This window comes from Schistosoma haematobium, chromosome 3 (assembly GCF_000699445.3).
Source record: "Schistosoma haematobium chromosome 3, whole genome shotgun sequence".
NCBI lineage: Eukaryota > Metazoa > Platyhelminthes > Trematoda > Strigeidida > Schistosomatidae > Schistosoma > Schistosoma haematobium.
The window spans coordinates 25,735,555-25,879,733 of record NC_067198.1 but is presented as its reverse complement, the minus strand read 5'-3'; the positions used below and the strand labels follow the sequence as shown (position 1 = coordinate 25,879,733).

The 144,179-nt window shown below is 34.9% G+C and overlaps 7 protein-coding genes across 13 annotated transcripts in view; 3 read left to right on the top strand and 4 right to left on the bottom strand.

The window, feature by feature from the left end:
- MS3_00005362 (uncharacterized protein) overlaps positions 1-41,819 on the bottom strand; it is a 43,620-nt gene extending 1,801 nt beyond the window's left edge. The window contains exons 1-14 of one of the 2 annotated variants that reach the window (XM_051213421.1): positions 41,690-41,819; positions 40,935-41,642; positions 36,593-36,860; positions 30,844-30,993; positions 25,973-26,063; positions 24,268-24,452; positions 22,331-22,510; positions 19,558-19,680; positions 17,733-17,943; positions 11,776-12,046; positions 10,429-10,501; positions 3,918-4,031; positions 1,926-2,101; positions 49-238 (exon numbers count right to left, since the gene is read on the bottom strand). In XM_051213421.1, the coding sequence (XP_051069401.1) occupies positions 49-238; positions 1,926-2,101; positions 3,918-4,031; positions 10,429-10,501; positions 11,776-12,046; positions 17,733-17,943; positions 19,558-19,680; positions 22,331-22,510; positions 24,268-24,452; positions 25,973-26,063; positions 30,844-30,879 (1,650 nt within the window). In that variant the 5' untranslated portion in view covers positions 30,880-30,993; positions 36,593-36,860; positions 40,935-41,642; positions 41,690-41,819. Of the gene's footprint in view, positions 1-48; positions 239-1,925; positions 2,102-3,917; positions 4,032-10,428; positions 10,502-11,775; positions 12,051-17,732; positions 17,944-19,557; positions 19,681-22,330; positions 22,511-24,267; positions 24,453-25,972; positions 26,064-30,843; positions 30,994-36,592; positions 36,861-40,934; positions 41,643-41,689 lie in introns of both variants that reach the window. The other variant, XM_051213420.1, reaches the window with a different exon arrangement.
- A 17,783-nt stretch (positions 41,820-59,602) lies between these two features.
- Positions 59,603-88,420, top strand: NAA25_1 (N-alpha-acetyltransferase 25, NatB auxiliary subunit; the record flags this gene model as incomplete). 2 transcript variants are annotated; one of them, XM_051213419.1, is made up of 19 exons in its annotated part: positions 62,491-62,531; positions 62,571-62,710; positions 62,750-63,395; positions 63,440-63,617; positions 65,123-65,369; positions 66,597-66,641; positions 67,372-67,823; positions 71,475-71,765; positions 73,714-73,766; positions 73,881-73,944; positions 73,989-74,031; positions 74,849-75,085; positions 77,011-77,173; positions 77,276-77,561; positions 79,030-79,306; positions 79,947-82,149; positions 83,832-84,186; positions 87,590-87,910; positions 88,224-88,420. In XM_051213419.1, the coding sequence occupies 14 exons, from the start codon at positions 62,990-62,992 to the stop codon at positions 80,136-80,138; spliced, it is 2,934 nt and encodes a 977-aa protein (XP_051069399.1). The 2 variants fall into 2 exon arrangements, with proteins under 2 accessions (XP_035589588.1, XP_051069399.1); XM_035733054.1 differs by lacking the exons at positions 62,491-62,531; positions 62,571-62,710; positions 83,832-84,186; positions 87,590-87,910; positions 88,224-88,420 and adding an exon at positions 59,603-59,815 and having other exon boundaries at positions 62,879-63,395; positions 79,947-80,138.
- A 430-nt stretch (positions 88,421-88,850) lies between these two features.
- Positions 88,851-98,767, bottom strand: EGR1_1 (Early growth response protein 1). The gene is made up of 2 exons (XM_051219002.1): positions 98,063-98,767; positions 88,851-92,266 (listed from the first exon to the last, which is right to left on the bottom strand). Exons 1-2 carry the CDS (start codon positions 98,343-98,345, stop codon positions 89,835-89,837), a joined length of 2,715 nt encoding a protein of 904 aa, XP_051069398.1. The 5' UTR covers positions 98,346-98,767; the 3' UTR covers positions 88,851-89,834.
- A 100-nt stretch (positions 98,768-98,867) lies between these two features.
- Positions 98,868-103,102, top strand: MS3_00005359 (uncharacterized protein). Of its 3 annotated transcripts, none has more exons than XM_051213417.1 (3): positions 98,868-99,089; positions 99,607-99,938; positions 101,651-103,102. In XM_051213417.1, exons 1-3 carry the CDS (start codon positions 99,038-99,040, stop codon positions 101,966-101,968), a joined length of 702 nt encoding a protein of 233 aa, XP_051069396.1. In that variant the 5' UTR covers positions 98,868-99,037; the 3' UTR covers positions 101,969-103,102. The 3 variants fall into 3 exon arrangements, with proteins under 3 accessions (XP_051069396.1, XP_051069397.1, XP_051069395.1); XM_051213418.1 differs by lacking the exon at positions 99,607-99,938 and having other exon boundaries at positions 98,868-98,920; positions 98,962-99,089; positions 101,651-102,512; XM_051213416.1 differs by having other exon boundaries at positions 99,607-103,102.
- A 200-nt stretch (positions 103,103-103,302) lies between these two features.
- MS3_00005358 (uncharacterized protein) lies at positions 103,303-105,648 on the bottom strand. Its single transcript, XM_051213415.1, has one exon. The coding sequence runs from the start codon at positions 105,608-105,610 to the stop codon at positions 104,810-104,812; it is 801 nt and encodes a 266-aa protein (XP_051069394.1). The 5' UTR covers positions 105,611-105,648; the 3' UTR covers positions 103,303-104,809.
- Positions 105,649-108,630: 2,982 nt separating this feature from the next.
- DCLRE1A_1 (DNA cross-link repair 1A protein) lies at positions 108,631-135,695 on the bottom strand. 3 transcript variants are annotated; one of them, XM_051213412.1, is made up of 8 exons: positions 135,261-135,695; positions 133,265-133,633; positions 133,096-133,229; positions 132,946-133,061; positions 131,400-131,582; positions 129,653-129,798; positions 116,530-116,910; positions 108,631-114,808 (listed from the first exon to the last, which is right to left on the bottom strand). In XM_051213412.1, the coding sequence occupies exons 2-8, from the start codon at positions 133,458-133,460 to the stop codon at positions 114,801-114,803; spliced, it is 1,164 nt and encodes a 387-aa protein (XP_051069391.1). In that variant the 5' UTR covers positions 133,461-133,633; positions 135,261-135,695; the 3' UTR covers positions 108,631-114,800. The 3 variants fall into 3 exon arrangements, with proteins under 3 accessions (XP_051069391.1, XP_051069392.1, XP_051069393.1); XM_051213413.1 differs by having other exon boundaries at positions 108,631-108,948; XM_051213414.1 differs by lacking the exon at positions 133,265-133,633 and having other exon boundaries at positions 108,631-108,948; positions 133,096-133,138; positions 135,261-135,300.
- A 1,458-nt stretch (positions 135,696-137,153) lies between these two features.
- MS3_00000094 (uncharacterized protein) lies at positions 137,154-139,911 on the top strand. Its single transcript, XM_051208003.1, has 5 exons — positions 137,154-138,162; positions 138,196-138,257; positions 138,292-138,549; positions 138,585-138,837; positions 138,873-139,911. Exons 3-5 carry the CDS (start codon positions 138,466-138,468, stop codon positions 139,160-139,162), a joined length of 627 nt encoding a protein of 208 aa, XP_051069390.1. The 5' UTR covers positions 137,154-138,162; positions 138,196-138,257; positions 138,292-138,465; the 3' UTR covers positions 139,163-139,911.
- Positions 139,912-144,179: the final 4,268 nt, after the last annotated feature.

Sequence of the window (144,179 nt, the reverse complement as noted above, 5' to 3'; positions counted from 1 at the left end):
TTTAGGAAAGAAAATAAAAGAAATCCCCTTTTAATTATGTACACTAACCTGCTTCAGTATTGTTGATGATTTACAAGAGCATCCTAATAAACGTTGATGTAATTCATGTATTTTAGATTTAAGAATATTTTGAGCAAGTATAAATTCATTATATTCTTTTGATCTTATATTTTCATATAACTGTTTCATTGTTTGTAATTCATTTTTAAAATGATTTTTTAATTCCTCTTCTTTTAAACTTAAAATAACAAAGAACAATTCAAAAATTTGTGAAATTCGATTTAAAGAATTAGATCATATATCAGAAGGGGTTTTGTAGAGATTGTAGCGATTTCAATAGTTGGATTCGAATCCCTCTAGCCGAGATCGTAGATGCGCACTACTGAGGAGTCCTACAATAGAACGAAACGGCCGTCCAGTGCTTCCAAGTTTCTCATGGTTAACTAGCTTCAAGTGACTCATGATCTCAACTATTGAAATTACTACAATCTCCACAAAACCCCTTCTGATATGAATCAACATATGCTCACTGGTGACTGGCTTCAAGAGGTATTTCCTGGAGTTCTAGTGAGGAGCAGGGACTAGTGGAGTTCAACCGGGTCTGTTGTGAGATAGTAACTCACTGATGACAATGGTGAATGAGTCGCTCAATTTCGTGGATTAGTTGAAGTTAGACATTAACATTGCTGGATACCAGAGCAGTGGTCTAGTGGTTATGCGCTCGCGCGCGACGCTGATCGGTCCTGGGTTCGAATTTCGCGGGAGGTGCGGGATCATAGATGCACTCTGCTGAGGAGTCCCACAACAGGACGAAACAGTCATCCAGTGCTTACAGGTTTCCCATGATGATCTAGCTTCAATTGACTCATGATCTCAACTATTGAAATTAGATCATGGTTATATTGAACGTGTTTTAATCCATATTAGTCTTAGTTTATTGAATTTTGAACTTTTTAGATAAATACATTAACATCGAAGTAAATAGTTCTATTTTTACTAAAATACAAATACATCAATTATGTTTTCAACACATATACTATTCACTGACTTGATCAGTTATGAAAACTAACTGTTTATATCATTACTAATCATTAATATTAAAACAAAAGAACTACTTGTCAGTAGTTTTTTTGCGTATTAATGAGAGAGGTGAATACATTTTTGTGATCGATAACGCATTATATTCTACCTAAAGAACAACCTGTCTTTTGAACTAACAAATGTCAATCTGCTGGTTAATAATTGTAAACACTGGTCACTTTTAATTCATTGTTAAGTAGTAATAAAGCAGTTGTCATAATATTTGCATGCTGAAATGTTTGTATCTATGAAAATGTTCAGCCATTTTTTATTATCTACTTTGCTATATCACTATCATGTAAAATATATCTTCTAAAAGACTACTCTGTACATGGTTTCTCTAAAAGTGTAAACTTATATGAAGATGACTTTTTAAATCACTATTGCCCGTCATAGACGTATTTATAAAAAAGACAGCTTCCTCGCTCTAATTTGACATTCTTGAGTAGTCGATATATGTGTCTGTATGTGGTATGGAACTATGAATTTTCAAATCCCTCAGCTATGTACTACTGAGTCCACAAAATCGAATGCTTGTACGCCTTATTTTTAAATAAAAATCCGTTTTTGTTATAATTTTATTCTTTTTGGCAAGTCTCTGTATCCCTGAATGATAACAATATACCTACAAAACATTAACTTTGAAATAGACTGGCTGAAGTTCTAATAGGACTTATTAAGCCAATGAAATTATATCTAAACTGATGAATTATCGATAATATCGGAAAGAATCCTACGACATAAATTATTCAGTAATTCACTGCCGATATATGCTTACACTCATAAACAAAATATTAAGAATTTCTACTGAATATTTATAAAACTTTATATGAATTGAAACCCACCTTAATTTTTCTTCATTTGCCAATTGCTCATCTTTTAACTGACTTTTAAGTTTAACATGTATCTGTTGAAAATCTGTTTGAGATTGAATAAATTCTTCAAGTAATTTATCATAATTGATTTGAGCTTTTTCCAGTTCAATTTGTTTTCGTTTAATTTCCTGTTCATATTTTGTTTTCTATAGGAAGTTAGATAAGTGGATGTTTAGTTAAAATCTGATATATAACTGATAGTCAATAAATGTAGTTATTTTAAAGATGACTAAAAAAGTAACATCGACCTAAATTCATAATAATGAAGAAAATAATTGTCCTTATAAAATATTTACTTATAATTCACCTCATCTATTAATTGATTGATAAGACTATATGAAAATAAAAGAAAATAAGATGAATTTCGTTTGCATGATAATATTATTAGGTTAGTAAAACTGAATATCATTGTGACTGTCTAACAGCAAATGAAATAGGTTGACATTCATCTTTACTTTATGACGCTTAAGATTACTCTTATTGATTACCCATGGATATTTTTCACAATTCAGTTAAATCTTTACGAATTGTAATACTTCAAAATGGTTGGTAGAAAGTTAGGGGCAGCCAAACCAAAACGTGGCATCAGTTCACAAAGTCACTAACTTCTAATCTGAGCCATGTTGGGAGATGTAGACTGCTTGGTTGTGGTCCGCGCGATTATCGTAACCAATGGTTGGAGACTTGGTGACATGGCTCAGAATCGATCACAATTGTGTAGGTGTATACACACTCTGTCTTCCCTTAAACTATAAGATTAAAATCGCTTCATATCTTTCTTTCTACGAACTAATTCTTTCTTCCTATACTATGTCCTTATATGCAATCTTTCTTTTATACTTTACCACCATTGAATTAACCACTTCTATGAATCCAGTTTTCATCTTGGTGTTCTAATGAGGTGTGGCAACTTGGACCGATGCATAAATGTGTCTGGTCCTACACTGTAACTGACTGACTGACCGACTATATACAGAATCTAGAATAATACTTTATAATAGTAGAACAGTTTTTGATAATCTGATCATGAAAGCAATTTTACAAAATATTTAAATCCATAACATCAAAATGTGTAATAGAACTAAGGTGCTACTGAATACTGATTTTAAAAATGTTTACAATAAAAAAAATAATGTTGATTATAATTGGAATTAATGTGCTGACATTAAATCATCCATTCAAATAACAAAAGGAAAAAAATTATTTTTCTATAACTGTTATATCTTTGAGATGGTTAGATTCAGTTAACAGGCTCAAATAGTCTCATACCGAATGACGAATGTAAGTTTATTTGTAATGTTTGTCTATTTCAAGAAACTTCACCTAAAGCACATTATTATAAAATAAGTTGATTTTGGGATCATGAGAATCCATTTTGAAGTAACATTTTACATTTAAAATTAAAGAAACATATTTTCAAAAACTTCTCTTTTTTCTTTGATACACTCAGCAAAACATTTTTCAGAATCTTAATTTTGTAACCATAATAGATAAACAACGGCGTCTTATCTCATTATGGTAGAATTCTCCATTCCTTTAAATAAAACTAATTTGCCATTAAAAAATTAATTATTAAATGAATAAAATTCAGAAACCATTGTACAGAAAATTTGAACTTCAAAGGACCACTAACTTTACTCCATTGGTCCAGGTTGTAGAAAAATATTGTTAAGTAAGTGTTTTTTCGTTGCCTAAACTACTACGACTACTACTAGTAAAAAATAACACAGTTAAACCTGTCCACATATTAATCTATCTATGGATTTAAATATAAACTGACAGACTGATAGGTCCTGGGTTCAAATCTCGCGGGGTGCGAGATCGTGGATGCGCACTGCTGAGGAGTCCCATACTAGGACAAAACGGCCGTCCAGTGCTTCCAGATTTTCTATGGTGATCTAGCTTCAATTGACTTATGATTTCAATCAGTGAAATTAAATATAAACTATTTAATTGGCATACTTGATCTATTTCATTTTCATTTATATGATAATTACTTTGTTCAATATATAATTTTTGATCAGTTTCTGTACTCGAATCAATCATTGCAAAATTCTTCATTTCATTATTATTTTTCTATTTAAAAGAGAAATAAAATAAAGAAAAAAGATTTTTATTTTATAAAAGGAAATAGAAAATTATATTTTTAGGGAAACACGCAAGAGTAGTAATAAAAAGGAATAAAATAAAATAATGAATGGATGAGTTTCGTGACAGTAGGCAACAAAACAAAACAAAAAATAACAATAATCATTTCTATAATTTCACATAAAAAAAATCAACAGAAAATTACCAACTTACTAAATTAACATAAGAAGGTAAGTATTTAAACGGATATATTGTCTTATATCATAGTTATGTAGCATTGTATGTATGTAGGCAATTTTCTAACTTCTTAAGAATGTAAGTAATTGGTATTACTTATTCAAATTATCACCAATATTTGTTTATCAATATTTAGGTTAATAAACACTACAGATGAATATTCACTTTTCGATTAACGGAATCAATTTTTGCTAGGAGTATAGAGTTTCTGATGGAATTAGAAATCGATTAATGGCAGCGATAAATGGAACGTTCAATACAACAAAAATAAAATTGAAGTTCACTAGTAGGAACTTATTTTTGTATCTATAAAAGATACAGTTCTTCTTCTGGTCACCTCTATGTGAATTTAGCAATTCATTTGCTCTTGTCGAGCAAGGTACATAAGCTATAACCGGCTGTTGTTTTCAACTCAGATACGAGAACATATCCCATTATTATTCTACAATGGTGAGAAGAAATCAGTTGGAAGTTCCGTTCTTGAACATCTTACCGACTCTAGTCATTCCACTGATCCACAGGTTGATTTTGAGGTTATGCATATAATTCGTCCAAATCTACATAGATTTCTTCCTATCCAACTCTTTAAAAATGAGAAGCTCTTGCCATTCATGAGATATAGCTAGAACTGTGCGTACAATCTTTACCATGGCCTTGAACTATTACTAATAGTATAATTCGCATTTGAAAATGTTCCTCTCTTCAATTATTTCTCATATCCCAATGAATTTATTTATAATCGTTTCTGATATCACTTCACTTCATTTAACTCATCTATTATCTGTAATTATCATAACAAAAATGTTTTATTTATCTTACTCCATTCACATAATAACCCGTTGTGAACCTATTAATTTTACAAGGCCTATTATTTGCACAAATACAATCTTTTATTGTTATTATTTTCAGTACGAAATCAAGTATAATAATCTTTCTATTGAATCATCATGTTTATTTGTTGTCCATATGTCCTTGCGGAGCTATTACTTACTTAGAATATCACTATAACCTGACTGTAGCTACTGCCTTAACGTGGTGGTCAGGTTTGTCTGAAACACATGTTCTTTTAGATACTATCATTTCAGATAGGTCCGTTTGGGAACGATAAGAGTAAAAGCAGCCACTTAATGTTCGAGGGCAAAGTAGTACTGCAGGTTCTAGAGTGTGGCGACGCCAAATGTTTCCCTCGGACAACCAGCATCTTCAGCAAAAAAGGTCGACAGTGAAAATATCATACAACACCTTAACCCATGGATTTCCGTGTCCGGGGATAAAGCCTATGGAAGTACAGAGTAAACACATTAAAAACTTTTCATAAGAAGGCCATGCGTGACAGGTCCCAAGCATTTATACCTTGGATTCTGCAGTCATGCTCCCAGGTCGGTAAGACCACCGGTGATTCAGCTCCCTTCTCAGGTTAATGAAGAAGAGATATTCTCCCACAGCGAGGGCAGCTGGGAAGTGACAACAGACCGAGACCACATTGTTGACGATCAAATCCCTGCCTCATTTTTTATTGGTTACTCCATCCCCATAATAAAACCTTTTTACGTATCTTTATCACCGCGCTCCACCGATGTCAATGATTCACGTTCATGAAATGTTTATCGCAGTATTCTGAAATCACGCTCTAATCCACATGTTGGAGCTTTTAATTTTTGAACTTTTTATCAGATAGTAACATAGGCTTCTCTAGCTAGGACTCTAGAACCTCACGCCATTGATGTGTGCCGCGCCTCAGAAATGCGTATACAGGATCCAAGTACAGTCACGCATTTGACATCACTTGTCAACATAAGGAATCGACACGAATTACCCTTCAGGTACCTGGAGATCCCACTGCTATTCCCTGTGGTCTCTCTGGTGTAGGTGTAGCATTAATTTCAAAATCAGAAAAGGCTCTTCTAGACTTAATTCCAACAGGCAGCCACTTGTGTGCTGTTCAACTAAACGGAATGGTAAGAACTCAAAAAAATAGAGACACAAGATGTTGCCTTTTCGTTGTCTTTGATTACTCTCCCACTGATTGCAGCTCCAACAAAGTTTGAGATCAATTTCATGAGAAGCTATCTAACCTTCAGAAAGCTAGACGCTCTAATTTAGAAATGATTGCAGTTGTTTATTTATTTATTTGAACACATAAATATTAGTACAAGGGGGCACCAGATACATTTGCATCACACAATAATAATGAGAATGGGAAGATATAAATTATGTAAGGTGCGTGTAAAAAAGAAAAAAAAGGACAATATAGACCACAAATTAGTGTATGGTAGTGAAATAGTAATAATAATGGGGTGATTTTAATGTTGATGTAGGTAAAATAAACCAGACTGAAACCCACTTTGTCCGATCTTACGGAGTTGCGGCTCGGCTACCAGATAATGGCGACCGTCTGTTGAAAGTGTGCGCAGATAAATGTCTATTGATGGCAAACACTAGCTTGAAATATAAGGAGAATCATTTTCTGAAGTTGCGACCTAGAAAATCGACTCATCGATGGACTCAAGTAGGTCACATCGCCATTACTCATCGCTGGAAAGGCTCTAAGGAAGATTGTCGCTCATTCTGGAGCACATATTTAGACTCGGATTATGGTCTAGCTCGAGCGCGTATTTGTCTGCGCCTTACCGGAAGTAAGAAGAAAGCCCTTTAGAGTTCAACTTAATGATTGTAGAGATAAGAATATATTACTGAAACAACTAGTGAAGGAGTAAGTCAACCATGAAATTTATATCGACCTCCATGTAGCTCGGCATAACATCCAAAAAGCTTTTGAAGCACAGTTATACCTGCTAGTAACTTAAACGAAAAGGTTGAGAAAGATCAGTTGATTTCAGCGGCGTCTACAGAACTGATAGATGCACGGAGACTCATCCCGTCTTACTCCGAATACGATAAGGGGAGGAGGAAGCTCAAATATACACTGATAAAAAGCGTACATGATTACCGTGAGTAGTGGTGGGTAGCGAAAGAAGAAGAGATGGAAAAAGAAGCAGGGATAGGTAACTGTAGGCAACCGTTAAGACTAATCAAGAAATGGGGTATTAAAACCCAGCTATAATTAAAAATGTCTCGGAAAAATACAGGACTATTATTCGCTTTCAACCCAAAAGATCGGACCGATAGGCCTAACATCCTAGGGGACAGTTCTACTGGCCTTCAGCCACACTCCAATTACCTACTAAATCCAAGCAACCTGACTGGCAAACTGATGTAAGTCTTCTAACTTTTAGTGAGGTAGAGGGGGCTACAAGTGATCTAAAGCGATGGAGAGCAGCAGAGTCAGACGAACCAACCTCTGAGAAGTTTAGGTACAGCAGTCAGATTAACTGAAATCTTATCTAGAATCTTGGAAGCGGACGTAATCCCATCTGACTATTCTCGATTGCTGATTGTCCCACTTTATTAAGAAATGACGAAAATCCTCCCGTAACAGTCACAAAGAAATCATTTTAAATACAACTGTCTAAAATATTCGTCTCAATACTTCAGAGACTAACGAGAGCTCACGAAGAGCAAAGCTGATATAACTAGACCAAACCTGGATGTGGAAGCGTAAACAAACTTTTCGTTGTCCAACTATGGTTGTATTCCTTGATCTTACTAAGGCGGAATCTGTTAACCTTGCAGTTCTGTGACAATGTCTGTCACTACTGGTCGAGGCATAGGTTATGGCGAACCGTGATCGAAATTAGTTACTTTAAGTGGTGTTTGTCACGGTTTTCCGCTTTTCCCATTTTTATTTAAATCTGTCATAGACATGCTTTTAGAAATAACTTTTATCGTCTGACTTTTCAGGTATTGATCTCCTACCAGTTGATTTACTTTGTGACGTAGATGATATCGTTCTGCTTGTTGAAGGCTCTGACAAAATGCAATTCTCTGACTACCTTAAGTAACAATGCAAACATGTTTGGGATGAGGTTTTCTTCCTCCAAATGAGAAATGTTACTTCTGGATTGACTTGCGTCATCGCCTGAATCAGTGATATGAAATTAAGTACTTGAACCCATCGGCCGCTCCAATTATCTTGAGAGTCTCATTAGTCCTGATAGTCTGACGAAATCTCAGCACGAATTCAGAAGACTCGACTGGCTTTTGCCAACTTGAGTCACTTGTGGCGTAAGCAAGATATCCGTCCTTCAACCAAAGAGTGAGCTTACTGCGCAGCATTTCACTCCGTTCTACTTTATGCATGTGAAACATGGCCATTAGGAGAAGAGGATATTCGTACTTTGCCAGTATTCGATCACGGGTGTCAACAAAGTATTGCTCATGAATTTCGGGAGCACCGAATAAACAATACCTGGGTTAGGAATATAGTACCAGATAAAGATAAGGGTAGTAAATCTTCATTAACTGAGGTAGTTAGGACATGTGTTACGTGGGGTCAACCACGCCCACCTTGACGAGTGTTGTCTAGTGTGGGAGTAGGTTGGGAGAAATATGTGGGAGACAAAACCAACGCATGTTACTATTCGATGAGGTCATTGATTACTGGCCTTAACTATGTTAACAGATACAAACTACCTGGTTGAAGTACGAGCGATTATCGTAATCAGTGAATAGAAAATTTGAATAAAGTGACTCAAAACGGTTGCAATGGCGCAGATGTATCCATTCTTTGTCTTCCCTCAAACCCTATGTTTCTATATTCCCCATAACGTTTGATCTTTTTATGTCACTAATTTATATTTTCTCGAATCGCACCTTTGATGGCTAATCTTTCTCATCACCACTGATACTGTTACCAACTCAGCTATTCAGAGACGTTACCTGATAAGTTTTTATTTCGCTATGCTGATGTGGTACGGTAACTTGATCCGATTTACACACGTACCAGATTCTACGTTTTGAATGACTGACTGAGTGACTCGAAATCGTGATACATCATTGGAATTATAGCTAGGGTCACTCAGTGTAACATTTAGAGACGTCAGTACTGAATTAGTCAAGACGTCACTATACTTCTTTTGGATTGAGTCTTAGTATACACAGAATACATCAGTCATCATGGTTGTTTCATTTCTCCTACTTTGGTTCCGTCAACCGGGTAGTATCATACCCAGGGAGTGGTTCATACCCAAATGCTTGGTGAACCATTGAACGTAAAAAAGTGAGACTCGTGGTTCATCGTTTGGACGTAGTTTCATCTTAATGAATCCCGGTTGTGGCACTTGACTTTCAGGTCTCAACTAATTGCTTCAAGTAGCATTTTGTTATTAATCAATGTAAATGACAAATGGTGCTTAAATCCCTAGAAAAAAATTTGTTTCCTACCTAAAAACCTAAATATCTTCACATTGACAATTACAAAATATTTTACAAACTAGCTCAGAACTTTCAAATAAATATTTCATTAATAGGTCTTATTTCTCATCACCAATTTAGATATGGTGTTAATTTCAACTTTTCCTGAGATAATCGGTTCCATTCAATCGGCTTTAAACTTCGATCAATCCATAATATTAGCCATTACTTCTTTTGCCTCAACAAAAACGGTTGTTTCTTATTGCAAGTCAAAAGAGCATGTGATTTTAAGTAATTTGACTTTATGTAAGAGTTAAATATAACCACTCTAGTCAGGATGCATCTTTCTACATAAATAGGACTGGATAAACAAGTTCGGATTACAAGAAATTCAATTAATGAACGTGATATTCACTAGCAAAATAGTAGCTCTAATGTGAAAAGTTAAAGCTTCATACATCACTGTTTGTTCAGACACTTCAATACTATGTTATGTCTAAGTCTGTTCATCAACGTGCTCTGAGACAGATGAATTTCTCTGAAGATCTATGAAGATTTCTGTGTAGATCGCTTGTCCTTTTACTATCCATAATACTTAACTCATGGTGGCAGTTTTTCGTTTCTAAATGGTATTTTAAGAAATTCAAATTATTTGACTGGAAAGTTGTACGGTTTCGCAGTACAAGCAAGTCTTTTAATGTAGATTTGTTACCAAATAAAAGAAATGTTTCCTTTCTATACGTATTGTTTAACTCGAAAACGCTTTTTAGAAATTTTCTCTATAAATTTAGGTAAATTTGATGCTCTAAATGTCATTATCAACCAATAAACAACTTTATTAAAGAGACTTTACAACTAATTATTTGAGAAATAAACAAAATAGATTCACACTTACTAATTCCTCATCAGTTTGAACACTTTGATCAAGATTTTTTCTTATGTTTTCTGACAACTGATTGATGTGATCGCTTATTGAAAATAAGATAAAATTTATATGGGAATAATGAATATTTCTAAATAATTATATTTTCACGCAAAGACAGATAGTGGCTAGCAGTGGAATTCAGGGTGTGCTTTTCATCCTGTTCGGGATTCATCAGCTGGATGTACCTGCATCCCAGAGTTCATGTTCACTCTGGGACTCGAACTCGGCACCGTTCTCTTCAAACGCCAACGCGTTATCCCAGAGTTAACATCAACTCTGGAATGCAGGTACACCCGGCTGATGAGTCCCGAACAGGACGAAACGCGTGTCATGAATTTCACTGTTATTCATTATCCATCTTTTCTTATAATGCTTGTGAATTGGGGTAATATCGAAGCAATGTGTCAATAAGAGATTGATCAACTGCAGTCCTGATCATCAATGGGAAGTTTCAAGTAAACAATACCAGGAGAATTATATTTACATTTAATAAATGTACTTTCATTACACAGAATTCTATTATTTCGTATTTCATAAAGAAAACAATTATATTATGTCATTGTATTACAGTCTTTGGAAATATATGTTGCTATTTCGAGAAATTTTGTTGTTTAGGTCAATAGTGAAAAATAATACCATTTAGAAGAATGAGTCGGAAAAACAATTTAATTAAAAAATATTTTAGATCACAGATTAATTTATAGAATTTGTCTTGTAACATTAAATAATAGGGATTAAAAGTACAATTAATGATTTGTCTCGTGCACGAGACTCATAGGACCTAAGTTCGAATCTCGTGAAGCGGAAGTCCCACAATAGTACGAAACGGCCATCCAATGCTTCCAAGTTTTCTATATTCGTCTAGCTTTAACTGACTCATGAATTCAACTATTAAATTACTATAATATCCACGAAACCTTTCTCTAGTTTTTTCAATCATCTACATAAAAATTTACTAATATATACAAAAAGATAAATAAAACATAGATTATAAGTCTAACAATAAGATATCATATTCTAATCAAGTATTTTCTTCAGATTCCTAACATTGTTCAACTCTTTATTCACTTTTAATTAAAATAGCATATACATATCTTTAAAGAAAACAGCGTAAGGGATCAATAAGGGGTAAACTCAAGACACTTGTATACTATATTCCTGATTATGATGTAATCAAGCTTTGGATATGTATTTATTAATTCGCCTTCAACAAAGATGGATATCTTCATATAGTGTTTACTTATATATTAATTTTAATACAAATTAGTACAATTTCTGTTAAATGTTAAATATATTTCATTATTATACTAGATATACCTTGATTTTTCTTTAGTTATCTGTTCTGTTACTTGATCATTATTATTTCTAGACTGATCTATTTTATTCACTTCTATTTTCATTTCCCATTGTTTATTCATAGTTATGATTGTTTTTTCATAATTATTTGTGATTTCTTCTAGTTTTGCTTTATATTGCGATTCAAACTGTTGTATCGTTTCACTACGTACACGTGCACATTCACGACCTACAGTTTCAGACCATTTACGATCAAGTTCAGCAACTAAATCGGTAAATCTTGAACTTTTCTCTAACTAAATAAAAACATTTTTTATAAATAAAAAAACTAATCAATAAATAGAATTTCAAAGAAACAATGCTGAAACCTTGTACCGGTTTCCTTAAGAAAAAATTCACAATGATTAAAAATAAGGATGAAATAGGAAGAAGCAATGAATGAATGAATGGATGGATGGATGAGGAGATGGTAGGAAGAAATTTTCATTTTCGATGAATACACATCCGATTGATTGTAACAACACAAAAAATAGAAAAGAAACAACAGAGTAAATGATAAGAAATAAAGAAAAAGAAATAAGAAACACAAATAAGAATAAGAGAACAGGTGAGCAATATACAACATTTTCACATGATCATCTAATTTAATTTGATCACATATCCACAAGTTTAACTCTTTTTTTCTATAAATAAAATAGAAAAAAATGATAAAAAGAAAAAGAATAAAGAAAAATAATCCTTTTGAACTTAAATAGAAAACCAGGTAAAGTACAAAAAAAACTACATAAACATATTGAATAACATTGGGAAACTTTTCTTGAAGTTCACAGAATTAGATTTTATCCATTAAACTTTTTTTCTAAAAAAGAAACAACCTGATATTCATCATTCACATAGAAACTTTGGCTAACATGAAAACATTACAAATCACAGTCATAGGCATTGAAGTATCATTAACTAAGAGTAAATTAACAAATATTTTGGTGATAATTGTGATCATTATGATTATCCTCTAATAGAACATGCAATCAAATAATTATTCTAGTTTGATGATATACTCACTAGTGGTATAATTAAAATTAATTGAATTTTCTGACATTTCTCTTGCTTATGAAATGAATAAATTTTGAGAATTAACTTTAAAGTAAATCATCTTAAGTCTTAGATCAAGATATTTCCATCAAAAAAACTTTATCACAAAATTCTGTGAATGAATTCATTATTATAAGATAGACAACAATTAATAAATTCTAGATAATCATCTTCATTACCATAATATGAGCATCATATATATTAACTGAATAGTTTACATTTTTATTATCATTTAATTAATCAAAGAAATAAAATGCTATTTTGTTTTTATTAAACCAGACCATTTTTAGATTCATTTATAATAATACGAAGAATATGAAGTTAATTTGATGAGTTTATTGTCTCACTGTATATAGAGAAAAGGCTAAAATCACTTAGTGATTGATAATACAAAAGTTGTAGTGTTATCTCATTGATATATACATATTTATACTTTTATTTAAACTTGTAAACTGTGTTATGTATATTAATTTTACACCTTGTCATTGGTTAATAACATAGGTATAGTTTCTATGAAGAATTACAATAAAAATCTACACATATGTGGGAATACTCATCGAATGAGTACACTGACAATTAGAGTTCCACAAAATTAAATTACTCTTCAAATTTATCAACGTTATATTCTTCACTGAATATTAGCATCCTTTTTTAAGTGCCTTTCTATCAATTTAACATATAGTTTATACGTACTTCATTGATGATATTATGGTATAAATTATGCTTAATGATAATGAATATATTGTTGGCATATCAGTTGTTATTATGAAGCTTAAAACAATATTGTTTTATTTTTTTAAACAGCCAACAGTCCATAACTTTTTTTATTATTGAAATCATGTACAAAACGAACCGTGTTACCACAGAGTTCACCAAACAAAATTTCATTCTTTATTTCACTACATGTTTTTATAAAGTTCTTACATAAATATTATGATTGATTATTATACTCCTCCTTCAGATTTCATTCTTTTCTTGAAGATCAGTCAATCAGTTTTTATCATGTACATCAAAAAAATCTCATTTACTTAAATTTCGAATCCTGATACTTCAGTTACCAGATAAAATTCACAATATGTTTATTATGGAGAGCAATGAATTGATCGATTTCAGTGCGAATGATATATGAAATTGATTTTTCCTAGTTATCGCTGACATGTATCCACATCTTAAAGAGTAATTATATAACAATGTATTCATTATATCTATTGGTTACAGATGGTTATTTGTATGGTATTGAAGAGCTATATATATATATATATATATTTGACTAACCGATGTTAAATACTTCTCAGTTCATTTCATACAAATTTAATTAATAATCTGAAGATATGTAAATTGTTGAAAAGGTGGTGTATTCACACATCATTTTCATCTATCACCGGGGTTAAATAAGTGGATGTCATCAGTGTTTGTGATCTAATCACGTGTGGTCGGATTCGAGTTTTTCAGTACCAAATACAAGCCAGTTATACATTAAGCAGATATTAAAGAAACAGACATAACAATGATTACATTAAAAATGGATTCAATATTGAGGCCTATAAACCAATATAAACTGATCAGTTCAACAGGGATAATATAAACATTAATAATTAATACTACATATTATGTTTATGAAATAGGTTGATCCCTATAACAATTAGTGGTCAAATAGATAACATTATAGGTTCGAAGTAATGGTTAACTGGTTCAAATTTTAAAGTAAACCTTAGCATTAAAAATCCAAATTCACTTAGCTTATAAGCATTTAAACTGAACAAAATATGTGATCCAGATTTCACCCTTAACCACTAATCATAAATGTAATTAAACTAAAATTTCAGTACCGATATAAGAAACTCTTTCAAACTCTTAAACCAATCTTTAACTATTTAATAATTACTATTGCTTCATTGCATGAAATGCTTTTTCTGAAATTAACTTGAGTTTTCTATTTTTACCATTAAAAATTTCAAAAAAGAGAAAATTCAATATTCAAAGTGAAAAACCTATTCACAATGGCGTTTATTTTAAAAAACATTAAAATTTATCTGAATAAATTTCAATGTTTATGTGTAACATGATACAATCAAAAAATGTGGACAATTTCAAGTTTAAAGCAATAAATTATTATCTAAGAAAGTTAAGATATTGAATTTGGCTTTTTTACTATATGCGTATACAAATAATGATCACGATCATTTGCATAAGTGAATAAGCGTATAAACTATAAAAGTATACTAACTAGTAAAAGCAAAAGAAGAGAAATAAAGTCTATCACCATTGGATGCTGGCTCAGTGGTCCAGTAGGTTAAGCGTTCGCACGCGAGGCCAAAGGCCCTGGGTTCGAATCCCACGGGCGGGATCGTGGATGCACTGCTGAGGAGTCCCACAATAGGACGAGAAGGCCGTCCAGTGCTTCCAGGTTTTCAAAGGTGGTCTAACATCAATCGGTTCATAATCTCAATCAAAAAGCCTTCATAGTTGTACACTATTGATAATTTATCAATTACTTTAATAGAAGCATAAATATTAGAAATATTTATTAAAAAGAGAAATAGTTATGAGGTAATAAAAGATAACATCCAAATGAATATATTCTAAGGATAGTACAATAAGATGATTAGATAGACAAAGTGAATAATAAGTAAACTTATAATCTATCCACGCAATATACCGATATAAATCACATTTACTATCAGTAGCATAATTTCCTTTTTAATTGTAAAGAAAACTATAGTTTGACAGTTAGACTTCTTTAACAAAGAAACTAAATAAATGAAACAAAAAATTTCTTAATGCAGTGGATGACTTTTGAGATAAGTAGTTACCAGTCAGTATTCATTATAATAAGAAATTTAATTAACTATTACACAATAATTAGAATGTACTCTACCATTGTTATATATGTGTTATACAATTATCTTGAGCAGTTAACGGCAATGTGTGTATGTAACCGTAAGGAAAATGGTTCATTATATGAAATTAAAATCTCTGTTATCCTTTATTAACAAGCAATAAATTTAGATTTAGATATTTGCAAACTGGCATCAGTCATCAAGTATTAAACAGACTAAATTATTCAGAGTAATACCTGACGATGAAATTTGATTAATATAATTTGATCATCTTGATGGATGAAACAAAATGACTATAGTTATCACTACTTGATCACTTTCATACAGAAAATTGTTAGTAGATCAACACCCTGTTTATGTTTATTGACTGTTGATATTCAGGATTAAAGATGAATAAAATCTGTTGGTATATGGGCTAATAATAATAATAAAGGCTGTACCATTTGAACAAGTTTTTGAATGTAGTAACTCAATAACTTAATAGATAATCTGCTTCCATTTAAAGCTATTGATACTAAATTTGATTCTCAGTGTGAAAATCAACTTTCGACTACGGCTATATCCAGTAAACCGATTCAACTGCAAGCTACCATTCATAAAATAAATCGATTTGTTTACATTCACTTTAAACGCTATAATTTTGTCAAAAGTTTCACTAAATTTTATTTTTTTTTCTAATAGTTTGGAAGTATTATTGTCGGCAACTATTCAAGAATCGATTGTAAATAAATACAAATACAATTGAAAATAAGTACTGAATGTAAAACATATAGATGTACAGATTAATATGAAGACTGAAAGCTCATATCAATCAATCACTGTCCGAAGAACTGCCTTATGATAAGATTTGATTTGGAACAGCTACTCTCTGATTGTTCGGTATTTTGCAAGTGGCTAGTATGAAATCGCAGATGTTTATTTCATCTCATTTAGGAATTGCAAACTCTTGCAAGACGAATATTAATATAGATAGAAGCATTTTGTTTTAAAGTTTTGAGTTATGGTTTATTCATAGTTCATTCTCAGTACTGGAGATTTTTTTGTAGCAATTAAAATAGTACATTGAGTACAGATTACTATAAAAAACACTATACTTCTCATAAATATTTATCATTAATACATATATTTAAACAAAATTGTTTCCATTCCAGAAGACTTATAAAAGACAAATAATACTCATTTTCGAATTTGCGCTCATTTTTATAATCGGTAACTGAGTGAGTGCCATTTGAGTAGTTGGACAATTTTTCATTGAAGTATTTTACAGATAAGAATAAAATAATACTTTCATGATGGCTTTTGAAGGACATATAAAATTAATTTACAGTGGGGAAAGTGTAAACGTTTACTCATTCGAATAATATATTTCAATAACTACTAACAATTACAGATTAAATTATAGAGCATACTGATGAAACTCTTCGATATTTTATATCGAAGAAAATACTGGTTAAATTTATGTTCATCTTTGCAGACAGTAGATCAATTTGATGAGACTATAATTTATAGACGACCTTTGAGCAATGCTATAGTAACTTTGAGACAATTCACCTACTTAACCCTGTCAAAAGAGGATTATAAATTAATATGGGGAATTAGGATTTGGATTTAGAGTTGAAATTTAAAGTTATGAATTAAAGTAAAGATTTTAATCGTCGATTAAGATCAGCCATAATCGCAAAACGCTATTTAGCTATATGGAGGAATGAATTTCGCGTCCGGATTAAAAGCCTGTTATCTTTAATCTCATTGGTTCGTCTATAAACTATAATTTCGCCAATTTTACTATTTCAGCATACAATCTGGAACTCATAGTCTGATTATCAATATATCTTATTCAAATTAACTTTAGACGATATATTTTAAGTAGAATAAAACGATAGCTTTGGTAAATTTGAATTCATCTAAAACTCCTTTACGTAACTCAGTTTTGAAACAAATGAACGGTTAATATAGTATAGGACTTATGCTAATAAAATAATTATAGTGAGAATCTATTTTAATATATATGTATAGAATAGGATAAAAACGAATTAAAAAAAAAACTTTCTTTAGCTTGTTTTGATAAGTTTTCATAGTCATTCCTCATTCGTTCCATTTCATTTGATAGTTTAACTAACTGTTTCTCTAGATTTTCCTTCATTTTACATTCATTTGTTAGTTTCAATTCAATTTGTTTGTTAGTAAGTTGACATTCTTCAAGTTCCTTTGTTAGTTTATTAATTACTTGTTCTAGATTACTTTTTATCTTAATAATCTATGAAATAAATAATTTTGAATTTATTACAAATCATAATAATGTTAGTGATTATTATCATCATCATCATTTAACTGAATAGAAAGCGGTTCTAGCACAAAAACGATAGTGGAGTTTCACGTATTCTTCCAATACATAATTTTGTATAGGAATTCTTTTCTTTTTGATAATGTCTACTAATTATTACTAATTATTCTTATTTTCCACGTAGGGATTCTTCACTTAAATAAGGTTGATATGATGAGGCCAGTTTATCATTTGGAAAAAAACAATAATTTCATCTGAATAATAGATGTAATACAAAGTGATCGGTCAGTTAATGAAGACTTTCTACACAATATCAGAGTCAGTATGATTCCAGGTTTTAATTTGACGATAGTTCCCTTGACTAATTAACATCAACTAGAGAACCCTTAAATCCAGGGAATAATTTCTTTTCGAAGTTCTTTTAAGGTGAGAATTTACAAATCCTCCTTTATGCTATTGAGATCAGGATAATTAGTTTTTCCAGAGAGCATAATACATTTAGATCATTGGACTGAAATCCGATGCTTCTTATTTCTAACGCTTATCAATTTATTGTACAGCATGAAAATTAGGTAGAACGATATGTAGTAACTGTTTCACTTTCGATCCGAGTGAATTCCATCAGTCATGACTTCTCACTGTAACTTAGATAATTTACCCCGAAGCTAGTCACTGGTTAGTATTTGAACGCTGTTTGGCTTGAGAGAAATTAATTTACTTCTTAGAGATTTAGTGGAGCCCTTTATTTTGTCGTCATTCAGATCGGACGATGTTGTCGACGGGCTCTCCACTTTAGTGGCCCGACATCTGACTCCAGTTTGATCGTATGAATGATTTTTATTGAATGATTGCTGTCGAAATGTATATATCACCTATCCTCGTATATAATTATCGACTCAAATCACGTTAGTCAATAACTGAATTAAATAAGTCAAATAACGAGAATGGACTTTGAATACATATATTTTGTATATGAAACGAATAAAATAGAGCGAAGCAAAACGATGTGCAGCGGAGATGGTGGATAAGCCAACTCCATGTAATCAAGCTTTAATCAATAGTTATAGTCATACAAAATTAAGCTACAGACATGTGATGAATGGGATTAGAAGGGCACACACATATGCGATCACATAAAAACGGTCAAGATTGATAAGCAAATAATTAACAAGGTCAAAATATGACTGGAGTAGAATGAGTAGATTGGCCTGTCCGAAAGCCAGAATAAGTTATATGGCCTTGACATAATAAACAACACTACAGAGTTTTGGTCAAAAGTCTAACATAGTTATAAAAGTGCACGAATCACAGTCAGTGAGGAAGACGTTATTGAACTTATAACGTTATTTATTCCAAAAATCGTAGTTAATTTGTCTGCCTATTCCCTATCTTGTAATGACTTTCATCGATTCACAATGAATAAATTAGTAATTTTATCAGTATATGAATTCGTGGAGATTGCAATATGTTCACTAGTCGATCTTAGCTAGACCACCATTAAAAATCTGGAAACACTAGACAGTCGTATCATCCTAGTAAAGACTCCTCAAAGGTGCGCAAATCAAATTTTAAATATTACCAACTTACTTCATTTTCATATTCTTGATTTTGTTTAGTAAGTTTCAACTTTAATTCCTTATTTACTTGTTGAAGTTGTTCAATCTCATTTTGTTTTACTATTGTAATATTTCTAACAGTAGATTCTTTTTCCTTTCAAAAAAATAAATTAGTCAACATGGAAACATTTAAAAATAATTTTTTTATTAAATACCCATTAATAAATTTGAAAATAAAAAGGCCATATCATAACAACAAAAAATAAAGGATGGAATTGTAGTTGGCAAACTAATGACAATATTTCTTAGGATATTTCATATAACAAGTGTATGTTAATAAAAATTTTGATGTTAACATGTAAAAACGAGTCGGTACTTTTTCTTAACTTTCGGTTAGAAACATTAGGCAAACAGATTTCTATTAAATCTTTTTTTTAAAATTCTGTTGAAATTATAAAAAGCAAGCAAGGCAACATTTCATCAAAGAAAAGTGGACAGTGATTGTTACAAAACATACATTTTTATCTGTATTGATAAATACCTGGGAAACTCTTTGTTGTACTACAAAACACATGATTAGCTATTGACCATTTGTGTTAGTTATGATATTAAAATTATGCTTATCTCACATCTAAAGGCAATATTTATGAGAGGAAAAGGGCCTGGTTTTATAGTTTTACCAACAACCATTCTCGTTGTAATAAAATAAGTAAGATATGGTGAGAAAAATAACGTATTAGTGTGGTTGTGATTCAGTTGTGAAATATTATCTATAATTATCGGCTTTCACAAAACTGCATATTCAATTCTGTCGTTTGGTATATGACTTGAAGTAATGAAATTCTAGGGTAATAATTCTAAACTACTTTTAAATGATATAAAAATGTTCATGTTGATTTATGAAATTCATTCAGTTAATTTGTTGAATGCTATTGTGAAATGATGTATTTATTTAGTGCCAACTCTGTCTTAGGATACAAACATTGACTAAAGTAAGGAAGTATCGAACAATATTTCTAACAGCAGGACAGCTCCGAAGGTAAATTATTTATCAAAATACATTTTATTTTATGATATATATATATATATATATATATATATATATATATATATATATATACTGGACTAACAAAACATAAAGAGAACTAAACGTGTAAATAACTTGGTTCATTAATACTAAACACCATTTTCAGGAGTATGCTTTTGACTGCATTTGTTTATTTAATATGCTTTTAATCATACTTGAAATGAACACTTCACTTGCTCAAACTAGACATATATTATCAAGTCAGCTGGTCAAACGCATACGAAGTCAACAAGTGATCTTTTTCTAAAGTATCGATCTATAATATTTATGGCTAGCATAACTTTAATGGTTTTTTTTGTAAACTGAAGAACCTTATTAAAAGACAAAATCTTCAAAGAAAACAAGTACTTAATTTCAATAGGGAACACCTATTAATCGGCATTAAAATTCAATGCATTTCTGACATTTCAACTAAAGTATAAATGTTTACTGAAAGGCTAAAACTAAACTAATTCTAAAAAGATAAGACACTTTTTTCTCTAACTTTCATCAATCATAATAATTTTAAGGAAAAGAGAAATTGCCAAACTTTTAGTTCATTCCGAATAATTCAACATTCAAATTGTTATAGCTAATGTTTGTTTTTTTGTAATGTTCTATAAATTATACAAATCCATTTAAGTATAACTTATATTTGAAAATGAATATAGATATGTTTAGCAACTTTACAATTTTTACATTGATATTGCAGAGTGCGTTACTGATGCCGAAACTAACCGAAAATGAAATACCAGGAGATAGAAGCTTAAGATGATCAAAGAAAAAAGAGTGAGAACAAAGAATGATTAGTATAGAAACGTAAGAACAATGAAATCTGAGACGATTGATTAACATTTTGCAAATAAAGTAATTACTGTATACTTTTCAGATTTTACTAAGATATTCTGTAATTTGTGTATTCCCCACTTTCGTACTCAATCATGACAATATTGATCAGATTACATGAAACCATAACAATAAGTTAAGTATGGGACTCATCAGCAGTGTGCATCCACTATCCCGCCTCCCGCGAGATTCGAACCGAGGACTCAGGTCTACCTTCAATTGACTCATGATTTCAACTATTGAAACTACTAAAATCTTCACAAAATCCCTTCTTATAATAATCATCTGCTCACTAGTGACTAACATCAAGAGACACTCCTGGAGTTCTAGTGAGAAGTCGTGACCAGTGGAGTTCGACCAGGTCTGTTGTGAGATATCAGCTCACTGAAGACAATGGTGCATGGTGGCGCAATTTCGTGGATTGGTTGAAGTTAGACATTAACACCATTGGATGCCGGTTCAGTGGTCGAATGGATAAGCGCCCGCGCGTGACACTGATAGGTCCTAGGTTCGAATCTCGCAAGGTGAGGTCGTGAGTGCGCACTGCTGGGGCGTCTCATACTAGGATGAAACGGCCGTCCAGTGCCTCCAACTCTTTCCGTGGTGATCCAGTTTTAATTGACTCATGATTTCAACTATTGCAATAAGTTAAGTAAGAAAAAATAATATTTCATTATTGTTATTTAAACTAAAACATAATTATTACATAATTTAAACTGAAATTATTTATTTAAAAAGTCCTTTACTGAATATTGGTGGTATTGTTAATATAAATGATCAAATTCAAGTAATAAATCACAGTATACACATATATACCAATAAAAGACTAATCAATTACAATCTTAAATATGAATGAGAAGATTTAAGTAAATATTAAACTAAATGAATTTACCTTATTTATTTTTTGTTCAACTTCATTGTATAATGTTTTACGTAAATCAATCATTTTTTGATTTAATAAATTTTCATTTTTTATTTTTATTTCTTGTTTTAAAAGCATAGTAACATGAGATAAATTCATTTTCATTTGTTCAATATTCAATAGAGAACTTTCAAATACCCCTTTTAAATTCTTTTTTTTAAATAAAAAAAATTTTAAAAAATAATTATTATATTAATTTTAGAATTAAGACAATTTATAGGAATTAAATACAACAATTGTTTAGCTAATAAACATTAACCCATGGCAGCCTATTTGAATATCTTGGCTACATGTTTCTGTTATCATAATGATTATTAAAACGCATAATCTATTCAAATGCGTTTGTGAAAAGTGTACAACCTTTCGTTGTAAAAATTACAAAAAGCTTATTCATTGATATTATGGTTGCTGGAATTATACATAGAAAAGAATATACATTATTCACATGTTGATTGACTAAACTTCTGACTGATGATCATTCAATATTTATCGTCAAGATCAACCAAGAAATAAGAAACAGAAACTTTTTTGAAATACTTCGAGCTGAGAATTCCATATTGCACTAAAAATATTATATATATATATGGAAGCGATGGACGGGCGTTTCGTCCTATTGTGGGATTCCTCAGCAGTGCGCATCCACGACTTCGCCCTCTGCGAGATTCGAACCCGGAACCTGCTGGTTTCGCGCGCGAGCACTTTGTCCATTTTCTATTTCTCTACTGAAACTAGTATTTAATGGAACAATTTTAGAAAGAAGTCAGGTTTTCTTAACACTCAATTAAATAAATAATTTTCAACTTAAAATTTATAATAACAAAATGGTATTTGTAGTAGATCGTAAATAATATTTTGCTTACATTTAGAAATAAACAACAATGTCATATATCAGTAAATATATTGCTGAATAGTGTGATACTTAAACTGTCAACAAAGTAAATTCATCAAATGTCTACAGTGGAGTTTTGTATAAAATCAATCTTGAAAGGTATAGTAATTCCATAAAATTTTTTAAATAGTATACTTAATAATCTTCACTGATAATTTTAAAAAAGCTCAAAGATCATTCTGAATCACTGAGTGCTCTAAAAATCAAGCAAATTGCCTGAAGTTATACAGCTTGAAGTGATTTACAGATCTGAGATTAAATCATCAATTGAGCAAGTTTAATTATCCCAACTAAAATGGACTTCGTCAGTTTTATCATACGAAGTGTTTAGACTCTATAACTTTTATTCACTAGCAACTCAAATATGCTCACGGCATTTTTATTCAGATTTTAGAACAGCATTATTAAAAGTTAAATGAAAAATAAAACGGTTCGAGATCTTAGCATATGTATTTGATAATATACTGTTAATAATTCGTGAATGTTCGTCAGCAAGCATTCTTATATAAGTATCTGTCTTCAAAAAGCCACTATTTATTGTTCACTGTTTTCTAATTACCTAAATGTTTGTATAAGTGCTACATCATGTTCCATTTTTGTATTTACTTTTACGCTGAATCAGAAAATCTGGCGTACTACAAAATGATTTCTATCGGCCATATAGTGACGATTTTTTTTACTTTGAAGCTCTTTGACATTTGTGAGAAACATTAAACTAGTCACCTAAAACAAGTCCACTTTCTTCAAAAATATTTACTTTAATAATAGTTGTATCATTCTGTAAAGACATGTTTAAAATTTTAGGCTTAAACAATTTTTTTTCCATTGGATTGTTGTTAACACAATGTTAACAGTCATCACTGTCTAAGTGCTTAATAATTAATCGATAATAATCTTAAGCTGACTATCTATTGCTAGTTACATAATAAAACGCAATTCATGCCTAATACTTTATCTGTAATGGCTATTTACCAATAACTAATATTACAGTAAGCAAGTTCACTATATGATAACATACTCGTAATTTGACTGTGAAATTCTCCTTTAAATGAATTAAGTTGGATTTTTCAGAAGAAAGTTGCTTTCTTAGCAGTTGTGATTTGTTTTCTAAGACTTTTATTAACTTTCTTGATTCTTTCAATTTCAGTTGAACATCTTCATATTTGGAGTTTAAAATTAAGTTTTGTTTGTCAAGCTGATTTTCTAATGAAATATTTTATCATAAAGAAAGTGGAAAATTTATTACGAAAATCAGCTCACTTAAGACAAAATTAAATGAATGTAGACTTACTACATCAAATAAATATGATTTAACCTGCTATTATGCTGAAGCTGAGATTAAATGACATTACTGATGGACACCCAACAACTGAAACGAAGTCGAACAAACAACATATTACCTGCTCTTAATTAGTACTTTTGTGGTTTCCCAATAACATTATAAACCTTTAAATTTTATTTCTTATTGAAACGTGTTCACACATTGATCTAAAAAATACTCAAATGTATTTGACAATAATAGGCGTCTAACGTTTGGTTTCAATACACTACAGTGAGTGTAAATGTGATCTAGGAAAACACAAAAGTACTACTTGTCCTTTAACAAGAAAAAATTCCAAAATATTTTACTATCGGAGATTTTTACTGACCTATTTTCGAGTATTCGATACATAATTACTTCTCTCTAATGATAGATATACCTCATTAAGCAATTAGAAACAATGTTAACGGTTTCTGAAACTATTCATTTTGTAGCTCTTAAAAAAAGGGGTATTTCATTTATGCATGAAAATGATGTTTCATCATCAAAAATGACAAGTATATTTTTCCATAATTAGTATCTTTTGAAGTATAACTCCGAATTAAGCTTGAAAATCAGTATGTTGATCATTAAATGATAAAAACCTGTATTCTCCCATGGATATCCGTATTTTGATGTTAGAATATGCTAATTCCATAGTTTGAAATGTTGAAGAATATTTTAAGTTCAGGTGGATTCTTTTGTAAGTATTTAGTTTTTTGAATTGGACTATTTAATTGTGATGCTTTTACTGGGTTTTTTTCGAATAAATGACTACTACTTTGAGTAGAATTCAACTTTTGAAATTATTTCAATAAGACAAACTTGTTTATAGCTGATTCACTTCCTAGAATTTGTCGTCTTTATGTGTTTTTGGGTTCTCCATAATTGTTTTGTTCGACTACATCCAAGTTCTTTAACACTCTGAAAAGTTAAACGCAATATTACTGGTCTCCCTGAAATGCAAACTCAAATTATTAGATTACATATAAATGACAAAACTGTCATTATTATATTCCCTGCATCCGATAACAATCACAATGGTATGACAAATAGAAGTGTTGATTAACTTCATGCAGTTGTGTAAAGTAGTTAATTCACCGTTATACCATCAATAATGTATAAGGGTAAGTCGTATATAACGAAAAATCAAAATTTATTTTCAACAATTTCATTACCACAGTTCTATGGTTGGATTTTCATTCAATGCAAAACATATTTATCATTTACGGTATCCTTCTAGAATGTTGTATGCAGTGTAGAACATAAAAGAAAGATGTAGATACGCATACAACAAACGTAAATTAAGTAACCGGATATCTTGTGTGATCACAAAACTAGAGTACCACATTTTTTTTAAAAAATAAAACTTGAAATAAACACTCCACTTGTTCAAATTATGTATATAAATATATCTAATTACCGTTTTTGGATTCTAATTGAGCTTCAGTTATCTTTATTTTTTCCAAACATTCATCATATTCTTTTTTTAATTGTAAATATTTCATATTCCTCTGAAAGAGAAATAAAAAAGTCATGTTTATCAATTAAACTGATAAGTTACAATTTAAGAACATAGTTATCTCTCTCCCCATATATATATAGTTTAATAAATGAGATCATATTTGTGTATAACTTATAGACAACGGTTAGATCAAAAATCGACAACTTTTGCAATGCTGACAGATATAGCTGAAGGTTTTCGATCTTAGATTTAAATCCACAGTTAAACATGATTCGTTTAATTCATACTGATAATTTGTTCCGTTGTTTAACTAATCAGTAGAAACCATCAATTTATTTTCCTGTTGTAGTTCTATGCTGATTATGAATATTTATCAAGAAATATCTTTTCTACTAAATAATAAATATAAACAATCATAGGCGAGGTGTTACCTTTTGATATTCCTGTAACTCAGTGAGACATAAGGTACCGGAATAGGTTATAATCATATTGTTCAACACAATTCAATCTATATTTAGTAGCCAACTCACTTGGTTATATCACTAAGGATGATAAAAGTATTGATATTGAGCCAAATCAATTGGTGAATAACATTTCATCTAGCACTTTTTTCCTTCGATGATTTAAACATATTTTTTGAAGTTAATTTCTGAATGACTCGCACACTGAATCAGTTGCAGCACCTCTAGTTAGCAATTCTCAACCTTACTTTTGCAAACGACTTAACCCATCATTTATTCAATATTTCAAACTTACGTCAAGTGAGAATTGATAAACAAATGTTCATTTGTAGCTGTTTTGAAAATGGCCGACTATGCTTCGCAAGTTCAATATCAAATCAATGTAACAACTCAATTTACGATTCACTAACGTGTGATAATATTTTGTTTTATTTTATTTCAGCCTAGTGGGTTTAAAAAAAAGTCTTTTGATACAAAACGTTTTAATTTAAAGGTTTTTTTGAAGTTTAACTTTTAGGTTACATTCATTCTTGTAGTTCCAGTGGTCAGTCGTGAGCGGTGGACTTTAGACTAATGTGGAGTGAGACATTCTTTGTTACGAAAATTAGAATACAACATGATTAAAGTTGGAAATGTATACCATTGTATAGCAGCCTATCGGTATAATGATTAAGTATTCACTACAAGACCTAAAAGTCATAAGTTTGACCCTTATTAGGGTCATGAATACACTATTAAAGAGTGTTATGCTAAGAAAAAAAACAGCTTTTCAATGCTTTCGTGTTATTAGTGATATCTGAACTGAAGTTACACCCCGATAAGTTCCACTTCTAACTACGTCTTTTAACCTTAAAATTTATTTATATTTATTTGAACACATGAATATTGGTACAAGAGAGCGCCAATATATATGCGCCACACAAAACAATGAGAATTCGAAGAGAAATAGAAAAAAAAAGCTAACGAGCGCAAAAAAAAGAGAACAATAACGAGGAGATTGGTGTAAGATAGTATGGTAGAAATGAGGGAACGGAAAGGTACAATCAGAAGAAATCTTTCAGGTAAGGGAGACACAACCACTTTTTATGAAGAAAGTAAAAGAAGGTTACAGCAGGATCACCACTGGCTTCTATTCGGAGCCATATCTGATAACGTCTCTAGCCACTGTGTAGCACCATCTCTCAGACCCCAACCAGGGAGTCGTGAAGAACCAACACAAGCCAGTCCTTTGCAGCTTTCTTTCATACCACGACACCATGTCATACACTGACCACCTCTCCGCCTTTTCCAACCAGTCCCAGAGTCGGCAAATAATGCACGATGTGGAATTCTCTGGGACGACATTCGTAGAACATGTCCAAGCCACCGAAGTCGGTGTTTCAAGATAGTGACACCAATTGCACTATCGTCTCTGTGCCCGAACACATGATGCCGAACCTCTGCATTACTAACATGGTGTTGCCACTGGATGTCAGCAATCCTTCGGAGACAACGATGATCGAACACAGAAAGTCGTCTAACGTCCTCAACTCGGAGGCCAGGTTTCACAAGCATAGAGCAGAACTGCTCTCACCGACGCGTTCTAGATCCGACCTTTTACAGCCAGACTGACATCACGAAGGCGCCAAAGATGGCCCAGATTGGCATAAGCCGCTCTGGCTTTCACTATACGTGCATTGATCTCATCACTCACACCCCCACCAGCACTTATGCAGCTACCCAGATACACGAACTTCTCGACTACGCCTATCTGCTCACCATCCAGGGTGAGTACAGGATTGGAATCCTGCCAGTCTTGTAGGAGTACTTTGCACTTCAAAGGTGCAAAGCACATACCATACCTACGGACACTAATTGCCAACTGATTAAGTGCGGATTGCATGCCTTGGGCATTATCGCACAGTAAGACAATATCGTCCGCATACTCAAGGTCGAGAAGTCTCTCTCCAAGCAACAGATCCACACCACCATTACTTACATTCATCACAGCTGTTTCCAGAATGTCATCGATGGCGAAGTTGAAGAGGAATGGTGAGATTGGGCAACCCTGTCTAACCCCACTACTCGAATGGAACAATGGAGAAAGGTGGTTGTATGCCCTCACTCTGCCTGAGGTGTTTTTATATAGGGCTTTTAGGATGTTAATAAACTTCTCAGACACACCCTTCTTCAATAGACAATCCCAGAGAACAGTCCTGTCCAACGAATCGAAGGCAGCCCTGATGTCAAGAAACACTACGATTGTTGGCCTTTGATAAGTATGGCGGTGTTCTAACATTTGGCGGAGGGTGAAGATATGATCAATACATCCTCGACCAGAAAGAAACCCAGCCTGCTTCTCGCGAGTCAATCTTTCTCGGGTTTTGAACAACCTACGAAGTATGACGGAAGCCAATAGCTTGGACGCAATCGGAAGTAGACTCATCCCCCTATAGTTGTTACAGGAACGACGTGAACCCTTTTTAAAGATAGGGACAACTATCGACTCATTCCATGACGTTGGTACCCTCTCTAGTTCCCAAACCCTTGTAAACAACGTCGTCAATTCCTTAGTCAAAAAGTCACCACCATCTTTAAAAAGAGCCGGAGGTAAGTCATCTGGGCCAGGTGATTTGTAACGCTTCAAGAGTTGGAGTTCCTTGCGGACTTCCTCTTCGTTTGGTGGATCAGTCGTCACCGGTCATGGAGGGCAGGACAGTCTGACCGATGTTGCCGGAGCAAATCAACAATTAAAATAGTATAATCTTGAATTTTATTTGACATATACATTCATTACACTGATCAGATCTATTTTTTTAAAATTTGTTTAAGCTATTTAAAGAATATGAAAAACTAAAATAATCCATACTCTAGAAGTATAGAAAGTAGTAAGATTTTATAAACTATGATAATTGATAACCGATCCCTTCATGTTTATACAGTATTGACACTGATGTATATTTTCATACCACTCATACTAAGTTGATTAATCTAATATTATTATTTCCCATATTAGATTACTGAAATAAACAAGCACTTGAGTTGTTTATCAACTTAATTTAAACTTCCTTTATTAAATCAAGTCCAGTTCAGTAATCAAATATACATTTATTTCACTGAAATTTAAACTATACACAAAATTATTGTATATAAATCTAAACGGAATTAGTTTCAATTACGTATTACTTATCGAAACCCATGAAAACAAGATCAATTATCTCGTAGTTACAGGGAGGAGATTAATGTAGAAAACTTTAAAATGATTCGAAAAAAATGAACAAAATAATATATTTAGATCATTTACAATTATAAAAAGGAAATTATCGATAAATTATGTAAGAACCCTTAAAAGTTTGCTTAACTTAATTGAAAATCTTCGGTGTAAAATTAACGTTTCTTCTCATGTTGAATGTTAAACTCATGTTAAAATACTGAAAAAACTCTATAATAAACCAACTATAAAACTCAAATATTCATTTATCTGGTATTACTCTGTAATTAAACATGAAGACTCAATTGAAAACTGGAACGTAACAACTATTCGATTGGATATTTTCATTCATAATGAGGGTATTTCATTGAAATAGTGTACAAATTATTCAGTTGTTTAATTCAACTGAACAGATTAATTACGAACATTAGTCAACAGAAAGTATGCAAGTATACACTGATTAAATCTGGAAGAATCATGATTATTCAAATGAATTCTAAGCGTTTATATCCTTTTTTCAATGAAAAAAAAGGAAGAGACTAGAGTTGCACTGTTGCTTAGTTTGCATTTCATCACTGATAATAATGGTTGATGAATTTATTGGAATTTCTAAAGATTCAAGGGTTAATGAGTCTGTAAGACTAGAAATTCTTCTAGATGGTTAATAACTAATTCATAAACTTTTAGTAACGAGTAGGTATAAATAACTGAGATTATATTTAATACATTTTCAGCAATAAAAACTATATATATATATATATATATATATATATATATATATATATATATATATATATAGAAAATACCTCTTGGAGCTAGTCACTAGTAAGCATATGTTAATTCATATCAGGAGTTTTGTGGAGATTGTATTAATTTCAGTAGTTGAGATCATGAGTCAATTGAAGCTATATCACCATGGGAAACCTGGAAGCACTGAACGGCTGTCTCGTCCCATAAGTCCTGGGTTCGAATCTCGTGAGGCGAGGTCGTGGATGTGCACTGCTAAGGAGTCCCACGATAGGACGAAACGACCGTTCAGTGCTTCCAGGTTTTTCATGGTGGTCTAGTTTCAATTGACTAATGATCTCAACTATTGAAATAATTAAATGAAGAAAAAAAACACAAAAAACAAAAACTAACATAAACAATTGAAATCAGAACAAACTGATATAATTTACTTCTTTTTCTAAATTTATCTGTTCATCATTTTTCATAATTAATTCTTTCTTTAAATTCTCTTCAACTAATTGTAAATCAATAATTTTTCTATGAAATTTTTCATATTCCAATTTTGTTTCCTTTTGATAATTTATATATTCTGTATTAAGCTAATAAATAAAAATAAATAATTGAAACATTGAACAGTTTAATGTTCAACTCTTGATAGTTTTTATAATTACCCCGAAAAAAAACTTTTATTCTCATATTCTAAATAATGTCAATAATAAGCAAAGGTAATATAGTGACTAGTAATGGAATCAAAGATGAGCGTTTCATCCCACATAGGACTCGTTAGCTGGATGCACCTGCATCTCAGAATTGATGTTCACACTAGCACTTGAACCCATTACCGTTCCAGGAGGCGCGCTGCATTCTGTTTGAATTTCACTGCTAACCATTATCTATCTTTGCCTATTATGCTAGTGACTTCAGGCGATATCAAAGAAATTTGTACAGGATGAATATATGCCAATATGAGACTAATTAATTGCAGTCCTAAACATCAATAGGAAAACTCAAACAACCAATACAAAAATGGATTAAAATGTCGATAATATTTAGCATTAAATCTAAGAAGAAATATTTACTAAGTTTGTGTTTATTAGCTTGACCACAGTTATTTATCGTTTGACATTTCAACATCATCAGTTGCATCTTTATTATAATCAATAATTTTGTTGATTTGAGGTTAAATATGTATTAAATTGAGCCTAAGTTAATTGATTGGAACATTGATAATTTTAGAACGTATTACTCGGTCACAAATTAACATACCTTACAATTCAATTAATGTTTCCAATGAAATATAAAAGATACCTCAGAAAGGTATTAAAACAAATTAAAAAGTATTTAGAACATATATTATGCCCTTTTATAATTATATTTAATAATTTAAATATTCCTAATCTATCTAAAACAAATATTTAAACAAAGAATATTCTCTTTTTTTAAAAATAAGTTCCCATGTGGTACATTGAAATTATTAATTTGAATAAATTTAGATAATGTACAGTAAGTGAAGTAATAATGTAACTGCAATTTATAACATTCATTCAGTAACAGGTTATGTAATGTATGGAACTATATAAACCGAGTAACTGGGGTTGCACCTGACAACCAACCAGAATGAGGCGAGACTTATTATTTACACAATCTTATTCTATGATGAAGAGGGTGTTTTGTTCTCTGTCGTTTGTATTGGCTTACATGAAAAATGTAGAGTTTTCGACGATGCAAATACAACTCAATCATGCTACTTTAGGTTTTTGACCTTGTGTTGAAGATATATATGGAAGGATCCAAGCAAACTTTATGACGGCGCTTGTCGAGATGTAGTTGGTACCTTGAGATTTAAGGCAACAGCTCGAAAATAATTGAAATGGCTTACGACTTGTAAACTTGAATTTCATGTACACTAGAAGAAACTAAACAATTTAAAACAGAGCACAATAAGTGGTAACTTCAATTTTTCACAGAGATTAAATAAATTTCTTTAGACAACTTTGATTTGACCTCTTTTCATATATATAGGACATTCACAAAATACCAGACAAAATAAGCAAGCGCAACATCGAAGAACTATGGTTTCAAAGAACATGGACCACAAGAAAAGTACACAAAATCCTTACAGATCAAAAAAAAAATTAATTCCCTGAGTATACACAATGGCAGCTAGTAATCCAGTGATCATATAATTACCACCAAACCAGCAACCGAAATGGATGAAACAAATCAAAGATTATTGCTTTTCTAGAGTCATGGACACAAATGTTTAAAGTCAAATTCCATTCTGATTTCTACTCCCTATCCGATCTTGACACTATTTAAACTAAATACTCTCTCAGTCAATAATAAGTCCGTCTATTATTTCATCTAAATAATGCAATTCAATTGTCAATGGTGAATTTACTTTTCGACCGACTGGGATAACGTTCAGTGCTTTGACATAATTCAATGTACAATGATAAATATTCGACTGAGATCATGGGCCGATCGTTGTTAGAACACCGTTAGAAACCTGGAAGCACTGGACGGCAGTTTCGTCCCACTGCGAGACTCCTCGGCAGTGCGTATCCACAGTCCCACCTGCGGAGTTCGAACCCATGGCCTTCAGTCCCGCGTGCGAACGCTTAACCTACTGAACCGCTGAACCGGCATCCAGTGGTGTTAGTGGCTAACATCAACCAATCCACAAAATTGCGCGACCATCTTCTATTGTACTACGGTAGATACCTGTCTTTACCCGACAGGGATTAGCTCCACCGGTCATGGCTTCTCACTAGAACTCTGAGAATTCCCTCACGAAGCTAGTCACCAGTGAGCATATGTTAATTGTCAGTATGATGGAAGATGGTCGCGCAATTTCGTGGATTGGTTGATGTTAGGCACTAACACAATTGGATGGTGGCTCAGTGGTCCAGTAGGTAGTCTAACATCAATCGGTTCATGATCTCAATCAAAAACAATAATATTCACAACCCCTATACTGATAAATACTCGAAGAATTCCAAGTACATATATATATCAATACATACTTTATCATATTTTACTTTTGAACTTTCAATATGATTCTCTAAATTATACTTGATTTCTTCATTTAATTTATGTAATTTTGATAATTCTATTTGAAATTCTTCTCTTTCTTGATTTAATCGACCTTGCCAAATATTGTTTAAATTAATTTCTGTATTATGTTTTATAACATTGCTTAATTCATTTTTTTCTTGATTATGTCTAATAATTGATTGATCATAGATATATTGTTGATTTTTTAAGTCTTGTAAAAGTTTTTTATTGATTTCTAATAGCTCATTTTCTTTTCTATTTTCTTCATCTTTAATATTTTTGATAAGTTCTTGAATTTTACATTCATACGCATCTGTAAGAACTTTGATTCTATCTAAATTATAATATAAATTTATATGTTAAATGGAAGGAATGAAAAATGTATTAAATGCAAATAGTTGAGATCATAAGTCAATTGAAGCTAGACTACCCTCGAAAACCTGGGAACACTGGGTGACCATTTTGTCCTATTTTAAGATTCCTCGTCAAGTTGCACCTACGATCCCAACTCGCGGGATTCGAGACCAGAACCTATAGATCTTGTGAGCGAATGCTTAACCTCTAGCCACATGATCTCAACTATTAAATTACTATAATATCCACAAAAACCACTTTCTGATACTAATTAGCGTATGCTCACTAGTAGCTGGTTTCAAGAGGTATTTCCAGGAGTTCTAGTGGGAAACAGTGACCAGTGGAGTTAAATCGGGTCTGTTGTGAGATAGTAACTCACTGAAGACAATAGTCAACGTGTGGCTCAATTTTGTGGATTGGTTGAAGTTAGACATTGACCCCTTTCTGATATTAAATACAAATAATTTACAGACTGTAAACATTCTATATTTCATAAAGTATATTGATAAAGAAGAAAATAAAATGACACTGATAACTTCCAACTACTTTGAAAACTATTGAAATATAAGTTCCCTACAGTTGATCCGTTTTGTGAAGTTGAATAAAGCCAAAATAACAATTAATACAGAGTAATGTAAATTCATTATATATTGTGGTTTATTTTCAGAGCCTTATAAATGTATTCATGTAAAAGTGTAACACTTAAATGTAATATAACACAGAGTAGTAGACACGTGTCAAGAAGAGTTGGAATAACAACAGTTATCAGTAACATATATATGGAGTTTGGACACTAATAAAATTAGGTAGTAGCTATGGAAGATTTAGAGTTTACAAAAGTTTAAGATCGTTTGAACATAAACGTAGAAAACGTAGAGTGGTGAAGTAGTAATTATTTAGATTCCTTAACTGATAAGATGGGTTATGTGATAATTCTGAAAGTTTTGAAGAGTTTACACATGTTTGATGAAATGAGCGAGTAAGAGAATGATAAACTGATGACTATTTCTTTCTAGGCATATAAATCCTATTTGAGTTTTTAAATTTCTACTTTTTCATTGGAACAAATATAAGCTATATTATTCTGTCTATTGATAATTTTGGTAATTTATTCGTATATCAGAAGGCATATACATTTAAAAAACGAAGGCAAGAGTACATGTTCTCATTTACAATCATGTTCCAAAAAATTTAAGACTAAAATAGTTTAATAGCTCCAAAGAGTGCAATACCTTTTCACTAAATTAACATTGAAAATATTATTGACATCCACCAATCTCTTAAAATTATCAGCAGACAAAATAACGTAGCATAATGAACAACTGTTATTATTTGTAACCACAAAATATCCCGTTAGGTTTTGTCTGTAGCAATAGCCTACTTACAATATACTTCTATGCTAAGGAATTAATTACCTAAAGAAGGGCTACCTGAATATCCATCAAACAAACCAGTTGTCCCAGTTGCGATATTCCGAGGCAACTTTAGGACAAAACTCAATAATATTACAGAGGAAGTGGAGTTACAAATGCATAATTCTGTCGAAATAAGTCACTTGATCTGATAAATACTGTTTCTGACAAACATCTCAAGCATCCTGAGCCTCATCTTTGAGCTTTAAAAAGAAAACGGGTGGAAAATAACCATTAGACAACAGCACACTAGTTTCCGATTTCTACTGGTTGTTACATTGTCTTCAATTTGTTTAGCACTAATCTTTTCTAATGATTACCCTACAGCATATCATACTACTTACTAATATTCAGTAGCTTATGTTGTTTTCAGATATTTTTGTCGACTTTGCAGAACGTGGGGTCTATTTCAATTCGATATAAATTACTGTCCCCATCCATGTATACTCTTAATTCTATCGTTTTACTTCGTTTACCTACATGTAATATTACCTTTTCTTTCGCTCATCGGTTAGTATCTACTGTATATGCTACCTGTTGAAACTCACTAATTTTTTAGCAACTTACCTCATTTCGATGGGTAGATGTGAATTTATCTTCTTTAATCGCTGCTATCCATTATACAATACAGTACTTTGTCCCTTGATTTATGATTTGTGTTGTGACTCTATATACGCCTGAGAAGGGAGCTTTCTTTTCTATGCCTTTAGAATCATTATCAAGGCCCGAATATCGTATGATTTATGATCTATAAATTCTTATTATTTATAATATCGTATATCCAGACAAATTTCATCATTCGGGCTTCGGAATTTTACGAATTACAATAATATTAACCATCAGAATGTGAATAAACTTTTCTATAACTACAGCACCGAAACTTCTCTAGCTTAAGTATCTAAATGCTATTAAGCGATTAAACATCCAACTGTATTTTGTTTGAATAATGCCTACACCTAAATGTATTTATGATAGTCATGTTCTCGATTTAATACAGGCTTCATGTAAAACACAATTGCTCAAACGATCTTAGTAGCAAAGTCACTTGATCCACGAAATGCCTACACAGGATTGTATGAAAACGAAAGTCAATCCTCAAATGCATTTTCTCATTGCTTCATTATTTATATACCATAAAAGTTCTTTAAATATAAAGGGTTTACAATTAAAGTTTAGTGGCCACTTAGTTTTCAAGTATGGCCCATCCGAATAGCCGCGAAAAGAAATAATCCACCTGTTGGTTTGTTGACTAAAATTTCAAACGACTCATTAAGTAGTTTTATAATTTACACATTGGTTTTTAAGCATCTCAATTGGCTTATATTTTAACTTTACTGTATTTTGGGGACCGTTTACAAACACTTTGTACACTTACCTTCTACTTCCGTTTCTAATGATGAATACTTCTCTTGTAATCTTTGAAATTCACATTCCAGTTGCAATTTCTCGTTAAGAATCGGTTCTGTGTTTGGACATTGGTGAGATTTCCACTGTTCAGCAAGACATCGAATTGTATTTAATTCTTTTTCATATTTTTCTTTATGCTCAGTAATAGTCTGTTGTAGTTTAATTATTTCTTCACTATGTTTTACTCTCAACATATCTTCTTTTAAATGATGCTCATTTATTAGCTGACTACATTTCTGTTCAATTGAAATATTACAAATGAGAACTTTTTTCAAATGTTATTCATTTATTCTGAGAACAAACAGCAAATTTGTTTGTATCATTTACTCCCCAAATCATACTACTACAAGAAAATATGTTTATAGGATGAACTCATTTAGATATATCATTGTCAATAGACATCCTTTGAGAGTCAAACTCTCTATGTAGTCATGTTTTAACTGTATTTATTCATTTTATTTGTTTATGTTACTAAAAGCATATTTAGAAAATTTAATATTCAATATAATGACAGAACTATGATTATTAGACGTCTTGGCAACTATTTTATTGGGTAGACTTACTACAGTCTAAAGAACAAACAGCAAGAACAGGTGAAAAAAACTCCAGTATATCAGATTCTCTTATATAAATAGGCATCGAAACACGATATGATGATGCAAACTTTAAAATAGCACACTGTATATGGAGCAATTCTTTCTTACTTAAATGATCATGTCCATTTGGAGTAATCACAACTTGAGAAAACAGGAAACAAAATGTGACAAAGAAAAGTAGGATTCCAGATCATCTGGACCATATTTATATGTATACGTGGATTTTCGTTTTCGTTTGTATATATCAGCAAACAGAGAGCTAGACAACACATTCTTTCCAGGTTTTGTATAAGTAAAACAAAATATGTAGTAAACTGCCAGAAAATATCGTCAACCTGTCGTCATTCGGTTAGAAATGAATAGTTTTTTTCAAAATTTCTGTCCATATAAATCAAATATTGGATTGATATTGTGAGCTCTGGTTTGCCTGTGCGTAGATGAGGCCGTTAATATGGAACAAAACATACTGTTGTGAAGCATCAGCGAATAAAAACATAAACCAAAAGAATATTCAATCATAAAAAGGAAGATTACATCTTAACGCTGTCAGGTGTTTGCCAAAAGACGTAGTAATTCGAAGGCAATTTAGTATTTCTGAAGTAGCTATTGAAATAGCTCTACCTATGACTCTCCTATGGCTAGCGCTTGGAGGAAGACCAAGTGCCGATGGACTGGAAAGAAGGATACCTCGTCGACATATCAAAGTAAGAAGATCCCAGAGAGTGTGAGAACTACAGAGGTATCACACTACTGTCAGTATCCAGAAACGTTTTCAACAGTGTTGCTGAACAGAATGAAAGACGCAGTAGACACCTAGCTTCAAGATCAACAGGGCGAATTCCGTAAGTATCAGTCGTGTACAAACCGAATCGCGACACTACGGATCATTTTTGAGCAATCAATTGAATGGGATTCGTCACCATACATCAACTTTCTTCGACTATGAGAAAGTGTTTGACAGTGTGGATAGAAGGACCTTATGGAACCTTCTTATATACTATAGTGTGCCTGAGAAGATTGTCAGCATCATACGGAATCCGTGAGACGGACTACACCGTAAAGTCGTGAATGGGGGTCAGCTGACAGACGTATTCCGAGTGAAGACTAGTGTCAGGCAAGTCTGCTTACTCTATCTCTCTCTTTCTTCCGGTGGTTGACTGGATTATCAAGACTTCGACATCTCAGGGAAAGCACAGAATACAATGGACAGCTTGGATACAAACAGACGATTTGGACTTCGCAGATGACCTAGCCCTTCTATCCCATACACATGAGCAAATGCAGGTCATGATAACCAGTGTAGCAAAAGCCTCTGCATCAGTAAGCCTCAACATACACAAGGGAAAAAGTAGGATCCTCAAATACAACACGGAGAATACCAGCACAATCACACTTGATGGAAGACCTCTGGAAGAGATAGAGAGTTTTACGTACCTGGACCGCATCATTGATCAACAACGTGGGGTCTAATACACATGTAAAGGCACGGACTGGCAAAGTAAGGGCCACATTTCTACAAATGAAGGACATGTGGAGCTCGAAACAACTGCCAGACAACAAAGTCACAATCTTCAATACGAATATCAAGACAGTTCTACTGTACAGAGCTGAGACTTGGAGAACTACTACAACTATCATCAAGAAATTACAAGTATTTATAAACAGCTGTCTACGCAAGACGCTGAATATCCGTTGGCCGGATACCATCAGCAACAGTCTACTGTGGGAGAGAACAGACCAGTTTCCAGCTGAAGAGAAAATTAGCAAAAGACGCTGGAAGTGGATAGGACATAAATTACGGAAATCATCAAACTGGATCACAAAGCAAGTGCTAACTTCAAATCCTAAAAGGGAACGGAAAATGGGAAGGCCAAAGAACACACTGCGACGAGAATTGGAAAGAGACATCAAAAAGATGAATAACAATTGGAAACAAATATAATGGATTGCCCAGAATAGAAACCGATGGAGAATGCGAGTAGGCAGCCTATGCTTCTCCACGAGAGGTAAGAGGCGTAAGTAAGTAAGCTATTGAAATGGGATATAAAGAATTATTTCAGGTCAGCCGATATATATAAGAACTTATTAGACCGCGAAAATAATTTCATCGAAATTAAAAGTTTATATTAGTATTTTAACAAAATATTTAGACGTTTATGATCAAAATGTCGTTTCGACAATTACCGAAGATTTCTTAGATATGGAATCAAAGCTAACCTGGTAGGACGCTGTTTCACAACTATTTCATATATCAACTCTGAAGGATTGATTAGTCTGAATGAACTTTTTCCAAGCATTTAACTAGGACTAACAGAAATAGTAATAAAGAGTGGTAATTGATAGATTATAGACTATCTAGAAATTCATGAGAAACTGAAAGGATACCATCATTAGTTTCATTTATTGAAATGATTATTTTTAATTGCTAAACATTTGTCAACAAGTATATTCCCAGTGAGTATATTCTGTTTACATAACTATCAAAGAGTTGATCTAAGCAAACTAATCTCCAAATGATAGATAAGATATATATGTATTGCACTTCTGACGTGAATAAAATTAAATATCCATTTGACAACTAAGTGCTTCAGTCTGTAAAGTGATGGTTTTAATTTGATATGTTTTCTTGTGGCAGATAAAGAAATGAGCAACGCCCCTAAAATGCTATTACACATGAGGGTAGCTTTAATATGTTTTATTGTAGATTTTATCAACAGTTCTTACAAATAAACTAGTAATGAATCTATAAAATCTGAACTTCAGAGTAAATAGAAAAGTTGTAATACGACTAACTCAACCACAATTTAGCCACTTAACATCCATCGCTAAATGTTTATGAACACTATGTTCTTCTTCCGACTCCTTCTGAAGCTCTAATAATGTTGTGTCCCAGATTTAAGGCACTGACCGTGCAGCTACCTAATAACTCAACTGAGAAACAGATTTACTAGGACGAGTATATAAGCTAAAGGAAGTTTACTGGATGAGGTTTCTGATCGTTTCTGTAAAAACACTCTAGTAAAGTAACTTTTGTCTTATCTACTCACCCGCTTTAAAATGATTATGTCACTCCATAAAAAGGCTCATGATAAACCGTCAAATCACCTAATTTGGAAATGTTTCTCGAATTATTAGTTAAATTGTACGGATGCTCAACACGGCGAGTGAAGTGTTATTTTGCTAGTGCTTCGGGGATGTGGCTACATCAGAAATGTGATATAAATCATCCAGATTGTTACTAAGTATTCAGACCTCGGATGGCTGCGATTTGTAACTCATGATAATGATTTTTCTTGATTTGACATCTCTGTGTTAGATAGTCTTATTGTGAAGCTATCATTGTTTAACCAAATTTCATCATTAACGCAAACTTCAGACAGAAGCGAGTTATTAGAACGCATCCATAAGTAATGAATAGCTTATCCTGTTTACGGTGACTAAATTGTTGTCAAAAATTTTATTTTATTGCTTACATTTTTGCTATATTTTTCCTTGAATACTTAATTTTCATAACTGTAATTGATTGTGAAAGTGGAATGCCTAGTGATGAGCATCTTATACACCCGGTTTATTTTCAGGAACCTTCATAACCAGTTGGCCTGGAGAGGTGAAAGTTTAAGTTGGATAAAGTTTAAATTTGGGTCTGGCGTGATTAACTTCACTTTGCAACGGCATAAAAAATTACAATACACTCAACTATTACAAATAACTCACAGATTCCATGTTGATGATTTCCAACTCTTTTTCACTAATACTCTTTTCTAAGAAGGCTATGGTGTTCCCGAATCCTTTCTCCTCTTCAAGTCTAAGCTCTAAATCTCTCAGTTTCAGTTCATAGGAACTCTTTAGTTTGATAATTTCATTTTCGTGTTGCTTGGAAGTCTCCTTAAGTAGATCAACAGAATCCTCACCACGTGAGTTCAACATGCAAACCACTTTTGTCAATTGTGCAATCTTTTTAGACATTTTATAGTGAATATCCTGGTCATGTCCCAACAGGTTGTTTGTCATGTAGGACTTGTAGTCGAAGGAGTATGCAGGCATAATTTTTAGTTGCTAATAATAACAAGGAATGTGCAACTCAATCCAACTGCTGGAAATGTCTTACGTGTAGAATAAAAAGCGCGATGCAAATACTGAGAGGTTAGCTTCCGGCATAAAGGCACGCTGTGTGTTGCGTGTAAAAAGAAAGAAGAGTCTTTTCTGAAGAAACCTAGAATATAAGAACAAAAATTAACAGATAACTAACTAATAACACATGGATCTATTGTGTTTAGCCATAAAAAACATTCGAAGGCAATTCATAGTGAAAATGGCACATGACTAAGACAATATGAGAAACTAGGTTTCAGGGTAGCAACAATTCGAATGCGTTACAGGTGTCACTATCAAAATATTGACTACGTTACTGTAGGCACCGACCTAGACAAAATATAAATTTAAACTGACTGACCAGTAGTTCATTTTACCTTAGCAGGACTCCGTTAGAGCACCTTTTTAATCCTGAAGTTGGTTCTGAAAATGAAGGACTGTTCAATTGTAGTTTATTTTTCGCGTTTGTGGCTCCTTGGTTCCATATTCTCATGTTACGAGTTGAAGTCTGTAGCGGTAAATAAATCCCCAAATAAATAGTCCTGTAAGTCCCCGACATTGTCATTGATCCTATTGGTTCTACTAGGCACACCCAGATAGATGCGCTCGGTAACGCACCCTCAACAGATCACGAGTTGGTACGCCGTACCACGAACCCCTTGCAACTGTTAGCCAACTTCGACCAAACGCTTCTCAACATGTCGATAGCTTTCCAGATAAATCTTCGAACTGCTTCATTTCTGACTTCTGATTTGACTGAGCTGGCATACCTTGATCATAAAGGTGGAATGTGTAAAGATGTTGCCAAACTCTGAATACCTATGACATCTTTAGGATGTCAGTAGTCGCTTTTCCAAACTTTTATTTATAGATTGAGTATACGAATGCGAAATAGTAGACAAACTGTATTACCTAAGATACGGACTAGAAACCTCGTCCAAAAGCAGGTGGCCGAAATTCTATAATTTCCTGATCCGATCGGAGTCATTTTGCAATATCTTTATGAATCCGAATGGTACAGGAACATAAGTGAAGGAAATACGTGAAATGTGGTTTCCTAAGACAAAGCTCGGTAAAACTGTCTTACTTGTCTGTCACGATTAGTCATCTTAAATATAGTGAATCTTTTAGTTCCCTATAGTACCCTTGCGAAGTCAGTAAGACCACTGAACCGTAATAAAATGTTCGGAAAACTGACTTCTTAACATGCAGTAATTCTCTGAATTTCGTCAAGTTCAATGATAATCACTCCCGATTGATAAATCCCATTATATCTGAAAAGGGGTGTGGGAAATGGTGGGTTCAGGGATTTACTCAGGTTTTACGTGTCAAACAGATACATTCAGAACCATTATATATATATATATATATATATATATATATATATATTTTGGTTGTGAATCGAAACACTCTTCCAGAATTGGAAACACTGTGTTATAAAGCAAGCAAAAATTATCTTTTGAACGAATCTGTGCGCGGTCTGTCCAGACAGAATAGAACAACATTTGTTTGTTGCGACTGGTAATTTTCTCACATCCTTTATCAACCTCCTTATTTATTGTAATTTAGATTTGATTGCTTGAACAATTATTGGTTGAATAGCTGGGTGGTCATATTTATTTGGGTAACAGTGTACATAGAAATCTATAATGAATTTCAGAACCGTCATTTTACCCAGTCACTTTGTTTTGGTTTCAACCAGGCGAGGGCGCGTATGTAACCCATCTAGACAGCTATTCTTCAGTCCAAACCTTAGTTTGGATTTAAAATATATACGTAATGTGGAGTGAATTTTTGGTGTTTATCCCAATTTTTATTATATGTGTCCCTATTGTTCATATTTTATTACGATTACTTGGAGTTCTTCTTCGTAGTTTGTCTTCATCTTGGAAATACTAGATGTATTAGAGTCACATTTACATAATCCATCAGACATCACATTATTGAAATGACACTTTAATCAAGCTAGCGTTGAAGTACATTTCTGTCACACATCACTCACATTTCTTGTTGAATGTAAATCTTTGCATTAGTTGTATGGTTAGCTTCAGAGATCGTATGGTATGAGTATGGGTTGCAACCGACAGTGCCAAAACGTTTCTCTCTTAAACCTGTACATCACCAACTTTAACCTCTGTCGAATGATTGGGGGCCTACTCCAGTTAGACGGGAGTGGTGTGATCAACAGTTAATGTCAAAATTATACCCCACGGTCAGCACCTAGTGTGTATTACTCCTTCATCACACCAAGATACTATGGAATCTTTGAAGACCGCACAACGCAAAGGACGCTATCGCGGAAACATTTTAGTAAAAATGAATATAGAGAATATAGTGGAACTGCCATCGCATGAGCCAGTCCACAACATACGATTAAATGACGCTTGTTGGTTGCCCTTGATCTTGACGACCATCGACGATCTGCTCGATATTCAGTGACCCAACTTACGGATGACTTGACTAGATCTCAGTGACATTTCACTGACCCTAGAAATGTCCAACACTAAACGGCTTCACAGATGGCTGAATGCGGAAGTCTTTACAAAATAGCAGTCTAGAAGTTACTACATGTGCGCTTCTTCACCATGCGATGAAAATATATTAAATATACGTACTGTTACGTGTACACGGATGTGTAACAAATTATACACTGTAACCATATTGAGACTTTCTAGTACATTATATTATAAATAATGGTAATAATCACCAGAATTTGCCGCCGTAAGAAATTAGCGTTGCGTACATCAAAGACTGTAACACATTTTCACGTTAGTCCTATTTTTATCTGTCTCTAGTTTCTACTCAAAGTTAGCAGCACTTTTAGTGGAACATATTATATTCTTATAGTGTCTTCATTAATTCAATACTTCATGTTTGCATTAAAATTATTACGTTAAGTCTGACGGGTTTCATGCAGCAGTCTCCTTTTCATTCACTAACGTACAAATGTTATCGTGCACGTCTTAACGAATACCAGATCCAATCTTGCCCTCCAGCATTCTTCATCTATCATGTTAAGTACCGACGGCCACCTTTTAGCTATTACAAACCTTATTTATATTTACGGTTATTTAAGCCATGGAAGACAGAAAAACTAATTTAATAGCTATGGAAATGAGAAGATACATTCTGGTTTAAGCAGACTTCAAAAGAATGAAAAGAAGCTGGAAACAACTGGAAAAGATTGCACAGAACATAAATTCACTGAGAATGCTGGTTGACAGCCACTGTTCGTCCACGAGAGTTAAAGGATCACCGAATTATTCCTTCTAAGTGTCATGTCCTCTTTTTTCCACCACAGGTATTCAAATAACTCACCAACCTCATGGACGCTGATCAGCTAAGGTCAATGATAAGAAGTTCATAATGTCTTAGGTTCTTGTGAGTCGCTCAATGTTTTGTTTTCTTACTCCCAAAAATTTGCAATTCTAAACTCTTGCATATTCTTTGATTTGCTATTTATCCTTATCATCTCTAAACCACATTTAATCTGACTTGTGTTTTATAACTTATACCATTAGTTATCTTCATAGCAGTGTGATATACCAAATGGATATTTAACCCATAATACAAATGCTTTGACCATCTGATTTGCTTGTGACATGAAACTAGTAGAGACAGTATATTCCAACAAGGAGCTTAGATTGAAGCAATATTCATACACACCACAAAAGTAAGAAAGCCTAACATCACAAAAGGAGGGAGGGTGGCGTTGCTGACCAGCCAATATGATGACGGGGAAATAAATTCGGTCCACTGATATCTGTGGGGCAGAACATGTTAAATTAAGGCTCCTCATGGTCAAGTGTGATGTCGTGAACCAGTGATATTGATGCTAATTCATTATGCAAAATGCCTATTTAGATTGTGTTTGTGACGTTGAGTTGGTTTCACTCCCCGCTGAGTAATGCTATCACAAGCAAAACTAGACAATTTGCTAAAAACACAGCCAGTTTATGATCCCATAAAATCAATAAAAATGGGATAAAATAGCTCCTACGAAAAAGGAGATAGCCATTTGTGTATGAGAATACTGTTTTTATTACTATTCGTCGGGACGGTTAAGAAGTCAAGCCATGGGTTCTTGTTGTCCTGGAAATCGATTATATTCATTGCCTCATAATTATTACATGCAGTTTTAACATCTTGTGGATGCCATAAAACCACAAAATCAACTCAAATAATGTCAACCAACCTTCGCTTGTTTCCCGGTCTACATGTTTGGTTCATAACTTGGTCTCAGAAAACGATTGCTCTACAGAACCTCACAGGCATGTTTAAAACCCTATAAGGTCTGAAAAACAACGTATTGTGAGTGCAAATTATCAACTACAGATACACAAGCTTTGTGCGAATCACCAATTCGGTCTTCAGATGTAGTGCCATACCTTCGGCAAGAAAACTGGTGACGACGTGAAAATAACCCGTAAGTGCTACATGTGCTATAGGGTCAGTAAAATGTCACTGTGTTCTATCCAAACCGTCTGACAGTTGGGTCCCCCAATGTCTAACAGTTCATATATCTCCGTCAATGCCGAGGACAACCGACGCGCAACCGTTAATCTTACAACATGGACTGGCCCGTGCGGTGATGACCATACTTTCGGTTGTACCTACTCCAACCAATATATTTCTGTAGTAAGGTCCCTCATGTTATGCGGTCTTCAAAGTAGGGACAGTATCTTGATACGAACAACGAGTAAATTTGGCTAGGTGATAACCACGTGATGCAACTTCGAAGTTAGCTGTTGGTCACACCATTCCCGTCTTACTTCAATAGGCTCCCAATCATTACATATAGACCATCTACGTTAGTGATCTACAGTACGAAACACTACGACAAGAAGTTCCGATTATTAGTCAACGTTATCCTCTCCACGGAGGAAGGTTTTACTGTAACTCATAAACATGCATTATGCCTACTTGGAATACGAAAACGGTGATCGAATGTCTTATGATTGAATGTGGCAGATCTTATGAGGTAGATACAGGCACTTGCGAATAGAACTGCCGAGAATTTGCGACATGCCGGTATTTGTGCCGTCACATACTACCGGCCCAAGTGAAAAGACAAAATGTAACAGCCAAGTTCAACCAATTACGAAATACAAACCGCATACCTAATCATGTTCTCGGACAATGCAGACAATCGAAGATAGGTGACACATACCTCCTACAGTAACACGAAAGCTAGAAAATGTACAAACAAAAGATCCCGGTTACAGATGGTAAGAGGTCTGCTATGAATGTTGGAAGAAAAGTCTTCAATTATCACTTAAGAATCATTACCAACTAGGTACGACTCCGATTTCTCGAACGCTTATTTTGTGTCGACTGCTTTATAGTAAAAAGTCATATCTCGGACCATTAGAAACTGTGGAAACTTGGCATAAAAGGTTGTTGGTGTTCACATTTGTAAACTAACCACAAACAGATCCGCATCAGATTTTCTTCTTTTATCAGTAGTAATGACGTATCAATAAAGCCCTGTTCAACTGTTACTTTTAATTTTGTCGTATTTTGTGAGGAGGTATACTGACAATGCAGACGGATTTGTGAAAATCAGAAACGACTGAGTGTTTGCTTTGTGAGTGCCCTTTTGATTGAGAGAACTTGTAAACAGGTAAAACAGATCCATCTGAATGATAGCTTCATGCATTTGAAATGGTTCATACTATTGCGAAAGTAAACAATTATCAATATTGCAAAATTACAACTAAGGAATGGATGTTTATTAACATTCACAATAAACGAAAGCACTGCATTAGTTTAATTGTTTCACGAGATCGTTACATTATATGTACAAGTTACTCCATCATAGTAACACATACAGGTGACTACTAGAAAGATTTTTAGTGAAAAACAAGATGTATGTTCACCAAGCTTACAAAAGATGTCTTATAAAGAGATGTTCTAGCGTTCGAATGCTCACATTAACAATTTGAGCTCTAGACTTAAAAACTGGCGACAGGGTTGTAGAATTATGGTCTAGTATGATATTAGTACTGCTCTAATAATAGACCTAATCCTAAATTTGTAGATTTGTCATGATATAACTGCCTAATCTATAAGATCTTACGTGGAAGTCACACCATCGACTACACCAACTCACTGTATCGTATCAATTACCAATACATGATATAGAACAAGGTTAGGCTAGAGAAAGAACAATATATTTAATATGAATAGAAGATATAAGGTAACATTCAGCAGAGACCACGCCTGCATGGCCGAGCCATGCCACTCGATCAACTTCAGTCCATTCAATTTATTGTTCGCGCCTTCTCCATTGTTAGGTATTTCTCCGCGTTAAATATTGAATATCTATTTTCTGAGTAGTCTCGTGTTCACAGCTTTGTGGATTGTGTGGCTATTGTCCAATGCCACTACACCACTCTCCCACCAGAATCAACGTGTGTTGATTCGATACCAAATTGGATGGGATCGACGCGCGCCGGAGGTTACCAAGGATAATAAGAATCCTCTGGGTATTGGTAAGCTGAAAGATAAATCAAAAGAAAGCGGCAGCATCTGGTCGGGAAATACATGTAATAATTTTAAAATATCTGCCTTCATGCTTAAAACGCTTGAAATGAGAATTTGGGTGAAGATTATTTGAACTATAAAGAATGGCATAATAATAATAATAATAATAAAACGATGCGTGTTAATAGCCGTTGGTTAATAACTTAACGTATAGGTAGTATTTTGTGTTTAGAAGTATTAAAGTGATGAATATTGTAGAAATATTAATATTGGTATTAGTTTTGGTTTAAATTATAAAATCAAATAACGATTATGCCGGTAAGTTGTCCATATGAATTGAATTCCAAATGCATCTGTATTAGTAGGCTAACTGAAGGAACAAAAGTATACCGTGGAGAAGAATTCCAACTAGTGTTCCAGTTAGTTTGATACGGTTTATTTAGTTACGGGGATATTTTCTCAACCTCATTTTTACTTGACCGTGATAGAATTTAGTAATACTACTAATACACATGAATGGTGATCAAAACAAAGTTTAAATACGTTAGTGTTAATTATATGAATTTTGGACAGATAGCTAGGAACAAATCGTTAAACATGAGCGTATTCGTAAGAGACATGCTCTAGATTCAATGTTCTGATCTGCGATAGACTATTTATTTATATTTATACTTACCGGCTGATTGGGCATACAAGTTAGTTGCAAGTATGCAGTTTATCATGAGGCGGAATACGATTCAATTGAGATATAGTGATTATAAGTTATTGAAATCAGTTAAGTCTATATGTCACATTACTAGGTGATGTGCTGCAAGATGCATTTGGCTAAATAAGTTTTTACAAGATAATTAACCGTGAGTGATGCTCATGTGATTAACAGGAGAACATAAGTTGTAACCAGGGGAGTACACTCCCAACTCATGTCTATGATAATGGCTTGAACCTTAGTCAGTGTTGGGGTAAATTCGACATTGATGTTTTCAGTTTACAGGAGGTTTGCTCGATTACTTATACTGATTATTTGCATGCATGATTGTGTCGCTAAACCATCAATTAGACTGACAAGGTTTCGAGATATTTACTGAGTGAGCATCTGATAGAGAAACATACTGTAATCATCTGTAGTGAATGAAGATAAAAGAAAAACAACACTGGTGATAATTTTAAGTCAATTTGCTGACCGATTTTGTTAATAATTTCATAATTTTATCAATCATATTACGTGATTGTCAAGTCATGACAATGTTTTATGACGATATCCTGAAACTATTATGTTTAACTAGTTATAGGGTTGATTGAGGATAAGTCAGTGGAAAAATAGGCATTGTTGCTTTAGGTGATTCGAAATTATCAGAAATTTATAACGTTAAAGAATCCGAGACGCCTAATTTAATTGTAAATTTTAATTCAGAAAGATTCGTTTAGTGTTAATTCTAGTAGGCTACGGAGTTTTGATTTTAAACGTTTGTTTAGCCAACAGCTACCTAGGGATTTAGTTATTTGACTAGTGCCGTTGATAGTACCTAAATTTTTAATCTTATTATCTAAACTATGTTCGCATTTTAGGCTGCTAATATGATAAACTAATCCATAGACCGAAATACGATTAGCAACAACGACTATGGGTTTATCGATAAATGTTAAATGTGATTCAGATGATTTCTGAATTTAGAAGACATGAAGATATAGTGCAACGCATGTATGGGCCAGGTTAACATGCAGGTTGTTGACGTATATGACAATTTGAAAATAATGAACATGATCAGAAAGATAATTTTAAAGTTAAGACTGCTTATGAAACTTCAGGCAGGAATATGACGCGTTATAAACATTCCGTAAGAAGTTAATGCATTTAGCCTAGGGACACTTACAAATATATGGCAAAAGCAACTGGAAAACATATACATGTTAAGTACAAAAATCATTAAGTAAAATAGCTGAACTCGCCTGGATTATTTTTGAAAATTAGATTATTCAGTGGACGACATATATAACGCCATTCGTGAGTAGTAATGATCCAAAAGTATCCAGAATAAAACATGCAGTATGGCAATTAATTCCAGGGTGCTTGATGGTATTGACATTTTTGCCACTCGCCCGGATTAGGGCAATCGAATGAATCCAGATAATTGTGTGGTTGTTATTGAACGAGCCATCTAAAATGACCTTATGATTGCAGAAAACCTATAGCTGAAACTCACCGTATTTTTTTGAGAAGTGTCATCCTTGTTGTTTGGCAATGGAACTCGAAAATATGAAATTAGGCAGGCAGTGGTCGGAAGAAAAGATATTAAAGGATAGTGCATAGTTTAAAACAGGATGAGGTGTTAGGTGACGGAACACTGATAATTAGATCCAGATAACTATTTAGTCCTTGATTGCATTGTTAGTCAATGTATGCTCACGCTATTTACAGGTCATATTTGCTAGAGCTTGATGTTTAAACAAGTCTATGTCGCTGAAGCATGTAAATGCTATTAAAGCTTGTTAACGAACCATCAGAGCTAATTAGTTGATATAGATGATCAACTTTTATTATCGATTGAGCTAGTAAGTTATGTGAACTAGTAGATATAACATTACGATAATATATGTGACCATTAATCAAAGGACTATTAGAATACTGGGTTTACTAAAATAAAAACCGATTGAGAAGGTTAAGGTGGATATAAGGATTAACAATAATAGGTTGCGTTTCTTTAGTTGGGCTCACCAATGTAGAACTATGGTCTACTATTATATTATGACTGCTCTAATAATAGACCTAATCCTAAATTTGTAGATTTGTCATGATATAACTGCCTAATCTATAAGATCTTACGTGGAAGTCACACCATCGACTACAGGGTTAACTTATCAAGAGGTCATTTACCTTTGCTCCGTTTGAAGACTTGTTGGAGCGACAAGAAAAACGTTTCGAACAATTCTAGATTCGTATTCTAGAGACTAACCCAGAAAATGAACCTGAATCAAATGGACCTTACAGATGACCCTTTAAAGTCTCATGTTGACCACTATACTGATTTTATTCATGAACTTCATTTTGATAGTTTCGCTGGTGTCACATTTCAGTCATGGTTCAAGAAATACGAAGATGTATTCAAGTCAACCTAGAGAACTTTGGTGATGCCGCAAAGGTCAGAGTATTGCTACGCGAACTTGACACAGCTGAACATGAGCGCTACACCGATTTCATTCTCTCTAAGAACCCAAAAGACCTTTCGTTTAATCAAACGGTCGTAATTTTGTTACAAACTTTTTGTGAACAGTCATCGTTGTTCAGTATTCGTTACCAATGTCTGAAGTTGGCTAAAGCTGGAGACGATGACTGGGTACAACATAATGGCATATTAAATCGCGAGCGTGAGCGGTTCAAATTATCAGCAATGACAGGAGACTACTTTAAGTGTCTTGTATTTGCATGCAGCTTGAAGTCACCTGAAGATGCCAACGTCAGAACCAAAATTCTGAGCGAAATTGAACAGTGTCCAAATATAACACTACAAGAAGTGACTGGTGAGTTTCAGAGGTTGGTGAACTTAAAACCTGACACTTCTACGGTTGGAAATAGTGGCCAGCCACCATTCGTGTAGGTAATAAATGGCCAAAAAGATTCTCTTGTACGTAAGGAGGACAGCTCAAACAATCAGCCACCACCCTCATTCTGGCTATGCGGCGAGTAGCATTACAAAACGTCTTGCCCATATAAAAGCTACCGTTGTACTAAATGTCAGCGGAAAGGACATCAAGAATCTTGCAGTAAAGAGAATATATATCGTCGTCCATCGCGACTTCATTTCAGGAGACTTAACCCCAGGCATCAACCAGCCAAATAATGGTAGAACCTATCCAAGCAGGACATGGTCGACGGAAATATGTAATTATCGAGGTTGACGGTCACCGTGCCTGCCCTCAGCTCGACACTGCTTCCGATATCATACTTATTGACTAAGTTTCAGGTGGACTCGAGAAAAATGTCTTACACAACAGGCTTTTAAGGGGGAGTTGTGAGGACTGTCCAAGAGTGGACTCGAGGAAGCTCTAAGAAGCTCAGAGATAGCCGATGTTCTATCTAACCGTCTTTTGGAAGAATATTCGAGAATCCCTACGTGTAGCTTCCCTATTAGACAGACGCTAATAACCCCTATGTGAGGATCTGATGACTACAATGATGATTTCGTTTTTACTGAAAGCTATAAATACCTGAAAGTTCTGTACCGTAAATGACACTGTTTGGAATAGCGTTCCTTTCACTTGTATTTTGTCATCTTACTTGCGACTTGGAAGGGTTCTAGCTTCCAAGCGTTCAACTTATACGCGGCATATTAAGAATATGAGCTCTAGATTTAACACTTACATAATGTTTAATAATGATTAAACTCAATATTGTTTCAACGTACATTAACTAAGCAACTTATGAACGTCCTTGTTCGCCAGTAACCTTTATGGTGGCAAATCATATGTTACGAGTTTTAAAGCCCGGTTCAGCTTCAAATAATTTAACAGTAATCTTACTTGGTTGAGTTAAGATAGATACAAAAACCACGCAAAAAGTGACCTAACATTCACTCAGAATGTGGAAAACAACTAAGTCATACTATTACGTACTGCAATATCGGCTACAAGACAATTACAAATCTCATGAAAATTGACAAGAGAACACAAAATTGCTGTTCACAGCTAAAGAAGAAATTCATTCAAAATACCCGTGGGCACGTAAGATGTGCTCGATAGCTCACAGCTTAACGTATCTCTCTCACTCTTACAGCTATTGTTAGAAGGCGAAACACTCCATAATGTAGTAGCTTCGTGTTATCTTTTAGCAAAATCGTAGTGATATTGGCTCTAAACCACACGATCCTTGAGGTAGAAAACAGGATAATCGAAGAGATTCGTACCATACAGTTAAGAACTAAAGAAGGTCGAGGAACACCGGAACACAAATATATATCATCAAATATGTCATCCCCACCCCAGCTCAAATGTATTCTGTAGAAGTGTTCAGCTGCACACTTTAAATGAGAAGATAGAATGCATCAGAATAGATTACGATGTGTCTAGAATGTGTATTTCGTCATGACAACTAAGCCAATTATCGGAAATTTCCGCTGAATGGAGATCGAATTCATTTATTCTTTCTTTGTTAAAACAAACCCTTTTAATTTCCGAAAAGTGTTTAAAGGCTTTTTATCTACTATACGTCTAAATTCAGAGTGTTTATATCAACAATAGAACGATTAAGAGGCTTAATTTGCAGATAATCACTTACATCGCATTTCTCAGTCTGCGTTTGCAGACCTTGAACGTCTTGGCATTCCGCCATATTGCATTAAGGACTGTACCTCGCTCAGTGGAAGAAAAGTGTTTGGATAATGCTTAACTACACTTAAGTCAACAAGAAAAAACTTTTGGTTACGAAGTTACTTTGGATAAATAACGTGAGGCAGTTATAAATGGCAAACGAAATTAACAAGACTAATGAATATTCATAAGTGAATTATCGGAGTTCTCATCACGAACTGACATAATCTATAATGCAAGAGTGAACTTGACACCGTAGTCTGATTGGTTCGTTCGAATTCTCCAGCCTGAAATACGCTTGTCTGCCGAAACAGGATTGTTAGCAGAATATGGTCAGTTTTCCAACGAATATCCAAAAATAGACTGACATTTTACCACCCTTAACATCTGTAATAATCAGACATCAGATTGCAAACCGTTTTATGAAGTTTTCAAAGATTTATCTGTACTTCACGGGTTATAAATGTAGAGCTTGTAGGTGAGGTAAGTAAGGTGTATTTCTTGGTGAAAACCATTTAGGTTACCTTTCTTTGTACATGCTTTCAGTAAGCTACACTCCTTCGATAGTATAAAAAATGGATCACAAAACGCAATTATGTTACTTAAATGTAACCCAACTGAAAGTGCTTATGAGAATGTTTCAGTTCACTCCGTTTAGTTTCCCATCAAAACAGTACGTAGAAAAACGTTCAAATAAACGTGTTCCTCAGAAAAGTTGAGTTTGGAAGTAATTTGTTGCAGAAATACAACCTTCTAATAAACGGCATCACTTTACTGATTTCACGTGAGTACATTTGTGGGTAATCTCTAATCACTTCACACGTAACGGGTTTGGGTTACTTCAAGTGTTACTCATTTACTAGAATTGGTTTCCCAATTTATTTGATGGTGGTTGGTTGGAGGTAGTTGACGAGGCATTCTGGACTAGTGTTACATTTTGATTGGCAACTTGTCCATACAAACTTATCATTTTGTCCCAGATTATACTCCAAGACCTATTCAAATATCAGCTAGTAAAACGTATTAGAGTTTCAGATATTCCGTGTATCGTGCCATTATGGTCGTCATCGTCATTTTCATAACAAGCAAAATTACACAGACTTTGTGTGAACAATTTCTTGTTGTAAGTGGATATTGCGTTTAGATTGGTTGTGGACGGTGGATAACTGTTTGGCTTGTTGAGCGACGAAAATCCACAGATAGATAGGTCAGATTTAGAACAATTTCAGTGAGACATTCCATACTAGTTCCTTGTTTAAGAGAACATGGGTATAGATATATACTGGTCGAACAGGAAATTCTTGGCCTGGTTACCATGTCAATTTGACGATATGATTTTGTACCATGTTCACAAGCCAGATCATTGTGAAACGAGTTTGATTATTTTCCATGTAAATACAAATACTAACTTTTAATTCCATGCACTCATTTATGTGATTTAGTAAGTGGTCTCATCTGCGAAGCTCAGTCTCCAATCAAAAGTAAGTCTCTTGTTCATACTGTAATGCTAAAGTTGTAAATTGTTACGCGTTAGAATCAGACGGCACCAGCAGTTTCTTGAATATGTCTACTAAGAAATCCCAGTCTGCAACAAATAAAATGTAACATCCATTTAGCGTCCTCATTATGGACCATCACGACTCAGCTTATTTCCAACGTGTTTTTCACAGTTTGATCAGGAACACCGTCCTTAGTAGGTCTAAAAAGTCATACAAATGAAAAATTATTGAGGAGTCTGTAGAATGCCTGTCTGTAGACTGTCAGAACTCCATAGTAAGTCCTGTTTTCAAAACAGATACTAGACACAAATTTGAAAACTATGGACCTGTAAGCCTAATCGATGTGGTCGTCAAAAGTTTGTAAAAGGTTATTCATAAGGAGTTCTATGACTATTTCGACGAAAACTGGATTCTTTCTGAAAAGCGGAATGGTTATAGAACGGGTTATTCCTGTTTTACTAACTTATTAGTAGTTCGTGGAAGTTGGTGAGCTCTTAAAGACCGAACGTTACTTGTAGGTGTAAGCTACCTTTATTTCAGTAAGGTTTTTGACAAAGACCCCTACAAACGATCGTTATATAAGTTAATTAATAGAGGAGTAGGAGACAATTTATTATTGTAGATAAAATACCTCCTAGTTGGGCGCAAACAAAGAGTATAGGTGAACTCGAAGTTGTCTAGCTGGTAAACTTTGCTTAGCGCAGTGTTTCAGAGTAGTTTCGGGGCCATCGTTGTTCCTCTTGTGCGTTCTTGTATATTACCATCAATGTTGTGTTATATGCTGAAGACGTCAAGATATGGAGAGCAATAAAAGTGAAGGTGGTAGTTAAGAGCTTCATAATGACGTGAGGAAAATATCTGACTGATCTGAAATCTAGCAATTGCCGATAAGTGCTTACAAGTCGACGCTGAAATATTTTTGACTTTGTATATGGCATTCATGTGTCCTAAACTCACGTGTTGCATACAAGCCGCTAGTTCCTGTCCAAAAAGAGACAGTGAGCTGTTGGAAAAGCTTCACAGAACCGCAACTTAGTTGATTCCCGAAACAGCAAAGCTCCTGTACGATGCTCGACTGACTAAACTAAGGCTATTTCCATTGTCATATCAAAGATTCAAGAGCGAGTGAATCACAGTTTTTAAATTGCTTGGTGATCAATTTGCATCTGATATGGCCTTACTTATCTTGTCTTCCAAAACAGGGGAATTTACGGAGATGTTCCAAAAAAGTTCACAAACGTATAGCAAACTCCTTGTCAGCTGACCATCGACTATCCCACGGAATCATCAACAAATGGAATTTACTAACTCAACACGTGGTTAGCACTCCATATGTTGACGCTTTCAAAAGAAAGTTGGATCAACTGGTCGACCACCTAGCCTCTTGCTCTATCCAAAATGGTACCGAAACAAGCAAGCAATAATATCCCGCTTAGAGAAAAAAGAGATTGATTCAGTATATTATGTAGGAAGTAAAATCACTCACTGTAACTGGAAGCAAACGTTTCTAAAACAAACAGGGAACATGCTTCAAAATCAATCAACATAAGCAGTCAATTTACAAAGCAGCGACCAAAGTACAGCTGTGACAGTATCAAAAACCATTACATGTGACGTTACTAACGTGGGTCTGTTTTTCTTATTGCAGGGCAGAAAAGAGTAAATGTGCTGGAAGAACAGGAACAAGACCTATGCGGGTTGAAACTTTAGGCCGATGGATAAAACTATTTTGTAATAAGCCTTCCCTTTTGTACCCGAACCGCGTCTTCTAATTTCCAAATATATATCTGTTATCCTAGTACTTTGCGTTCTTGCTCCAGAGGCATTTACTGGTCCTGACTGTTGTATTGTTGTGTCAGATCACTCCTACTCCCAAGTAAACGCTAATAATTCGTGCAACACAGTGGTCCAATAAGGCGACCTTCTTAAAACAGTGTTAAACAAAATACAGATAAACAGCTGGTAAAAGACTGAGTATCATCAAGGAGTTAGTTAAGATCAAAGATTTGTTGGAGATGTACGGCTAAAGCTTGCAAATAAAGCAAGAGGGGAGACGAATATATGAAATTCATACAACAATAAGAGCAGCAATAAATAGGATGAACCATCAAGGTAGTGGTCAGAACGAAATACACACTAGGAGGGTTTTCCTCAACGTCTGCGCGTAAACATAGTGATATTTTAGCACTCTACGAAACCGAGAAAAATGTTGTACTTCAGCATGAAAAGCTAGCTGGTCAATTAAGTTTAGACAAGCTCATCCACGATATTTAATTAGAATGCGAATCGGCAACAGAAACTTTGTTCGGAATGAGGGAACTTATTATCTCTGTAGACACATTTGATTCAACAGTGAAATGAGTCATACGTCAGTGATCAAGCGAAATACGTCGCAAAGTAGACGCCAGTTTGAATTTCAGCTCTTCTACTCTCTCAACTTTCGAGGATAACAGGTGTTCCAATGACTACCCATCATTCAAAAGCTAATGGATCGAGGGGACTATTCCTCCCTTTCCAGCTGTAAATGTATTGTAATGGACTGTTTATTCATAGCTCTGCGACGCGTCAAAAGCCGACCGAATAGCCTTACGGTTTATAACATACGGTTTCATAGGGCTTGATTTGGCACTCGGATCTCCCGGTGCTACCTAAGTAGGATAAACAAGTCCCCAAGATAAATAGTTTTGTAAGCCATCGACAGTGCTAGCTGAAATTGCTCGGTCAAACATCTACCTAACTTCTTATCTCAGCATAGCCGGTAGTACATCTCCTACTATAAATCGACAGTCGCAATTTCTTGCACTTCGATAAACTGACATTTCGTCTAAATATACTTTAACATTCCTTCATCCCCGAGTTTGGTTGTTTTGGCCTTCGACTCATTGAATAAGAAGAGATTTTGCACCTTATGTTGTGTTTGGAAGTCAAAATCCACATACTTTCTGGATTTACTGGCTCGATTCAGACTTTAGTCTAACACTAAAAAGTAGAGTCATATCTGAGGCATCATACTCAACACTTCATACGCTATTTAATAAAATAACGTTTAAATTTTATTTGGATGCTATTATTCAGTTTTTCGTAACTACTTGTTCAGTGCAGTGAGTCTGTTATCGGTTTTGGTCAGTACTTTAACCGAGAACACCGTTTCACATATTTGGGTCATAAAGTGTAGTATTAATTCTAGTTGGCATTAATCCTCTTTAAATCTACATACCACTGCACTCTACAATTTTAACTAGCGCAGGCTTTCAGTTTATATATATGTCATATACACCACCCATTAGGATCGTTTGATACCGAATATCGACCTGTCTAGGTTGCTGTATTATATGAAACAGATCTTCTCACGTAATCTCGAGAGTAAAATTTATCCAGTACGCACAGTTTTGTTCTATTTTACATTCAAACGTATACCTATATACTACGTCACTACTATGATCTTCCAGCCACTTCTTCCCCTTCCATTTGTCACTTTTATTGAAGATCACGATACTCTTAAACTTGCCCTAAACACAGTTCATGATTTCCGAACAATCTTAATTCCTCCAACCTAATCTTCGCACTCCTGTTTTTATTTCAACACTTCCCTTAATTCATCTGCTACTACTCACTTTTCAATTATGCCTCAAAAAAAGAAAGCTTCTGACTCCAGGCGTCTAACCAAATGTATGAAACGTTCATGATCAAACACTTCTGTAGACACTATTCACGGTGGATATAACGAGTCGTGCTACTCGACTCATCCCGAAACATACAAGCCATTCCAAATATGTTAAAGACTCTGTTGGTAAACCATGATGACAACTATATGGATGACATAAGCAAAATGACGTGAATATTCTCGATTCGCCTAAGTATCTTGTCAACCCAAACCTCTCAGAAATTGCAGATCAAATGGGCGACATAAATAATTTCCTGGATCATGTTGATTCAGAGGTGTTTGAAAGAATAAGACGATCCTGCAATGTAATCGTGTTTGATATAACAAGAACACGTTCTAAAACTATTAGGTCTAAGCCGCTTACAACCAGAAACATGAAATACGTACAATGTGTATGCACAAGAATGAAAACAAGTCAACCTAGCTTGTATTTACCGATATTATTCAAGTTCAAAACACCTGTAAACGCCAGTGGATTTCCAATTTTATCCAATACCATCATTAAAAAAAGATTTTCAGGAATGTTAAGAATCTTTCTCATAGAACACCATGGGAGCAAAAAGCAGGAAAGGCACTAGCATCAATGTCTTAAACGTTTCCTGATCCCAAATGTCATAAAATTAGGTCTGGTTCTGAGAAAAAATCTCAGTTTTTAGGTAGGCCGCCATTAATAAACTCTCTTGAATCTCTTAAAATTCAGAACCTAGAATAAAGTAACTTCAACCCAAATGACGTCCATTCCTCTAAAAATGTTGATATAGATCTGACGATGAACAGTTGTGCTGACTATGAATTAGTTAATAAAGTTCAAATTCCCGTCATTGCAACACCCAGTTGCAGTAAATGTGAAACGAATAACGGGGAAAATATCTATAGATATTGTATAACTGACTGTGTGGTTTAAGTTGTTCTACAGATAATCGATTAGAAATGTAAACGCGATACTGGCGACACCATAGTCTATGTGAAAACTGCGGTCAGAATAAAAAACATCTTGAATTAAACTTTATCCATTCCTAAGCATAAGAAAACTGCATTGGTAAAATAAAAAAGGAATCGCATTAGTAATGTGGGACGCAAAAACATACCGACCAGTAGAGCGTATCATATAGAAATGAATGAAAATTGTAAGTCAGGCTATTATAATAGGATAATAATGTCTTTTATTTGACAGGTCACATGCAACAGGGATAGTCTACAGATACTTCGGGCCAGATTGACATGGTGGTGGGCGCCCAAATAACGACTTGATTGGTTAGTTATGGGCATAACTAACACTGACCACGCACTAGACATTGATATATTTAAACCTAATTAACACTGGATTCTCTCTAAATTACATGGGAGCTAAAAGCAGCCACAAACCTTGGAAACAAACGTCTGAAACATGTTACACATCCACCAAGTATAAGTGGTTACTTGGTCTCATAAACAAACCTGATAACCTTATTGGTTCTGCTCTCAAGATGTGCACAATGCTTCTACCAGATGTAAAAGTCGATAACAATCAGGAGACTTTTTATGCACTTCCACTGGCTTCTCTGCTGGCAACAGTAAGTACATTACAAATGATAAAAAAGTTTCTGAATCTAGTCCTCTTCACAACAAAACTCATACCTTAGTTAATCTCATGGGTATTCACGGAGCTACTGCCCATAATCCATTCTCTAACAGGCTTCTCGATGATACCTCTCGGCTTTCTATTCTCTCATTCAATGCCCGCTCCCTCCAATAAAGTCAGCCATTTAAAACCATTTTACTCCCTGTAAACCCAATCATTGTACTTATTACAGAAACGTAGTGCAAATCATCCATGTCCTATGACTCTTTAAACTACATTTTCCCTCGATCCGATAGATCCCATGGAATAAGAGGAGGTAAAATTATTTATGCCCGTTCAAACATTTTAGAATGGATGTCTTGCTGCTATATATGACTCCACTTGGATACCATGGAGTTTGATCCGAACAATTATCTACCGGTGGGGTGTATATACAGACCATGCCATGAGGATACTAGCTTTGACAAATTGTCGAAAATATTTTCCATTGTTTCTCAATAACCGCACAAATTTTACACTGGGACAAACTAACTTTCCGGATTCATTTTATCCTCAGCATACTGAATTGAATTTGATCACCATTTCCAATTAGTTAGGATTTTTATGACACTACACAAACACTTATTCTACCATCAAACTACACTAAATCAACGACTCATTTTCTCATTTATTTTTTTTTTTCGTTTGGTAATACTCATATCACCGTTTATTCTTATTCTGTTTTCACTAATATGCTTGGTAAATTATTTATATATTGAACATTTCTCTCCTTCACGTTTTTCCTCTTTTCTTTCTTTGAAGTCAGCTTAATATTCTTCCAAATTCTATAGAATTTGTTTAGATATGACGAATATTCTGCAAACATTATTGAAACTTGTGTACAACTGCATTTCCAAAAAACCCGAAGTGGTTTATTCACAACACTTATACACCAATAAGCTGTTTGTGAATAGTAATAATTCAGACAACAGGATTGGTAAATTTATCCTACCCTTCATCACCTAAAAAGGCTTAAAGAATGGGTAGACGCCCATTAGAAATATGGCACTTTGAGAAAACAGATTAAAGTGGGTTACGTTACACAGATTACGACCAACCTGTAGTACATAATAAAACCGCGTTAGCGATCCATGACCTTCAGGACTTGTTAAACATTCAGCGTTCTCTGATTAGTTCTTTAAGTCAGCGACACATTTTACGTGATCAGTCATTCCGTTACGGTTCAGTATCACTCACCGAAGACTATTTGTGATAGTCCATGGTCTAGACTCCTTGTTGTTTCGGAGAGGAATCAAATGATGGTATACTCCATAGCATGCAACTGATGTAGCCATATACTGATGTAGTCAGATACGGATGTTAAATCCCTTTGAGAGGCGTGATCAGATTTACTATTTCGACAGGTTAGGAAGATGGTATTAGTAAAGGGGGATATTATATTCGAGCTTGTGCTGAAGTGGATGTCTGATGTAAGTAACCGAAACTTCTGGTGGATAGAGAGAGCGTCTTATGACAGCTGGGCTGCCGTAAATGTGTAAGGGAAACGACTTTAGCTAGTTAATTCAGAGGCCGTTGTGAGTTATGAATTCGGAGTACTTTTCGGTAAGTTGTGAGTAAATAGCAGTCTGATAACAGAACGTTTAGGTTCTATAGCCGTGGTCAACTAGACTGACAAAAGTGATTCAACCGAAATGTTATCGTGCAACAACTAAATTAGTCACCAACCAGTACCAATAGAGATTATATTGGGGCATAACACCTTGTCTTTGAAGATGCCACAAGTATATTGAATTTGACAATGTTTTAACCAGTATCACCTTCTAATATGAGCCGAACCCACCAAGTGAAAGCAAAAGGCAGAATCGGGGAGGTTCGCAGATATATTCGATAGGCTATCAATATATCAAGAATTGAAAAGAAATTTCTTCCCTCAATTCGTTCCTTCTTTATTTACCAAATGGCAAAATGCGAATTTCCACTATATCAAGAATCGACTGGGCTAGACTGGCTAGCGATTGCAGGGGATCTTGAGCACGGCTTTCCCACTCGTGATCCAGTGCGTATACATGACCGAGCGTCTTCAGCTAGGTGAGTCCATTAAAACTAATGTGGCCAGCATCCAATATCGAGGACTTAGAGACATTTATTTTGGAAATTTATTTACCGCCACATCGTCTACTCTATTTAAGACTGAAGAAATGTCCAAAAGTTTTGACTACATAGTCCAGTGAAATTCAATTGACGTTGTCCAGTGATTTGCTCGAGTTGTTTATTCGATTTATCTTGTCATGACATATACACCTATGAAGATTAAGATGACTGATCTGTATTTCGAATCTTTCATCACAATTCTCCTTTTGATGTAATGACATAATCCTTCCTTTTCAATAATTTTCCAGGTTTGACATAACTGGGTTATTAATCCTAGAGAGGAAAGCCAATTGACACGGAACATTTTTCCCCTATGGTTATAACATAAAAATGTCAATGGTTTGAGAACGCCGTTGTCCTCAACATCTTTTTAATTGAAGACCCGAAACCTGGTCATTCAACGGGTCAGGAATGACGAGATTCGAAGATACATTTGGAGGATATTCAACTGGTCTGAAAATACGTGAACTAAGCTGACTAATTGTCGCGAGAGATGAGTAGCACAACATAACCAATTGTGATCTGGTGAGGATGCTAAAGTATTTTCACTGAAACTAGTAAGCAAGCTAGTCAGTAATAATACTGAAGACTAACAGAACCTTTTGGGGGGGAAGGTTACCTACCACTACAAATAATGCATTTGTTCAAGCTTTTCAGAGCCGCGTGGTTCAAAGCTGTCTCTTCGGAATGTCGGTTGGTTTGGATTTCCAGGAGTCTCGGTTGAGGTCGATAGTCGGTATGTCTTCTATATCAGCAGATTGGATAAAAATAAAAGTACTACAGAACCTTTCGAAAGTGGCAATTATAAAAGGCACTCCAAGAGGCAAATAAAATTCTCAAAAAACACCAAATTGCACGTCAGCAAAGGTTTGATCACTTGTTTATCCTACAAGATTTCTACTAGGCACTTAAAGCACTTACACTCCATAGATCCGGAAAAATTACTGAAGCCAATCTGCTAGCTGACGAACTCATTAAGTCATACCCCACTGATGAGTCTACACTTAATGTCATCATGTGTTATTTTCGGAAAACTGGACAGGGTGAAAAAATAGATGAGTTCTTAAAACGTTCTCTTGAAAGGTCACCTAACAGAGAAGATTTGTTGGTCTGTTTATTCCTTCATCATGTTCAGGAAAGGAACTTTTCTGCACAGCAAGCAACTGCTAGGCTTCTTTTACAAAAATTCCCGTCAAGTGCGTTCAACTACTGGGTTATAATGAGCACAATAATGCAAGCCGAATCAAATCCTATAATGGGACATCGTATGTATTTGCCGCTGGCGGAGAAGATGCTAATCAGGGAAGCCGAGAACGGAAAAATGTCTAGACATTCTGAGCTTCAGGTGCTAATAGAATTACTTGCTCGCCTTCAAAAGCATGAAGAAGCTTATAAACTTCTTAGTCGAAAAGACATTACAGGTAAAAAAAGCACTATACTGAGATAATATCAATCATTCCAATAGATCGTATCGATAACGAGGACTACATTTGCGATTACTCTTCCATGAAGCTCAGTTTGTTAGCTCATTTGGACATATGGGATGATCTTTATGAGTTGGCAAAATCCCAAACACAAATCAACCCAGACGACTGGACACCATGGAAAAAATTAATTGAGACGTCTTTAAAAGACATACAGCGGTAATGCGTTAATATTTTTATGTCTTTATCGCTTCGTAATCAAAATACATCACGCATTATATCTTGTTGGTGTGGTCAATACAGTCTTAATCAAGTTTGTTCCACTTTGCTTTTAAACTTAGTTGTTGAGGTCCAGGTTGTGACTTTTGGGTTCAGTACCAGTAGTCCGGCTTCACCAAATCTACAAATTGGTAATATTTCCAAAAGAGATCTAAATTTCACTAACCTGTATTCTTTTTGTACGTCTTATCGTAGCACAACGAGAATTATTCTGCCACCAAATTCCATGTGTCCCCACTTGCTTCAGTCAAGTACATAGTATATTCCCCACTAAAAGTATTCCATAAAACCTACATTAATCACAATGTGATGGATTAGAGTTAGCTTAAAGAGATGATTCATCTGCTTACTCATATGCTTACGTCCTTTTCTTATCAAGATTGTCTCGTGGATCAACCGTGAATGTATGCAGTAAATTCTTCAGAATACGATTAAGTTGTAATTGTTCAGAAATCACACTTTGTAAAGGTCCTTTCAATATCTTTCTGGGTATGTATACGGTCTTTAATAAACGACCTGGAACTTGGTACTGACAAATATCTGTTCATGTAGCAACACTGGAGAAAAGAAAGTAGTAAGGGAAATAAATTGTGAAAGGAATCTCAATGTTAGTGAGCAACCAAAATTAGGACTATATTTTATACACTGAAGAAAGTTGTTCTTTTTGGGGCCAGTGATCATAGACATCGGAATGTAATTTGAAGCCAGTCCCACTCCGGTTCCGCTTTATTTACTCAGTTTACTATTCAGAAGTATGTAGGTTCAAACCAGTGTTTTAACTCACAGTGATGGATCTGTCAGTTCACTAAAAGTATATAAAAATGTAATATATATTTGCGCGAAGTTGTACTCTAGTGATGACTGATCTCGATGTGCAAAGAATATGTGCTTAAAGTTCTATCTTTTCGTTATTCCTTGTATTTTAAATAAAATAAATAACATAATCTATAGCAGTAATTTATATTAGCTTTTGTGCATTCTAAGTAAGTCCGAGTTACAATACATAATTTGGTTTCCATTTTATCTTTTAAAAACCTGTTTAATACATTGTAATCTCTTCATTATTCTTCCCCCTATTAGCTTAGCATATGACATGTGGTCATAGGTTATTTGCATCTGACAGTTTAGAAACAAATTTATCAGATATCTTTTATATATTCGAGAAACAGGAAATTGCTCCGGGGTATTTGGTTATATGCACCAATAGTGTTTAAGACCATTTGTGTAGTAACCTTAATTCTAGCTACTGTTTATGGATGGATTCTGTTAATTGGTGCTAATCAACGTTCAACACGTCTCTGTATTTGTCGTTTCTGATACATTAGACGTTGAGTGAGCTTGCAATCGTTTTTTTTACTTCGATTTGTTTTAAACACTGTTTGGTACTCATTTACTATTACTTTAATGAAAGATGAATAAGCAGCCAATTTTTTTTCATAAAATAGTGTAGAAAAAGTTATGTCGTTAATCGACATCGCCATAACGAATCATCCTTATAATCGTGGTCCGCAATTGGCGCGTTTGGATATGTATGCGAACCTGGTACAGTTGGGAATGCATCTTGTTTATAATCATAATCCATTGACATTCTTGGAGGATTACTTTAATACATTCTCTCATAAGCCCATATGTTCTATGGATTTGGCTTACCTTTTACGTATGGTTTTACCAAATGTGGATGATCAAATCAAGGTAAATCTTCTGATTTCCTTCGTTATATTCTTTGCTCTTGTAGTATGATTTTATTGTTTTTTTCCAAGCAGCCCACTTAGTCAAGCACTCAAACAGATTTATTTTTGTGTGTATGATGCAACCAGTACATTATAAGATTTCTTACTGACTTGTTCATCGTTGTCCTAAATCTTTTATATTTTACTTGTTCCTGGTCTTTATTTTGTTTACAATGCTAAAACTGAAAGAAAAACATTCAGTGGTTTTTAGTAAAACTTCAGTCGAAAACAGGTTTTCTGATTTACTGAATCCGTTTACTTACACTCATTCGTGATTGCGGTCAGTTAGGAGCGGTTTAAAAATTTGTTTCTCTAGTCGAATACTTGCTGTTGGAATTTAGGAAATTGAATTTCTCGTTGTTTGTTGTAAGTCAAGAGCAGCCTTCTCCAATCTGACATTAAACTATGTGCTTTAAGAGATTTTAAATCATTAAGAAAATAAGAAGCAACTGTAAACCGCAAAAATGTAAAAAGGGATATGTACCAAATTACTGGAGTTAGTAAGTGGTTACAACTTTAAATAAATCTTCGTTAAGATAGTAGGAGGTACAGAGAAGCATTACAATTGCGACATTCTGTAAGAAGTGACTGAGAATATTTATTTACTATCGAGGAAAAATTTGAATGGTCAAGTATACAGAGGAATTTATGACCAAGTAACTAAGTCTACGTTAACAACATCGGTTCATGTAGTCAATGACCAAATGTTATAATTAAACAAATGAATCATCGATCCGATAGATGTATCAGCACTGTACAATTAAAGACAACAACCGAAAACATCACAGAAGGATAAAGCTTATATTTTCTTGAATCAGATGGTTAATCCGCAGTGATTGCATACAGTGGACGTCTCAATGGGTGTTAGTTCTGGTCTGTCCATTTATAAACCAGAATTAACAGTCAAGTTAAGCGCATATTCTTAGACATACTTATCTGTCACTGTTGTCACGACAAAAGTATTTTATTATAAACTACCCTCAAAGAATGTACGTGAGAATTTGGTCAAATCAATGATCGTGAGTATGTATTTCTGTTACTGCTACTTCTAAATGTCATGTTCTGTATTGCGGTTTTTGTTATGTTTTATATGAAAAATTCTAATTGATATGTTTGTCATTTTGATCTTTGAAATTTAAGGCATTAATGACTTAATATTGTCACATTGATCTTTTTTTGCTCTCAACAGTATATTAGTTTTGTTATGGAGGTTGCTGAGACAGATCTGAACTTCGTAAGTCATTTTTAGTCTAACATCATTATTGTACATGTATGTTATTGCATACTAATATTATGCTACTTCTTTCCCAACTATCCACATCCCATTTAATAAAGTAACTTGAATTTTCGTGGATTAGTTCATCCTCATGGACTACACAAGATTTTAGATGTTTCTTATTCTTTTCGTTACTATTGAATGTCTGTAGCATTCTGGAGGTTCTTTTTAATGTCGTGCATCAAATACCTCTTATTTGTACCAGGGTTTTATGTTTTACGTCACAATAATGTATCGTAGAGCCTGATCACAACACTTTAAATGCATTACACTAATATTATTTCGTGACAAACGTATCACAGTGTATTTACCATGACACGAGTTGTACCAAAAGTAGAATAGATTCTTTCGTATGTTTTTATTCGTTTTGTAGTCATAATTGCTTTATGCCAGAATTTTGCTACTTGATTGAAGTTCTTTTGTCATCCATTATATCTACTTGAGTCTGACCACTTATAACAATCAGTTAGTCATATCCAACATAAACACAGCGAGATGAAAGCATTAAGACGAATCCAAGAGTAGTGGAATTGGTAACAGTATTGGTAGTAGTATACAATGGTAGGTGTAGAAAAAGTGTAAGATTTTGGTGTTCAAGAAGTAACGAAAGACAAAGAATGATTGCATTTGCGCCATTGAGATTTCTGAGTCACCACTTATAATTGTTAATATTTATCACTTTTTACAGACAAACAAAGAAGATAAGACTATTTATCGTCATCTGTGCGCTCACCAGATAGCACGTGCTAATAATCAAGGAGCTTCTTTACAGTCATTACTTCGTTACTACTTTGGATATGCCCCAGATCGTAGTGAAGTTTTACTAAAGAAGTTAAAAGATGTTGCTGTTAATAATGAAACAACTATTGACCTTTATCCAGTTGATGGATTTTTGCTACTATCTTTATCCTCGCTTTTGGAAACATCCTCTCCGGCTTATGAGTGTTCCTTCTCTCTCGGAACTGGACTTCTTTCTCTTTACTGGATTTATATAATCGGATTAGAACATACAAATCTTAATCACCATTTGCGCATAAAATTGTGTAATTTATACTCTTCAGATTTTCTTAATTGTCCTGAACTTATATTGCCCCAGTTAGACAAACTTGAAATCAAGCAGTTGCTGTTCCTTTCACTAGGGTAAGCAAGTCTTCTATAATTTAAATATTGTCTATGTTAAGTAGATTTGAATTCATGGTTTTAAACATAACTTTTTTTCAACGACAGCATATTAGTTATAAAACTGCTGGTGGATATAATCGTTTTTTTAAAATGGGGACGTTGAATGACTGAATATCTGTTCTAGGAAACCTACTTACTTACACCTGTTACCCCTCGTAGAGGAGCATAGAAATCTGTCCTGGGAAATTCTTTCCAGTTGCTATTTATCTTTTTGATGTCTCCTTCCAATTCCCGTCGCAGTGTGTTCTTTGGCCTTCCCATTTTCCGTTCCCTTTTAGGATTTGAAGTTAGCTCTTGCTTTGTGATCCAGTTTGATGATTTCCGTAATTTATGTCCTATCCACTTCCAGCGTCTTTTGCTAATTTTCTCTTCAGCTGGAAACTGGTCTGTTCTCTCCCACAGTAGACTGTTGCTGATGGTATCCGGCCAACGGATATTCAGCGTCTTGCGTAGACAGCTGTTTATAAATACTTGTAATTTCTTGATGATAGTTGTAGTAGTTCTCCAAGTCTCAGCTCTGTACAGTAGAACTGTCTTGATATTCGTATTGAAGATTGTGACTTTGTTGTCTGGCAGTTGTTTCGAGCTCCACATGTCCTTCATTTGTAGAAATGTGGCCCTTACTTTGCCAGTCCGTGCCTTTACATGTGTATTAGACCCCACGTTGTTGATCAATGATGCGGTCCAGGTACGTAAAACTCTCTATCTCTTCCAGAGGTCTTCCATCAAGTGTGATTGTGCTGGTATTCTCCGTGTTGTATTTGAGGATCCTACTTTTTCCCTTGTGTATGTTGAGGCTTACTGATGCAGAGGCTTTTGCTACACTGGTTATCATGACCTGCATTTGCTCATGTGTATGGGATAGAAGGGCTAGGTCATCTGCGAAGTCCAAATCGTCTGTTTGTATCCAAGCTGTCCATTGTATTCTGTGCTTTCCCTGAGATGTCGAAGTCTTGATAATCCAGTCAACCACCGGAAGAAAGAGAGAGATAGAGTAAGCAGACTTGCCTGACACTAGTCTTCACTGGAATACGTCTGTCAGCTGACCCCCATTCACGACTTTACGGTGTAGTCCGTCTCATGGATTCCGTATGATGCTGACAATCTTCTCAGGCACACTATAGTATATAAGAAGGTTCCATAAGGTCCTTCTATCCACACTGTCAAACACTTTCTCATAGTCGAAGAAAGTTGATGTATGGTGACGAATCCCATTCAATTGATTGCTCAAAAATGATCCGTAGTGTCGCGATTCGGTTTGTACACGACTGATACTTACGGAATTCGCCCTGTTGATCTTGAAGCTAGGTGTCTACTGCGTCTTTCATTCTGTTCAGCAACACTGTTGAAAACGTTTCTGGATACTGACAGTAGTGTGATACCTCTGTAGTTCTCACACTCTCTGGGATCTTCTTACTTTGATATGTCGACGAGGTATCCTTCTTTCCAGTCCATCGGCACTTGTTCCTCCCAAATCTTGAATAGAAGGGGAAGCATGTTTGTAGTTACTTCGATGTCTGACTTCATTACTTCAGCTAGTATATTGTCGGGTCCTGCTGATTTCCCGCTCTTGATTTGTGTGATGGCCATTCTGATTTCTTCCGTCGTTGGTGAATTGACATCTATAAGAAGATCTGTGTGTGCTGTTTCGATCTCCGGTGGATCCATTGGAGCCGGCCTATTCAGGAGTTCCTCGAACTACTCTACCCATCTGTTCCGCTGTTGTTGTATTTCAGTAGTTGGCCTACCTTCTTTATCTTTGACCGGTCTCTCTGGTTTACTATATATTCCCTGCTCGTTCCTTCGTTGTATCGTAAAGCTGTTTCATATTTCGTCTTGCAGCTTTTTCCACCGTCGTTGCTAGTTCTTCCACGTATTTCTTCTTGTCGGCTCTAATGCTCTTCTTCACTTGCTTGTTTGCTTCTGTGTATTCAGCTTATGCCTTCACTTTGGCTGCTCGTGTTCGGCTGTTGTTAAGTGCTGTCTTCTTATTCTTCCTTTCTTTCATCCTGTCCAGTGTTTCTATAGAGATCCATTCCTTATGATGATGCTTCTTGAGGCCCAGAACCTCTTGACACGTTGAAGTCAGTGCTTCTTTGATGCTTTTCCAGTTGTCCTCCATAGTAGTTTCTTCTTCCTTCAGTAGATCCTGTAAGGCTTGGGACCTGTTGTTGAGAGCTACCTTGAATTCGTTGATTTTGTTAGTATCTCGAAGGAAGGCTGTATTGAACCTTTGTAGTACTGTTTGTCCAGTTCTTCTTTAGCTTCAGTTTTAAATTGGCCACAACTAGGTGGTGATCTGAAGCTATGTTAGCTCCTCTACTGGTTCTCACATCTTCCATTGTCCTTCGGAATTTTTTGTTGATGCAAATATGATCTATCTGGTTCTCTGTAGTGTGGTCCGGTGAGATCCATGTAGCCTTGTGTATACGCTTGTGTGGAAATATTGTGCCCCCTATGACCAATTTGTTGAATGCACATAGATTTGCAAATCTTTCTCCATTTTCGTTTCTTTCTCCCAGTCCATGTCTTCCCATAATATCTTCATATCCGGTGTTGTCTGTTCCGACTTTGGCATTTAGATCTCCCATTAGAATGGTGAGGTTCTTTCTTGGGCATTTCTCTATGATTGACTGCAGCCGCTCGTAGAATTGATCTTTAATATCGTCGTTGCTATCATTGGTGGGTGCATAACATTGGATAATATTGATTGTGATCACCTCCTTTGTTTTGAATGATGATTTGATGATTCTGGATCCGTGAGATTCCCATCCTACAAGTGCATCTCGTGCTACTTTGGACAGCATTAGAGCAACTCCCTGAGTGTGTGGAGCATTTTCCTCTTCGTGACCGGAGTATAGCAGCATCTCTCCCGTAGCTAGCCTTTTCTGTCCAGCTTGGGTCCAATGAGTTTCGCTGATTATCAGTACTGCCAAATTGTATCTCCTCATTTCCGTTGATATTTGACTGGTCTTCCTAGTCTCCCACATTGTCTAGACGTTCCATGTACCTATAAAAAATTGTTGCTCTGGTTGTTAGAAGGGGCATCGGCCTCGTGGCTTCCGAAGGAGTTCGGCTTTCACCATGAGACGTTATAGTTCTAATTGAAGACCTAACTCCCAAGGCAGAGTTTTGATGGTTTGAATTATTTTTTCTGGTTAGCGTCTTTTAGCGAGTTAGTTTTCTATGGGATGGGGACGCTAACCCCATGCCCAACCCTCCTCCTTTAACCGGGCTTGGGACCGGCAGTAACTCTAGAGGAGCTGCAGGTGGATTTCTCATACTTTGATATTCATTCCATTTGAAGATTTCTGTCTTCAATATGTTAGTTTCTCTTTTTGTTGTCCTGGTGTAAAGTGTAGCAACTCAAACCGATATACATTCGTGCTAGGTTCTGTTTCGATGTTGATTGACTTTCTAGTGTTAATTCTTCATATTCATGTATCTACCGACAAGTATTTAATTTTGTTTATGAGTTTACCAATGTGACATGTGTGATCTAACGTTCCACAAACGAATGTAGGTTTGCTCTGCACTGAACAAAGCAATTATTATTGTTTTTTGACTTGAAGTGTAAAACTACTTTTAATACTGTCATTACTATTGTAGGCATTTAATTGTAAAACCCTCTCCATCATTGGCCATGTGTGCAAGTATAGTGGCTACACAGTCACAAGTTGACGATAGTAGTTCTGTACATAGTCTTTATCAGAAGATTATAACACTTTCCAACAGTATGGTCACGGAAGCGGAAGAGTTTTTAGTCGCTGCATATCGAAAACATGCCTATACAAAAGTTCGTGAATTCACACAATTTATCAGCCAACTTCATAATGCTGACGTATTTCTAACTGTCCGTGTTGAAATGCTTCATTGGCAGTTGATTGTTTCACAACATGAGTAAGTATTATTGATGATATCTTTTTTATTACTCATACCGTAAAATCAAAGTTTGAATATGGATTATAAATTTTTCCTGGTTAATAAAGTATTCACCTTATATAACCATAATTCACTCGTTTATTTGCTTTGAAAATGTGACCTTTAGACGACAACGTGATGCATGCTGATTTGTTACGTACAACAGTAATAAAAAGTGGTCATACTTGAGAGTATTGGTTGAGAATTATAGTATGGATTACTACCTCTGATAAAAGTTTTTAATCTGAATATAACAGGTTAAATGATTTCTATTTCTTGTGATAGTTCATTAATATCCGTAAGATTTACCCAAATTTCAGACGCAAGAAGTCTTCTTTTGCACTTCTTTTCTCTTCAGGAAGTAGGAGGAATTGTAATTTATTGTGATATATTTTAATCCATGGTAGGGTAGACTTAATATCAAAACCATGTCACGTTGGTACCAGGTATAAGATTATAAATACAATTTCCGTTACTTAAACTATTATCATCCGTCATATTCCACAGAATATGTGCAAAACTCGTGAAGAGCTTACTCGCGACAAGCAGAATGCCTTTCTTTCCGATTGTGAGTGCTTTTATCACCTCCACTCTCTGGCATACGTTCGGACACCACCACATTTATTACAGAACAATAATCGTTTCTTCATACCAAGGGTGCCTTCAGTTCGTTAGATATGGCTTTTCTGGGATTGTCTGTTCAAGGAGTGGTTGAGGAGCTTATGATAAATCTGTATACAAACGCCTCAGACATACTAAGGGCATACAACCGTCTCCCTACATTGTCCCATCTGAATAGTAGAGTTATATGGTGTTGTCATCTCTTACTATTCCTCTTCAACTTTTCCATCGAGGGTGTATTAGAAACAGATATGAAGGAAGTATGTGGTAAGTGTGGATTTGTCATCTGGAGAAAAACATTGTCTGACTGCACTATAGTGCATAAGCTGTCCAAACCTCATTTAATCAGCTCTCAATCAATGTTCGTAAGTGCAGCATATAGTTTTCACCTTTAAAACATTAAATACTTGTACAAAACCAGCAGGAGTCTTTGTGTTCAACAGTTCGTGCATCTGGATAGTTGTACGATAGCTAGTAGTGTCGTAACTGACGATGTCAGTGCACATATACTGAAAGCCAAAGCGGCGTATGTCAATGTAGGCCACTTTTGGCGCCATCGTGATGTTAATCTGACTATAAAAGATTTGGTGAGAACAGATCTATGGTATACTCGTAAAACCTGGCTTTTTCAGGTTGAGAATGTTCAATGTCTCACCATGTTCAGTGGTCTTTTTCTCAAAGGATTCCTGAGACCTGGTGGCAACACCATTTTAGTGGTGCTGAGTTTCGGTAATATGTTTCACTCAATGACGATAACTCAGTTGATGTGATAGTTTGAAACACTAGATTCCATAGCTTGGATATGGTTTACGAATATCATCCCATTAACTTCTACTTAATGAGTTTTTTACCGATGCTCGAACTAGGTGAAGAGACGAGAAGGTGGTCAGTTGATGATATGTCACCATGATATAGGAAATAAATATGGAACTGGAATCTGCTAGTTCACCACGACCCTCTGTGTGAGTCCTTTAGAATCGTCCGAATTATTGGACTAAGTACGTTATTAGATATAACTCAGAATAGAATCCGACTATGATTCCGCTGTAGTTTTATTTTACATTCATAAAAATATGGTAAACTTGCTTAACCCAAAGAAAACTTCCGTGATCGTTTTTGGACACTATTCTTGCTCATTTATTGAGTGCACTACCCTTCCCTTATTTCGTCACAATATTATTAATTCATTTGTGTGGCGGATTTTTTCCGTGTCCTATTGTACCAAAATCTGTTTTAAATAGATAAATCATGTTTTTTATATAGATTTTTACACAGTGTTGGCTTAAATTATGTCTTTTACTTTCAGCTTTGATACACTTCTTGAGCAACTCGGTCAGGCTCAAATTAGTATTGATAATGGTAAGTAGATAAAACTTGCTTATTAGACATGCCAATTGATTTTCCTATGAACACTTTTCAAGTGTCTATTTGTATGAGTCTAATTGTTTATACTGTTTTTCCATAACCTCTTAGTTACAAAACAACTTCCGATGATTGTTGATTGCCGGGACTTTTCAGTCACACCGAACTTTGATCAGTAAGTGAAGTATTTTACGCGATTTCTAACTCACTTTTTATTAGATATGAACGAGTTGAAAACGTTCGATTGTCATTTGACCATTTGGTAAGCTAACTATTCTTCCTATTTATTCATAAGCCTTTTTTTCCTGACTATGTTTATCTTTTCGAGCCATTTTCAAATAGTTACTTTCCAGCATTTATTTCTTATTAATGCCAGTTAGATCCCTTCATTAACATTCCATCTAGTATATAATGTCAGAAATCAGTAGTTATCAATCTTTTAATCAATTAATTTCACTAATGTACACATCTGTTCACTGTTGTCGAAGATATCTAGTTTTCTGGCTTACTATAATAATTGACAATTTTTAATGGGTTTTGAATATCCATTTTGTGATATGTTAAAATTAACTCTCTTTAATCTTCTTCACTCGGCTCAATTGCGCTAGTTCACACCTTGACTATTGCATAGTTCCTTTTCTCTTCCAAGTCCATTGACTTGTGATTATAGTTTTTCTGTGGCCATACTTATTTCTTCTTTAAGACAATCAAATCTTCCTTCAAGGGACTCCCTACAGCAGGACTGTGTTGTCTTAATTATTCATTTGGCGTTCATTTCTCGCTTTAATCACACCTCACTTTGTGGCTCCTTGCGTATCATCGTCAGAACATAAATGTGTAAATTTTGAACGATTCCGAATTCTTCTATTACTTCACAATATGATGTTGGTAATCGTCGTTTAGTTTCTATATTTTTCGAATTAATAGTCTGGTGAAATTTCATGCTTATCATTTAACCAATAATTATCACTTATATTTAGCATTATAAAACGTGCAAACTTGTTCTTATCCCTTTGTCTTACTTTATATCATGCTATTTCGCTGTTTCAACGTATCTCTTATTTCTGTATTTTTTTCAGAAATCGTGGTTAAATCTCCGTTGTTTAACTCTAAATGCTATTGTCTATGCAACTTCGCTTGTAATGTCAATTGTAAAAGTTGAACATTATATGATTTCCGAAAGTCAGCATGAAATTGCAGAGAACGTACCACCAGAATCTGTCAAAAGTTTAAACAGTCTTTTATCGACAATGAATGATCTCGATTCACATACCAAAGAACCATCTACAAGAGAATTAAGCAATTTTAAATTACTAGTTCGTTTTGTTTCGTGAATGTCATATCGTTAGACTTTTTTGTTGCTATGTTTAATTTTGGTTAGTTCAGCTAAATGACAATTTTATCACGATACACACTAGCTCCTGTAAACACAATTTGTAGTGTATGTGAACTGTTTAGTAAATATCTATGTTCGATAGGAATTCAGCATTACTAACATATTACACAGTACAAAAAATCGTACATTTCATCATGCTATTCTCATTTTTCCTTACCAACCTTTCAGTTTACGAATATTGTGTTAGAGTTTAAAGATAGTCTTTGTAAATGCTACGTTTGAAAAGATTACGATATCAACTAATGTCAGTCAGTCAGCTACAACATAGGACCAGGCACATATTTGCATCGGTTCAAGCCGCCATACCTCATTAACACAACAAGATGAACAACGAATTCATAAAAGTCAATGGTGGTAATATATAAAAGAAAGATTGGATATAAGGACATAGTACAGGAAGAAAGAATTAGTTCGTAGAAAGAAAGATATGGAGCGATTTTAATCTCTTAGTTTAAGGGAAGACAGAGAGTGCATACACCTACACAATTGTGATCGATTCTGAGCCATGTCACCAAGAGTCTCCAACCATTGGTTACGATAGTCACGCGGACCACAACCAAGTAGTCTGCATTTACCAACATGGCTCAGACTAGACGTTAGTGACTTCAAGCACTGATGCCATGTTTTGGTTTGGCCGCCCCTAAGATATCAACCAAAACCGGCAAAGGGAATGAAAGTCTAGCATCCCTAACAGTACAACGACTGTACGTCTGTCCACTGGTCTTTGATTGTTTTAGGGCAGATATCGTATTGTGTAATCCCCAAAGAAATGAATATGATCATCACGTTTCCTAAAATATCGACCCAATCCCTTATAACTGGAACTCAGGATCACTAAACCAAAGAATCTAATTTTAAAATATCAATTTATCGACTAAATCTTTACTGTGCTGTAAACATATTCACTATCCGTGAACGTGTTCTTTAATCTGAAGACCACGTTCTAATCCAGTCAAATATGCTTGATGATATGAAGTTGTATTGAGGGCTTGAATAAACGTACTGAATGTTTTTCACTCTAACAGTCGAATCCGACCCCGTGACCGACTCTCATCTGAACTGGTTATGTTGAGTGGTGTTCATCAGGTCTGTGTGCTTCCCTATTTCTATTTAATTTGTCATAGGTAATCTCACAGTGGTGGAGTAATTTTTTCCGGATTAGTTTAAAGTATTAATGTTGGTTAAACCAAGACATTCTACCATTAATGATTGGTCCGAGCCATGTCGGCAGGTAGACACCTCAGTCAGCATTCTCCAGATAACTAAACTACTGTTAAGTACTTTGACTAAATCAGTCGTATTAGTTCACAAAAATTCATCAATCAACTTCCTGAAAGTTTTGAACATATTATTCAAAAGTTGTTACCTGTTTTATGCTGTTGGTATTTTTACATCCACTCTGGTTTTTCTCCTGATTTTGTCTTGGTGTACTGGTATGATATGTGACTAATTGGAGAGGTTCATATTTGCACTAATAGTTAATTATAAACAACAAAGCACGTGGCACAAGTATAAGTCGACCTTAGTTGCTTCTTAGATCAGAATAATCAAGAAGAAATTAACTAGATGAAAAGCAGCATAGTATTCAGAAATGGGATTAGAAGATGAAAAGTTTGAGATGATTTACTTTTCTAAATTTAGAGGAAGATTAACAGTAAATGCATTTAAGTCACTATGACGTACTCTGAGCTGGGTCATACGTTTATGTCTATTGGCCTAAAACAAAGATGTAATTCAAAGGTAATACTGAAATAAAAATTTATTAGAGTTTCATATATGATTCCTCCCATTGTTGTCCCTTTACAAGAATCACTTTATGTTGTCCCTATTTCTTTCCTCTATTAGTCATGGAGTGTTATGGTAAAACGTGATCAAATACTCAGAACATTCCCTGATTTGCCAGATGTATCATGCGCTTCATTATATTGCTACGGACCATACCGAAGGGTTTTATCTATCGGTATTGAACTTATATTAGGACTTCATGGTCTGGTTTCCGAAAACTCTTGTAAGTCACAATAGTTTCATTGCAAAATTGAGAACAGTTCCGTTAATTTGTTACCAATAAATAAACTGTATTAAAACTGTTCTTCATGTTTGTTACATTTAGCTGCTTTTACTAAGAAATCCATGGACTATCTTCTTAAGTCCTTGTATGAATCGTTTTTGTCTGGACAGCTTACTTCTGAAGATACAGACATACCAAAGGTTTATCCAGCTATAAATACTTCTTTACTGTCTTCACCAAAAGATGATCATTTGCCTAACGGGATTTCTAGTGATAACGATTTTGTTCATCCTGGTGGTGTTTTATTAATCCTGACAATGTTTTATGAAAGTATTTCTTTGGCAACTTTGCTAGTATCAATGATTCAAAGTTCCTTACGTCCTAGGAGGTAAATTTAAACACATATTATTTATCCTTACATGAAACAAATCATTCTTTAATACACGAATTATACTTATATGTCACATAATTTTACTGGTTTTAAATCTGTAATATGCATCAACCCCGAGTGTAGATAACATATTATCACAGTTATCATCTTAGTTATCCTGGCGGTTCAACCGAACATTTTATCTGATGACTTCACCAATGGTAAGTAGGTCAATTAACGAGTAGTTAGACTACGAGTAAATTTCAAATTTCTAAACGAGATTACATCAAATTTCTTCCAACGAGTGATCAACATTTCTTACAATGAAGTAATGGATTATAGAAGGTCATTTTCCAAATCGATTTTCGCTACTGAAATTACGGTTTAAAATGAGCGAAGTCAACAAATTGTATCTTCAGTTGTCACTCACTCAAGTAAAAAGTATCGTGATTATTAGCTTAGTTTCTTGTTTAAATTTCTTAAAAATAAATTCTTCATTACATAATTTAGTGTTAATTATAATCATATAATCTACGTCAGTTGTAACAATCCTGTTCTGTATTCATAGTCTTTATCTAAGCTCTCACTGATTACGGTCTCAACAAACGAATGTTCGAGCACAAGCTTTCTGGCTTTCTTCCATAGTTTCTAATCTAATAATAAAAGTAACTGGTGATCGTAGACTTAGCGAACCAGATATACAGTTATGTAAAGCTTTCAACATTTTGGTTAAGCAAGCGAATAAAAGTAATAGTCTGGCGCGACTGCAGTTTGAAAACTGTTCATTTCCTGAAGGTAATCTTTTTGATGACCTTTAGTGGTATGACTCAAAACCAGTAGCATTGATACAATGTATTCCTCCTTTCTCTTTCCATAAACCTTGAACCCTATATTATCGTTGATATTTTAAATTCTCAATTTGATTTCATCCTTCTAAAGTACACTTTATACGTTTGTTTGTCTGCTTTCGTATGTCATGTCATTTGCATTCCCTTTTTTTTTATCTTGTTAATGCCTTCTTATTTCGCTGATGTGATGGAACATTTTCTAAGTTTTTTACATAATTTATTATTGGTCTTGTTTCGAAAATATTGTGAAATCTCATTCATCTTCGTTTCACAATTTTATTTCACAATAATTTTACTTCATGTAGCAAAGTATACAAATTTTCCACCTTACTTTGCACTACTAGTTAATTCAGTTTCATATAACCAAAGTCAAATAAATTATTCCTCATATCCACCTATAATTTTATTTGTTAAGCTCTTAGATTTTTACAATTTACTATTATCAGTGTATTTTTTAATGATAATGATTACTTAAATGTAGTTTGTGATGCTATAAATATTTATCATATCTGAACTGCGTTTATATCAAGTGATATGGATTGTTAGTCTAAATCTTAATAAATGCTCTTGAAATATGCTTTTATGAATAATTGTAATTTTCAACGGTGCGTTATACTCTGTTTTTCATTCTATTTTAGCCATTATCATCATGAAATAAATAAATATCAAAAGAGAAAGAATAAAAAAGATAAAGTAATAAACACTAATTCAAATCATTCTCCAATTCTCAGTTTGTTAGACAATTTCGCTGTTGGTTTATACTATACTACAACGAAATTGGTAACTATTACTGATCAACTGGTAGAGGTTACCGATTGTTGGTCTACTTGGTGTCATGATGTTTCATGTAAAGAATTTCAATTGATTGCTTCAAATGCTTGTACACATGTGCTGTCTGAAGATTTCTTAGTACAGGTTGTGAAATTGTTTTTTTTTTTAAATATTATTTACAGTATATCATAGTGTTAGTTGTTTAGTAATCATTAAATTCTAATTAAATTATGTTTTCGAATTGAGCAATAGCACAAATAATCATAGATTATAGGGGACAAATCTTGGTTGGTTCCTGTATGCAGTTGACTGCTATTTCAAATATCAGTTTATATTTATGATACCGAACAATAAAGATAATACTTCCCTGAAAACCATAAATTTTATTGTCGTTTCTCCGTTCTCCAGTAAGTATGTACTCTGATTATAGTGTTTAGTTCAATATTTATTTTATCCGGCGATGATGTTTGTCGATTTACACAGAAGCTAAGAATTAATATTGATCAAGCATCCGATTTCAATTTGCTTAAACGTATGATCGTAATTTAATAAAATGGTAGATAAATCATTAGTCTAATTCACTTTTATCAATAATTAATAATAAAAAAAGAGGAAGTCGATTTTCACATTTTGCTTTTGTTTTGTGTCGAAATGCAATTTTTTAAATTTAATCGTGAATAATTTTTATGACATTTCATACCTTACGTCTGATATCTACAGAAATATATGTGAATAATTAAGTATCATATTAAATCTGTTGTTTGTTATTGTGCCTGTTTTTTAGTATCCTGTACTAAAACCACCTAATTGTGCTTTTGAAGAGCTCAGTAAAGTCTACGAGAAAAGTTTCAATCGAATCGCAGCTGGTCTTCGTGTAAAATCGTCTTGTCTTCAAAATATAACAACTGAATTAGCCGTGTATCAGTCTAGAACTCATGAAATAGTGTCTGTTCAGAATTCAAATTCTTCACCTTAATGAATTAATATTTCAATCTGGTCAATATCCTTTATTTTTAGCAAAAGTCTTTGTATCTGAGATGTGTCTTGTTGGTGAAACTGTGCATTTGTAATCTGTGACTTGTAATTTCTCTAACAGTTGTATTAATTTCAATAGTAGTATGCTGGAGAAAAAAAATAAAAATATACATATTTTTAGGTTACTATTCTTTATCTTTTTGTCACCATTTTTCCGAACGTAATGTTGTTTGATTTTTTACTGAGGCTTGTCAAATTTAATTTGCATTTTTTAACTATTTTTCTACAAACCAGTATACTCTTATGTGTATGATACCTAGTCTTGAAATATTATCTGTACAAATCATTATTTTCCTAAACTGCACAACAAATTCTATAAGAAGTCTATAATGTTTCATCGTTTTTGCCATTGATGTGATTTGATTACTTGATTAAGATGCAAAACTTTAAGGTCAATGACCAGAATAGATTGTGAAAATTGCTTGACAATAACGGTTTAGGAAAGTGTTAACTCATACTATAAAAAGCTTATAAATGCTTTTATAAGTATTAATTCCTCTGTCACAAAAATCAGAAATAGTAATGTAAATCGATTTGCGAATATTTATTCGTATATTTGATTTTAAACGAAAATTTCTATGTGAAATGACGATGTTGTCTACATAGGTGAAACTTAGCTCTAGCCAATAACGTAGTAAATATAAAAATGGAGTATTATATAACCACTAAGCCATTGTTTCAGTGGGAAAAATTAATAATAATTATATAATCTACTAGTTATCCACTATATCTCCCATCATCTGCCAAAATAATTTAATGTATTTTTGAATATAGCCATGCTCATTGAATTACAAGAAATATCAAGATCCAGATTGTTTCCCTTCATTATAAAATAGTAAACAGGTTATTCGTTTTAAAGTCAAATATTTTACTTTAAATTGTTTTTATGTAACTGACCTTGATCTATGTGTAGTGAGTCGTGTGCAACCGTTCTGCGTTCAGTTGTGCTAGCTAGTTAAAGAAGTAAATGAGCATCATAGAGTCAATTCTCATAATTGAAATAATAAAAAGTAGCATGTCTCTTCAAGATTTCATAGCATTCAGTTTTTCCGTACTGGTGTATTTTATAGTTTAAATTCAATTATATAGCTTATAAACTTTGAGAATTAATTGCACATATCAATTCCTTGTGAATACTTCAGTTCCGAAGGTTTCAAATCCGATTACTAGCTATCATTCGTTTGTTTATATTGACCTTATATTCACAGTTCATCAACAATACGATGTTCCGTTAAGTTGTACCAACTAATAAATCTGAAGAAACAATATTTCAAACTAATCAGCAACTCATTGAGATTCTTTTGATGTTTTATTTCAATTTGTGTAGCTCTGTGAGTAAATTAATGGACAAGGATTTCATCTTAATTCTACTTAAATTTATTATCTCATGACGTGTCGTGATGCTGTGTATAACTAAAGTTAGCAGGATTATCTTTTTTCTCTGTTCTAGCTGTTATCATAATGTGTCAAATAAATCTCACCATGACAGTTCCGCTAAGTCTCAGAGAACACCTTTTGTCACATCCTTAATATATATGATTTTGCTATGTGTAGTAAATCATTTTAATTTTCTGTAATTGACACTGAGATTGTTATAATTTCTATGGTGATTTTCCTATTTTCTTTTGATGTTCAGGGTGTTCTTTTAGGTAAATTATTACACAACTGACGAACAAGGATAAATGGAAACATCGACAGCCGCCTCTACCTCGAAGTCAAATATACCTAAAAGCAACCCTGATAAGTCAAATCAAGCCAACACATCCGAGACCACTGATAGTAATGGGACAACGGGATCTTTTGAGTGTAATATATGTCTTGATTCAGCTCGAGATGCGGTAGTTAGCATGTGCGGCCATTTATTTTGTTGGCCATGCCTCCATCGTTGGCTTGAAACTTCTGAAACCCGCACGGTATGCCCTGTTTGCAAGGCTGCTATCAGTAGTGATAAAGTGAGTTCTATTTTTCTATTACAGTAACTTATTAAAGGTAATTTTATACGACAAGCAAATTTGCCGTTACTATAATCTTCTAAGTCATTTATATTCCTAAAATCTACGCATTCTTATGTTTGGTAGTCTATTTTTTCTAAACACTATGCGTTTATTGATGCTTCATATCAGTCGGCTACAACGTATCACCAGGCACATATATGCATCAGTCTAAGTTACCATACCTCATTAACACAGCAAGATGAACAACGAATTCATAAAAGTCAATGGTGGTAATATATAAAAGAAAGATTGGATATAAGGACATAGCACAGGAAGAAAGAATTAGTTCGTAGAAAGAAAGATATGGAGCGATTTTAATCTCTTAGTTTAAGGGAAGACAGAGAGTGCATACACCTACACAATTGTGATCGATTCTGAGCCATGTCACCAAGAGTCTCCAACCATTGGTTACGATAGTCACGCGGACCACAACCAAGTAGTCTGCATTTACCAACATGGCTCAGACTAGACGTTAGTGACTTCAAGCACTGATGCCATGTTTTGGTTTGGCCGTCCCTAACTTTCTTCCAACCATCCCCAACACCGGTTAGCATTGCGTGTCGTGGTAATCAGTGTTCAGGCATACTTATCACGTGGCCCAACCATCTCAGTCGATAAAGATTCACAACCTCAGCAACTGATTTAACATCCCTAATACGCTGAGTCGCATAAAAAAGACATTAAAATTAATCTTAGTATTTCAATTTCGAAATTTTATTCCTTTGTATAAATATTTTGGAATATACATCTTTTTGTTTAGCTTTTTTTCGCTCACTCATTCATTCTACTGGTTCTCCTGTTTATATCCAAATTGTTTGGTGCTTTCACGTATTTTAATATGAGCTTCAGAATAGCTTGAATATTTCTTTGAATAATCTACTTCTGAGCTGATAAAACTATAACTCGACATGGGCCTATCCATATACATTAATTTCACATTTAGTATCAAACTACTATTACGTTTTTCAGTAGCAAAATAATACCTTCAGATCTCACTATAATCGAAAATTTTGTTTCATAAACTAAATAAATATTTCATATTAATTCCAGTCACAAACAATATTAAAGTTTCCACCTATAATGTAAGTCCCACATCGTCTGAAAAAAATTATAGTAACCAAATTCAGGTAACGTATATTCATCTATGTCGGCAACAACAATCGGAATAGGTTAAAAGTCCCCGAACAGTTAGTCGTTTGTCATCAGTCATCGCATCTATGGAAGCCTTGCGTAACATTTCCATGATCCTAATTGTGATTTCTCACTCCGTATTCTGTATTTCTGAGCTCCACTCGAAAATTCTATATTTTCCAGGTTTTACGTAATCTTTGCCACATATCTTCTATTTCAAAAGAAAATTGTTTCCATGATATTTTAACTTTTATCTTATTGGTTATCCCTACAAGCGAGCGTTTAGATAATTCTTAATTCTCTTACAATTATTGTCTCTTATTATTCTCAGTTTTATTCAATACTTTTCTAATATGGTTTATACTTATTTCGTTTTCAATAACTGTTTGTATGTTACAAGCTACTGAGTAGAATACATGATCCTTGTTCTTCCTTTACTCAAATATGAAAAATTGTACGGTAATTTCCGTAATCAAATTACAATATTTTTATTCAATTTCCTTCATTAGGTCATCCCCCTTTATGGACGTGGTGCGGACCATACACAAGACCCTCGTACTAAAATTCCTCCCCGCCCAGCTGGTCGACGTACTGAACCAGAACCGGGGGTTGGAAGCTTTGGAAGTACATGGGGAGGATTGTTCGGTGGATCTGATGGAGGTAATTTCCGAATGTCTGTGGGCATTGGTGCATTTCCATTCGGTTTCTTGTCAACAACATTCAATTTAGGAGGTAATAGCAATCCTGCAAATTCACACAATGTTAATGGCGTCAGCAACCGAGCAATACCACCAGACAATTTTTGGGGAGCTGATTCAGAAACAATGTCAAAAATATGTTTATTTATTGCTATATTTTTTATTGGTTGGTTATTAATTGCGTGAATAATTTTTCATAGTAATGTGATAAACTACTTCATTTCTATTGTCGCTTGTTTAATTTATAATTTATTTTGAGCGCTTTTTTCCCCAATGCAAATCGACATTTTCATTTTTGATAACTGTTTACTAGTTAATGAAATACAATTTCAATGATTTTTCATTACTGTTAACTATATCTGAATAACATCCAATTGAATACCGGATTTTATTCATGTATCTTAAAGCGTTATGCATCATGAATAAAAGTCTTACAAAAATTCTTGTCGTCACTGCTAGTGTATAATGTTTCTCAAACTTTTAATTTCGTTTTTGTTGAAATTTCATTTCTGTTCTCAGCTTTATTTCTCCACCTTCCTATTTATTTTTTTTACATATAATATGATGGTTGATATACTAGATTATTTGTCAAATTTTACTGTATGTAATCGTATGTGTAATTCAATATTTCTTCATTACACTCTTATTAACCTTGTAAAGTAATGATTTCATACGTTTGATAGAAAACAATTGTATTGTATGATTTGCGTACTACACTACCAATGATTAACGGAGTTTCGGTTGGTTTTAACAATATTTGGACCATATTCGACTTAAATATGTTTATATTTATTGCAATACATACAAGTATTATGGGAGATTTCACTTGATACTAAACTACATTGAGTAACAATTTCAATCCTGTTGGAATTATTCATTTTTCTGTGAGTACTAATGACTATTTATAGCATTAGACTTATTCAATACTTATTAATTGTTATTTTCTACTTACATATAACATAAGTGTAATTGTATGCTAATTTCTATTATGTCTATGGTTTGTATATCACGATGTGTTAATAAATTATTTCATACGATCAGTTCTTCTTGTCTGAATGCTCTTCTCTATGGCTCATCACTTTTAAAATTTACTATGACAAAGGGTAGAATAAATTTGCACCTGTTGCATCCACAATATCCTCACTATGCAGAGATTCGCCTTATGCTCTTATGGACTCTTCTGCGATACCAGTTGTTCATTTTCATCATTACTTTTATCGCTGATTTCAAGTCATATACTTAGATTACTCCATGTTTTTAGGTCCAGACTCACCAACTGGCTGAGGTTCGTACGATAATCATGATCAGTGGTTGGAAACATTGTGCGATATGCCTCAAAATCAGCCGTACCAACGTGATGCATTTACTCCTTATTTACCCACAGATCCTGAGTTTCAGAATTATTTTATTCCGCAAATTCGCCTTTTCTCGGATTATGTGCTCTATATCTAAACTGCTTTTTTTTACTATGGGTACTACTAACTACACTTCTTTGATATTCATCTTTTTAGTTTCGTCTCTCTGTACTGATGGGGCATGACAACTTGAACCGATCTATATATGTGACAAGTTCTATGTTCATTAAGCTTGACTGGTAAAAAAATCAACATATCTTGAGAAAGGATGTATTTCTGTGTATTGAAGATAGTGACAATGTGGAGTCTCTAGAACATCTTGAGTGACGAGAGAAACATTCCTGATGCGTTTTCTTTCAAATGTAATCGTCTGTTTCACGACTCATCGCAAGTACCTATTCTGACTATAGGCAACGAGTTCGAGTAATATCTTGATTATTCCTCTTAGAAAATCTCAGCTCTGAAGAGTTGGTAAAATGTCATTTTATATATCGGAAAACTGATGTCATAAAGTCTTCCAGAATCTAGTATTAGTATCACTTATAAGAAACCTTGAGAACTCGAAAGTCTTTAGAAGCTGGAAAAGTCGGAAAACACTTCATCTAGTCAGGATTAGACGGGAAATCTCCAGTGTTCCGGAAAAGCTGTGGATCGTCATATTCCGTCTGGATGATTATTGATTTTGGCATGTTCCTGGCTTTTCGAACACCAAGGTCAAATATAAATATCCTTGGTTTCTGGATCTAAATTAGTCATCGGTGCTTGTCGTATTCTCTGTTCAAGCCCCAAGTCCGTCAGGTTTTTAATCATCATACAAATCGGTTAGGCTGAAACTTCAAGTCATTGAGTTATAGACACACTCTAGGTTAGCCAAATATATCTAGGCCTTTATCCATCAAAACCAACCCAACTAAAATCATAAAAATCTTGACCTATGTTTTCATGGTTTAGCGTAAATGTTTGTACTGTTCATATTTGTATCTGAGTGTTATCGATTCAATGTTTATGCAAAAAAAGACAATCGATAAAGCATATTTCATCTCTGTATTTAATGAATTTCCCAGTTAGTTGGGTGAATGTTTAACAGATTGAATCTTTGGTTCAATGTTAATGTTCTGATAGCTTGATTTCCAGCCTTGTTGGTGTAAACATATGGACAAGTGTACTCAATTTAGTCCTACTATATTAGGTACACAGGTAGCTGTTCAGTCAACAAAATAAATTGTACTTTCTTTTCGAGAAAAAAAACTTAACATTACCATTCAAAGCATTTTTCCACTGATGTGGTTTTGACATCTAGTCAAGAACAATGTAGAACCTGACCAATATACGAACCGGACGTAGTTTAACAGGTAGACTAACATCTCGCCTAGACTAGAGCGAAAGCGTCTACCACTGTCAGACGTCGTATGTATGTCTACCTCCAGATTCAGTCATTTTCAAGTTATCCCTGGATTTTTACGACGGAAGATCGGGCTTTCTAGGTAACTGAAAACTGGATCGATGCGAAAGTGCAAATATGTTCAGTTGAAGTTGTACACCACTAACTGTTTATCCCAATCTCTATATAATAAAAAAGTGAAATTTCATCGCCGAAACCTAGTTTTGTTTATTACATATCTGTTGAGTCAATCGAAGGAATAATGAATGTACTTCTAACAGTGTTTGACACTAGTGATAACGAATTTGTTATAATTCATCAAACTGTCGAGTCGGTAGTTTAATAGCGCATTTAGAAACCCGCCGAAGTGTGAAGAATATCGCGGTTCACATGGTCAAGTTTGTGTCGTAGTAATGAGTTTTTCATCGAAAATCTCGATTTCATTATCCATTCTTTCCAAGACGAATTTTTTGCTGCCAAAATTACGTAAAACTGCAACAAAACAACTAGGTCCTGCATAACAGTAAAACGTTTGTCAAGCTAAAAAACAGTTCAAACAATGAAGTCTAAATATTTAAATTCTATATTATTATTCGTAACCAAAGCTGAATTGAATTAAATCTTGGTTAAAATACCCTTTTGGACATCCTGTATATATGTTAAGTATTTCAATCAAATCGACATTACTCATGCATGTTTGTTTCTTGTTAAGGTTCAATACTGTCTCAACAAGTAAATCCTATTGGTATTTCAAGATGACGTTGACTATTACGTAATAATGTAAGATTAATTTCTTTACCACTGACCTGGTATAATTTCTAATTTATTTCTAGACCCAATGGTACGTATCAAAAATCGATACCTCGTTTGTTTCATTTCGATTCAACCTCAAAATTCCAATTCATTTATACCAGGTTATCCTGGCTGCCAAAAGGAGGATACAGCGGCGATGCGCTTGAGCGAGTCTGATTTATTAGCCATGATAAAACAAAACATCACCCTTACACACGGTTCACTTGGAGTCGGTAAATGTATGTCTCGCTTCAGAGTAATTCACTGGTGTCCTGCTTCCGGTTTATTGATTATACGTTGCCTTCGTAGCATGTCTGTTTACGTCCAAACAGCACTCTCTTTGGTTACTCACTTAGATCTCAGTAAGTCTAAAGAATTATTTTACTTTAAAAAAAAAAAATATATATATATATATATATCAGAAAGGGGTAAATGTTTCATAATATGTCATGTGGCACCAACTCTTTGAATCTTTAGCTTGTAATTATTAAGATACAAAGCATAAGGCATCATACATTACAATGTGCTACGGCGGAAAATATGATAAACCTTAACTAGCATCTGTAATTATTTCCCTCGATGCATAAACTGAATCTGAGAAAAACAAAATCTTATTTAAACTAGTTTATATATAAATAAATAAAACATTGAAATACGCTTTAATTTATTTAACAGATGGACAAAAAAGGAAATCGGTAATCGACATTTATCATACAAGCGGTACAGTCAGAGGCTGTCAAAAATTCCTAGTCATGTTTTACTCTCATAATTTATTCTCAAGACCAGAACAATTATTTCGAACAGCCTTGTCTATTGCCGTTGAACGAAATATGATTTCTCCATATCCACCATACATCAATGAAGAATCCTAATTTTCTATTTATTTAATTAACTACAGAGTATTATGGTAAAAGTCTTATCTGTTACCTATTGATATAAAAATAAAATGTTAAGATTATGTATCAAACGAAATTTAGCTTCACAAAAAAACAGCTTAGACGTAGTTTTATTTTTAAAATATAGACTAACTTGGACGGGATTCAAATAAAATTATAATTGACACTTTAGAAAAGGAAATGCTGGTTGACTACGATGAATAGTAGCACAGTGTGAAATTTAAAGTCTGTCATTAAAAAAAGCCACCATTAGTAAAACCATTTTAGATTATGAGCGGATTCAAATATTAATTAATTCAGTACTTGTATCTCGGTAAACACTGGTTCATATCACTAGACAATAGGTTTTACGTGATGTGTACCATCAACGAGAAGATTTAAGACAAATGACAACAGAATCCAATAATTTGAATCGAATTTTCATTTCGTAAGTACTTTAATTTCCAGAGAAACAGTCAACTATGTAAACTGATCGATACTAAAGCTCTTTTTTACAACGTATCCAATATGTCCTAAATAATCTGAAGATTTATGTTTTTAAAAGGTAACAAAGGGTATACATGATATCAGTTATGTATGTACGCACAAAACTCAATGCATTACCGAATTATAAGATAATACTGTAAAATGATTAAAAGAAAAACTTGTGTTGAAGTGCTTGATATTATATACTGAAATTAAAAAGCATTTGTATTCTCAAAATGAATAATGGTAACAATAAAAAAACATTGACAGGACAATAGGGTGTAAAACGTTAAGTAGGTGTACATATATCAAGAAATACAAGGGGCGCTTCTATAGGAGATAATAAACCAAGTCTTGCTCATGTAAAATACTAGTTTAAATAATATCTGTGGAATTAAGAATGAAAAATAACTTATTGCTATATAGAAACACAATTCGTGAACAATAGAAGTGAGGTCGTTCAAAAAAAGAAACATTTACAAGTTAAAATATGAAATAGTTTTAGATAAGCATGCATAAACACAAACAAAACTAATTGTACAGAAAACTTCGTTGTGAACCAAAAAACCTGACAGGTAGATAAAAACATTGGGTACTTGACTTCATAGAATCAATACGTTAGAGTATATGTTTACCAATAGAAAATTCATCTGAGCATCATTTACAATTGTTTACACATCAAAAGTCAAGTTAAGGAAAAACGGTATTCACTTGTTTCTGCAAAATCAGCATGCAGAAAATATAACGAAATAAATGTGACACAGCCCTACATAGACACTCAAAGTTGTGAACCGAAATCGCAGATTTAGTAAACAACAGAATACATAAACAGCAAGAGAATAGATATTATTGATGAGTGTAGAACAAAGTTACAAGACAGTAAAGAAATCGAAGCTAATGAAGCATAAAAATGAAGCGAATTATCTTACGGATTCGGAGTAATAAAAATACATGTTGGGGTGCCTGTAAGTAAACTGGTAGGAGAAACACCATCAGCTGTAGCTAAAAATTCCGGCTGAAGATTAGCTTGTGCTGGATGGAAGCTGGTAGGGAGATCGGTGCCTGAAACAGTCGTATTAGCGGGTAACTGAGTGGGAGCTACCATAGGAGCGAAAAACGCGCCAGCTTGATTAGCAGTCAGGCCGTCCGGAGAACAGGCTATAGCAGTGAAATAGGGCGAAGTTTGAGAATGGTGAAATCCGGAAGGATATGTTTGAACTGGTTGAGGAAAAAGTGAAGCACGGATAGTGTAACAATTCGGCATGGTCGGTGTTGTGATGCACGTCGATGATATCACATTGTTCATGGAAGTACCATGCACACATTCTGTGCTCATTTCATTTTGATGCTGTGATGGGATGGTAGATAATAACGCAAAGCTTGGGGAGACTGAAGAAACAGATTGGTTCTGTGATACCACTATATTACCTTCAGTTGAAGAATTAGAAATACAGCTCGACAGTGGTGTCGATGATACTGCCAAAAAGTGACCATGAGGTTGTGTAGCAAATGTTCCGGTGGCAAGATTGAAAGTGTTTGCAATCTCAGTGTTAACTTGACTCAAAATAGGAACTGCGGAGAGTGACATAGAAGGCAAAGCTGCAAAGACTAATTGCGAGTGGGGCGATATGACACTGGAACCACCTAAACCTGTAGCACTAGGGAAAGCATGTAAAGTAAGCTGCCCGGGATGAGAATCACAAGTAGCGAGAAGTAATCTTTGTTCTGGGACAGGTTGATTAACACTGATTCCATCGTTAAGTACACTTACTTTTTCCACACTTATAGGATTAGACTGAAAAGTAGAGCTATCTGCCAGATCTATTTTCAGTTTACGAGGATTTTTAGCTGTGTCGTAACATTTTGTCGCTTGTGGGACGCTACGTTTCTCGCCACAGTTTGTCTTAGGATCAGAGGTTGAAGTTGTTGGACTTTTAGTTACATTCAGTTTCAAGTCACAGTTAGGAAGTTTTTGATTACTCTTTTGATGCACTTTTGTATGACGCTTACGTTCATCAGAACGAGCAAAACTGCGACCACATATATCGCAAACGAATGGTCGTTCACCAGTGTGTGTTCTCATGTGTGTAGTTAGATGATCTGAACGAGAAAATTCCCTTTGACATTCAGCACACTTAAAAGGTTTAGCACCAGTGTGAATTCTTGCATGTCTTGTAAGTTCATCGGATCGTGAGAAGCATTTGTTACATGAAGTGCATTTGTGAGGCTTTTCTGATATTCTTTCAGGTATACTAGATGTTATTCCTGCCTGAATTTCTATTTCAGAATGAACTCCATATTCTCCTCTAACTATTCGACTCTTATTACGAGTTGTCGATTTGCGCCTCCTTGAGATACCAGCACCTTTCAGCGTGGATTTAGATAAATACTCATTATCACCAACGTCATCTTCAGTGACAACCGTTGTATCAGGTGCACATTCAGGAGGATTATTTATAACGGATTTATGTGTTGCATTGATTAAACCATCATCAACTGTTACTGTGTCAGTGAAGCACATATGTTCTTGCTTGACTATAGTATCCGCTGTAACAGAAGTCTGTGCGAAACTCCCACCGATGGAAATATTAGCTGCTTCCGCATTACCACTTGCCAATAGGTTAGGAACGGGGGATAGAAATGAAAAAGTACCTGTCGGATTAGCTAGACCAGTTAACACTCCAGGCGTATAAAAACCTCCGGGACCAGGAGATGCAAGAAGTGGCAAGAAAGCAGTGTTGGGAGTTGTAGGTGTTAGAAGACCACTGCTGTTCTCAGCAGTCAACAATGTGGTTAGTGTTAGCCCGTTTCCAAGAACAAGTGGGGCTGGTATGTAAGGAGGCTGATTCCTAGTTGAAAAAGCTATTCCGGAAACAGGATTAGTGTCTGCCGAAACAGACAAACAAGGATTTTGTGTACGGCCAACATTACTAAGGATAACAGCGCTAGATATCGTCGGTAGACTGGCGGTTGTAGTAGTAGATCTATTTGTCAGGTAATTCGACTGTGAAACAGCCGTCTGATCAACAGTGATGCAGGTGTTTTCAAGATTTGATAATGCACTAGTTAAGAGTGGCAAATCATTCAGTCCAACTGTAGCATTATTATCAGCTTTAGTAATAACTGATTGGAAAGACGCTGCAGTATTATCACCTGATTCCAATTTCAATGAAACAGGCACAGAACCAGTTTTTGCTGTAGTACTGTCAGGAGAAAGATGGTTTAAATATAACACAGACGACCCAGTTGATGTGTTAACTTCTGATTGCTGATTTAATCCAAATTGGGGTATAAATAAGTTTTCTGTTTGTAAAATCTCAGGATTTGCATGTGGAACACCAGGTTTCTCAGTATTATCTGTTTTTAAAAATAAAAAGCTGGTGTTTATTTACCATTCACATATCCTCACAAAATAAATCTCTTAGAAATTTAACAATCTATACCAAAAACCTGCAATGATAAAGAAGGCTTATTACTTGTACCATCCAGGACAAACAATTTAAAGAATTACAACGCAGTAGTTACTACCTCTCAAAATATTACAAGAAATGCCAGTGCGGAAAATCACTTTTTTACGAACTTCATTAAAAATTTTAGCACTACCGCACCGGCAACTTGTTAGATTTTGACTTACACTTCTCTCAAACCAACCTCATCATTTTCACACCTTCGAAAGTAAAGGGATTCATGAGTGCATATCGCTATTAAAGTACCCAAGACCCTTTACATGTACTTCCGATCACAGCTGCTGCAGAACAGAAACTGTGATGGATTGGGAATGAAGTTAGCACTGAAAACACATCAACGCATGGATTTCTGGTGCTGAAGGTAATCTCTAGGGAGTAAAAAGATAATGGTTCCAGAAACTATTCACAAAAAAGTTACGCGTAACCAATCTTAAGCAGTTATCTCACAGGCTCTATGGTCATGCTTCTAAGCAATATTATCACCAAACTGGTCTCCATTTACATTCCTGAAAAAGTATCTTTCCGAGATGTGGATGATTGGGAAGTACTGACCATTAGTACAACTCTAACAGCACATAATCTTATATTGTTCATGGAAAGATCTCATGTTTTTGCACGTTTATAGATTCTTGTCAACTTGGTCCCATACCAGCTAACATTCAATATCGGGATGATAGATAATTAAGTATATTTAACACACAGTTCAACCACCTCAGCCTGTGTGGGTTTACAGGCTCATTGATGGACCTGTCCTTTTTTCCCAATACCTTCCACATAAACCCAAGACTACTCACTTGGTATTTCTCAACGTGAAAACGAGCTCTGAATGCACATACGGTCAAGTACGTGGAACCTATATGTGTCTTCTACTTTAAATGATCATGGTTAGCAGCCATATATTAATACGGAGGAAACTGATGAGCAAAATACTCACTCTTTTATTGACGGACAGAAATTCCACTTGTGGTGCAGGTGTGAAAGCTGGTGAGTTCACTGTATTCGTACCAAAAATTTTTCAAGCACTAACCTACCAGGGCTGACCAGATTTTCATCTTGTTAGTGTTTTTATCAAATTATGTCATATGCGTATTCTAAGTCAATAAGTGAATCTAGTAGACAAATACTCGAAAAGTCAAAAAAAGAGTTACCTCTTAAAGAATGTCTGTCACGATTAAATAAAAGTGAGGAAAGTTGGTAACTCTGATGAACGTAACGTACCCGAAATACACTTGGGTGAATCGTGTAGTATATCAATCCTATAATTGCTAGTGTATTAACTGTAGGGATAAGGAGCGATAATGCCTAACCTGATAGACATAAATACATCATATTGACATCAACCATAGTATATGCTGCAGTTATACAAGACCTTAAACCAAATTAAAAGTTTAGAAAGACCCATGTATTTCGAAAGCTTCTATTAAATTGCTAAGTAGTCTGAAACTTATCTTGCCACGTTTAAAGTATGATGAGTGAAAGAACACAAATACAGACTGACAAAGGACTTACATGCTAGGAGAAGTGGTGCCAAAAGGAAGCAATAGAGAATAGACAGTGGTGGCATCTAATATTAAACACATTTATTTCTCTCCCTCCAAGTTTAAAGTGTTGTTCCAAGAATGATCTGAATTAAGATATAGCCGAGCGTGTTGACTAATTCACCTATCTTGACAGTTTTATTAGTCCTTAAAGATTGGTGCACGATGGGATATTGACTAAGATTAAGAAACCTCACTTGGTTTTCGCGAATTTGAGCGCATTGCTTAGTGAGTGAGTTACCTATTAGTCTACTAAGGGTCATTTATATGATGGTCAGTCAGCTACAACGTAGGACCAGGCATATATATGCACCGGTCCAAGTCGCCACAAGTTATTAGCACAACAAGATTAACATCGAATTCATACAAGTAGTTAATTCAATGGTGGTAGTATATAAAAGAAAGATTGGATATAAGGACATAGTACAGGAAGAAAGAATTAGTTCGTAGAAAGAAAAATATGAAGCGATTTTAATCTCTTAGTTTAAGGGGAGACAGAGAGTGCATACACCTACACAATTGTGATCGATTCTGAGCCATGTCACCAAGAGTCTCCAACCATTGGTTACGATAGCCTCGCGGACCACAACCAAGTAGTCTGCACTCACCAACATGGCTCAGACATGAAGTCAGTGATGTTATGGACCGATACTACGTTTAGGTTTGGCCGCCCCTAACTTTCTTCCAACTGTATCCAACACTAGTTAGCATTGCGTGTCGTGGTAATGTGTTCAGGGGGGAGAAACGCATCCCAAACATCCTGGTATTGTTGCTGAGTGCTACCAAAAAACTGTATTTCATCAGCCTTTTCACCAAACAGAACTATGTCTTCTGCTTATCCTAAGTCGATAAATGGACCTCCTAGAAGATCGATTCCCGAAGATTCGGTCGACGAGAACGCTATTTCGGGCAGTAGCTCTATGGTGAAATTAAGTAAAGATGGTGACAGTGGATAGCCTTACCCGACACCACTTGGGGTTGAAAAATCAGATGACAGTTCGCCATAAGCTCTGACTCGACTGGTAGTGTTCGAGTAAGGAGCCCTCACAAGGTTTATGTACTTCTGAGGTACATCTTTCAATGACAGACACTGTCACAGAACCTCTCGGTCAACAGTCAAATTCTGCTTTTAAGTCAAGAAAAACAACCATTATCGACGCCGATAAGCATGCCAGTGTTCTAGAACCTGACTAGTGGTGAATGTGTGATCGGTGCAGCCACAATCAGGTTTGAAGCCAGCCTGATTTTCACGTGTTTGCAGCTCACGAGTCATAGTTAAGCGCCCGATAATTAATGAGGCTAGTATTTTAGGTGTTATGTTAGTAAAACTAATCCTTCTATGGTTATCACATGATTCTGACCCCTTCTTACACATTGGGACAATCAGGGATTGTGACCAGTCAGATGGGATTAAGCCCAACTCCCAGATTTTAGCCAAAATGCTAGTCAACTTAATCGCTGAAACTGGACAACCATTCTTAAAGATCTCTTGAGCCAATCCATTTGGACTAGCTGCTCTTCCTCATTTCAGACTAGCTATAGCCTTTTGAACTTTAGCTAAAGTCGGGGGACCTATTCAATGCTCCATTCACGCTGTCTGGGAATGGTGGGTAGTTGTAGAGTTGCTGAAGGCCAGTTGAACTGTTCTCTAAAGTGTTCCGTCCATTGTTGTAAACGTCTGGGCTGAGAGTAGACAAGAGTGTCGTCTTTTTCCGAGATCGTCTGACTTGCACTTAACTTATTAATTCCAGTTTCTTTTGTTAGTCCGAAGAGATGTCTTGTGTTACCTACAGCCTGGTCCTACGTTGTAGCTGACTGACTGACTGACCTACAGCCGCTGCCTTTTCAATCCCCTTTGCTTTCGCTGCCCAATTTATAGAGTAGTTTTCGTCTTATTTTATGGCTACGAAACGTGGCCTCGATAAGTCGATTGATGAAACTATCAATCTTTATAAAGTGAGATGGTGGAGGTGTGTTACATACCCTCAAAGGCCGTCCAAAGCGACATGCAATGACGGCTGGGAAAAAGCTAGGGACGCCCAAACCAAGGCACCAATTGTTTATGAAATCACTGACTGAAACGGAGTCGTATTGGTAGGTGCTGATTAAATGATTGAAATCTAAGTGATAAGTTGCTGAAGCTCTTAGGCCACTTGTTTCAGGATCCGTTGCAGTGTAGCAGATACACTCTCAGTATTCCTCTCAACATACCTTGTCTTCATTCCTTTTTTAACGAACAATATATGTTCAATATTTGATTCTTCTCAATATTACTATGAACTTTTCATTATCCATCTTATTAATTTTATTTAGTTGTGTTAATTTGGTATAGCAACTTGGTCTAGTGCGAATTTACTCCAAGCTTTACGTTGATTATGACTGGCCAGAGGTGTAAAAGCATGTTTATGACTTTTTCTGATATTAGTTAGTAAAGATGTGATCTATTCATTTTCCTTATACTTGTTATTGGAAATTACTTCAGCAGAGATTCAACAAATGACTACCACAAATCTTTTCAGGGATATAATAAAGTTTAGTTGGAATTTCTTAATCCAACACTTTGGACGATTATAAAAGGCCTTTCAAAGATCTTATTGTTTTGTTCAATCACTTGAATTTATATCAGCTTTAGTCAGTCAATCGTCATCAACGTAGTATTAGTTTAAATCTTCATACTATATTAGTATGATGATGGAACTAAAAAGCTACATATTAAGAGAGATTAAATAATGTGGCAGTATTGACGATGAAAAAGAGTAAGCATTGAGAATATAGTTCGAAAGGAAATAGTGGGAGTAAATGTGAAGGAATACTGGATTTCATGATCGAGAGGAAGATTAAGAGTAAATGCATCTACGCCATTGTAAACAATTATGATCAATGTCACTAAAAGTCTCCAGACATTGATTAGGGCTATCTCACGGACCCCAACTAGGTAGTGTGCAAAACTATCATACATTCCAATAGTTAATGAATTAATGGACTGTCATCACTTCATGATTTGAAGACAAGTGAACCTCTTGATTTCCCCCCTATAGAGGAAGAACATGTTATTTCTAAGAATATATCTACGATGAGATTAAATAGAAAGAGAGATAGTGAACAGTCGTGAAAAACACCACTCGATGTTGACCATTTCAACAATAATTTGCCGTTAACACTGATAACCAATGGTGATCGAGTAGGGTCTTCACAAGGTTGATACACTGTTCCATATTTTAATTACAATCAGTCATAAAATCTCTTCGTTAACAGTAGAAAGCCAATTTGATGTCACGGAATAAAACTATGGTTGGGCGTCGGTAAGTATCCTTGTGCTTAAAACCTGGTGAAGAGTGAACATCTAGTAATTACATTCACATCCATGTCAGAAGCTTCCCAGTTAAATAACTTTGCCCTTACCAAGTACTAGATAAGAATTTGATAATTATAGAATACAGAAGTTTCAACACTACTACGTTTAGTTGCCAAACTCGGTCAACCTAGCGGCTAAAAGTGGACTTCCACCATAAAAGACCTCTGGGGTTAGTCCACCAGGACCCACTCAACTTCCTCGCTTTAAGTTACCTAAACTTCCCGAAGGTCACAGTATCCTGTAACTTATTCTTTTACCCCGTCTAAGCTACAGTCATTATACATATAGGTAAAAACAAGGAAGGAATGGCTCGTGACCTTGTCACTCTTAACTCCTATTGTAACATAGAGACGGACTGCATACAAGCAACTTTCGGAAACGATCCTGCCGAGAGGTGCTTTTTCTGATTTCAAATTCGCTGTTGTGCTCGCACCGGAACAAATTCACTAACACGTCCTCAGATATACAAAAGGTATATGAGTTTGGCTCAACTTACTGGTCAGATGAGGTCAAGTAAGTGACCACACTAGGATTGTTCGTGTGTTTGAGACACGATTATTGACATCCACGCTTAACTGGGGTTCAACAATACCTTGAAAAACAAAAGTCCCATGGACCAGTTAATTCATGTCACTAAGCACAAAATGGGAAGAAGTTCGGACAAATAACATATAATAAAGCAGCTGAAATAGTTTGTGTGATAACGAAACTTAGTAGACAGACAAGTTAGCTAGGATCATATTTAAACTACAGAAAGTTATAATACGGCCAGGAAAACGTTTAGAACACTCACCGGTTGCATTAGGATGTTCGCATTCTACTGCTACTGAAGAATGGTGGTCATTTGGAAGTGAGTTGAGGACAGGTATACGTTTGTGAAAATCATCGGCGAAAAACAATCCCCCTGAACTTGAAGTCTTAGATATTGCAGTTGGAGTATTTAGAACTTCATTTGCATCAATAAGAAAAAACTTTGTGGCGTCAGATGCTGTTTTGGGAGTTTCACCTGAATGAAATGAATCGAAAGACACGTGATAATCGTCTAATGACTGTGCTCCAGAGATTTCATTGGCCATATTCCCAGGAAGTATCTGATTTATAATTTCCAGATATGTAAACAACGAACGTCGGATTTCCGTTCACTTCATCTGGTAGGGAGAATTCGTGAAGCACATAACATCCATCAATCGTGAAATAAGGAGAATTAGAGATCCGAACTTTTTGCGAAGAAACTCAGATAATATTAACCCTGAAAACTACTTTGGCAAGATATAGTCACGCAGATTGTGCCTAGATTTGATTGAAAAGAACAGGTCACTTGAAATTTTTACTGCAATGTAACTAGGGTCTAGCAAGAAATAAGGCCATTCCAATGGATCTTCTGCCTCTTTGTGAGTAATCAATAACACGTCAGTTGATGAACCATGATGATAAACAGTGTTGGAAGCCAAACATATAAATTAGGGAGAAATATTTTCTTAACGATCAGTAGGCAAACGAAACCGGGAGTACCCTCCAAGGTCACACGATCGAACCAATTAGAACGCGAAAACAAGGTTTTTCTTTTCAAGGTCAAAAACGACGGAAATAAGCGCTTCGTTTAATTATGCATATGGAGCTGCTTGTTGAAATGCATAGCAATCTTAGTGCGGTATGTTAAATTTTTTGTAAATGCTACAAATCCCAATACAGTATCAACGATTTCCTAAAATTTTCAAAACTTAATCTTCATCAGGCTCACTTTAATGAGCGATGTGCTAAACAGTGTATGAAGGTTGGAAATATCGACGGAGCGATCTATTACTATAAAAAGTCTATTGGTAAGCAACTAATGTTCTTTCGGCACTCGATCTAATGTCAGTTTTCACTTATATATGTGCCCAATATTTATGCTTTTAACTTTGCTGGCATTCGAACGTATGTATATGTACATATCTCTATGAACCAAAGTGATTATATAAATCGTAGTTATCACTGTCTCGTTTCTGCATATGTTCGTATTTTTTTATGGTGCTTTAAGAATTCTAGATTGTCCACTGATGTTTTTTTAGTTTTTATACTGATAAGTATAGTCACTTTCTTTTCGACACTCATCTTGTTACGATTCTGTGATTATGCTTTTGCCAAACGTGTGGCAAATTCTATCGCTTCCTATTCACACTAGTTACGATGCTGTTTATGTTTATCTGCTCAGTGCAAATGCAATCTGGGTCTATAAATAAAACCACTAATCCTAGGAATTATCCCAACTTGAACTGCTCTTGTGTAGTACAGTGCTATTTTCTCCTTAGTCTGTATTAAGCCTATAACTATCAAACTTTCTATTACTTTCTAAAGCCTTCATGGAGCTAACCCGAGACGAGGTTGAAGAGGGCGATCATGATTATGTAATTATTGATTTACAGTTATCATCACTGAAGCTGAGCTTAAGTGAGGCGGTATCAAGGAAGACAGAAATAATATCTGGTGACCAGAACGTTTCTTTGAAGACAATTCCTGCTGACCATTCACCTTATAACAGAAAATCAGCTGACTCTCCGTCATACTTACCTTTATCCTCAAATCAAACCTCCAATAAAAAGGAACAAGGAGCTGCTGTTAAACTTCCTAAAACTGAATTTCAAACACGTGAAGAATTAGTTACCTGTATCGAAGAACTTCGAAAACTTGTGAGTTTTTTTTTAGGGAAAAACAAATGATATTTATCCAACTTAATCACTTGTTCAGAAAAGTTTCCTAAACTCGTAATCTCATCTCTCCTCACGCAGCGAAAACTGCATATCCTAAGTCAAACTTTTGTCAGAAACAAGCAAGACAATTACTGCGTTTTCGACTTCATACCTTTAATTCATCAAGGGTCACTTATCTAATTTTTCAGTTTTTGTGAAAATGAAAATGTGATGCCTCTCTATTGTTTAAGATTACAATAAATTGTGAATAGCAACGAACATAAACTTGTTTCTCAGCTTCTGTTCTGTTTGTCTGTCACTCTACCTAATTTAATAAGAGGGTTATGGTAAACCATATTTTCATTGTAATCTATCTGGCGTCTCATCTTGTCACGGTCGTTAACTCCTGGATAGATTAACTAATCCATGAATAAACGTGTATAGGGTATTTGGATACTATTAGATCTTCGGGATTATTTTTACCCATACTCCTGAGTAGTTTTCAAAACTTACAGCTAGAAATTTCTTCGAACCCGACTATATAGTGAAAATTTTGTGTTTGTATATATAAATCAACTATGTTGTATAGGGTATATTAATTCATAATTAACCTAAAAGGTTCGATTCGACGTGAAGATAGCAGTAGTTTTGATTAGAAACTCCTAACAGAAATTTCAGAATATTTTATGGAGTTCTGGCGAATAAGTATTTGTTGAGACACTCATCCTAATGAGTTTTGAGCAGGATGGTGAATATAGATAGGCTGAAGAAAAGTGGTTACAACTGTTTTGAGCAATAATCTGAGAGAAATATAAATTCATTTAGATAAATAATTGACATTTTATCTATTCATTAATGGAATTGGTCTTGTTTCACCAATTCCTATCACTGTAATCCAGTTGTTACTTTCACTCGAATTCTTCTCTTGTGTGTACTAATTTAAGGTAAGACCACTTTACTGATACTTTTTTCCATTCCCCCCATGTTTATCTCTTTATCCAGCTATTTAACTCCATCCTTCGTTTTTAGACCTCACTTCACCGGCTTAATTTAGATATTAAGGTGCAGATTACGCTATTAGTCTCCAAAAAAACAGTTATTTGTTGATAATACTCATTTTCCCACGTACAGGTTACATACTTGTCTTTAAGCCACTTATGTGAACAGCTCATATAATTTCACAGCTGCTTGAACCTAAGTTAATGGAGGAGAGGGAAAGTAGCCTAGCAGTTGAAGTGCTCGACTTTCAAACATTAGGTCACAGGTTCCTACTCATCTAGACTTACTTCTGTTCAGTCACTTAGGTAGAATTACTAACCCTTACACATAAAATGTAGCTCAAAGCTGAAAATCCAATCCCGTACTTAAATAGTGTATCAAGTAGTCAGTCATCAACAAATATTGCATCACTTTAATAATTATTCTGAATAAACATCTTCCTGGTTCCCAGCTATCAAATGGGATATCAGTACTTTGTTCTTACCGTAGGAGCCAAGTGTTTATGTAGAATTTACTGTATTTTGCATAATTAAATCTATTTTTAATACCAGAGATTTTTGGAAATTTTCAAATTTTATAGTGTACGTCACGAACTGACTTTAGTCTGAAGTCATTTTGTAATGTAAGCTATAAAGTTCAATCGACTTTGGCTTCCAATCAATCAGTGTGTTTTAAGGTGTGATGATCTTATTTTCTCCTACTGAACTTTTAAGGTGGACATGTTGGCATCCCAGCTCAATCGAGTTCGTCAAATGCTTTCAGAAGAACGTGAACGTCGTCTTGCTATAGAAGCGGAACTGATATCTTCAGGTGGTTTTAATTATCAATCCAATGAATCCTTCACCTACCACAACTACGATGATGACGATGGTTTTGATGAAAACAGACCATGTGTTTTTACAGACCTCACGAAACTTACATGCTTAAACTTTAATACAGCTGCGCTAGATTTATCTAATGACGATTCAACTTTACGTGAACCACATCAAGCGTCAAACTCCAATGTGTCAGACTCATTAGAGCCGAAATAATTATATTGTAATTATTGTGCATCATGCTGCTATCTTTTTTGCACAGAACATCATTTCCGCTACGACAGCTCCCCCGGTGTTCCACTCAATATGAAGAAGAACCAGTCGTTTCACAGCTGATTTCCTATAATTATACTTACGGGCTAGCAATTTAACATGGATCATTTATCGAATGATGGATTTTTGTTATCAATGAACACTAATGTGTTTCATTCAAACCACTATGTATGCATTTTCTGCCTTATTTGTTCTTTTCTTTTCTACATATTTTTTGGATAGTATACAGTATGACGACGACTACAAATCTTTTTTATTCTACTTCCTTTAATATTCAGATGAACTGTATGATGTCTTTCAAGCAGAGAGTAATAATTCATCCATTCCTTTGTTTTCAACTGTTTCCATTAACGAAAATCGATCTGTCTTTCAAAAAGTATACTAGTAATGACTTTCATTATTCTCAACCTAAAATACTGATAAAGCTTCACATTATTTTTTACATAAATTGATTTCGCAAAAATATCCTACGTTTCATTCTGTCAAAGACTTCTAATAACTGATTTATCCACCCTAAAATTGCCATACGGTTACAATGTAAACAGATACTATATACGAACTTTTTTCATTAATTAAAGCGGTAAATCCTCCCTTTATCCGTATAGAATAATCTTAATTTATATCGTGCTATCGTAGTTAGAAGAAATTGACCTATGGTAACTGCTCCAGTTTGGTTGAACGAGTTATCACATCCAAAAATCTGAAGACAGGGTGTTAATGTGTCGTAGTTCAAATTGTTATATGCAGTCCAAGTTAGGTAAAATGTTTATGACGGACACTGAAGTGAAGACAATTTTGACAGTAGTAATAGCGATAGGACAGTAGCCAAAAAGGTAAAGCCGATATGTTAAGATTATGAAGTGTTATGAATTATGGGTGAAACTATAATTTATGGACGACCTTTGAGCGACGCTAGACTGACCTTGAGAGCGTCCACCTAATAACCAGGACAAATGAGGGTTATAAACCTATGTGAAGAATTAGAATTATGATTTACAGTTGATGATTCAGGTTAGAAATTAGATTTATGGTTTTCATCGCAAACTGACATCAGTTATAATGCCGAAACTCTATTTAGCCAAATGGATGAGTGAATTTCACGCCAAAATCCGAGACGTTATCTTATACGTGGTTGGTTCTTCCATAAATTATAGTCTCGCCGAACTATGATTTATAGGAAAGGAAGAGCCAAAAAATGGAGATAAGAAAGGTTGTAGTAGAAAATGTTTTAGACATATCAAAGAAACAAGTACAGAATGTAAGGGAAACCATCACCGCAATAAATGGCCCTGACCTCAGCCTTATGACCGTTTGTTTTAGAATTGATGCTGTCGGCATCTAACCTTTCAGAAATTGATCCACCAGCAGACCCTATTATTGACTTGAAATATACAGATGATATAATCTTGTTTGCTGAAGCTGACCAAGTGCAGCTCTCTGATCGCCTTGAGCTGCACTGTAAGTATATTTGGGTTGCAAACGGTGCTTCAGAAGTGACTTGCATCAACGCCCGAAGTAATGACAGAAAGTCGATCACTACTCAACTTGTAAGTTCTATCATCCTTGGTGGATTCATATCTCATGAGATCTTGGGATGGATTCGGAAATCCCGATGAGTCTTTACCAACTTACATCACTTGTGGTGTAGGCGAGATGTCCATGTATCAACCAAAGGACAAGTTTCCCATATAGCAGTTCGTTGTTCTATTATATGAATGCGAAACACAGTCGTTAGAAGAGACGATATGCGTAGGTTACTAAAATTTGATCAGATATCTTTGAAGCATTGTTCGTGTATTTTAGGACCAACAAGTGAGCAACGTTGAAGTTAGATGCAGGGTATTGGGTAAAAATGGCAAGTCAGTTGACGATGTAGTAAGTATGCATTGCGTATGCTCAACCACTGTCTACCTCGATGTGCGATGAAGGCTGGTGTAGGAGTACGTTAGAAAGCTAAGGATGGTCAAACCAAAACGTGGCATCAGCCCATTGGTTGTTGAAAAGTATTATTAGAGATGCAGGACCTTTAGGCGTGGTCTGGGAGATAAACTCTATTAGTTCCCTGAGACTTTGAGTGACATTGGTCATAAACATTAACAGTGGCATAAATACATTGATTTTCCGTCGTTCCTTAGATCCTGAGTTTGAAAACTATCTCATACTTTTTGTACGTAAATCGATTACCTCCTCAAGTCATATTGCCAGTGCCTAATATGTTCTATTACCGCTGCTATTACTATCACTCTGGCTTTTGTTTTGATAATTTTGTCTCATTGTGCATATACGGTAGGCCAACTTGAACTGAAGAAGGTATGGTAACAGGTCCTACTTTAGTTATGATTGACTGAGAAAATAGAGATTAAGCGTACATCCAGCCAATCCGTGACCTTATTATTTCCCGGATGCATGTGTTCCTTACCGCGCATACTCCCGCCATGGAACTTATATAGCTGAGAAAAACACAAATTTCATGCAGTGGTATTGCGATCCTCCTATTATCAAACCGTACATGTAGACTAAGTAATAATGGTGCAACAATCGTATTTATTTATTTATTTATTTGGACACATGAATATTGGTACAAGAGAGCGCCAATATATATGCGCCACACAAAACAATGAAAATTCGAGAGGAATACAAAGAAAGAAAAAAAAAGCTAAGGAGCGCAACAAAAAAAGAGAGAACAATAACGAAGAGATTGGTGTAAGGTAATGTGCTAGTAATCAGGGAACGCAAAGGTACAATCGGAAGAAATCTTTCAGGTAAGGGAGACACAACCACTTTTTATGAAGAAAGTAAAAGAAGGTTACAGCAGGATCGCCACTGGCTTCTATTCTGAGCCATATCTGATAACGTCTCTAGCCACTGTGTAGCACCATCTCTCAGACCCCAACCAGGGAGTCGTGAAGAACCAACACAAGCCAGTCCTTTGCAGCTTTCTTTCATGCCACGACACCATGTCATACACTGACCACCTCTCCGCTTCTTCCAACCAGTCCCAGAGTCGGCAAATAATGCACGACGTGGAATCCTCTGGGACGACATTCGGAGAACATGTCCAAGCCACCGAAGTCGGTGTTTCAAGATGGTGACACCAATTGAATTATCATCTCTGTGCCCGAACACACGATGCCGAACCTCTGCATTACTGACATGTTGTTGCCACTGAATGTCAGCAATCCTTCGGAGACAGCGATGATCGAACACAGAGAGTCGTCTAACGTCCTCAACTCGGAGAGGCCCGGTTTCACAAGCATAGAGCAAAACTGCTCTCACCAACGCGTTGTAGATCCCACCTTTTACGGCCAGACTAACATCACGAAGGCGCCATAGATGGCCCAGACTGGCATAAGCCGCTCTGGCTTTCACTATACGTGCATTGATCTCATCACTCACACCCCCACCAGCACTTATGCAGCTACCCAGATACACGAACTTCTCGACTACGCCTATCTGCTCACCATCCAGGGTGAGTACAGGATTGGAATCCTGCCAGTCTTGTAGGAGTACTTTGCACTTCGAAGGTGCAAAGCACATACCATACCTACGGACACTGATTGCCAACTGATTAAGTGCGGATTGCATGCCTTGGCATTATCGCACAGTAAGACAATATCGTCCGCATACTCAAGGTCGAGAAGTCTTTCTCCAGGCAACAGATCCACACCACCATTACTTACATTCATCAGAGCTGTTTCCAGAATGTCATCGATGGCAAAGTTGAAGAGGAATGGTGAGATTGGGCAACCCTGCCTAACCCCACTACTCGAATGGAACAATGGAGAAAGGTGGTTGTATGCCCTCACTCTGCCTGAGGTGTTTTTATATAGGGCTTTTAGGATGTTAATAAACTTCTCAGGCACACCCTTCTTCAATAGACAATCCCAGAGAACAGTCCTGTCCAACGAATCGAAGGCAGCCCTGATGTCAAGAAACACTACGATTGTTGGCCTTTGATAAGTATGGCGGTGTTCTAACATTTGGCGGAGGGTGAAGATATGATCAATACATCCTCGACCAGAACGAAACCCAGCCTGCTCCTCGCGAGTCAATCTTTCTCGGGTTTTGAACAACCTACGAAGTATGACGGAAGCCAATAGCTTGGACGCAATCGGAAGTAGACTTATCCCCCGATAGTTGTTACAGGAACGACGTGAACCCTTTTTTAAAGATAGGGACAACTATCGACTCATTCCATGACGTTGGCACACTCTCTAGTTCCCAAACCTTTGTAAACAACGTCGTCAATTCCTTAGTCAAAAAGTCACCACCATCTTTAAAAAGAGCCGGAGGTAAGTCATCTGGACCAGGTGATTTGTAACGCTTCAAGAGTTGGAGTTCCTTGCGGACTTCCGCCTCGTTTGGTGGATCAGTCGTCACCGGCCATGGAGGGCAGGACAGTCTGACCGATGTTGCCGCAGCAGCAGGCCAGTTGAACTGCCCTTCGAAGAATTCTGCCCACCGTCCAAGACGTCGATGGATGTTAGTGATTGGCATCCCATCATCCTCGCAGATTGTTTCACTCACACCAGACTTCTTGCTGCCAGTGGCTCGGATGAGCTGGAAGAGCTTCCGGTAGTTACCAGATGCAGCTGCTGCTTCCAGCTCATTAGCACGCTTCGACCACCAGGCTTCTCGGTCCTTACGCAAGCTTTGCCCAATTTCCTTACATAACATCCTTCGTTTATGGTCAAACTCACGGTCACCCGGAGTAGACCGACGGGCTTCAATGAGTTGTAAGGAACCAGAAGAAACCCAGTGCTTAAGAGCGGGACGTTTCGCAAACCCACAACTGACTGCACCCGCCATTTTCATGGCGTCATGCAATTGCGACCAATGCTCATCTATACTTTTCGGTGGAGTGGTAGCTAGCCTAGAGGCTAGCTCGGTTCGATACTTATTTGCAACAGAAGTTGCAACCAGCTTGCTAACACCAATCCGTTGGTGGCGGTCACTTCGTTGGCCACTGAAAAGTAAGGTAAGATTGGTACACACCAGAGCATGATCACAGTCCAGATAGGTACTCCAAAAGGAGCGGCAGTCTTTTACACAACCACGCCAGCGGTAGCTGATCGCGATGTGATCAATCTGAGTCCAGGCTTGGGATGCAGAGGGAGGACGCCAGGTGGCACATCGGCGATGACTGTGCCGAAAGTTAGTGCTAGCCAGAAACAGGTTGTGGTCTGTGCACAGTTGCAGTAGACGGTCCCCGTTATCTGACCTGCGACCAACAAGTCCCCATCGGCCACCTAAACGACTCTCTTCTGTGCCTAGACGCCCGACCTGAGCATTCAAGTCTCCGGCTAGTACTACAATATCTGTCGAACGCACTTTCTGGAGAAGAACAGATAACTGATGGTAAAACTCATCCTTGATTGCATCCGGGCTGCAATCTGTCGGGGCATAGGCGGAGATGACGAAAAGACATCGTTTCTCACGCCGATTTCTTCTCACTTTGATGGAACTTTTTAATCTAACAGCACATAACCGACTGTTAATGGGGATCCAATCGACTAGTGCTGCCTCAGATCTAGCGCTTAGTGCGACACCAACGCCTGCAAGACCAGACGAAGATGCCACAGGGTCCCCGGATAAGCGCACGTAAGACAAGCTTTTTGAAGTGACAGATGTAGAGCGAATTTGTAGTACTTCGCTAGAGTCTTGAATACGGGTCTCGGATAGACAACAAACATCAATATTAAGACTTTCCAAAGACATAGCCAGCCCTATCTGTTGACCAACCTGCATAAATGTGCGAACGTTGAAGGCAGCCAGTTTGAATGGCGCACGTTGTTTCAGAAAAACTGCTTCAGTACTCATATTCGATGGTAACATACAATTTTCAACCGGACAGTGACTCGAGAACGTTTAGATACAGTCGGATTTCCACCAAAGACGAGCCGCTGTATAAGTATAAAAGAGGGTGAATAATGTGGGAAATAATAATAATAATAATAATAACGACAATAATAGTAATAATAATAGTATTAATAATGACAATAATAGTAATGATAATTATTTGAATCGACTGATTGTTTTTCGGAGCGATAAAAGTAGTTGCCAAAGAAATAGAGTTCATCGTTTGTGTGTGGGCTGTGATACTGCCCGGATGCCCAAACCGAAGCAGGTGGTTTTCTTAGGGGGCCACTCCCCGAGCCTTTGACCTAAAGGACTAACCCACAAGGCAGTGGAGCATCTTAAGGAGATGCAATCCCATGGTAGCCGGTGACCAAAGATTGGTTCATACGCCATTTGTTCCCGCAGGATACTGGAGCCCATGTGCACCATTGGTTTGTGATCCGGTTAAAGCGCCGGACATTCGCTTTTCGTCCTCTCATTTTCGTAAACAACACCCCCGCCACGAGAAGGCAATGAGTAGGACTTCCCTGACAGAGGCTGTATACGCGCGGCCGTGTGAGAGTATTTCGAGAGGGAGAGCGGACTCACCCCACTCTCGGCCGTACCAGGGCATTCGGGGGCAATCGTATGATGCTTAGAAAACTTTATATGACTTCTACTCTCTGTGCTCATATTTAACGGTCTCATGGTCAGATGTAGAGTTATATCTTCTTACAGAAATCCAAATTGTTTAGTTAAAGCAGTCGAATAATTAGAAAACAAACAATTTAGTATAGATTTGATTGGTAGACTATCCCGATAATAAGAAAAATAGTATCTTCCATAAATCAATATTTTATTTAACAGAAGCAAGAAAAGTATTTCTGTAAGAATAATTTATCCAAGTTAAACTAATGGTCTTTACCGTGACAGTGACGTTTATTTTCATTTCAACCAGCTGTTTACTGTATCTTTCGTCATAGTAATCGATTTACCAAAAACAGTAGGTTGTACTTGTACAGGATGAAGACGTGTAATGAATTGTTTTAACTCCAGAAAACTACTATGTTCACTATATGATGCACCTATTTTAAATATACAAAAACAATAAGTCATTATTTTAATATAGAAATATTAGAAGCATTATTACTACTAAATTATGTGGAAATAAAACTTTCGGAATTCCTGCTATTTACAGAGGATATATTTTGATAAATAGAGATTGACATGAGTTGAGTATAGTTTTTATCATGAAATGACCCAAGGTGGATAAATATTCAAGGCAAAATGGTGTTTTATAGCATACTTCGAAATTCCCCAGCAGTACTACCTGTTCCAAAAGAATAACGAAAAATATAAACTCACTGAGATTATATTAAAAAATGAAAGCCCAGATATTTCGCATACTCTACAAAAACTGTAAACATACATTTCTATTAAATTGTCCCAAATCAATATTACTAAAAATAACAACTAATCAATTGCTCCCCTACCTATATTTATATTAGTAATAATTGTATCCTTATAGTTGCAATATGTATAGTAATAATTCACAACACAATTAGTGTATCTTGATAAGGGTTTTAATTAAATTTTATTAGCTAAATTAAGAGTTGAAGCATTTCATATCGATCTGAATTATGGGATACTAAATCACCTCACTATGTTAACTATGGGAGGCGAAAATAGATTCACTTATTGTTGCATAAAACCATACTCAAAAATACAGCCGTCAAAAGGATGATAATGAAATCAGGATCCAAAGCTAGGTACTTAAGTGGTTTCGTGATAGAGAAGAATCTTAGTCAATGAACACTAGTATTTTCGATTCAGATGAGTGATATCCAGCTATCTAATCCAAGTTACAGTTCATAATGCTTAGCGTCAAAAAACAAATCGGAAAGAAACAATTGTCCGATCCCTCTTGAATTTAGTGTTTCAACTAAAATACACTATAGTTACCACTCTGACCTCCGAATGAGATAATAACTGGCAAACTAAGATCATAATATGAAATAATCGAGTTTAAAATAAGAACCTGTGAATTCTTGGTTCAAAACATTTTAAATACATAACAAAAATTAAACTTCGTTTTGTAAGTAATACATACTAGCTGGGAAAATAAATTCTCACCACTAAGAGTATTTCACATAACTGATAATAGAAATCGTTTGACTATTCCTGTAAGATATCAATACAATTTATGAAAATAGTGTAAGAAACCCTCGAAGTCAAACAAGTAACATTCTCTATCACAATAACCAACGCTTAAATTGTTAATTATAGTATCCAGAAAGTTCTACAGAAATAAGAGTGCGGTATTACAATAATCAAACAGAGATAACTATAAGAACAAAGCTATGTACTTTGGAGAAATTTGGTCGGTGTTTTCAAGACACACGAATCAGCTACACAATTATTGTTCCATCAAATTGTTTTCCTCCTGTCCAATGAATTCCGTTAGAATACACAACAGTTCGATATATTTTTCTGTTTTTACGGTTATATACACGAATCTATACTTATATTTTTATCAAATACACGGATAACAATCTTTCTGGGTTTTTTTTCTGTAAATTCACTGGTCACAACCAAAGACTAGACATCATAATCCAAGAAAAGTGTGATTTCCATGAATACATGTGTTCGTTATGTTAATTGCTACAAGTGACCAAATGTACAAACAACAAATAAACACGTGAATAACAATTAAATTAACAGTGCATTGGTGATAATATCAAACAAAAAAGTATCACGTTACCTTAATTATTAAGTATCTAATTCATTTGAAAGTCATCAAAAAGATGACACATCACATATGCTCATTCACAACCGATGAGTAATATAATTTTGATGGAAATCTACTACAATACAACTATTACTAGATAGCGAAATCAACTTTCATTGGTTATAAACTGTTTATTTAAGTGGAATACGAAATATGTTCGTCTAACCATGTGATGTTATACCAAGTAGTACAGTAATTAAACAACCTTTATACGCATTTTGGATTGCTGAATGGTTAAATCTCAAAATAAGAAAAATTCGGTGCATTACTTGTAGAGTCGGATAGAGGTTTGTGTATGATACAATCTCTTATATTCCACTGATGTGATAAACGATTGATGAAAGTGTTTGATATATAAAAATAACAGGTAGTCTGGTGTTTGTTTCAAGTTTAAAACCATTAAAAGTATATTGTAAATTTGTATCTGTTAGATTGACTGAAATACATTACGTTCACTGAGTTCATTTAGAACTGAATGTTCACTTTAATTAGGATTAAGTAAATAAACGGATCAAAGATGTCACTGATTATTATATCCTCATGAGAAAATATTGTTACTTGCTGAAATCGGCAAGAAAGCGTAGATTGTTGTTAACCTCTTACATAGTCTTACAGCTTTACTTCCCTGATATAAAACAAAACTTAAACTAATACATCACTGTACCGTGCTTCAAGTCGTTTCTATTCGTCTCTATTCATAAGTGAATCAAATGACATTAGTATCGTGGTTTTGTATAGATTGCTAAAATTTCATAGCTTATATTATGGATTGATTTTAATAAGACCTCCACTGAAAACCAGAAGGCACTACACAGTTGTTCCGAACCAATATGGAACTCCTCAGCAGTGGGCAACCAAATCGAGTATAAGACAGTTAATCACTGTAGACAATATATGGTCGCGCAATATCGCAACTGTTTGAATTTAGATACATACACCATTGGATCCCAGCTCAGTGGTCTAGAGTTTAGGCGTCCGCACGCGAGACCGAAGGTCCTTTGTTCGAGCTCCGGTCGGGTTGCGGTTGCGCACTGCCAACGGGTCCCATACTAATACGAAACTTTTGTTCAGTGCTTTCTAGTTTTCAATGGTGGTATCAAACCAGTTCGTGATGAAAATTATCAAGTGACAATAGTTTACGGATGAATATAGCCAAATAACTATGATGTCACCTGATCGATGGTTAACCTAATGGCAATCGAGAACTTAACAGATTCAAGATCTCTCCACTTGCCTAGATATATAATCTGATATTCAAAACTAAGGGGAATTAACTGACTGAAAGCAAATACCTGAAAGCTATTTTGCATCACCTGATTTATGTTTGTTCAATTCTCAAACACAAGATGGTTGACGAAGTCAAAATAAGATTCCCTACTTTTTTAATATACTGATGTAGAGTAAACCAAGCTGATTCTTATTCTCTGGGATAATATTTTATGTTAACAGTCAGTTGTAATCCCGATAAACTCTGAAAAATTTTTGAAACCTACATATGCAACTGGGCAAAGGTAAAGATCATGGAGACATTTAGACAGATCAAATTTTAATAAGAACTGAAATAGTTTATGCTCCAAAAGTCAACTAAAGTATATCTATGCACAGTTCTTTTTCATCAATCTCCGTTCCATAACCGAAAAACTTTTAGACAACTAAGGAATATGATTGTTTTAACCTGAAGATTAGTTCTTACACAATCAACATGTGGATTGACAACCAATATTACTCGCTACAGCATTTTTCTACCTCAATTTTAGTGATTAATCATTATACCAGTGAACGAAATAGCTTGTGACAGTTTCAAAATTTACATTTTGCTGATTTGCTTTGAAATGCGCAAATGAGAATCATGTTTGATGGTGTTTTATTATTAGGTAACAAGTAAAATGATCTTCCTACTGGGCAAAGTGAAAGTCTATTGAATCTGTTAAACTAGACTGAAATATATCATACTAACAACATAGAAAACGTTTTTTTCAATGAAATTTATGATAAATCTTACCAACTAAGAAGTTGAATCGTTTACTAGCATCCTAACGAATTTCTGTGTCAGCTATCATTCGTATGCATCAGATACAAGTATAATTTATTTATCTCAGTTAATAATAAATGTTGAAACTTCATCAGTAGTTTACATTTAGCAACCTAGAACCGATAATACACACTAAAATGATTCAGATAAGAAGGTTAAGGAGATTATTTCAATTTAAAGGTAGTTTTTCTTATGTGTTGACCTCAGTTAGGGAACTATTAGAAACAGACAGGGCGGTGGAGCGGTGTGTTCTGGTTCTATGAGATTATCATAACCCATGATTAGAGATAATTGATGGCATCATTCATAATCAATAACAATAGAAGAGATCCACTGACTCTTTCGCTACCTTAGATCTTTAGTTTGAAAACCAGTTCACAATTTCTATTCCACGAATACATTCTCCCCTCTTGAATTATATTGTCTATTAAGAGGACTGGTTGAAGAAACTGCTTTCTATAAGTATGAAACTGATCGACAGTAATAACCTTCGACCCTGTCAAGTATCAATAACAAAACCAGAAACCCATTTCCACCCGTAGCCCTTCTAATATTACTACCGGTTTCAAGTCCAGATAGGAAAGTACTGTTGGACAAAGAGTTAGCAACCCCACACCTTACAAAACAACCCTGCCACAAATGCCAATCACGACAAACAATTTAAACCATTAAAACTCTGTCGCTTGAGTTGAAGGATCTTCATTTAGAAGAATTATGATGCCCCATGCTGAAATCCGAGATTCTTCGGAAACCACGAGGCTGACGTCCCCTCTAACAGCCAGAGCAACAATTAATATAGGTACATATAATGTACGCATAATGCGAGAGACAGTGAGGACCAATCAAATAGCTGCAAAAATGGGGAAATACAACTTGACGGTGCTTGGAATAAGTGAAACCCATTGGACGAAAGCTGGAAAGGGCTGAAATGTGAGAGAACTACATGGTATAACGAAGAAACTAGAACGGAAATATAAGGATTCAGAGCGACCAGTCAAGGAAAAGGGAGGTCAAATGGTCACTAAGTCACAAGAAAGATTCCGAAATACAGCACAGAGAACACCAATGCAATGACACTTGATATAGAAGCTCTGGAATTAATAAACTTTCATATGATCGGGCAGCAACATCGATAAACAAGGAGGAGTTGATACGGATGTGAAGGTAAGGGTCAGCAAAATAAAGGCGGAATTCCTACTGTCGTAGAATATCTGGAACTCAAAACAACTGTCAGTCAACATCAAAGTCACAATCTTCAGTACAGACGTCAAAATAGTCCTATTGTATGGAGATGGAACTACGAGAACTACTACAACCATTATCAAAATGGTACAAGTATTTATAAACAATTGTCTACACAAGATACTCAATGTTCGTTGACCGGATACCATCAGCAACAACCTACTGTGGGAAAGAACGAACCGGCTTTCAACTGGAGGTCGGTAGGACATACATTGAAAAAATCATCAAACTGAATCACGAGGCAAGTTTTAACACAGAATCCTGAAGGGAAAATGAAAAGAAGATCAAGGGACATATTGCATCCGGGTATTAGTGGCAGACACCAAAATAATGAATAGCAACTGGACAACATTGCCTAGAACAGAGTTCAATAGAGAATCCTTGTGGGCGGCCTATGCCGCTACACGAGAGTAACAAGAGTATGTCAGTGAGTTAGCTTCAGAATCTAGTGATCTATACATTTTAAATTCAGTTTATTCACGAGATGATATAATCATCATCCAACCTCTGACTCAATACGATCGAACACTATTGATTTAACGAACTCTTTTCACTCCTATTCTATTTGTAGGCAGTGTGAGTATTTGTAAGCACATATTAAAAATATATGTATTCATAGATATTCCAATATGTTTGAATTAATAAAAAGACGTTTAATTGATTTGTCTACAAATAACCATCAGTAGATGATCATTTCTAAATTACATTAACTTTCTTCGCAAGATCAAGTAAACTTTACAATAAATATTTTAAGCTCTTCATTTACTAATAAACAAGTGAGTTGATGAGTATCTTCAAAACATTATAGAAGTGTCAATATGATAGGTAATCCAGTTTGACTGAAGTACATGATGAAAACACAATAGAGTTTCATTTTAATTCACTAAATTGAAATGAGAAAATAATAATTACAATGAAATAAATGATTTTAGATGAATTCTTTCAGTATTTAAAAAAAAAAACTAGAATTACCTTTAATAATCAACATTTTTAATTGATTTTTAAGTAACCATTTTTATTAGTATACAGATATTGTATTTCACTATGTTTGTTTGTTTATTCGCATACATCCATGAATGAATGTAATGCAATCCAATTTATGTAATGTTAGAGATAATATCGCTAATTCCTTGTCTGTCTATCTATCTATCTAACACTGTATAATTACTAATGTGAAATATATTTATTACAAAGTGATAATGACCAAAAATAAATTACATAAATGATTCAAACAAAATATATTGGTTGTAATTCAAATGTAATTTTCAGTAGATGTACTTCAACAGTTAACTCATTTATGTCATATACACGTATATATATATATATATATATATATATATATATATATATATATATATATACTTGCTGTATATAGGAATGTTAGTAAATCAGCACAATAACATTAATTTATATAGAATAATACAAATTTTATTTTATTTTGTTAGTACTCTCTCATTACCTACTAACAATCTGTAATAGTTCAATATCGAAACGTATAAAAAATAATAGAATTTAACATACTTTATGAGATATGATGTTGATCAAAAGTTAGTGTGAAAATGTATCAGTATAGTGTAGTAAAGTATTATTTTTAAAAAAACTTAATAACATTTTTTTTCTTTCATGTATGGTTACATTAAAATGTTGAAACTGAATATTATGTGTCTGAAGGAAGATTTCGGGGTAATCGATGAAATGGATAACAAAAATGGTTTATGGATCAAATTTAAAAGTGATTAGGTAAATGAGTATCAAAGGTTAAAAGATAATTACGAATGGTAATCAGTAATGAATTAAACTGATTTATTTGCAAAACACAACCATGAATCGGAAAAGATTAAAAGCAAAGTGTAATCAGATAACAGCAAAGAGTTTAAAAATAAACTCGTGCTTCCAGACAAAAACTTTGTCATTAGGTCAGTAATGATAATAAAATGAGATGACCTAAACATATATGTACATAAACATGCTTAATTGCAGTTGAATTTTTAATTACTTGGTCAAATCTTGCTCCAGGTTGTCAAAATTCAGGTAGTTATACAGAATTGATAGCCTATGAGATCAATACATAAACTTGGGTGTGATTTGTGAAATGCTTAAAGAAAATGAAAAAAGGTGTTTCTGGAAAACCGACTCAAATGCAGCTGATAAGATTAAGAAACTTGCTAATGACCTTATCAGGATACATGTAAGCAATTTGACAAGGATGATAAGGTACATACACTTAACCACTAAGGATTTATCAATTGCACACACCTTAAGTACACAGTTTTAGAATACTTTTACGCGAAGATTAAAATAAAGTAATATACGTAAATATTATGAAAAATGCATCAACTAAAATTAGGTAGCGGAATATCTTGAAACCGATTGTCGATATGCACGGCAAAACAAAGCTGAACTGACAATGACAACTAACATTAATGACTAAAAAAATTATTTAAGAACAAGTTAAAAGATGACTAAGTTTGCCTTCGATCCTAAAATAAATGATTATCAACATTCAACAAACCTCTGTATTGCTCTACTTTAGATACTGATCCTGAAAATAAAGAAATACAAAATATGAACATGTTCTAAACATGTAACCATCAGAAAACTTACCATAAATGTGAATGTCGCCCTTTTTCTGTTCCAAAACAATGCCGTTCCGTGGAGGTTTCATTGATGTTTGAGTATTACTTGACTGTCGATGAGACCAACCAGTTGGGCGCCAGCCTAGAATAGACCTCAATTTAGAAAGGGTTGATGAACTGTGAAAAGGATCAGTTGGTAATCGATTGCCCAATTTCTTTTGATATTCAACGAGGCCTGTCACATTTAATTGCTGCATAGGTAGAACATGAAGTTGAGCTTTGTGAGAACTACCAACGACATATTGAAGCAGTTCTTTGCATATAGTACAACCGCCTTGTGCAGCTAGCTTGATTAAACGATTTTGATTGTTTGGTAACCAAACCTTTAGGTTTAGTTTAGAGGCAAGACCTGTTCGCAGATTAACAGACATAAGAAATAAAACTCAATGAAAAATAAAACACAAAACTTAGCAAATAATCATATATATATATATATATATATATATATATATATATATATATATATATACCACACAGAACCTATGAACCAAACAGCTTATTTTGTAGCATAACAAACACATAAGAAAAGTGCTTCACCAGTTACAGGCATAAAAACAGGGAATACATGGTGATGATGATTTTATGGTCGTATATCGATCTAATTGTTCAAGTTAGACGCCAATTATGTTCGGGTATCCATTACACCAAGATGAGTAGCAAAAAAGGCATCTTAAAAATGATAAGATAGGAAAAAAACGTTTGATACCGTGAGCCGTACGCAGAATCATAAGCCATTTATTTTGTACTCACAAACAACAGTAACCAGTGTCTGAATAACTTAAGTAAAGTGGTCAAAAGAACTTAATGATAGTTAGCATGAAGCACTGAACCTAGGTCTCCTGATGAAAGGCACTCGTCAACAATAGTTATAGATGGCACTTAGAGAATTCATCAGCCCTAAAACATTTGGAAACTATGTTGTCCATTGCTACAACCAATGGCATTGCCACTAAGCTATCTGGATTGTGACTAACCTCCCGTAAGACTGAGATGAATAAACTAATTAGCCACTACGGGATATGTTGTACGGTATTCAATACTGACCGGGTTTCACCGATGAAGTCTGCACGGATTCAAAAAGTCCGTTTGGCTTTTGCCAACTTACGTCACCTATAGTGAAGGTGAGATACCCGTCTATCAATTAAAAGACGAGTATACTGCGCGGCAGTTCGACCTGTTTTACCTTACGGCTGGGAGACGTGGCTATTAAGAGTAGATGTAAGCTACTAGTATTTGACCACAGATGTCTTAGAACTATTGCCAGTATCTTCTAGGATCACCGGGTAAGTAATTGTGAGGTTAAACGCAGGAGTATTAGGGAATGATGGTAAATCAGTTGATGAGGTTGTGAATCTTCATCGACTGAGATGTTTGGGCCACGTGTTGTGTATGCCTGAACACCGATTACCACGACGCGCAATTCTGACTAGTGTTGGAGATATATGAGAGAAAGGTAGTGGTGGCCAAATTAAAACGTGGCATCAGTGGACAAAGTCACTAACTTCTGGTCTGAGCCAAGTTGATAGATGTAGACTTACCCGGTTGGAGTCTGCACGACTCTCATAACCAGTGACTGGAGACTCCGGGCGAAATGACTCAGAATCGATCACAATGTTGTAGGTGTATATAGTCGTTGACTTCCTTTAAACTGTGAGATTATAATTGCTTAATACTTTTCTTTCTACGAACCAATTGCTCTTCCCTATATCATATCCTTAGATGCAATATTTATTTATATATATTACTAACATATTACTGCTATAAATTTGGTGTTCACCTTGTTGTGCTAATCAAGTGTTGCAACCGATGCATATAAGTGCCTGGTCCTACTCTGTTACTGATTGACTGATGAAGTCAGGAAAAAAGGACAGGGTCTAAATGGTTTGAAGATCGAAAGGTCTGTTTCAGGAATCCAGTAACAACACTTAAAACATAAGTATAAGGAATCATTACCAAGGTTTGACTTGATAATTTCAAAGGAATTGAGCATTGGTTAGATTGTTATAAATAAAAAATAATATATTTGTAATATCGCAATGGGAGGAAGTGGCTTACATTGAGTCATGAAACGTCAGAAAATTTAATTTTCCTACTCACTGGGATATTACAAATATATTATTTCTCTATTTATAAGTATAGGGAGATGGATATACGTATCAAACTGGTCGTAGTAAATTACGAAAACAGATCGACACTAGAATACCGAAGTAGAATTGCACATAACTGTATAGTTTCGAAAGGTGCGTTATTAACATTTTAAAATGAAATTCAAACATTCTCAAGGACCTTCGAAACATCCGTCTAAACAGACTATCCCCCTAGCTGTTCGAAATAGACGTACGACACAACATGACTAGGGAGGTTTAAAAAACTTGTTACCGAATTCGAAGAGTTACAGTATTTGTTGAGGGTAGATCCTTATTTAGATATTTATAAAACTTCTTTTTTGATATGTTGTAAGGCAAAGGGACAGATGGCGAATCGAGTACTTTTCACATCATTAAGAATGTAATTTCCTCTTCTAATGCTCACCTTTATTGATATGAGCCTTTTTGGTAATCACCATTTTTAACCGCATCCTTTTGGACGGATACCCTAATGGTTTGGTTGTGAATAAATTCTTTTTTAAAATCTTTGAAATGTGCCAAATCAAACCAATCAATAATCTACTTTATCCTAAAACTATTACATAATAGTTAAGAAATTATTTTTGGACTATAAGATGTGTATGGTACAAATAGTGTATTAAGAAAAGCATGTGAGTGAGGAATCTAGATACATATAATAGGCCTAGATAAATTACCATCATTATTGCGATTATGTACAGTAGGAGAGATTTATAGGGTGGCCGCTTATGGTGCGCATAGTTGCATACTAACGAATATATATCGTAGTTATTTTTTTAAAAAGACTGAAAAATAAACTCAACAGACATTGGACTGTCATGTAATATGTTAAGTTGTGATTTATGAACTTGATGTTTACATACTAAATTTCCAGTTTAAACGATGGAAATGTGTATCAATTTAAGGAATTATCTACTTCTGATCTGAGTTATGTTAGATGGTGTAGACTTTATGACTGAAATGTCTAAATGACACGATTCAAAATCGATTGCAGAGGGCCAAATGCAATTTCTCTGAAATCTCGAGCGTTAATATAATCTTATGCTTTTCATTTCACCATCTTATTTCCTCTTTTCAAGCCACACATTTTTACGTTGTTTTCGATTTCCCCTTTTGTTATTTCGATGTAGTGTAATTAGATCTAAACACAATTGTGCTAAGTTCTATGCTGTTGACGAGTAATGACTAACAGACGATGAATCTATTGAATTTAAACCGATCAATCAATTTATAGTATCCTTAAATCCTCAAACTATAATATAACTCCAGAAATAGGAAATGAGACTAGACATGACTAATGAGCCTTAAACATTATAGTAGTTTGAAATTTGAAAGAAATAAGAACCAAGTTAGTGTAAATACATCTAGTCTTTAACTACGATGTTCAATAACTATCAAGTTAACACCGCTTATTTACGACTAAAGGCATCTCCAACTAAGATAGCAACCTTCCTAATACTTTCTCAGTGTTTTATGGTTGTTGGTTTTTTTTTCTACTTAAAGGTAAGCAGTAGCTTAAGGTAGTTACAGCACTTGAATTTCAACCATGAGGTCGCAAATTTAATCCTAGCTTTGACTACTTTAGCTTGGGCAACCTCACATAAAACGTATACATGAAAACCAAACACACGAACCAATACTTGTACGGCTTTGAAGAAAATGTAACAAATTCACAATTAACATGGTATTTTAATTGATTGATTTAGTTGAAATTTTAAATATAACAGTGATCAACACGTAGATCTTTGTTTAGAAAAATAAATAGGTACTATGAAAATGGAAAGTTTTCTATTATTATGGTGAAATGCGAAAATCTACGTGATTTCTAATACACACACACAGCGCTTTTATTCCCAATGGAATATTTATGAGTAAATTGAAAGTAAGAACTTTGTAGAACTATTTGTGAATAAGAAGAAAAAGTAACTAAGATAATGCAACTTCCAAAACGTTCTGTTTAAAGTCAGAACTGCTAGTTTTACTGAGATTTGCACTAGTTAAGTGTCATTATATATAAAATTACAAGGAATAAAGCGATCATTTAAGTACTTTTTATGAAACAATAAGACATGAAGGAAAGTTTCAAAGATAATATAATAAATGTCCAGTTGAATTTTCGTTTCCAATAAGTTAAAATTATGGTTGGATAACGCAGTGAAATATTCTTCATTCTTTCTCATTTGTTAACAAGTTTGTTTGTCACTGAACAAATTGGTTGACTTAAACAAATCCTTCGAAATTATCGAGTCAAACTTTGGTGATGACACTTACAAATCCTTCATTTGTATTTTGGTTGAATGTACGTGTGTATGTGTTATTATCGATCTGTATTTCGTCATAATGATGAACATTTTATGTTTACTTTTCATGGGTTTCAGTTTCATTTAAAGACGAAAACCAACAATGGTGAATATTAGTAAACATATCACTAAATATTTGGTACAGATGAGGAATTGATCAAAATTTATAAAAAATAAACAACCTTTTTAACGTTAAGATTTTAAACATGATATGAAATCGCCTTATTAACATTTTGAACACTTCTTTATAAAACAAAAAGATCCTCAAATTGCTATATCCTAGTGAAGATTAAATTACGAGTAACTTCCGAGAACTAATAATGGACTAATATTTTATATATAATGTTATTGTATCATTATTCAGTAACTATACTGTGTATATCCATATTCCTCTTATTATAAGCTTCATTTTGACCTATAGATTATTATTGTACGATTTACTGTTCTTAAGTTATACACAGTTATTTAATTACCGTCTCCCACATCCACAACTACTTTTTGGCCTGATGTTGTATAAATGTTATTTCCTATTTTATGGTGTGATACGGTCTGTTTGGCTGGTATATAAACCAAGTATGTTTGAAATAAATGATTCGATTAGTGGAAGCTGTTATTGGTGTTCTGGACTTAACTGGACGGGCTAGGCGAGCAAAGAACCAGTAGGACACTAGGCTGATCAGACCAGTCGAACGTCATTAGTTCAGGTACAGTACAAGAGTGAATAAACCGTATTTCGATTGGCGAATAAATTACGTGATAAAAAACCGCATTTAAAGTAACAACACAAACCATTTTTACATCATATAAAAAAAGCCTGATACAACCTCTATAATGAATACCGAACAAGAAACCACGTTTAAATGTGCACTGCACCAACAAGTTCAAATGCACAAAGTAGTTTAATTGGATATAATTAATTTGCTTTTACGTGAAAAAGTCATTTAAATCGCTGTTATTCATTGTTTGGAATTCATCACGAACTTTATGATGCACCCCAATCGCAAAACAAAGGAGGCTAAATGCCTAAAGCAGTTTCATTTGGAAACAAAATTCTCAAAACAGTAGAAATATGCAAAGAGAGAGAGAGAGAGGGACTAGCTATGGTATATAATTCACCCATTGAACGAGAATAGGGAAAGGATGAGTATTGTGGACCGCGGGGTGGCTACTCTAATTTCTACCGACTGACCAACTTCAGATATCCCAGTACGACCCCAATACTGTTCCCCAATCTCCAATATATCAGAACACGAACCGTAGATGGAAATTGTTTATGGGGTCAGAAGAAGAATAAGAATAGGAATGATACTTTACAGACAAATGCATATTTATACATTTAGGACTACCGTAAATATTGACCAACAGGAAAATGACACGTGAAATAAATATTGACCAGTAGGGAAACGACACGTGAACTAAATATTGACCAATAGGAAAATGACACCATTTCACGTTCAAGGATAGCATTAGAATTAACAGGATAATTTTGGGGATATTTTTCTGAATATCCCAACAATGAGTAAAATATTTTCTGAAAAAAATGCTTTTTTTAAAATTTACCAAGTGAATTCAATATGTAGACACTAATTCTCTAGACACACAATATATTACTTTAAATAAAAAATCTGTCTAACCAATTCATTTAAATTTAAGACCAATATCATGTTAGATGTGTGGTGTAATAAATTTCCATATTTCAATAACAAACTAAAACACTTGCTGAAGTGCAAATAGTTTCACTTTAGGATTAATAAATAGTTAAAATAAAAATTATAATTCACAGTGTTTTGCAATCTTTTTTTTAAAAAAAACTATCAATAACAACTTTTCACTGATTAAAGCATTTGACTTTTAGTCTATGAATTTCAGATCAGAGTTTTTCATTTTAAATTTAAATAAGTAAATGGTATTATCAGACTCAATTGAAAGTAGGTGACTCATAACTACTCGTCTACAATTTAATTAGGATATGTCTATGATTAACTTGCCCTACATATAACTTTCACAGTAGCAGCTCTATCAAATAAAATTATCTGGAATTGTGTTCTTTCATTTTACTGTATAAACAAAAATTAATGTTTACAAATAATAATAATAATAATAATAATAATAATAATAATAATAATAATGCATTTTGTGTGACTGACTGTATGCTTGAATCATACTTTATTTATAAACAATAACAATAATAAAGTAACGAAACATAAAGTTAGAATAAAAGTATGTCTTCCTTTTTTTTTAAAAAAAAGGATCAAGTGACCACGTTACGAAATTCGAAGCACATGTTAAGTAAGAGTAAATTCACACTCCCATTCTTACTATTTTCTCAAAGTAGCTTTATGGTTTAGAATCGTACAATCACATTACTCTCTTCATATTGCACATGACAGGCAATATAATAATAATAAACACAAGGATGTTTCAATATGCAAAGTAGGTGTAACAAGTAGAATAAAATGAAAAGATGATGACATAGAAATATGGTAATCGCTGAAAAATTCCCATTATATTAAAACACAATTGTATGAACGAAGTAATTTGATATTGGCAATGTCCTAGGAATTTGTACATTCGGGCTCGTGAGCACCTCTTCGTGTGATTAAGCCAAGGTGTAGTCAAAACGGTTAACAGGTCCATTTTAGACCATCTAGTCCAAACAGGACATACAGCCAACATGGAGCAATCTTTTGCAATAATCCATCGTGTTAACGTTAGTCTACCTAGTTCCGTCAGACTGAGAATCCTACAGACGGCTGAAGCAATTACTATTCGGATCAAAAAGCTAGAGCTTTACATCCAAAAGAAATATGTTCAGCCACTCCTTTTACCCTGGTCAACTAGCTAATAATCAAATAAATATGGTGACGTAATTTGATTAATGTTTACTTTATGTCACAAACTTATTATTATTATTATTATCTTTACCATTGTTATTATCATATTTATCATCGTTGTTATTATTATTAAACTTGGTAACCTTTTTGAGGAATTTATTCAGTATCCACCCCTAAATCTACTATATCTGACCTAATTCATATTATCCTACATATTATTTAATTTCCGATTTTTATTTCATTATTTCCTCTCTCACCCCATGTTGACCATATTTATTCTGATCATTTATCGCACAATTTCATTTCACTTATAAACTGATTCAAGTTAACACTTTATATTAGTCAGCCCCAACATTAACGATTTGATTTTATATGACAAAGAACAGTTCTTGATTCACATATTACAATTTCCAAATGATGTACTCTGCCTTAAATCTGGCCAATTTTATGGATTATTAATTTGGATTTATAATTGTAGAACCTGATGAGAAATTATTGAAAAGAATATTCTTCGTTCATAAGAATATGTACAAATAATATACTAATATTATAATTGAAAACTAGGAATAGAAAAGTAAATAAATAATTGTTTATGTGTTATATCTGAACGAAGAATAAATGAATCGTAACTGCTAGGAATTATTTATAGACTACTACTACATATATTCTCATTGGGTAATTATTAAGTAACTAGATTATGAATACACTTGTGTTCTTTTTTCACAAGCTCTTATTTGACCTATTGGCTACTTCAGTACGATTTACCAATCTTAACTTATTTCCGATTTATCCGTTACAGTATCACGCACTAACAGCCACTTTTAGCTTGATCTTGTATAATTACTATTTTTCATTTTATCGTGTTATGTGGTCTGGTCTGCTTGTATATAAGCCAAGTATATCTGAAATATACGATTCACACAGCGGAGATTGATATTTGTGTTCTGCACTGAACTTGTTGAGCTACGCTAGAAGTTATTATACAGAGGACCGATAATGACCAAGAGTTGACTCAAGGTTGCTAGTACTAGTTAACGCATTATTGTTTGGCACAAGGACAAGATCATAGAAGTCGATATTCTGATTGGCAATTTTTGTCACGTAGTATTTGACGGGCCATAGGAAAATATTTCATCAAATAATTCGAAAGAACATTAACACTTGATATATTACAAACATTGTAACGTGAACCATTAAAAACCAAAAAAACCAGGCCAACTTCGCATAAGACAGCTCAGCAATGTGCGACTACAACCCTACGACAGGACCAAAGACCTTCAGGTTTTCTGAGTAGAACTTAACTTTTAGATTACTGAGTTTTCATTTCTAACATGAGTCAGTTCACGACATTGAACGAACATTTTGATCCTCAATGTTTAATCTGTTATGTGGAACTATATATATAAAATTTTCTTATAAACTTATATTTTAATACATATAAATTTCATTGTAAAACTTTGAAGTGAAAAGGATTGTGTTTGAATTAAGCGTTCTATAATTATAGTATATTTGTGATAGGAAACAACTCTAACAAAACTTTGATACTACGATAGAACAGCTCCTTTTTCAATTGACCCGGATTACTCCGAAAAACAAATCTTATAAGGAAGATTTATTTGATAGAGATTCAAGAAGATCAATTCACACACGAGTTTATTCAATTACAGACAGATTACGTTCAGTGACAATTTGTTAAAGAATTTACCGAACTATCATTTGAATAAAAAATCATAGTAAATTGATGAATTCAATGAAAATTGATTGGAAATCAAATGAACAATATTCACACAATTAATGAATAGTGAAAGCTAATCAGCGAAAATCACCCTAAATTAATACGTGAATTTCAAGATTGGATTTTTTTTCTAATACATTGAACTTGGCATAACCAATAAATTAGTTTGGTTGAACAGTTTAAGGTTAGTTTTAAAGTGGTCTTCGTTAAATCTTCTTTAGAGACATTAAGACGTTAGTTTGGCCACAAAAAAGGTTCAGTATACAACGGTGAGAGGATTTCTACTTTACACTTGTGAAACCGAGTTCTATCAAGTGAATGTTTGGCAACTTTGTATTAGATTAGTGTTTTGGCTGAAAGATTGTTTAAATCCGGTGGTAAGGCCGAGTAATATTAAGGGCAGGTAATGTGTTTTTGGGTATCGCAATGACAATCCAATCAAGTGTAAAAATCATGAAATACAAGCTTTATTGGTGATAATGTTTTAATTAATCTAGTTTATACAACTTTGGTGACTGATATCCAATGTTCAATAAGAACGATGTCTTCAATCACTGAATAAAAATAACACATTTTACACTTTTTCCTTTGTTATCATGTTCCATAAAAAGTATCGTGAATAACAAACACTGAAAGATAATTTACACGAAAAACTGACAAAAAACAGATATCTTCAGTAGAACAACTGTGTGTTGTGCCTTTAAGGCAGGCTAGTTATCACGCGATTTATTCGCCAATCGAAGGACGACTTATTCAATCTTAGTACTGTGCTAACATAATGACCTTCGACCGGTATGAGCAGCCTGGCGTCCTTATTGGTCCTTTGTCCACCTAGCCCGTCCACTTGAGTCCAGAACACCAATACCAGCTTCCATTGATAGTTATCGGAAGTTACTAATAATTTAATCTTCACTAGGATATAACATGGTGTATATTATTTATTAAAAGAACCAGCCAGTATTACATAATTAACAAATACCATGAAAATAACTTTTTCATGTAAAAAAAGACTAACGATTAGGCAGAAAGTTGACTATACTGAAAAAGTTTTCCAAGAAGGCCTATACAACAACAATAATTATTCTTTTAATCATTACCCCATGGTAATAATAATGGTTCAAATTACAGTTTTCTAATGATTAAACATCTGTTCCGCAATGTATATCCTACCCACTTCCAGCATATTTTCCTAACATACTCTTCAGTAGAAAGCCTGTTTGTTCTCTCCCACAATAGTTTGTTGCTGATTGTATCCAGTCAACGGACATTGAGTATCTTGTGTAGACAATTGTTTATAAATGTTTGTACCTTTTTGATAATGGTTGTAGCAGTTCTCGTAGTTTCGTCTTCGTACAATAGAACTATCTTGACGTCTGTACTGAAGATTGTGACTTTGATGTTGACTGGCAGTTGTGTTGAGTTCCGTTGTTTCTTCAACTATAAGAATTCTGTCCTTGCTTTGCCAATCCTCACCCTTACGTCTGCACCATATCCTCCACGTTCATCGATGATGCTACCCGGATACGTGAAACTTTCCGCCTCTCCCAGTTTCGCCATCAAGTGTGATTGGTTGTTCTCTGTATCGTATTTGAGGATCTAGCTTTTTCCCTTGTGTATGTTGAGGCTTACTGGTGCAGATACTGATGCTACACTGTTTGTCTTTATCTGCATTTGTTGGTGTGTATGAGATAGAAGGGCCAAGTCATCTGCGAAATCCAAGTCGTTTAGTTGCATCTAACCTGTCCATTTTATTCCGTGCTTCCCTTCAGATGTGGAAATCTCCATAATCCAACCAACCATCACAAGAAAAAGGAAGGAGGAGAGTAAGTAGCTTTGTTTGACTCAAGTCCTCACTTAAAATGCATCTGTCAGCTGTCCTCCATGCACCATTTTGCAGTGTAGTCCGTCGTATGAATTCAGGATGATGTTGATGATTTTCTCGGGCAGAGTTAGGCTCATATATTCCTAATTGTAGTAATTGAATATATGCAAACAATTCACTTACTACCAAACATTTTTTTAGAATTACTTGAATTGTAAACCAAATAACCATAATTTTTTGTACTGAATAATTCCATAGCTACTCAATAGAATTAAGGCACGAATTTCATCAATTTCACAACTGCCTACTTATAAGTAGTTTATAAACAACATACTGTTTTTCTAAGCACATGAAAAAAACTGATAATTTCAGTGTATAAGAAAGTCTAATTCAAACCTGAGTTAAAATGTACATTGATTATGTATATCTGCAAAATTCGATAGAGTAGTATTGTCTTTATTTATAAAACAAACGTAAATCAACTAAGTCACAACATTAAAACATGAATATATATACATCTCCCTTTAGTTTTACATGGTAGATTTGAATTGTTGTCCTTTTTTAACTGAAAATTAGGAAGAGTTCATGCCATGCAATTGTTTATCCTATCTCACATGGAAGTTGATATGATACAATGACTTCTACTCCATAAATAATTTAAAGTAACCAGAGATCGATCACACAAGCTAAAGTTTACTGCACTTTAATAAATCTATGATTATCGAATGGTTAAAAAACTATTTTGCATTCAAATTGATATTTCTGTATATGTTGCACATTCTTCGTAATGCTAATTTCTAATTGTCAGTTGTATAATATCTTACTTGATATTCCAGTATCTTGAGATCTATTTTGAAATCTTTATTCGTGGTTTCCTCATTTTCCTTTACCAATCAATTTAGGTAAGCCTGACCTACTTCTTTAGATTAGTTATTTACTAACCCTATGAAAAATTGAATTTATTTTCTATTATCTGTATGAATAACTCCCCTTAGTTGAGAACAGTCAGTAAGTTAACAACATAGGACTTAGGAAAGGTATATATACTTAATAAAACCTGAATCAGTAAAATCAGATAGGAGATAAACAAGATGAGGAGCGTAGGGTGGAAAACAATATAGAGAGTAGTAGAAATCTAAATATGAGAAATGCTACTGAACAGTCAATAATAATATATATGTACATCCTGAGCAGCTTTTCGATATTGCACTTTAGTCGCAAATTTTTAGTATATTTGGTAATATAGTTAGCAGTGGGATCCAGACTGTGTATTTCGCCTTCTTTGAGATTCGTCTGAATTTACCTTCATCTTAATGATGATGTCCACACTGAAACCTGAACCCAAAACCTTTTGCTTCAAACTTCGGTGAGTTATCTATTGAGCTACTGATTCCATACGATAACTAAGATTCTTATTCTTGAATATCAATAAAAAGATATCACAAATCTTTACTAATACCTTCACATCTGTTGAACAAGTTAGTAGTTGTCTGGATTCAACAGCTTTGTAGACAACACGCTAGCATTTGAAGCGCAAAGTATTGTGTTCGAATCTCAGTGCAAACATGAACACTGAGATGCATGCATATCTAACTGACGACTCCCGAATATGAATAAACGACTAATTTAGATTGCACTGCTAACTACACACTAAAGATACTAAAAACATAAGAAATGAAGTTAGAAAAACAAAGATCAGAGCATTAAATGATAAGAATGACACCAAATCCAAGATTTATAAGAAGATAAAGAGTGAAAAGAATTATGATGGGAAAACATGTATTTCCAGAAACAATTAATACAACTATTTGAGCTAACAAGCGAATTTACTGAATAAATCAAAAATATATATTGTTTCATTACAATGACTGTAATCGACCTACTTAAAATGTAGAAAGAAAAAACTGTACAAAAGCATTTGATTGTCTAGATCTTATAAGAGACAGTATAAGAGAATAACTTGACGAATGTGTTGAATGACAAATACATATTTATTCATAGGCGTTAGAGAAATATACAAAACGTAATTTTTCGTGCATATATACCGGTTATTCATGTCAATACTATAGAATTACGACATCATTTAATGATGAATGAAACAGATTAACTTGTAATAACCTCAACAGACAAAAGAAATTTTACATGAAAATGATAGAGTCTGTTCAATAGTTCGGAAACTTGATCGGGTACCACATTCAGAATTAGTGGAAGCTATTGCTTATGTATAATAGTAATAAAGAAAATTGAAGCCGTACTGTTATAAGTAATACCTACCAAGTGTAAATCGTTCCTTGCCTATTGAGTACATTCCACAAACAACTAAAATGGTAGGATCTTTTATCAGATAATCACGTGTAACTTCTAGTGCTCCATGAATAACATCCAGTTGAGTAGGAAAGTCATACTGAGATGAACAATATCTAAAAATTGGTAGATCATTCATAAAATCAATACATGAAAAATTTCTATCTTGTCAAAAGTGACATCTGGACATGGGAAACGAGAAACAATGTAAAAACAGCAATAACATAAGATTAATTTTAAATCAACTAATCATTTTTAGGTAGAGAAAACAAATAATTTTGATTGGAAAATATATCAATATTTTTAAATGTAACATCCTACAAAACTTATTTAACGAAAAATGAATTACAATCAGAATGAATTTAAAAAATAAACATTTAAAGAGCATTAGAAACTGGTACTGTATCCTCGGGTTTTCTACAACTAATAAACCTTAAGTCGATTAATACTCTACTTTAATGTTATCGTAATTCAGTCAGAGAAATGCCATATGAAAATTCAGAAAATACTGAGTTATTTTCCAGAAAACATCGTCTATACGCTGTTCATAATTTCGGTCATCACACCGTATATTGTGGCTCTTTACCCAGAAATATGATTATCCAACGATCAATTTAAGTCCGTAGAAACAAATAAATTAAAAAAACTGACTGTAACCATAACGGTTCTAGTCATTTGTTTCATGTCTTTGATATGATGGGAAGAAAAATAAATTTTCTATTGATTTACTCATTGTGAGTTTTATTCAACATTACATCCATTCTAATTCAATGTAATGATCATTCAGTGTAGTAATTTTTTTTCTTTTGTCGTATGATATTCTATTCTGTATCGTATACGATATTCTTGTATTCCATTGACATGAACTATGCTCATTATATGATTTGTTATAACTCTAAGTATTTTTCATATATGTGATTTTATTCTAATTATTAATCAAAAATGGGTGCAAAATCAATATATGAACCAGTGTATTTTAGACTATTTCGATCATCGTCGTCGTAATTTGGGGCTAATAAATCATCACTTATACCAGTCTTTGTGTTCTTACTTTCACATCGTGGGAATTGCCGAGGTCCAACAATTGCGACGACCGAACACAAGTCTTTAACACATTATGTTTATGTGAAGGATTTATGACAAAACCTTTCATCTAAAGTTAGATTACATACACCACTATATCTTAATATAGTGAGAATTATTCTAACAGGAATTGTCATACATAAGATAGCGCTCAAGTAGTGTATTTAAAATATGAATGTATAATTTAAGAGATTTTGGTACGTTCGTGGACCAGATTAATATTTCGCAACTCTAGCTTCAATATAGTGGACGAAACTACTTTCTCTTTTTCTTTCCTGTCCCGCTAATTGAGTGAGAGGTCCAGCTTCTTCACAAAAGCTTTATTGATGATGAACTTAATAGAATCTTTTAAAACATTCTAGTTACTCAGTTATATATCAGTTGCAATGACTAAAATTTATGAACTGAGCAAATATCACTCAACACAAATAAGTAAAAATGCATTGAATGTCATCGAGTAGTGCAGCGAAAATGTGTTGACATTACATTGATCTTAAATTAATATTGATTTCCTTCTTCATAAGATTTACTTCCACATCACTCACAGATTTTTGCTTATTTTAGAATGAAAAATGTACTAATAATACAAATATATACACTAGAAAAACATATATAAATAAAACAGGACTCCTACGTTGTATCCAAAAATATTGAATGTATTCTTGGTAACTTTTTGGAAGAACTGTCGTCCGATAAATAATTTGTTAATATACTTGGATGAGTTAACATTGATGGTGTATAACGAAAGTCACCAGTATGCAGATAAGTCTTCTGTTTTGATGGCACATAGAAAAGGAACATTAAAGAGCCAGGACAACTGTAAGATAAATTAGTGGGAAAAATATAATGAAATAGTAGCATAAGCATGCATTAATAAACCTTATTATATCGTGACTTCAATTTAAAATAAGAATCTCAGGGAAATCGGCATGAATCAATGTAAAATGGATTGAAAACTGAGAATAAAAATTGCTTCATGATGTTATTTAAACTTTTATTTATCCAGTAGCTTCTACTGGTTCTTTATTTCAAAAACATTTATTCTCATAAACTTAAAACGGAATATATTTTCAACTGTATAAAGGTTTAGAAGCGCAGATTAAGAATTTCACCTTTGTCGATATTCGGTGATCAGTCGAAAAACATATGAAGTGTGTTAGAATTATAGAAAATCTGATTTGAACTTACAGGAAGAACTCTTAGAATGCAAAATAAAACAATTAAGATACGTCGAAAAAATGAATACAGTGAGTTGTCAGTGATGTGAAATATATATACCGCACTGCTAACGATACTCATGTGAAGTACTATAATTAGCAACTAGTTGGATAAAGGCTTCCGTCTAGTTGAATTATAAGACTAATCTAATTCATTAAGTTACTGGCTACTGGTTAGAGAAATTTAGCAAATTGTGCATTTTTTTGTTAACTTGAAAGCAAAAACTGACAGCCGAGAACCAAATAAGATTTTCTGAAGTCCGGTACAACGAAGCAAACTATATCGTTCATCTTCGAACGGCACTGATAATATCATTCTGATCCCTTCTCTCTACATTATGTCAAGCTCCTCCTGTTATATGTGAGGTGAATTATACCTCTTAGAAAGGCTCTCAAAAGTATATATACACTGTCAACTTGTCCATCTTTTTCACTGCAACATCCGTTGTAGCTGAATTTTAAGCAAATAATGGACTACAGAAGGCTTGGATACTTGGTTTTATGTGTACAAGTATACTGACGAAAATGTCGACTGTTATATATTTTTGCAGAAAATGAAAACCCAAAGACCTAGATCAATGAACTACAAACACTGGCATAGTTCAGAGCTCAATTTACACTTTGAAACGTTATGTTTACGGTATCAACCTATTTTAAGGCCATTCGAGTGAAATAATTAAATGAGTGCTCAAGATTTTGAAGATTTTTAGTGGAGTATAAAGAAATAATTAAACCCGGATTCATTTATTCAGAACAATTACGAAAGTCTTATCCACTCAACGTTTTGACAAACAAACTTAGTAATAATACAGCACATTCACTAGCAAAAACTTAACTGACCATTCTACCTGAATTTTGCTAACCAAAAACAATCGTCAAGCTAAAATAGCTACAATATTTTGCAGAATCAACACATTTAAAAACAAAAATCAAGAACAAATGAATATTTCACTATAGTCTTACTGATTAGCATCTAAAGCTGTTACTTCTACATCGCCAATCTTTGTACTCTTCTCTATCTCAAGCACATTAATAACCAGCCCCAAACCATAAGCATTTCTCAAAAGATTCTTTGTCACCTAAGACTATAAATAAAAGGAAATGAAAATATACCTCGCTGCAATAGATATCTCCTTTAAAATTCTTGTGGATGCCTCTGAAATGATCAAAATGGAAATGGGAGAGGAAGTAACAGGTACATCCTGGAATTTCAGCATAACAGAAAGCATCAACAGTAAATGATGTGTCTATCACTACTATAAACTTAAATAATTTGACAAACCTGGAATCCACTTATAAAAAGGGCATTTTCTGGGAGTTTTCTCGAGTGGGTTGCTTTTAGATACTGGGAGAGATGTAGATATATTACATGGGTTCATGGTTTCGGCAGGAGCTTTGTATTTTTCGTCTCGGATAAAATAAGACAAAATACACTCCCCGACATAACCCTTTTTCCGTTTCTTGCCTGTCTTATTCATTGGAAATTAAATTAAATTTAAGAACAAATGAACGATTTTAGATCATTGGATCATTACATTTAGAACATTCTGCCATACATAATTAAGGGATTTCTGATCATTTCAAATACGTATTGACGAGATTGACACCTCTGATAAAATTGATTTCAGGTCTGTAAGCAATGGTTCCCGTGCTGAAAAAAATTGAAAGATATACTTGGACAGGATAGTAACCCTTTTGGTACCCTATTGTGCCACAAATTTTGTTAGGAATAAATAAGAATTAGGAAGTCATATTCTTATATGAAGGATTAAGACGGTGAGTTACAAACAGTCTAATAGCAAGAAGGAATTTAGTCGGATGGGTAAGCATCCTATCAAATTTGGTGGGTTGAATGCTAGAACCTGAGCATATGTAAACCTGCCTAGCTTCGTCAGTTTACGTCACATATGGGGCCGATTAGATGCGTATTCAGCTATACGAGGTCAAGTATATTCCGAAATAGTTTGATTTTTGACCTTTGAAAGCAAAGAACATAGATAAACTGGGAGGAAATGACTGTTTTTCTTCCATGTAGTGAGACTAAAGTGAACAATGATAAGGCATACATTAATAGTCACTACTGATTGTCCAATGTGGAGGCAGCATAACCTGACTCACTCAAAAATTGTCAAATTACTTAAGTGAGATCCCCTCTGAAAACATTACTGTAAACGCCCCAGTCATACTATCAATATAGAATCTGTAGAGTATAATATTCACCAGGGAACTAGTCATGTTAACTAGTCAGGTTTTGAGTAAATGAATCCTTAATTGAAATTATTCCTGAAAAGCATTACTTTTGAATTACTTACCAAGTATTTTAGCATATACCTACACCTGATTCAGTGACCAAGAGACTGGATGATGTCTGAATAACCCCTATTTTCGGAGAGATGAATAGACAGCTTGTATCTAGTTCCTGACCTGTAAGTTTAACCGTAGCAGTTGTCAAAATCCGTCGTAAAGAGAAGACTGTCTTGTCACGTAGAAGCACAAAATCTGCTGACACTGGACAAACACGACCTTCGCACTGACCATTTTTACTTGGTGAACCACCAAACTGAAACTATATCAATGAGGTTCGGTGAAGTACATCATGATTTGACTTATGCAGAACATTACTAAACTCGGAATAAAGAGTACGATACAAACCTGCACAAGCAGATTTTCGTATGGTCAAAGATAGAGAGCAAGAACAAATGGGGCACTTTATGATTGCAAACCTGTGGAGATAAACATTTTGAACCTTTCTTAAACTCCAGCTGGAGTATAACTTATCTAATTTTGTACTAAATACTTCAGGCAATCTAGGTGCATAACGGTGGTTTAAAAAGTTAAATACGACGCGTATTGGAATTTATTTCAACTTTCCACACGCGTGCTGCGAAATAGTAATAATCAGTGAGTAAGGGGACTAAGTGGTGTCAAATTAGTCTAATCAAATGTGATCCAGACTACATATAGAGCAATTTTACACATTATTTTAATAATGTTTAACATTCAGAAAATCATTTGGAACACAGGTTAGGACTGACAACAGATATTGAAGCATGGGCAAACAGAAATGCACACAGACAACCAAACGTCTGTGTTGCAATGTCATTATGGTACAATTCTGGGTTTTCTGGAATTCTCGTAGTTTATGATCAGCGAACATTGTCTAGAGGATAGTACATAGTGATACCAAATGTTTCAAGCTTAAAACTGATGTGGACTAATTGATTAGATGGTACGAATAAACGAATGAGGTGAGACGACACAGAAGAAAAGTAACAGACCTCCAAACAGGGCAACGCTCCTAGGGTATCGTCCACTGATGGGGGTTGCGAGCACTTGAAGGTCAAACAGTCACAAAATGATTGGTGCGTCAAATCGACAATTCGTGAAGATTTTCAGAAGCGGTCAAATCAAGACATTTTTAGATTTGAATTGAGTTCAGCCGCACTATGTCTGATAACGTTCATTCTTCAAGTAACGAAGGCGATTCCATCGTGATGATGCATGATATAGGACGAATCTTCAATGATATTATGTTATCTCGAAGATTTACAAGTTGGGACAATTTTGAGACCTGTTTGAAAGAAGTACATAAGGTAATATGACCTCTGTGGTTAATAATTATTTTTTTAGTATACGCATACTAAGTACGTTATGTCAGTATGCAAAAAGAACAGTGATGATCCAACTCTAAAGTACTTTTTCGTGAGATATATCTGTACATATGGACGTAAACGCAGTTCGTTAGAGTCATATGCTTGCGTTCAGGATGTAAATGATGATAGTAATAATCATTCTTCTGAAGAACATAAATCCACGGGGCCCGATGAATTACATCCTAGGATACTGAAAGAATTATCTAACTTCGTTGCAAGCCCTTTAAGTACATGCTTTAACCTATCCGTTACGCAGGGTCGCTTACCGAAAGATTGGAAAAACGCCATAGTAAGTCCTGTCTTCAAAACAGGCACGAAACACAAACCTGAGAGCTACCGCCCCGTTAGCCTAACTAGTGTGGTTGTTAAAATCTTAGAAAAGATTATTCGGAAGGACCTGTTTAAGTATCTCGATAAAAACCGGATCCTCTCGGAGAAGCAGCACGGTTTCAGAATAGGTTATTCTTGTCTCACTAACTTATTAGTGGCTCGTGAAAGCTGGTGCGCTCTTAAGGACCAAAAGCTGCCTGTAGACGTCGCCTTCATTGATTTCAGTAAAGCTTTTGATAAAGTTCCGCACAACCGGCTGTTATATAAGTTAAGAAAAGTCGGGATTGGAGGCAATTTATTGATGTGGATAAAAGACTTCTTAGTTGGGCGGCAACAAAGAGTAAGGGTGAACTCAAAGTTATCTAGCTGGGAAACTGTGCTTAGTGGAGTGCCCTACGGTACAGTTTTGGGGCCAGTGCTATTCCTCTTGTATGTAAATGACCTTCCTTGTCTCCTATCATCATCGGTCTTGCTACATGCTGACGATGTCAAGATATGGAAAACGATACGATGTAAGAGTGATAGCTTAGAACTTCAAAATGACCTGAAGAGATTATCTGAATGGTCTGAAGCCTGGCAGTTGCCGATAAATACTTCCAAGTGTGTTGTGATGCATATCGGTCATCAAGGTACAGATGCATACACGATGAATAACACTGAGCTACCTGTCGTCCAGACATATAATGACTTAGGAGTTATCGTTAGTCAAGACTTAAAGACTACTGCACACTGCCGTGCAATAGCCGCCAAAAGTTTTAGAACGTTATGGTCAATACGTAGGGCTTTTAGTCATGTCGACGCTAAGACGTTTTTGACCTTATATACAGTGTTCGTACGTCCTAAACTTGAGTACTGCATACAAGCGGCTAGCCCCTGCTTAAAAAAGACAGTGAGCTTCTGGAAAAGGTTCAGAGAACGGCCACTAAGCTGGTTCCCGGAATAGCGAAGCTTCCGTATGAATCTCGACTGGCCAAGCTGAACCTTTTCCCGTTGTCGTATCGCAGAACTAGAGGCGACTTGATTACAGTCTACAAATTGCTTAGTGATAAGTTTGCACCTAACATGTCCTCATTTTTCTTGTCTTCCAAAACAGAGAATTTACGAGGACACTCCAAAAAAGTTCACAAGCCGAGAACAAATTACTTGTCAGCTGACTATCGACTTTCCCATCGAATCATCAACGAGTGGAATTCACTACCTCAGCACGTGGTTGAGGCTCCAACCGTCGACTCTTTCAAAAGAAAGTTGGATCAACTGAGAGACCACCATTGCCAGGACTAACATAGGCCATCGAGCCTCCTGTCCTTCCCAAACTGAAACTGAAACTTCTAACTCGCCAACACAACCTAGGCAAAGGAGACGACGTCGGTCATCTACGTATGCCTTACTTCAAATGAATTTATCCTTAAGGTCGAAATATTGCCATTGTCAATCAGGATTTTGGGTCCGGGCAGTAAATGGTGAGTTGAAACTCACCTCTATTAAAACCGTGCACAACCATCCTTGCACAGAAGGATATATTTCTGTCGATCCATCGAAACGACAGTTGACCTCAAGTGAACGCTTGTATTTAAGAACGTTTCTACTGAGTAATACACCAACTCGTAGCTTACGGTATCTGGTTTCTTGGAAGTTCAATAAACAGCTTACCAAGGACGATATCGCCAGAATGCGTTCACAGTTGTACCCAGGTTGTTGAACTCACATTGTAATTAATTGAGTTTAGACACTAAAAATATCAATGACATTTTACAGCGCGTTCAAGCAAATACTGAAGTTAAAGTATTCAATTAAAATGGGAACATGTCTATGATTTGCTTCAGCCGCAGAGAGCAAATAGCTGTTTACCACGCGTTCCCGGAGGTAATATGTATTGATTCGACTTATCAGACCAATAAAGTTGAGTAAGTAACGATTAGTAATAAATTTATCTGAAAGTTTTCCACTGTTCCAGCTAGTGGTGACTGATAGTCTTGGGCAAGGGCACACTGTTATGTATGCTCTTTGCAGTCAAGAACGACGCGAAGATGTCGAAAAACTATTGGAATATTTTAAAGAGATAATGTGCGGTACTTATGCTACACGCACTTTCATTATGGATTCGGCAGCGACCGAAATTTCGGCTGTGCAGTCTACGCACAGTCATTCCAACATAATACTTTGTTCATTCCATGTCGTGAGAGCGTTTTTCAGGAAGGTATGTGTTAGTTGTACAAATTATTTTCTGTAGTTCCGAAATCCTGATGTGCGCAAATGCTTGGAACACCTTGTGAAGACTAGACGGTCTGATATGTGAGCTTCGCCTTTCATAATGCATTATATTCAGATTTACTCGAAAGTACGAACATCTAAGGACGCATTTCCCACGGGCGTATGATTACACAAAAGATTACTGGATTGCCAGGAAGTCAATGTGGGCTCGCTGTTACCGGCGACATGTATTAAGCCTGGGCAACCACACAAACAACCGTGTCAAAAGTGCTCATAAACATCCGAAAGAATGTCTCAGAGTAAAACAGACATTGACCTACGTTTCCGTCCTTATGATGCTGTGAAGGATCTTCAACGTTTTCCAATTCTTCAGGTAAGAAATATAGTTAAATGTATTATTAATTCCAGGTTCCAATGTCATTTCGAGCTCTTCTAAATGAGTTCACATCTTTTGCAGCTAAAATTGTAGCTGTAAATTATAAACGTGTTCGGACAATGAGACACGAATTTATAGAAGGAGAATACATCCGGTGCTACGACAAGGGTATGATGTATGTTGTTGATACTTTACGTGAACGATGTGCTTGTGAGCGTTTCAATGACTACATGCTGCCCTGTGGTCATATTTTGTATGCACATTCTAAAGATCTGATGCGTGGAGGTATGTGTGTTCCTTTATCTCTATAAGTTTTGTAGACTTATTTCGACTTAGCAACCGGTGGACAAGAAAGTACATAATGGACCTGGTTCTTCGTGCGCTAGACAACATCTCAATCTCTACAGGGAGTGATGATCTGCTAGAGAAGTTCACTAGCAACTACCACTCAATCCATGCTCTTAGTGAACCTTTGGCAAGTAAATTCATCCGTTCATGCCTCGAAGCATCGGAAGACATATGCGCACAACTGATGAGTTCAATCGGTGCTAATGATGAAGCTACAACGTCAGAATCCATTGTTAATACAGACCATAGCTATGCTTCTTGATAACAAGAAGTTCTAATATTGTAATCTTTTTAGTTTTACATAAATTCATTTATATGGCCATTGACTTATTCTTATAGCGTAACGGCAGGGAGTGTACTGTGCAGTCTTATGTGGCTGTGAGACAGGGATGTTGTTTCGCGTTCTTGTGTAATAATTACCAGTTTGGCGCACACGCGATTAGTCATACAGACCGTTTACCAAATACTGCTACCTTGAACATGGTGTACCATATTAGTAGTTCGAATTTCGACCTGTCACGATAGATAAGAATTGCCGTAATTAAAAGAATGGTGCGTTATAAATGAAAACGATTATTAAAGTTTGAATCTAGCACAAACGATCCATCAATACATAACTTCTATTTCTCAGGAATTGTTCCCGTTAGGTCTGTGAACGCTTGCGAAGCTAGCTGGAAATAAGATAGACAGGAAAGTTATTTCAGTATAAATGTTTACCAGAAACTAGTATAAAAACGGAAACCAGTATTCAATTACAGATCGAAAGTGCACTTAGCACACCCTTCCTTTGGATAGTCAATCACGCTTATTTCCTTTATCTCTTGCGTTGCTTAGGAAAGTCTGGGTCACAACATACACGGATTGTATTATTTAATTCTTTGGACAGGTTGCACTTCGGAAACTTAGACGATGAACATATATAAAGACTACTGTGTGAATTTACTTTGAATCGTCCTGTGTAACCTGCAATTCTTGATGCATATTCTATTCTAGTCCCACGTAAGTTATGAGTAATTGTCATTTACGGCATCAGCACGTAAGCTAGACAGGCCTTGGTTGATTTCCGAAACATCACATAGGATCTCACACAATCTGGTCACCTTAGATCAAGATATCTTGACTATCGAGTCGTACTTTTCAGTGCTTTCTCGTGACAGCTTTATATCAGTACTTATTTCTGCTATTAGGTATTTTCGCAATAATACCGGCAGCCAAAATATTGTAGCTCCCCAGACAACCAAAAAAGAGGAAATAAAGGGGTAAACGCTTTGGTAGCGAAAGGGGAAAACGCATCAGAATGTCGCCTTTTTCGCCTGTCCGGGGGAAATAATGTGGATTTCCCCCTTTTTCGCCGTTTTGTCGGAAAAATTACTCACTTTTCGCCTAAATATCCGCCAAATTACCGAATTTTCGCCCAAATGTCAGCAGAATTGTCTACTTTTCGCCTAAATGTCCGTTGAATTGTCTACTTTTCGCCTAAATACACACATAACTCCCTATTTTCCATCCATTGACATAACCCCTAAAGTCTCCTATGTTCGCCTTTATTTTCAACAACAGACCAAAATAAATCTGCAATGCAGTGGAAAACCGGCATATTTTTGAGAATTTTTATTTAAAAGGTAAAGCGTATTATTATACAACACTAGAGCAGAAGCTTAAGCACCGATTGTTTTGCATATCCTATGCAATTGCTAATTCATTGTTATTTGAAATTATCTGCAAAAGAAGGAACAGGTGATGCATTATTTATAAGGAATGTTCATTTAATCAAAAGTTCACTGACACTCAAACACACATTCTCAACACTTCTACAGTTTCCCATGTAAGTAAAAAAGTAAGCTGTTTGAAAAATAATGTTTATTGAAATGTAGGTAGAACATAAAAACAATTGCACGGCTATTGAGAATTGAGGTAGTCGTCCCGTGAATTCTGAATTAAAAAAACGAAAAAAGTCACAACCATATCCCAATGACATGCTTTGGTACAGCCAAATACTTGTGTAGATCTACACAAGAGGTAGTAATGCTATCTTAGCTTGGTCTCTGGTAAAATCTCCACATAATTATACCTCTTCCGCATGATTATGATTTATTTCCTGCAATATAATCATCTAGTGGCTAATATATCTAACTGTAGAAGGTGATATTAACATCTTGGTATGTGTTTTTATCATCTATAGCATATACATAATATTTACAAAACTCGATACACCTAATGTTTTCACTATCAACCTATTTCTACCATGAAATTCGAAAAAAACAGTGAAAATCAGCCGAAATTGTGATAAAATCGGGAAAAACGATAAACCTTACCGTGGTATCATTAGTTGTAACGCAGTTTTGGTAGCCTTGACGACTATTCAGATTCAGATTCAGATTTGTGTAGTAAGGACAGAAGGCCTACGGCCTATGTTATTCCTTTTCTAGTATGCTTCTGTGAGTGTCCAGTCTTCTCTTGAAAGAGTCAATTGAAGGTGCGGACACCACTGCTTCAGGCAGGAGGTTCCAAGTATTGATGACTCGGTATGAAAACCTGTATGCCACGGGTATTTTGTTCGTTCTTGGCTTTTCTACTCGCCTGCTATGTCCTCTGAGGTGTCCCGATCTAGTGGGAAGAAAGAGAGAGAATAAGTTAGGTCCGAAATCATTTCTCAGTATTCTGTACATCAATATTAGATCTCCCCTTAGTCTGCGACAGGACAGAGTAAAGAGGTTCAGTTTTTCAAGCCGCTCTTTATATGATAAACCCCGGAGTTCCGGAATTGCACGCGTAGCTGCCCTCTGTACCTTTTCTAGTATGTCTGAGTCACCTTTTAAACAGGGGCTTGCAGCCTGAACACAGTTCTCTAACTTAGTTCTCACTAAGGATGTGTATAATGTGGTGAACATGGTAGTATCAAGCTTAGTGAATGTCCTTTTAAAGCCCAGAGGGTTCGAAACCCCTTAACTGCGACCTCCCGGCAATGGGCCGTCGTCTTAAGATCATTGCTCACTGTCACCCCTAGGTCCTTATGAGACCGGACTACGGGTAATGACACATCCCCTATGTTGTACGTATTAACCATTGAATCCCCCAAGTGCATGTAGACACACTTTTCCGAGTTGATAGGCATTAGCCACTCTTTAGACCAGTTTATCATATTACTTAAGTCCGCCTGAAGAGTAAATGCGTCTTTGTCTCCAGTTATTACTCGCCAAATTTTTACATCGTCAGCGTATAATAACATTGGAGACTGTACTATACTTGTAAGATCATTAACGTACATTATAAAAGTAAAGGACCTAAGACGGAACATTGGGGTACTCCACTAAGTACTGGTCTCCAGATGGAGCACTTAGAATTTATTCTTACCTTTTGCCTACGACCTACTAGGAAATCCTTAATCCATTTTAAAAGAGGTCCGGCAATACCAAGGTTTGCCAACTTCAATAGCAGTCTATTAGTTGGCACTTTGTCAAAAGCCTTACTGAAGTCTATGTAGACAACATCCACTGAGTTTCCGTTGTCTAGCGCATTAATCCAGAGCTCCCTAGCTATAAGGAGGTTCGTTGTACAGGATAGACCCTTTCTAAAACCATGTTGTGCCATGTTCAGCAAGTTATTGGTTTCCATAAATGCTGTTATGGTCCGTTTGATTATTCTTTCCAGTATTTTAATTACAACACTGGTGAGGCTTACGGGTCTGTAATTTGATGGGACTTGTCGTAGACCTGTTTTATGTATGGGAGTGACGATTGCGTCCTTCCAGTCCATAGGTAACACACCTTGGTCAAGTGACATTTTGAATATCACAGTCAGTGGGGCTGCGATATATTCGGCAATATGTCTCAAGATTTTAGGATGTAGTTCATCTGGTCCTGTTGACTTCTCCATGTTTAGGGTGCTAAGAGCCTTAAGCACATCGATTTGGTCGAAGTCCACGGTGAGCAGCTGGTTTGTTGACTCTGTAATTGGGTCTGGTTCTTTCTCTAGAGGAGGTTCCTGAGTGAAAACTGCCCCAAAGTAGTCAGCCATAACCTCAGCTTTTTCCTGATCTTCCTCTATCATTTCAGATTCACTTCCTACTTTAATTAGGTTGGGAATCCAATGATGAATCCTTGTTCTGTAGTTTATGTACGAGAATATCCTCTTGGGCTGCTTGAATGCAGATTGTGCCAGCTGCATTACATATTTTCTTTGAGCTTCCCGAATTTTAGTTATACACTCGTTTCTTATCGATCTGTAGCGTTCCATCATACCTGCTGTGCCAAGGCGGATGGCAACATCCCAGCATTTCTTCTTTTGTCTTAGTAAGCGTCGAATATCCCGCCCTATCCAGGGATGTCTGTGCTTCTTTTTCTTTGGGACAGTCCAGGGTATGTATGGTTGAGTTACCCGATTGTATAACTGCCTGAATAGAGTCCATGCCTCTTGTACTGATTCCTTTGAGTCAATTTCCCAGTTCTCAGCCGATGCTGCGGAGTTAATTGCCTGCATATCTGCCTTCCATATGTTAGGACGGGCCGGCGCAATTGTTTGACAAGCAATCTCAGCCATGAATTTGAATAAGATGGCTGCATGGTCACTTCTCCCAAGTGGTGGGAGAAAAGCCGTTTGGCCAGCGTCATCACCGTGTGTGAAGACTAAATCTAAAAGAGAAGAGTTTCTTAAGTCGTATCTTGTGGGATCTCTAATGTGTTGGAATAATGCTAGTCCAATCGAGGTTTCTAACAGTTTGGAGTCGAACGACGATATGGATGACCCTACTTCTAAGTTAACCCAGTTTATATATGGTGCATTAAAGTCGCCTACTACAAGGCTTTTACCGTTGTTACACCAGGACTTAAGTTTACTAAGGAGAAAATCATCTGCTACACATTCTGGACTGCGATAAACTACTACTACTTCAATACCTTGCCTTCGGCATTTCAACTTACATCTCACCAGTTCACATGTCCCTGAAACATGTGCTACTGTCTCAGCCAATCTTATGGTTAAGGTACTTTTCGTGTACACAATAACCCCGCCTCCCCTTCGGTTTAATCTATCAGCCCTATTGGTTATGAAACCAGTCAATTGGATTTCACTATCTAATACTTCTGACGTTAACCAAGTTTCCGAGACAGTGATAACGTCCGGTTTTTCTTTATCCACCACTGACTTCAGCTCCGCCATTTTACTTAGTAGGCTGCGAGCATTTGTGTAGCACACTTTTAAGTCTGTGGAGAGCTTTCCCTTGCCACCTAGAGTGGCAATTTTTATGACGATATATGCCAGAATCATGCTATTTCATATAA

Bases quoted from the DNA above. Each gene is read 5' to 3' on its own strand.
- EGR1_1 (XM_051219002.1), bottom strand. From the start codon at position 98,345: ATGGCCAATGAAATCTCTGGAGCACAGTCATTAGACGATTATCACGTG. The intron at 92,267-98,062 runs GTGAGTGTTCTA...TTTTAAAAACAG, and splicing joins CGAACATCCTAATGCAACCG to ATAATACTGAGAAACCTGGT.
- MS3_00005359 (XM_051213417.1), top strand. From the start codon at position 99,038: ATGAAGGTTGGAAATATCGACGGAGCGATCTATTACTATAAAAAGTCT. The intron at 99,090-99,606 runs GTAAGCAACTAA...TACTTTCTAAAG, and splicing joins TTACTATAAAAAGTCTATTG to CCTTCATGGAGCTAACCCGA. The intron at 99,939-101,650 runs GTGAGTTTTTTT...TGAACTTTTAAG, and splicing joins TCGAAGAACTTCGAAAACTT to GTGGACATGTTGGCATCCCA.
- MS3_00000094 (XM_051208003.1), top strand. From the start codon at position 138,466: ATGTCTCAGAGTAAAACAGACATTGACCTACGTTTCCGTCCTTATGAT. The intron at 138,550-138,584 runs GTAAGAAATATA...TATTAATTCCAG, and splicing joins AACGTTTTCCAATTCTTCAG to GTTCCAATGTCATTTCGAGC. The intron at 138,838-138,872 runs GTATGTGTGTTC...TAAGTTTTGTAG, and splicing joins TAAAGATCTGATGCGTGGAG to ACTTATTTCGACTTAGCAAC.
- MS3_00005358 (XM_051213415.1), bottom strand. From the start codon at position 105,610: ATGCAATCCGCACTTAATCAGTTGGCAATCAGTGTCCGTAGGTATGGT.
- DCLRE1A_1 (XM_051213413.1), bottom strand. From the start codon at position 133,460: ATGAATAAGACAGGCAAGAAACGGAAAAAGGGTTATGTCGGGGAGTGT. The intron at 133,062-133,095 runs GTATATTTTCAT...TTATAGTCTTAG, and splicing joins GAGATATCTATTGCAGCGAG to GTGACAAAGAATCTTTTGAG. The intron at 108,949-116,529 runs GTAAGTTTTCTG...TATTTAAAATAG, and splicing joins GGGCGACATTCACATTTATG to GTGCATCATATAGTGAACAT.